The sequence below is a fragment of the Lygodium microphyllum genome, chromosome 24, assembly GCF_053477565.2.
Source record: "Lygodium microphyllum isolate KBCC chromosome 24, Lygodium_microphyllum_v1.1.10, whole genome shotgun sequence".
In the NCBI taxonomy this organism is placed as follows: domain Eukaryota; kingdom Viridiplantae; phylum Streptophyta; class Polypodiopsida; order Schizaeales; family Lygodiaceae; genus Lygodium; species Lygodium microphyllum.
Window position 1 is genome coordinate 81732086 of NC_141158.1, and position 144179 is coordinate 81876264.

At 40.4% G+C, this 144179-nt stretch overlaps 1 protein-coding gene across 2 annotated transcripts; it reads right to left on the reverse strand.

Annotated features, from left to right (window-relative positions):
* Positions 1-4833: 4833 nt before the first annotated feature.
* On the reverse strand, positions 4834-101127 carry MNS1 (alpha-mannosidase 1). 2 transcript variants are annotated; one of them, XM_087665978.1, is made up of 15 exons: positions 100741-101127; positions 100386-100666; positions 90128-90175; positions 89768-89980; positions 89558-89670; positions 89210-89275; positions 74880-75051; positions 68575-68664; positions 59693-59817; positions 59549-59614; positions 58472-58583; positions 58248-58346; positions 34029-34109; positions 31656-31826; positions 4834-5776 (listed from the first exon to the last, which is right to left on the reverse strand). In XM_087665978.1, exons 2-15 carry the CDS (start codon positions 100536-100538, stop codon positions 5468-5470), a joined length of 1818 nt encoding a protein of 605 aa, XP_087522104.1. In that variant the 5' UTR covers positions 100539-100666; positions 100741-101127; the 3' UTR covers positions 4834-5467. The 2 variants fall into 2 exon arrangements, with proteins under 2 accessions (XP_087522104.1, XP_087522103.1); XM_087665977.1 differs by having other exon boundaries at positions 100386-101127.
* Between the last annotated feature and the right edge of the window lie 43052 nt (positions 101128-144179).

Consider the following 144179-nt stretch of genomic DNA (forward strand, 5'->3'; position numbering starts at 1 on the left):
GTGATACAGGAACCAGAACTCAGTTCTTTTTTAGCAAGCCATGGGAAAAGAAAAATGGGAGAAAGCCATGGATGAAGAAATGGATGCCTTGGAAGCAAATGCTTTATGGGAATTGGTACCTTTTCCTAAAGATAAGAATGCAATTGGTTGTAAGTGAGTTTATAAGGTGAAACATAATGCAGATGGTTCTGTGAATAGATACAAGGCAAGATTAGTAGTCAAGGGGTATGCACAAACATATGGCATTGACTATGAAGAAACATTCAGTCCGGTTGCAAGGATGGCAACCGTAAGAGCAGTCATTGCTATGGCTGCATCAAAGGGATGGTCTTTACATCAGATGGATGTAAAGAATACCTTCTTGCATGGTGATTTACAAGAAGAGGTATATATGGAGCAGCCACCAGGTTATGTGCATGATGTTCATCTTGAGTTTGTTTGCAGGTTGAATAAAGCCTTGTATGGCTTGAAGCAAGCACCTAGAGCATGGTCTGACAAGATAGGACAGTATCTTGTCACTACTGGCTTTCAGATTTTCAAGGCAAAATTTTCACTTTATGTGAGAAAAACAGAGAAAGGTATTATGCTACTTGTCATTTATGTTGATGATTTGATTATCACAGGTGATAGTGATGAAGATATCCTTCATGTGAAAATGCTATTGAAGCAGAAGTTTGAGATGAAGGATTTGGGAGAGCTGCGTTATTTCTTGGGCATTGAGGTGATTAGATCACCAAGTGGGATATGGCTCTTGCAGAGGCAGTATGGATTGGACATGCTGTCCAAATATGGGATGACAGGCTGTAAGCCTATTTCAGTTCCTTTGGAGCAGAATGTGAAGCTGAGCGCAGATGCAGGTGAGCTTCTGGAAGACCCTACTATGTACAGACGCATAGTAGGAAGTTTGATTTATATGACTATTACCACGCCAGATTTGAGCTATGCTGTTGGATTAGTAAGTCAGTTTATGCAGGCTCCAAGGAAACCGCATTTGGATGCGGCTAGACGCATACTCAGGTATGTGAAGTCCACATTGCAGTATGGACTATTTTATGAGACTGGGGTTCAAATACAGTTGCATGGATACACTGATGTTGATTGGGCTGGTAGTATTTCTGATAGATGATCTACCAATGGATATGTGTTCTCTTTTGGGAGTGCTGCAGTCACTTGGAGCAGCAAGAAACAGCCTATAGTTGCGTTGTCGAGCACAGAGGCTGAGTACAGGGGTGCAACAATGGTTGCATGTGAGATAGCTTGGTTGCATAAGCTACATTATGATATGCATCAGCCTACAAATGGGCCAATTGTCATTTATTGTGACAACATGAGCAGTATACACTTGGCAAATAACCTAGTCCATCATGCTAGAACAAAGCACATTGAGGTGCATTATCACTATGTGCTGGAGAGGGTTTTACTAGGTCTTATTGATCTAGTTTATGTCAGCATAGAGGATCAGGTAGCTGACATATTTACGAAGGCATTGGGCGCAGAGAAGCTGCACAAGTTTAGAGACCTGCTTGGTGTGCAAGAATTGGGATTGAGCTCGAGGGGGAGTGTTGAGATATCGAGCTCCACTCGTGATATGCCAGGGTGACCGTTGTGCATTTATGTCACCGACTTGTCAGTTGCAGATGCGGTTGGTATACCGCCCATGAATAATAGCTAGATGACAGCTATCCTTATCTACTCTATTTCATGGCTTAGTTAGTATGCCACCTTAGTTAGTTGAGTTTGGTTTGAATCCCATATATAGGGTTCTTCTATTTCTATGTACTTGTGTTCTTTTGGCTTACACAACTAAGAAGAGGAAAACTGTTTTCAGCCTCCACCTTTGTGTGTATTCCCCCATTGTGCAAGCAAGAAAGCTACAAGTGAGACTCCTTCCTTCTCTCCCACAATCTTGACAATACCAAGTTTAATAAAAGAAAAGCATTGAGAATGAAATACTTACAATCCAATCTATGCAATGTAATACTTGAAGCTCCAGGTTTCAAATGTAACTCTCTATGCATAAATACATGTTGTACTAAAATCTCTTTTATGCTTTTCTTATTTATTTCAAGTGTGAAATATTTGATCCTACCCTTCCAACCATAGATGAAGGAGCTCTCACATCTTTTTCTTTTTATATGGTTTACTTGTTGCATGGTAATCCATTTACATTTGCCAATAATGGTAAGAATCCATCTATTCATAGATATGGATGTGATTTCAGAGCTTGGACGCCTTGTTGAAGGTTGAATTTCTGTATCCATGGAAAAGGGAGGAAAGAGAGAGAAACAAGCTACTATCAAGTAAGGAAAGAGTCACGAATATCAAAACAAGAAAGGGAAAAAAGATGAAAACCAAGCTTTGTTGTAATCTGAATTTAGTTTCAATTGACATTATTATACAATCCCAAATATATCATTAATTCAAAGTGATCAAGCCCTTATGTCATTAATGTAAAGGATACCATAATCACAATTACAAGATGATGAAAATAGATATTCATAATAAAAATCCATAGTAATATTGCATTTATATCTATTTATAGAACGATTTCTTTTTTCAAAAATAAAACTTTTGTTATGAAGGCTTTGCTCTCATTGCTCTAAAGCACTCTTTGTCTACATCCTAAAAGGCATTTTTAAGACCTCAAAACTCCCGTAGTCAGTTCCATGACTTATCGAATCAGCTTGATAGGGTGGTGTAGCCTATGCAACCCTTTCCTACATTTGTTCCTAATTATCATTGGCAAGATTGGGATCTTCCTAGCAGTCTTAAACTTTCAAAAGGCTTCAACAGCGAACTAGGTATACCATCTCATGATTAAGGATCATCATTGGTTAGTCACTAAAGCCAATGCAATTTGGGGCATGCATAACTCTAAGACCTAGTGAAAAATGATTGATGGAGAGATGGATGAATAAGACACCATTTAAATGCAAGGCCATTCTTTGGAGAGTGATTATTGGTGGATTTCCCATTGCTTTGGCTCTTTCAAAGCACCAAATATGGAATGGTAACTGCTTTTTTCACATGATTAGTGTGAAACTCTTGCATCATAAATTTATTTCCTTCCCTTTGATTAAGAAAATTTGGACTCTCTTGTCAAATATTTGTAGAGTTATGATTGATCCATCATTGTGTCCCTCTAATTGGGGTTTTTCTTGGCCAAAATATCCCACATCGACGTAGCCGCATATGAAGATTATGTTTTACCCTTTTGAATTCAATGGGGTTTGGTGTAATTGAGTCACTTGAAATACTTTCCTCATCAACTCTATATGAGTGTCTAATGGCAAATTGCCAGAATCAAGGGTCTTCTACACTGGCAATTAGATCTTATTCAACATGTTGATCTTCTTCCCAAGGAGGATTTTCTTAGCATACAACAGTCTCTTTTGCTTCTTTGCCAAGGTTTTGCCTCTCCTATGATCTAACTATTGTACTCATTCTATGACTTGATATAACCAATCATTACAAAAAAATAAAGAAGAGAAATATCAACCTAGAGGGTAATTTGAAAATAGAAATAAAACCAAATGTCCCATTGGCTTGGAGGCATTTGGTGGAAAGAAATACACGTACTTTTCACAATAACAACCTTAAATTGCATTAATGATGTCTTTACCTCTATTTAAGGACATTTTTAAAACCATTATTCAATAATTTTAATTATATAAAAAAAGCAAAATGTCTAAAGAGTATGGGTTATCTTGAAACTAGTTAGATAAAGCAATTCAACAAAGAAGAATGATACTTGGATTCTCCCCAAGTCCAATTGTACAATATTGTCACTAAATAAGGAATAATGCTAAATAGTACCTTCACATACACTACAAAGTAATGGCTCCGCACAACATACTGATGCTTCATTTTAAAAGCATAATCAAGGAGCTTACAAGGGCTCTCGATAAGTAACTCAATTTTTGTAGCTTTGGATAAGTTGTAATTTATAAATAAAATGAGCTAAGTTATTTTAATTGTTTTGATTGAAATATTTCACGATATGCAAAAAGGAGCATTCAAAGTACTGTTATAGTATAGTTATTCAGGAAGTTTTTTTGTGTGCATCAACAAAAATGGCAATTTAATGTGTTTACAATGTGATAGTAATGTTGAGGGTGCACATAAAAAGACTTTAACACAAGTGAACCCAATAAGACTTTTAACTTTATAATCTCTCACAAGATTAGTTTCCACGTTGGAAATGCCCATCAACCACAAAAGTTCCAATATTTCCTAGAGGGTAGAAAACCTTAGTCTATCAAGTTGATTTTAGGTAGAGGCTTTGATTACAGACTGTCACAGACTGTGTTACCCTATGAGGTATAACTAGAAATCACATAATTGGCTAAGTTTGTATGCTCGAGGTGAGCTTTTGGCCGCTAACAAGTCATACCACAAAACACATTTAAATTAAGAAAGAACCCTAGAGCAACTACTTGAGTTGGTTTGCTAAACTTGGATAAAAATTCTAGTATATGGGGGTTTGAGTGAAGGTTGACCTCATGTTTCTATTTGGGGTTACTTTCATCGAGCCACTGACTTGCATGAGAAGGTAGGGGACTGCCAGCTAGCTCAAGGACATGCATTTATTAGTCCCATCATGCTAAGGATAGGTTGATGATGAGGATGAAGTTGTGGACATTTGATACTTGATGTCCACCACACTTATATTTATGGTGCTCCTATTTTGGAACAAAACCTCTCTCTTCTTACTTCTAATCCACACAAGAGACACGTTTACTGATGTGTTGCAAGTATAAAACAAGGGTGACACATAGAAAGACCTGCAATAAAGCATGATGAGGGTACAGCCATGTTATCTAAAACAAACAATGAATTGAGAGGCTTGATGGGAATCTCCTGATCATCAAAATTCATGTTACATCTGCACACCTTGACTTGATTACTTTGGTCCAAGGAAAGCTTTGCTTTTGCATTATATGAGACACAAATCATCCATAGCTGGTCACCTTCCAAGAATACACCATTTTCTTTCATATTGAAAGCCAAGATCACCCTCAAGACTGCATGCAACAGCTTGAGAGCTTCTTCATTGCACAACACTTATAATCCAGAGATTAGAGAAGTTCAGGAAGCAAAAATATTGTTTTAATTATAACACTCATCTATTTTTACACCATATCTTCTACACAAGAATCAAACTGCTCTGCCCAAAAGATCTTGGCTGCCTTCCAAACAACTTTTTTGGCTTCTAATAGAATATAGATCTGAATACCGCTACACCCCTCATTTCAACTGGTGATGGCTCCATGAAGACAGAATTTCTCAGAGCTAGATTAATTACTAAGCTGTTGAGGCCTCAAGCCTCTTAACCAGCCACAAATAGTCACAATTAACCCATTTGCTTAGGCCCTTTGTAGTGTGGAACAGATCACCCTGATAAGCTCTGCCAGTGAATACTGTCCAGGCTAGAGCCTTGTTGATATGTGTGCGCATATTCCCACAATCAATGAGTTCCTTCATGCCTGCCCATTAGCCTGTGGTTGTATTTTGTCCTCTGCAAAATACTATTCTTTATACGATCCAGGTTACTGCTCACACCCATTTTCCGGTGAGTAGTTGAGATCTGAGATTCAATATGTTGGCCAGTGCTGTTCTGTCCACGTGCTATGATTCTGATTGGATGAGCTTCGGTGTTGAAAACCCATTGATCAAGAGAAATAAGATCAGAGGGAGAGAAGAGCAGGTACAAATATTTCAGTGTCTCAGCCAAAAAGAACGACTGCATTTTATCATCCTTCACTCCAGTGTTGACCTGGCATTTGAAATCTTGAATAACCAATCAACAACAATCTCTCTCTCTCTCACACACACACACACACACACACACACACACACACACAATTGGTTAAAAGCCGTATTGCCTCTTCTCAATGCTTGAGGTGTTTGAATCCAAACGAAACCAGTCATCTCCTTTGGCATTGTCTGGTTACTAGGGACTTTTTTGATAGACTTTCCAGACAATTACAAGCCAGTTTTCCTGTACAAACATTTGGCTAATTCTTCTGATTTTTTGACAAATTTGCTACTCATCTAGTAGGACATACCCAAATTTTCAATTGGATCAGGATTTGGACACTAGATTATTTGGACTCACAGGAATCATGATTTGTCTGGGATTCAGTTATTTCAGCCTTACAGCTACTCTACGTTGTCATGTCTGATGGCATCCAATACTAGTATTGTACTAATCAGACTAATAAATCTTGGACATACATCCAGTACAAAGAATTTATACATATAATTTAAAGTCTATACTCAATGTTTAGACTTAAAACACCACATTGAGGAACTAGAGAGAGGTTGAGGGAGTGGAGAGAGCTTGAGGGAGTAAAAAGGGTATAGAAGTTGAGATAGTGTCATAGGTACCTGAAATTCTAAGATGCTTTAATCTTGCTGATAACATTTGATTAAGTTATTAATCAAATGTGGAAAGTTGTTTAGCACATGTAATGCACATGGCAGTTATTTCATGGTACCAGGCCAAGGACCCCGAAGATATAGTGGGTGTCAAAGGCAAAAGTTATTTTAAGTTATGCCAGCTAGACTTTGGGGGTCAGTTGGTGTCAATTTTGACTCTATGACAATTATTTAGCCAATAAGTGTCGGTGATGACACTAGGGACTAACATTAATTAATTAATTAATGCTAGTCTAAGGCTCAACAAAGGTTGAGGACTACTCTAGGTTGGAAATGGCCTAGCCAATTTAATAATGGATGGGCACATTTAATTTTGGGTAGGGTTGGAATTAATTTGTAGGTATTTAATTTTGAAAATTAATTAAATGGCTAGATAATGCTGAAAAATGGGTTTAGAAGGTTGACACTTGGTAAAAATCCCCATGCAAATTGAGAAAACGTTTTTGGGGGTTGGGTCTCAACCATTTAGTTAGTTTACAGCTTTTTTTGGGGGAGAGAGAGAGAGAGAGAGAGAGAGAGAGAGAGAGAGAGCTGTTGGTTCATTTTCGGATCAGGGAACAACAATTTGCTTCAAAAGATAGCCATCTTGGGGCCCCAATAGGCAAGGGACAGCAGGGAGTTACCTTCCAGGGGCTAGCAATAGCATTGCTGATCAAGTGATAGCATTTTGGAGGTGCCTAGAAGTAGATGACTGCATTAAATGAGGCTGGAGTAAACAAACAGAATTTGGGGTTTTCTCGCAAAAAAAATCAGGTCTCTCTCATCTTGGCTCTCTCTCACCTTCTTGAATCCATTCACAAGGGATCTCAGCATTTCTCTGCCATTTTGAGCGGATCTCAGTCAAATTTAGTGGACAGCAGTGAGATCTCTGCTATAAACCCTAAATTTTTGCAAAAATTAGGGTTTGACAACGACCTTGAGACCTGTGACAATTGGTAAAAGCATTGTACACTCAATTCAGCAACTAAAATTTGTGTAATTATCAGGGAATTCAAATGCCAACCCATTCATTTTAGTTTGGGGCAGCATTTGGCCACTTGGTGGTTCCATTTGTGCAAACCCTGGGTGAAAAATCAAGGGGCAATTGGCCCGAATTGATTGCTAATTGTTGCTACAACAAAGGAGATTGTGAATCTCAACTTGCACTCATTCCGTTAGCAATCAAGTTAAAGAAATACTAAAAGGGATGCTAGTTTTGGGGCAAATAGGATGTCGAATGTCCAAGATTACTAAGGTAATTTGTACAATTTAAATTATGTTCATTTATTGATTGATGTAACTAAGTGCTTGATCAGGGAGTTACCGCCCTTTCCAAGAAGGAAGGTTGGTTTCATGGTTCCATTGCCGGGATACCACTCAAACCTTTGATTTGGTGGGCCTAAGGCACCTAATTGCAAGCCAAATCTTTGTGCTAGTGCTGATTTTTACTTCCAGTTGAGAAATTACAGCAATATGTCTTCATACAATGAGATGCAATCAAGTAGTGATGATGCCTCTCAAAATGAACATTCACATGGGAATGAAGAAAATGCAATGCTTGATCTTGAACAAGGCTCAAACCATGGATAGCAAGTTGAAAATATTGTAGGGCAAGATGCAGGGCCTTCAAGGCATAATGAGGCTGATAACTAGCAAAGCTAAGAGGAATTTGATGACCAGTTCAATAATTGGATAAGGATAACAACAAATCTCTTTGCTGAATTGGCACCTTCGGGATAGCACGGTGCATCAAAGGTAATGCCAAACCCTCCATTTGAAGCTCCCAAAGATGCTCATGAAACAAAACAATTAGTACCTACAGGGCAAGGAATGAAAATGCAAAACCATCACAGAAGTGCCAATTCAATGGATTTTGGACAACTGGACATGCATGCTATGATGGGGAACTAGGATATTTTGATGGAAGCACGATTTTTCATGCTATAGTTAAATAGGGACCACATACGGGAATGTATGGCACAAATCGCTATGGTATGCAGCAACCAATGCATGGTGTGCAAGGTCAATGTGTTTGGATATGGGTGGAAATATGCAAAACCCTATGCATGGCAACATTGACTTGATGCTTAGCACAAAGTAGCATGTTTGGTAGTGCATCTGTACCCTTGAATGCTTATAGGGCTCAAAGAATGAATGTTGGTCATGCAAATGCTCCATTTGGTGTTGGTTTTGATGTAAATTCAGCAATTGCATCCTTTTCGCAGTAGCTAGTGTATGACAACTTGACACCCCGAAGGGGTAGCAAAAGACAATGATGAGGGTGGAAAAGTAGTGAAGTTTGAGTCCTTTAGCGATACACAAGATAGGCTAAAAGCTTTGACTTTCATTCATCAATTTAATGCAGTCTATCTAGGGGGGAACTTCACCGAGTCCTCCAAGATTCGAAAGGTAGACACTTTCCTAAAAGGGAATGCATTATAGTGGTGGTCCACTCTTTTGATGCAAGGTAGAGCAACGTGAATGTGGGTACAATTCAAGCAAATGTTTGCATCGAATTGATTGAAAAGTACCTTTGTGGTGGACATCATGACAGCTTGGAATAAGCTGGATGCTAAGGAATGCAAGAATTTGGATTAATATAATATGAAGTTTTGGGATGCATTGTTGCCTATTACTTCTTATCGCTTAATACCCCTTTATGAGCAAGTGGAAAAATATGTTTATGGGCTGCCCAAATGAATCAGGGATTTTCGCATTAAGTCCAATGTCTAGCATGTCTTAACTCATAGAGATTGCTGCTACAACCGATGGTTTGCTGCATGGGAAGGATTCAAGTTTCCTAGAGAGTGGAGAGAAGCCAAATAAAAAGTTGTTTAAGGCTAAGAAAAGAGAGAGAAAAATCAGCCTGAAAAGAGGCCGAAACAACAAATAAAGGGCTCAAAAACATTGACACCATGTAGGGATTCGATGGTTGGAAATAAATGTTTTATTTGTGAATTGGAGGGTCATATTGCAAGGGAGTTTCCCAATAGGCAACAACCTAGAAAATCAGAAAATAAAGAAGATTCTAATGAAAAGAAGCCCAAAACATTAGTGGGATGGGTGCCCGATGTTATTAGGGATCAACCCAATGATGATGCTATTGAGTTTTTTTTTTCCATTGATTTTCTTTGAGAATGGTGCATGAGCCAACTTCATCTCTATTAATATGGCAGCTTGTTTAGGCATCGGAGAGGATGAGATGGGACCCATGGAGGAAGTTGGAATGGCATGCAAAGGCCATGCGTAACACCGCTCATTGGAAAGCTTGGGCTGCATATACAAGGATATGTGGACAGTGAAGAGTTCTTCATAGCTCCACTTCAGGGTTGTGATATATTGCTTGGTATGCCATGGTGTTATCATATATATGTAGTGATTGATTCTTGTGCAAAAAAGATTACTATTCAACACAAGGTATAGTTACCAGGAATGGGGAACGAGACCCCCTGGAACGGGGGGAATGCTTAGGATTGGGGAACGGAAACACACACACACACACACACACACACACACACACACACACACACACACACATTGGAAATGCCCCAAAATTGGGGACATTGCAGCCAATGCCATGCCCCAAATCCTTGCTGAAAAAGCCCCAAATTTAGGGCAATGCTTGATCTGAAATACCCCAAAATTGGGGACATTGCAACCAAGTCCAATAGTCCACATCTTTGCTGAAAAAGCCCCAAAATTTGGGCGATTCTTTTGGGGGCATTGCAGCCAATTCCATGCCCAAAATCCTTGCTCAAACCCCCAAATTTGGGGCAATTCTTGATATGAAATGCCCTAAAATTAGGGACATTGCAACCAAGACCAATGCCCCAAATCCTTGCTGAAAAATCCCCAAATTTGGAGATAGTGCAGTCTGATTCCAAGGAATGGACGTTCAAATAGGAAACGACTGCTGGAATGTCTCGGAACGGGGTTGGAAAAGGGCTGGGAACGGGCAGGAACGTTCCATGGGCGTTTCGCTGGTAGACACATGCCAAAACGCGTTAATCTGTTCCTAAGGCTCGGAACGGGTGTTCCCTGTTTCTATGACACAAGGAAAAGACACTCACACATGCCAAAACGCGTTAATCTGTTCCTAAGGCTCGGAACGGGCGTTCCCTGTTTTTATGACACAAGGAAAAGACACTCACACTTGATGTAAAGTTGAAAGGTGAATATGTCCCTGTTGTATCTGCAACTGCCCTTACTAAAGTAATGAAAAATCATATTTTAGGGTATTTGGTTTTTACTAAGGATAAAGATAATAGTGAGAATGTTAGGAATGTGTCTAAGTTGGAGAAGGATCGCATGTCATTTTTGAAAACGTATGTTGATTGCTTCTCTCAATCACTTCCAAGGTAGAAAAAGGGTGGATTCATTCCATCTCATCTCCTTTTTGTTCCATTAATGTAATGGGTCGATTCATTCCATCTCATCTCCTTTTTGTTCTTCAATGTTTTTGATGCATAAAAAAGATGGTTCATGGCGTATATGCATTGATTATTGTGCTCTGAACAAGATCACGATAAAGAATTGCTTTTTGATTCCTGGGATCGATGACATTATGGATAGATTGCAAGGGGCAATCATATTCAGCTGTATAGATTTGGAAAGTGGGTATCATTAGAACCGCATTAGACTAAAAGATGTCACTAAGACATCTTTCAAGACATCATTTGGATTATATGAGTTTCTTGTTTTGCCTTTTGGACTTACAAATGCTCCTGCCACTTTTAATCACATGATGAATCGCATCTTCAGGCCACATAGAGGATTTGTGGACACTTTCTTTGATAACATGATTGTCTATCCAAAGAATGAGGCAGAGCATAGAAGACACTTGGACATTTGTTCAATGAACTGTGTAAGTATAGGCTGGTTATCAATGATAAGAAAAGTGAATTCTTTTTGTACGAAAGTCACTTTTTGGGGCATTTGTATCGGCTAATGATATTTGCATGGACCTTGCAAAGATTGAGGCAATACAATCATGGCTACCTTTCAAAAATGTGCATGAGATCCGCAACTTGGGTTTATGTTCTTACTATAGGAAGTATGTACGCAGGTTTGCTAAAATTGTATCTCCATTACATGCTTTACAGAAAAAGGATGTGTCAGTTAGATGGAGAACACTAGAAATTTCAACATTTGAAAAGTTGAAGGAAGAGAGGACTTCAAATCATATGCTTGTATTGCCCGATCTAAGAAAGTCATCCGTAGTTCAATGTGATGTATGTGGTAACAACAATGGGGCAGTTCTTATGCCTTATGAGAGCTGAATTCCCCACAGTGCAAAAAGAATTTATGAGTCTATGAGAAAGAGCTCTTGGCTCTAATGCATGCACTATCTACGTGGAAACTTTATTTGTTGGGGATTGATTTTACATGCACACAAAGCATCAGACTTTGAGGCACTTTGGTTGATGCACTGTCACATGAGCCACAAATTTCAACTGTCAAGATGGTTTATCACAGTGAGTTGAATGTCATGAAAGAGCAATATGTTGTTGATACAGACTTTGCTAATGTTTATGATCAGCTTTGCAATGGCCAGAGGCATGAGCACTATGTGCTAAGAGATGGATTTCCGATGATGCATGGACGACTGTGTGTCACAAAGCAATTAAGGCCCAGAGTTATCACTGAAAGTCATGCTTCTCTCTATGCAGAACACAAAGGTATTGCTACCACGATCAAGGTAATTGAGCATTTCTTTTATTGGCCAACTTCGAGGCATAATGTAAAACAGTTTGTTAAGACATGCATCGTATGTCAAAAGGTAAAGCATGGTAGACAAAAGATTTTGAGTTTATTGTTGAAGATCCGTATTTTGAGTGGCTTCACTGGCCTCAAGCATCTCTACCATTTTCTGAGGAGGAGCTAGCTTATATAGATCATTTGGATGTCATTAAGGATGTCAAAATGCTACAGAGGGAGCTGCCCATGCTGCGGGAAGGTTGTTTGAGGATGCTAACATTGTCTACCATTTTTCTGAAACAAGCAGCCATTGCAGGTTTCTGCCCTACAGAGATAGGAGAGATGATGAGTTTAAGTATATCATGGTATACCAGAGTTGATCGTTGGTGATCAAGACCCTTGGATAACCAGCTTATTTTGGAAGGGGTTGTTTGAGAATATGGGTATCACGCTGAAAGTATCATAATCTTTCCATCCACAAATAGATGGTCAGTCTAAGGAAGCGAATTCCATAGTGTTAGACTTTTAAGATGCTATGTTTCAAACCACAAGACACAATGGGAGCAGTATTTGCTCTTGGTTCAGTTTTTTTACAACAACACAATGCATAGTTCCACGGGCAAAGCTCCATTTAAGGTGATTGAGGGTGGTAAGAAGGTACCACCTATTCTACAAACTAAGGATAAGATCTTTGCAACTGATCGTTATGTAGAAAACTTGGATACAGCCTATGTAAAGATAAAGTATGTACTTTAGAGATTGCAAGAAAAGCAAAAGAGGGTAGTTGATCACTATAGACGTGCTTTCAATTTGCAAAGAGCGATTATGTATTGCTGCGTTTTGAAAAGGCAAGGCTGAAAAAGATTAAAGGAAGAGAAAGATTGTATCCGAAGTTGAGTATGAGATACTATAAATCCTTCTAGGTGTTAGAGAAGATTGGTAATGTGGCATATCGGCTGAAATTACCTCTACATTGCTAGATACACAATGTCTTTCAAGTGAGTTTGTTAAGGCCTTTTCATGTGATGTTCTAGACGATACGTATGCTGAAATTCAGCCTGAGAGTGAGCAACTCGATGAGATTTTGGTACCCAACTAGATTTTGGCACATAAGAAAAGAAAGATCAAAGGTAAAGTTTCCAGGAGATACTTAGTGAAATTTGAGAATTATTCACCAATGGATGGAAGAGGATGACTTGACAAACCATCCTCAATTGTTGCAGCTTTACCTAGATGCCTTTCACTTAAAGCCAACTTTAGTTTATGCTTTGTTAGGTTCAGCAGAGTAGCAGTAGTGGATCTCGAATGTATTCAACATGTATCCAAGGTACTGTGCTGACAGTATGTTTGCCATGAGGTCACCATGGTTTATCACATTGAGTTGGATGCCATAAAAGAACAATATATTGCCAATTCGGACTTTGCCAATGTTTATGATTAGCTTTGCAATGGCTAGAACCATGAACACTTTGCGCTAAGAGATGGATTTCCAATGATGCATGGACAACTGTGTCACAAAGCAATTAAGGCCCAAAGTTATCACTGAAAATCATGCTCCTTCATAAGTAGGACACAGAGGTATTGCTAGTCTATGCAGTGGAGCATTTTTTTTATTGGCCAACTTTGAGGCATGATGTAGAACAGTTTATCTGTACATGCATCGTATGTCAAAAGGTAAAGCGTGATAGGCAAAAGATGCCGGGTTTGTTGAAGCCCTTGCCTATTCCAGATAGGCCTTGGCAAAGCATTGCAATAGACTTTATCTTTTGGCTTCCTAGGACACCTACAGAGAATGATGGAATATGGACTATCATTTGCTGGTTTAGTAAACAAGCCCATTTTATTCTGGTGAGGAAGAAAATAAAGGCCGATCATATGGCACAATTTTTTTGTAACACATCTTTAAGTATCATGGTATTCCAGAGTTGATCATTAGTGATCAAGATCCTCGGATAACCAGATTATTTTAAAAAGGGGTTGTTTGAGAATATGGGTACCATGCTGAAATTATCATCATCCTTCCATCCATAGACAGATGGTCAATCTAAGAAAGCAAATTCCACAGTGTTAGATCTTTTGAGATGCTATGTTTCAAACCACAAGACACAGTCGAAGTAATATTTTCCCTTGGTTGAGTTTGCTTACAACAACACAGTGGATAGTTCCAGGGGCAGAGCTTCATTTAAGGCGGTTGAGGGTGGCAAGAAGATACCACCTATTTTGCAAACTAAGCATAAGATCTTTGAGGCTCATCGTTATGTGGAAAACTTGGACACAACCTATGCAAAGATAAGGTGTGCACTTCAGAGATCGCAAGAAAAGCAAAAGAGAATAGTTGATTGTTACAGACGAGCTTTGCAATTTGTAGAGGGCGATTATGTATTGTTGTGTTTTGAAAAGGCAAGGCTGAAAAAGATGAAAGGAAGAGAAAGATTGTATTCAAAGTTGAGTATGAGATATGGGCCCTTCCAAGTGTTGGAGAAGATGAGCGATGTGGCATATCGGCTGAAATTACCTCCACATTGACGGATACACAATGCCTTTCATGTCAGCTTATTAAGGCCTTTTCATGGTGATGTACCAAAGGATATGTTTGCTGAAATTCAGCCGGAGGTTGAGAAGCTAGATGAGATTTTGGTACCCGAGCAGATTTTGGCACATAAGGAAAGAAAGGTCAAAGGTAAAGTTTCCAAGAGATACTTGGTGAAATTTCAGAATTATTCACCAATGGGTGCCAACTAGATGGAAAATGATGACTTGCTAAATCATCGTTGTTACAGCTGTACCTAGATGCCTTTCAGTTAGAGTCGAGTTTACTTCGAGCTCCATCCAAGTTCAGCAGAGTAGAACCCTAGAGTATTGCTTGATGCTCAAGGGGGAGGTAGTAGTTCTACTCCTCCAATTATGGAAGTGTACTATCATTGGGAGATGTATGCAGATTAATCTGAGTTTCACTACGGCACTAGAACTATACTTTTGCATTAGCTTATGATCACTTTGACATGAATTTATCTTAATTTTGAGATAAAAATTATGATTAGTTTCACCGAAGTTTTTGATCAGTTTAACAAACGTTTATGGTCACTTTTGGGATCAGTTTTGCTTTTACCTTAATTTTGAGACAAAATTTATAATTAGTTTCAACTAAGTTTTTGATAAGTTTAACAACCGTTTATGGTCACTTTTGAGATCAGTTTTGCATTAGTCTTGCATTGATTGCTAATCAGTTTTTGCAATGAGTTTGTGATTAATTTGGGATCACATTTGAAGCAGTTTGTGATCACTTTTAAGATCAGCAAGTGATCAATTCATGATTAGATTATGCTCAAATTTCAATGGTTTACATTTGGTTCCATGGACAATAGTATATTGGTAAATGCCATTGATAATTTTAGTCATGCTTCATGTTGAATTAATGCTTTTCTATGGTTATAAGTCAGAACCGTTGAGAAACATGAGCTATGGAGGTATCCAATAGGTTTCTAGCAATAGTTCTGGATTGTTTATGCTAGCTGGAAATTTTCAGCAAGATTTGGGACATGTGGCATGGTTGGACAACAGTGGCCAAGTTGTGACTATGATGCCTTATGGAAATTCCAGTGCAGTATGCTTTTCCTTTGGCACAATGCAATGTAATCGAGGACAATAGAGGGGATTTCAAGGATAAGGTTTGTCATGGGGACTTGAAATTTTGAGATGCTTTAATCTTGTTGATAACATTTGATTAAGTTATTAATCAAATGTGCAACATTGTTTAGCACATGTGATACACATGGCAATTATTTCATGGTAATAAGCCAAGGACCCTGAGGATACAATAGGTGTCAAGGGCAAAAGTTCTGATAAGTTATGCTAGCTGGGGCTTTTAGGGGTTAGTTGGTGTCAATTTCGACCCTAGGATAGTTATTTGGCCAATAAGTGTTGGTGATGACACTAGGGACTAGCATTAATTAATTAATACTAGTCTAAGGGTCAACAAAGGTTGAGGACCACTCCAAATTGCAAATGGCCTAGCCAATTTAATTATGGATGGACGCATTTAATTTTGGGCAGGGTCAGAAGGAATGAAATTCATTTGAAAACGTTTTTGGGGGGCTAGATCTTAGCCATCCAATTAGTTTACAACTTGGGGAAGAGTGAGAAAGAGAGAGAGAGAGTTACAGGTCCATTTTCTGATCAGAAACAACAATTTGCTACAGAAGAAGACAGCCATCTAGGGGCCTCAACAGGCAAGGAACAGCAGGGAGTCACCTTCTAGGGGTTGGCAACAACATTCCTAATCATGTGGCAGCATTTTGGAGGCGCCTAGCAATAGGTGACTGTATTAAATGCACGCTGGAGCAGGCAGCAGGCAGAATTTAGGGTTTTCTCACAAATAAAATCAGATTTCTCTCTCATCTTGGCTTTCTCTCACCTTTTCCAATCCATTCTCATGGGATCTCAGCATTTCTCAGCCATTTTGAGCAAATCTCAACCAAATTTGGTGGACAACAAAGAGATCTCTACTGTAAGCTCTAAATTTTTGTAAAAATTAGGGTTTGACAGCCACCCTGGGACCTAAACCAATTGATGAAGGCATCGTACACTGAATTCAGCACCTAAAATTTGTGTGATTGTCAAGGAATTTAGATGCCAATCCATTCATTGTAATTTGGGGCAGCATTTGGCCACTTGGTGGTTCCATTTGTGCAAGTCCTGGGCGAAAAATGAAGGGACAATTGGCCCGAATTGATTGCTGATTGTTGCTACAATAAACGGGCTTTTGGAATAGCAAAGGAGATTGTGAATCTCAGCTTGTACTCATTCCATTAGCGATCAAGTTAAGTTATGTTCATTTGCTAATTGTTGTAACTATGTGCTTGATCACAGAATTACCGCCCTTTCCAAGAAGGAAGGCTGGTTTCAGTAGAGTGAGCTTAAGGGATAAGAGAGCTTAAGATGGCAAGAGAGCTTGAGGGAGTAGAGAGAGTGGGGAAAGCTTAAGTGAGTAGAGAGGATGGATGAGAAGGGAAAGGGAGAGAGACTTTTATAGAAGAGGGACCATGTTCTTGTTTTTTTTTTCTGGGGAAGAGAGAGACAGAGAGAGAGAGAATCAATCATGCTGCTGCTCTATGTGCACTCCTGCCTGGTGCCCCCCATCCGGGAAGGGGGGGGGGGGGGGGGAGAGAGACGGACAGAGTCGTCTCTCTGCTGCAAAACCCTACCTCTGCAGCTGCACCCCATGCAGTGAATCCCTGCCAGTGCACCCCAGACTCAGAGACAGTGTGAACGCCTGCGGGTTCTGCAACCCTGCACAGGTCACCCGCCTGCAAACTGCTGTGCAGACAGGTGAGGACAGTGTGACAGAGAGAGAGAGACAGGCACTACAGTGTCCAGTGACAATTCACTAGAGCACAGGACAGAGTGCAAAGGACATAGGGTGACACAGGCAGACAAACAAAGTGAGCACAAGAGCCATATAAGGGACAACCAATTACAGAGACCTGCTGTGAACTCTCCTGTGATTCTGCAGTAAATTATAACAGCCACAACTTTGAAGTCAGGCAGGGGAGTTCAACAACGGACAGCAGCTGAATACCTAGGTTTCGCACCATGCCCAAAGCTGAATATGGCCTTCATAGACCAGGTGGTGGATGCCTTGGGGCCTGATTCGGATGATGAAGAGTGGGAAGAAATGGTTCCCTCTACGGAGATAGTTGCCCCCAGTTCCGAGGCTTAGCTTGGTTTTGATGTGCAACCCCCTATTAAACGCAGTAAACGTCTCTGACATAGTGATGGAATGCAATGAACACACCCTCGATGATGTAATGGCAGATTTTCAAAACCCTCCATAATCTGAGCATTGTGCTCACTCTTATGCATAAGTGACTTCAGCTGTTCAGGAGTCCCATGACTTGAACCAGGAACATCTCTTGGAATTTGCCAATATGCTATTGGGTGAATATGTTCAACATAACCGGGAATCCTTTCCAAACTAGGACAAAAAGGATGTTTTGGATGCTACCGTGGATATCAAGACTGTACTGCGTTCTTTTTCAGCCTTCTATCAAAGAGGAGCATCCTTTTTGTCACAGGCAAGATTTTGGTACTCTCTTGGATCCACCAATGGTTGAATTCCATTTTGTAGGGAGATTGTGGATGAAGTCTTTGTTGATCCACACGGCTTCTATGAGATAATGCTCAAATCAACAAGCGCTTTGAGTGATTTTCTGGCGAGAGTTCCATTGTTTTTTTATAAACGCCTAGCGCATGTAGTGGCCTAGAGACCATTGGTAGACTTCCAACGATTACTTCAACATGAATGCCTGGTATGGGTTGAATGCTATGGGAGTGATTGGCACTGTTTTGGTTCCCCCTAGCTTGCAGGCTGCCAACTGCAACCGCATGCGCATTTGTGGATACCTTGCACAAAAGGCCCAACTAGCTCTGCTTGAATTGTCCAAGAATGCCTTTGTTGCACTATTGTTTGAAGTGGGAAACCTTTGCAAGGCATTGTTTTTCTTGTGGGAAATTGGGGCGTTTTATGGCTGAATGTCCAAAGAAGACAGCTGCTATGGATGGGGGTTTGGCTTCATAAGTCAATGGCACTCTTATGGATGATGACTCTCAAGCAAATGAGGCCTCCGTGTGGACTATTGTGGATAAAGGGAAACAGCCTATGCAACCCTTGGATTCCTCTAACCAAGATTGGATTGATATCCATGCCAAAAGAGGTAAAAAGTCCAATGTGAGCTCAAGAGCAGCTATGTCTATCACTTCATAAGACCCATTATGCACTTATGTGTGTTGCAAAGATAAGGCATCCTCTGTATCTACTACTAATGCCACAATCTTGATGGCCCCTCCAAAATATTCTACTTCGACGGCCTATATTGATTGATTGCAAGAACCCCTTGTGCGGCTTGCTTTTGATTCCCATAGTAAAGTAATCACACCTTGGGATTGTCCATACCCAACGTATTAAATGCGGGAATCCTTTCTATCGGTGCCCCCCCACTCAGCTATATCGAGAACGAGCACAAGAGAGTTGTCTTTGATTCTCCCCCTAGCCATGTCTAGGAAGTTGCTGGCTAGAACCCCAAGTCGTGTCTCTCTCTCACCAACCGTCCCCTTCAGGTGAGTTATACTATTTTAAAACTCACTCACTTCCTAGGCTCCCCTTGACCTTGTTCGGGTGCCCAAGGCCCCCGGACGGTCATCTCTCGCACTTGTTCTCCAAGTATTACACCATAAATGTAACATTTCCTCCCCCTTAAGAATCAATTTCGCCCTCGAAAACGATATTTGGAAGGTCCAACTGTAAATTGGGAAACCTTTTCCCTAAGGTACTTACTCGCTCCCATGTTGAGCTTTCTTCTAAACAATCTTTCCATTTCACCAGATATTCTTGATAAATAGTATTCCTCATTCGTCTGTTACGAACACTTAAAATTCTTTCTCATTTATGTGGAATAGATTGATCACCTATTAGCTCCTCAATGTTATCATTTAAGATTAAATTATCCATATCACCTAGCTTCTTTCTTAACTTGCTTACATGGAAAACTGGATATGTTTTACTACCAGTAGATAGATGGAGCTTGTAAGCCTGTTTTTCCACCCTCTTTAAGTATTGTGAATGCATCACAATACCTGGGTGAAAGCTTTGGACATCGTCCCATTTTCATGGTTTTAGTTTGTTCAAGCACCTTAAGATAGACCAATTCCCCTTCTTCAAAGGAGATGTCTCTTTGGTGAGGATTTGCATAAGCTCTAGCTCGATTTTGAGCTTTCTTAATATTTTCTTGAGCAAATTTTAACATACTATTCATATCCTCCAAAAAATCCTTTGCTGCCTAAACCTTTTCCTTGTGCAATTCTGCTCCTCATAGTGTTTGGCACTATTGTATGCAAACTCTGCTATCAGTAAATACTCTTCCCAATTAGCTTGCCTTTTACTTACATATGCTCTCAACATATCTTCAAGGATTTGTTTAACCCTTTCAGTTTGCCCATCTGTTTGCGGGTGCTCCGCTGTGCTTATGCTAAGTTTAGTATCCAATTTTCTAAATACAGCACGCCAAAATTGACTATCAAATTTTCTATCCCGATTAGAAACTATATTTGCCGAAAGGCCATACAATCGGTATATGTTCTCTATGAACAATCTAGCCAATTGTGGTGTTTTAACATCAGTTGAAGTTGAAATAAACCTAGCCATTTTGGTTAACCTATCCACAATCACCCATACAGAGTCGTACCCCCTCTGTGTTCTGGATAATGCGACAATAAAGTCCATGGAGATACTCTCCCATTTTCTCCAAGGAATCTCTAATGGGTGGAGAAGTCCTCCCATTTTCAATCTTTCAGCTTTATTAACCTGGCATTTACTACATTTGACCACATAATCAAGGATGTCCTTATTCATTCCAGGCCAATAGAACTGCCTTTTAATAAGACTATAAGTCTTATTAACTCTTGGATGTCCCATACTAGGAGTATCATGACACTCAAAGAGTATCTGGCGCCTTATTTCTTCATCTTTCGGAACACATACCCTACCCTTGTAGAGTAAATAGCCATTATCAATGGTAAAATTCTTCCACTTGAATCCCATTTGAGCAACCCCTAATGCTCCATTTCCTTATTGAACATCCTCAGATGTTCCTTTCTTAGTGGAGGCCCTTCCATTTGAATCCCCATTTTCTATTGCTTCCCATATGTTGGAATATGCCGGATCAACTTGGCGTTTCCCTTTTAAGGATTCAAGCAAATCGGAAGTGAACTGAGTAAAACTCAATTCATTTATGATGGGCATTCTGCTGAGTTCATCAACCACTATATTATACTTTCCTTTTCTATACCTTATTTCATAGTCGAACTCTTGGAGGAGTTCGGCCCATCTAGCTTTACGCCCTTGTAGATCCGGTTGGTCATTAAGCCACTTAATGCTCTCATGATCCAACAAGATCAAAAGTTTGGCACCGTACAGATAGTGCCTTCATTTCTTCATTGCATGTACTATTGCATACAGCTCCCTCTCATAAACACAATAATTCCGTTTTGCACAGTCTAATTTCTTGCTTTCAAAAGCAACTGGTTGACCTTCGTGTAATAAGACCGTGCCTACTTCCCTATCACTAGCATCAGCTTCAACCACGAATGGTTTATTGGGATCCACAATTAATAGTACTGGAGCTATAGCAATAGCTACCTTAAGTGTTTGAAAACTTTCATTTTGGTCTGTTCCCCAATTAAAGCTCTTCTCTTTTCTTTAAGTTGGTCCGTCATTGGAACAGCTATCTTGGCATAATCTCGAATGAATCTACGATAAAATCCAAATAAACCTAGGAAGATCTATAGTTCTTCCACGTTCCTTGGAGATGGCCATTCATAAATTGCCCTTACTTTTTCTAGATCCATCTTGATTTCCTCTTTCGAGATAATATGCCCCAAATATTTCACCTCTTGTGCGAAGAATTCACATTTAGTTTTCTTCGCATAAAGGGAATGGGTTTTTAACAATTGGTTCAATTGATGGTGCGAATGTGGAAAGGCTCCAATCCCCTAAATTTCATCTTTGGCCTATGGCCACTCACTAAGTATAACAGCACAAGGTCACCCTAATCGAAGTGTTATTGCGCTTGACATGCTTGTCAAACCAACTCTTATGTCACGCCTTCTCACAAATTAGTGCATGGGTAGCTAGAAGTTGAGTCTCAAATAAGCATTCTAGCTCAACTAAGCATTTTGCCCATGTCTCCTTCCCATCCCATCTCTCTTGAGTGGCTACTCTCAAGGTAGGGATAAATAATTATACCACTAAAATGGCATCCGTTCTGTACGTCAACCTAAAGGGATTCTGGTCTACAGCCGTTTCATAGCCTGTTTAATAGGCCCATAAGGCTACCATTAGCTTGTTGTCCTAGTTGTTGTGCAAAGTAGAGACAATTTTCTAAAGATCAAGATATCATACAAGAAGATTACTACAAAGTGTCCTAGATAGAGCCGTAGCACACTATTCATCAGCTCCATAAAAGTAGCTGGTGCATTAGTGAGGCCACAAGGCATCACCAAAAAATCATAATGCCCATATCTAGTACGAAATGTCGTCTTAGGAACATCCTCGGCCTTAATTCTTACTTGGTGATAGCCTGATCTTAAGTCAATCTTTGCGAAGAATTTTGCCCCTTGTAATTGATCAAAAAGATATTCCATTCTAGGCATAGGAAACTTATTCTTCACCGTTATCTTATTAAGTGCTCTATAATCAACACAAAGTCGCATAGAACCATCTTTTTTCTTTACCAATAAAATTGGCGAAGCCCAAGGTGAATTGCTGGGTTGTATAAACCCTTTATCAAGGTAATCCTTAATTTGTCTTTTGACTTCTTGGTGATGTGTTTCACTTTGCTTATAAGGTGGTTTAGAAACAGGGTGTGTATCCCTATCTATGTCAATTGGGTGATTTACATCACCCCTATCTGGTGGAAGGCCACTTGGTAAATCACAAGGAAACACATCTTTAAATTCATCTAATAAACCACTTAATTCATTATTTACATTTAACTCACAAACATAAGAAAATTGTTGCTTTATATTACAAAAAGTAAAAGTGTCCTGTACAGAAAGGAACCATAACATATATACCTCACAAGCTTTCTTCTTTATCAGCTTCTGAACTTCAAGAGAACACATTAAAGGGTTATCAGATACTTCATGTTCACCTTGAATCACAAAAGTCTTACCATCCCTTTCAAATTCCAGTGTATTATGATGATAACTACGCTTTAAGGATGGTTCCAATCCCCATAGCCACTCCCTCCCTAAAGCAATATCTGCTCTTTCCATATTCATAATTTGGAAATCAAGCTTATCTTTATATCCTTGGATCTCGATTTCCAAATTGGATACCATTGTATCCCATATTTTATTATCCTGACCTTGCATCATACGAACAACATATTGATGCTCACTCTTTTGTTGGGGAAGTTTCTACTTTTTGACAAGTGCATAATTTATGAAGTTGTGGTTGGCAAAGTCATCAATCATGACTCTAACCCTCTTTCCCGCTATCAATCCATGCACTTTAACTAAATCATGTGGCCCAAAGATAGGCTGCCACATAGAAGTTGACATACAACACCTGTGTTGTACATCCTTGTGCAATACCTCTAAAGATTTATACTTTTCATGCCCCTTTAATTCCAGGGTCTGCACTACATAGATTTGTTTCTCTTTTCCCTTGCCCTTGTTCTTATCATTTCCTTTATCTTCCCCCTTTTTCTTTTGAGGGCAATTCCATGCAGCATGGTTAGGAGATAGGCAGTTGAAACACAGCCTTTTTTTTCAGCCTTATCAAAATCATATTGACTTAACTTTGGCCTTACATATTGTTTCGTTTCAAAGGGTTGTTTCTTACCCGTAAGGAATGGCATTTTCCTTTTAGATTTGCCTACAAATTTTGATGCTTCAAATTCCCTAGTCTTGGGCTCCGTATCAGTGAGACTAGTGATAGTGAGTGCACCTGGACGCGTATTATCTTCATTGATAAATGCAAATTTAATTGCCTCTTCAAGCGTATAAGGTGAACTCCTTTTCACTTCCTTTTTACAGGTCTTATCTAGTCCCCTTATAAATCCTCTTGTCATTTGAATTTATCTATTCCTTCCAATTTGAGGATTATCTCACGATACTCCTCGAGATATGTCAGCAAAGGTCTTCCCTTTTGTCTAACAAAATCCCAATCTTCTCAATTTCTTTCCATTTCATTTTTAGGAGGGAATTCTTTCAAAACGACCGATTCAAATCAAGCCCAAGCTTCAGGTATTTTATTTGCCTCCTTTAAAGTTCTCCACCATTTATATGCCTTTGGCCCCAAGGTTAAACTAGTCTCCAGCGCTTGAAGATGCCGTGGAGTATTCTTTAATTTGTGCAAATCTTCTCATTTTTGGAGGAAGTTAAAGATAGTATCTTTATTTCTATCTTTTTCCTCCCCATGAAACTGAGGGGGTTTCATATCTTTTAACACTGGTTATCCCTCGAGTTTTGGTGGGGTTCCCTAGGGTCTCGCATAGTCACATCTAGATCTTTCGATGAAGATGGAATATCTGAGGTCTCTACCTTACCTTTATCCCTTTCTAGTAATAAGGCTAATTGGGATTTTATTTCGGTGAGTGCTTGAGTTAGCAGCTCCAATTGAACCCCCTGTGCTTGCACACAAGCAGTTAAATCATCAAATTGTTCTCGTGTAGCAAAAAAATCTTCCCAATGTTCTTCTTGTATTTCCGTTTCATGGGAATCCACCATAGGTTGGTCCCCGAAGTTAGAACCTTCAGTTACCTCCTCTCTCTCTCTCCCCTCCATCTATACACTAGAATTAGAAAGCAAATATAAGAAATTTGTGTACAAAGATGAGGTACTTCCCTGATTACAAAGATAGGATAGATGTCAATGGCCTCTATAAGGTAGAGATGGCGCGAAGAACGGTGCAGTTAGGAACACAGCCTGTCGGCAAGAGCATTGGGTAAGGGTGTGGTTAAACACCCCCGCTAGGTCGCAAAGGAACAAGGCTGTAACCAGAAGTATTAAATGCGGGACTTAGCCCAACCGTGGTCGCCAACACAAACGTTGACAATTGCCGTGGCCTAACTTGAAACCATCCGTCGTGGTCGCCAACACAAAAAGTAACGATTAATGTGACCCGACTGCAGTTCTCGTCATGATCGCCATCACGGGCGTGGTCAAAGCGGCTCTGATACCAGTATTAAATGCGGGAGTCATTTCTATCAGTGCCCCCCCACTCAGCCATATCGAGAACGAGCACGAGAGAGTTGTCTTCGATTCTCCCCCCAGCCACATCTAGGAAGTTGCTGGCTAGAACCCCAAGTCATGTCTCTCTCTCCAGCCGTCCCCTTCAGATGAGTTATACTATTTGAAAACTCACTCACTTCCTAGGCTCCCCTTGACCCTGTCATAGTTGCACTCCTACGTAGTATGAACTGGTTCGTACCATACCGTACCGTACGAATTTGTACCAAAAAACAAGTTTTTTTTGTTTTTTTGTTTTTGTTTTTGTTTTGTTTTTTTGTTTGGTTTTTTTTTTTTTAAACATGGTTGTTGTTGTTGGTGGTGATTTGGGTTGTTGATTGTTGTTGTTGTGGTGGTGGTGGTGATTTTGTAGCCTTGATCAATCAACCAAGAAAGGGGATGGAAGCTTGATTAGACTCCTCATACATGTATTGTTATGATTTATCCTAGAGCCAAAGGCCATACATAAGGTATTCAAGCAGTTCCAAATGTTTCTAATTGATGTCCCATCATTTTTCACAATATGTTAGTGTCATCAACAAAAAAATTCAGCACCATTTGAGAATCATCAAGTAGCTTAATCCTATTGATTTTACCTTTGTTCACAGCTCATTTTGCACCACCCAACCAAAAGCATTAGTACACATTGCTAATAAAACTAGACCAGAGGATAGCTTGGCCTAATGTACCTTCTGAGAGTACACAAATTAGTGAATGTACCATCGGTAGCTACTTTAGCCTTCGCAATGCCAAACAAAACCATAACAAAATTCATAAATCTTTTACCAAAACCTTTGGTGGTTTGTTTGGTAACTGTTGGTCTCACTGATCATTTTGGCCTCTTATAGACGTTAATAAAGCATCTTATGTCATTTCATCTCTCTCTCTCTCTCTCTCTCTCTCTCTCTCTCTCTCTCTCGTATACATGTCTCTTATTTGTATGATCATTCATGTATAATATATCCACTCCTATGTATGTACTTGTAAGTTGTAGCGCATGTTGCGCATGTGGCATATGCCATAGAGGTTTTGGCGTGTTACCCTCAAGTATTCATCTTATATACTCCAATAGCATTGCTATTTAGACTCTTAACATCTGTTCTATCATCTATAGTTCAAAATAATAAAGTTAAAATTTTTTTTGTACTAATATCGTACCATACCTTATAAAATCTTAAGATACCATTTAGTACCGTATTTTATCGTATCGTACCGTACCGTACTTTTTAATGTATGCTTCATGTCAATCGCATAAAAATTTTCGAGGCTTGCATGCCTGTCCCACTTGAGAGAATATGGTGCATCTATAACATGCACATGGCTCCATGGTTACAAATCCACATTCCATTGTGTATACGTGTAAAGAATACCTCCTTGATCTTCTTGGTTATTTGTCTCCTTCTACTCAATAGACTATCCAAGCCCGCTCAACTTTTTATGCCTTGGTCAGGGATCAAGCGTCGCTAGATATGCATAATGATTTGCATAGAGACACATCCGAGAAAGAGGTCATTGATGTTTTGTAGTATCTACCCAAGGAAAAAAGTCCAAGTTTGGATGGCTTGACTTATGAGTTTTTTGAAGCCTATGCTGCCAATCTAGCAAAACCTTGATAACCATGTGCCAATAGGTTTGGAAGACTAGAATTATGCTTGCATCATGGAAGGTGGGAGTCATTAAGCTGATTTCGAAAGTGCCATCACCCTCGATGGTAAAACATTGGCAGCCAATTTCTTTGATTGGATCGATGCACAAAATTTTCTCTAAAGTCATGACTAACTATCTCCACAAGCACCTCTCTAGCCTTGTGCACCCTAATCAATTGGTTTATCAAGGGCTGCAATATCTTGCACAATGTACTAAATGTTCAGCTCGCCATTGACCATGCAAAGCACTCTAAGCAAGAAGTTGTGCTAGTTCAATTGGATCTCGAAAAGGATTTTGATTATTTGGATTTGTCCTTTGTGGCTGAGCTCATGCATGTTATGGGTTTTGATCTGCGTATCCTGATTGGTACACACTGTCAACTTAGATGCCTCTTCGCGGGTCATGCTGAATGGTGGGGTCACCGAGCCATTCACTCTTGCATGCTCCGTTAGACAAGGTTGCCCTTTGAGCCCCTTGTTCTTTCCCTAGTGATTTATTTGGTTCTCTCCATGCTCTCTCATTTGGTGGACAAAGGTCAACTGGCTAGTCTCTCTCTTCCCTTAAGCGCACATTTTGTGGGTCAACCGTTAGTCAATGATACGTTCATGATTCTCAAAGTAGAACAAGAGAACCTCCATACGGCATAGGATGCATGGAAGCTTTTTGGACAAGCCTTTGGTCTTCGTATCAATGCAACCAAATCCTCCCTTATTAGTTGTACTAAACTAAATTTGCAGTCTTTACAATGGCAAGGTATGGTGATCCCCCACGGAAATGTTACGCGGCATCTAGGTTACCCCCCTGGGCGTTGATGTTCAATCCAAGCGGTTGTTGCAATAGATTTCTCATAAATTGGAGGCAAAGTTTCTTTACTAGAAATCAAAGGCCTAGCGTTTCCATATTTGCCTTAAAAGTGTCACAGTCCATCATGCTCCCCACACTCACTTATTTTTTGCCACTCTTGCTTTGGAGTGCATTCACCTTGAGGGCTCTTCTCGCGAGTATCTTGTGGATTTCTTGGAGTCATGCTTGCACTCCTAAAAAGTATGGGTGGTGGGGCTATTCTAATTGTGCACACTCATATGGCTGCTCTTTGATGTGTTCATGGTAATACAACCATTCCTAGTTCTTGGTGGCAAGTTCTTAATGTTGATGCTTCCTTTTCCTTATTCTTCATTCTTGGTCGTTCAACTCATCTACTCATGGAAGGGAAGTTGGTTCTTGAAAAGGCCTAGTGGCACCCTACAAAGGATCCTATGGCCACTAACTCTTTTTAGATGGATTTGATTGTAGTGTCCAAATTGATTTTTGGGATGGAAAGCAAGAGGCATCCTGAATTTAATTGAATGGGACGATTGGGATTATCTTTAGTTTTTGATACCACTCTAGTGAGTTGCTGGAGATTGATGTCTTTCCGAACCGCCAAGAGGCTTTTTCGCATCCCTCGAGGTTATAGGGACTTGTGGGACCACCTTTTAACGACACTACAGCCTAGAGGGCCCTTCCCTGTCCTTGACTATGACCATCCTTGGCAAGATGGGGACCTTTCACATCGACACTATCTAGAAAAGGCTACAGCTAATCGAGTGTATCAACTTATGATTAAGGACCACCATGGGCTGGTTGCTAAGGCCAATATTGTATGGGGTTTGCATGAATCTCAAAATCAGTGAAAAATGATTGTCATGAAGGGTTGGTTCAACAAGACACTACACAAAAGTAAAGTCTTTCTTTGGTGGGCCATGGTCAGTGGGTTGTCTCTTGCCATGACACTTGCAAAACGCCACATTTCCAATGGCTCCTGTTTTTTCTCCCTCACTAGTGTGGAATTTTTTCGCCACCATTTTCTTTCTTGCCCTTTGGTGTGGAAAATTTGGTCCATGTTGTCTACTATTTGGAGGGTTGTGGTTGGCACATCACTATGCCCCTTTGATTGGGTCCTTGCTCATCAAGCCCAAATACCCTACTCTGACACAACCACATATGAAGATTCTATTTCCATTCCTCCGCTTTTGGGACTGTTGGTACAATTGGACAACTCAGAATGCTTTTGTTTTTGATTCCACGTGTGGGGTGCACATACACCTTGCTAAGTTGATAAGGTCTCCTACATTGGTAGGTTGACCTTACTCAGCACACTGATCTCCTTACTAAGTTGAAAGGTCTCCTACACTGGTAGGTGGACCTTACTCAGCACATTGATCTCCTTTTCAGGGAGGACTTGGTCCGTTGGCATATGGCAATCTCTGTAGCTTCTTTTCCGTAACTTTTGTACTATTTTAGTCATTTGACCTTTTGTAAAAGAGAGCTGAGTTTATGGCAACGGCCTAGAGCCATCTTACATCTTGTAATCTTATAATTCTTTCGTAATTAATGCAATTACCTATTATGGCAATGGAGAGAGAGAGAGAGAGAGAGAGAGAGAGAGAGAGAGAGAGAATGTTTGGTGTACCTACTTGCTTGGCATACTGTAGTTTCTTTTGCCCCCCTTTAGTCACTCTACTTCCTTTGAACCTTATATGAAAGAAAGAGAGAATGTGTGGTATATGAGAGATGACATGCGTATGGGATAGGGTTGTGTTGAGAGAACAAGAGCCTAGAGAGAGGTGCCACAGCTGTTTGGTTGTATGTAGGAGTACTTGGCAAAAATGGCCAAGAAAACAGTTGCTTGGACCTTGGTCAGTCAACTTTTGACCTATGGCAACATTGGACTAGGTGCAACTGGATAAGTCCGTACAAGATGGACGAGTGGTACAGGATGGGACGGATCGACCCATCCATTGGACATGGCCAACTAGGCAGCTACTTCAGATGATCATGCAGCAATCATTTGTTTGATAGGTGCCATCTTGGTGATATATTGACCACTTGGATGTGTTTTACTACTGTTGTAATTCTCTACAATAGTCTCTTTCATGAAGTCTTCCCCTTAACAATTTTGTAAAGTATTGACATAATGAACAGTGGTTTCACAAAAGTGTGTATGTGTCTGCATGCACAGGCAGGTGTGGATATCCTTCACAGACATAATGTATACAATGTTTAGGGACAATGGGTCATTTGACCTTTTGGAGACATAAATATAGCTTCTTTTCTTTAATTTCTCTTTCAGGTGACCCATAGTACAGGTTGGAAGGAATCAAGAGTACATCTTCAGATGTCCTACCTACAATGCCCCACTGCCTCTTCACAAATAAGATTGAGCCTCTTTCCACGATATTCTTGTTCTAAAAGGAGGGGACTCATGGACGCTTGTTGATGAGATGTAGTACCATAAAGAGAGTGGCCACAGAAAGAGCTGAGCATGCCTCTACCTCACAAAAAGGATGATGATAGACTACTTAGGAAAATTACATGCAGAAAGACCAAAAGGTGCAGGCAAATTCATGAGGATGAGGTTCAGCCATGGCAGCAGTAACAAGCATCATCCGAGCATTACCTCTAACCCAGCTACTACAGCAGCTGCAGGTGTCCCAACAACCTCAGTTTTCTGGTGTTGGCATACACTTGCAGATCCTAGTCTCTTAACAGAGATAGTTACAGCAGCAACCCCTTCTAAAGTCACAACAGGATTGATTAGTGCCTTTCTTCCTATGAACCACCTGTTGTGACTGATTAGAGCCTTTCTTCCCATGAACCACTTTGTATACAGTGCCATGGGGTTCCAAATAATAGGCCGCAACTTACACAATTTGTGCAGTTTTGGCAGATCCATAATGTGTTCACAAACAGTGTATGGCTGACACATAAGATTCTGGAAACTGTGAGCTTAGTTTTCAACAGTAAAAGTAGAAGAATCTGCTCCAGGAACACCTGAGTTACACTCTCCTCTATTACACTTGTGTTTATGGACACATGCACAGTGTTTTGTGGACATACACCCTTCTAAAGTTAGAACAGGACGATTAGAGCTGCCTTCCTATGAACCAACTTGTATTTAGTGCTATCGGTTCCACATGATAGGCTGAAACCCAGACAATTTTTGCAGCTCTAGATGTGTTCACAACCCGTGTATGGCTGATGCATAAAAATTTGGAATGGTGATCTAAGTTTTCAACAGTGAGAAGATCTGCTCACTATTACAAGGAAACACCATAGGCCCACACAATTTAGTTAGTGCAGCTCTAGACGTGTTCACAACACGCATATGGCTGATGCATAAAAATTTAGAATGGTGATCTAAGTTTTCAACAGCAAGAAAATCTGTTCACTGTTACCAAGAAACACGTAGGTTATCCTATCGCTATTGTGGATGTGGCACCTTGTTTATAGGCAGACGTATACTGTTTTATACAAGGCAATCTGAGTCCTTGGCTGATAAACGTACACTCTGGTTTGCATAGAATATCAGTGTAATAGTTGCTCAGCTCTCGTCTGGAAATGCTGCTGGTAGTTACTAGGGCTGGTAATTAAGTGGCAGATCGAGGTCTTTAATAGTTGTACTTTTTGTTGTAAACTTCAAATGCTAGATGTCTCTCTGCTTTCCTTTTCTAGACACCTTATTGCACACACCTAACCTCCATGGGGCCATCCAATGTCGTGTGAAAAAGCTTTTCATTCATTGCTCTCTTGGAGCTTGAACACTGACCTATTCTTAATGTTGAGGGCTAGACCTTGAGCTCTTTGCAGCATTATACACTTAAATTGACCAGTGATCAAAGTCACATAAAGTGTATTCCTAGTTGCGAAAGTGATCATTGAACATATGAAAGAAGTTCAATACGTGGGACTCGGGCATATTCTACCATCTAGAGATACATATGGTCTGAACTCCTGATTGGATTTTCACATATCCCTTAGACTTCCTCTTGTTATCTCACATGTCCTATACATAGCTTGTATACCATTAATTTTACCTTGGTTTTCAGATCAGGTGTCATTAACAGAATTTCTCCTTTTCAAGGGAAAAAATTAAAGATTAGATTAACAGTTTCAATTTCGACATAAATCACTTATATCTCTAAGTCCCACATAGCCAGAATCTATATATGATTGCCTTTTACATTGGTTCTCTGATTGAGGTGTCATTAACAGAATTTCTCATTTTGAAGGGAAAAAAGAAAATATTAGATTAACAGTTACAATCAACATAAATGACTTACATCTCTAAGCCCCACATAGCCAGAAGCTATACGTGATTGCCTTTCAAAAGCCTGAAAGATGTCCCATCCCCAATCACGATAGATTTGATCCCCAGTTCTACGCCACAAATACATCAAGGACTCCACTGTCTCTGGCCTCAAGATATTCCAAGATGTGCCAACGGACATGTCCTGCACCAATTAACGCTTGTCAGCACACTTTGAATGATCTCAGTGAAAAAATCAATTCGGCAATGCTTCAAAAGACCATATGCATGTGCTTATGTTAGTGTGAAACAATCCAAGATACAGGATTGCAAGTTTATATAGAGCTAGCAGGTGTGCTACCTCATTCCAGTGCCAAACATCAACACTACTTTTGTTCATTTACAGAGAAAACTTTCCGCAGTAGATAACTCTAATTGTGGTCCTGCTTATATGGGTACTTCCATACAGCTAAATGGATTTACAGAATGCTTCTGCATATACTCTTGGTGAAATTTTAGTGATATCTTCTTGAGATGGACACAAGCACTTATTTCCTTTTTCTTGTATGCTACATTGCATACCGTCTACCACATCAAGCATCAACCAATCCAAGATACAGGATTGCAAGTTTATATAGAGCTAGCAGGTGTGCTACCTCATTCCAGTGCCAAACATCAGCTGAACACTTTACTTTTGTTCATTTACAGAGAAAACTTTCAGCAGTAGATAACTCTAATTGTGGTCCTGCTTATATGGGTACTTCCATACAGCTAAATGGATTTACAGCATGCTTCTGCATATACTCTTGACGAAATTTTAGTGATATCTTCTTGAGATGGACACAAGCACCCATTTCCTTTTTCTTGTATGCTACATTGCATACCGTCTACCACATCAAACATCAACCAATCCAAGATACAGGATTGCAAGTTTATATAGAGCTAGCAGGTGTGCTACCTCATTCCAGTGCCAAACATCAGCTGAACACTTTACTTTTGTTCATTTACAGAGAAAACTTTCAACAGTAGATAACTCTAATTGTGGTCCTGCTTATATGGGTACTTCCATACAGCTAAATGGATTGATAGCATGCTTCTGCATATACTCTTGGTGAAATTTTAGTGATATCTTCTTGAGATGGACACAAGCACCCATTTCCTTTTTCTTGTATGCCACATTGCATACCGAATACCACATCAAATGTCAACAGGGACTTGTAGCTGACCCTTCTAAAGGGTCAATTGCTTAGGATACAAGTGAAATTTGTCAGAAAGTGCCCAGTGGTGGGCAGAAAGACTCGCTCACAATGGAAGGGCACACTTGCCTCGTGACCAGCTGATCATGCCTTTCCCTTACCAAACTGGGAGCCAGACTCCTGTTGGTAGCATGCTGTTTTGTGCAACAATATCTTGTTGGACAATTTACTCGCTACACCAGAACCTGAAACCTTTTGTTGGGCAACATCACTGATTTTTACATGGAATAAACGGCTTTCATATGTACCCACGGGTCACCATGCACCCCTCCCTATGATGGTGACCCCCTCCCTATGTTTTAGTGACTTTGCCCGCATGATGTTGGATACATACATACTCAAACTTTGTGAAACCAATGTTCTTTAGTAAAACTGAAGTTAGAGTTTGTCCTCAAGACATGAACCTATGGAAGAAAATGTCAGCAAATGATAAAACGTATCTAGTTGTGATCTACACATATTGCCACAGTGGTAGGTGCCATGAAGAAATTGTTACAGGAAGTGTCTCAAAAACATATATTATCAAATATCTATGCTCCAAGGAAGGTGTGAAAAATATCTATGATCCAAGGAAACCGTGAAATTCCCCATAGTGGTAGCCGCCACGAAGAAATTGTTACAGGGAGCATTTCTAAAACATATATTATCAAATATCTATGCTCCAAGGAAACCGTGACAAATATCTATGCTCCAAGGAAACAGTGAGTTTGCCCAATATTTAGTCTATACCACTGAAAATGCCCAACATTTAGTCAATTTAAGGATGACGCACAATCAAATAACCTAGTAGATATTACTCAGGTGTTTTAATCGAATTTACTTTTCCATTTCAAAAACAGTCCGAGAAAATTTTGCAAATAAATTCATCTCTTCACATGTGCATGATAACAAGTATCTTGTGTGTTGAGCACTTGTGCATCTTTGACAAACAAATTATTTCAGCCATGAAAAGTAAAATTGGGATTTTCCTAATACCTCATTATAGCTAGTTACATGCACACATGCACACACACATGCACATTCAACAATTGCTTTTGTACTACTTCAATACACAAGAAAATCCTCCCAATGAAACTCCTCACACAAATCAAAATCATTAATATAGACATACACACCTATATGCACTCATTAGGAGGATAGAAAGCACCAACCTGACCGTTGCTGAAGTAATAATTTTCTCCTGCAAGTTTTGTTGGAGTGCGTTGATAGAAATGATAGCATGTTTTCACAAGCTGTAACAAGTATGGTACTTATCAGCATCATGCTCAACCATTTAGCCCTAAGTTTGACTAAAGATCATGATATATTTATATAGACACAAGATAACAGATTCCCTAATGTTGAAATGCAAGATTATGCCCATTCTTTAACAATTAGCTAAACATACAAACAGATTCATGGGGGCACAAATGCATCAAACACAATCTGGGAGTTTATTCGCCAAGAACACTTTGATCTTCTGCAATTAAGAACATGAGGCATGCATCTAGTCCTAGGAGGAAAATCGGATATATCCTCTTTCAATAAAAGCATGCATACACTAAGCAACAATCATAAGTTTAAGGCATGTGGGAACTAGAGCTTTTGTTCAATTGTGCAAAACCCACATGATAAATGTCCCGGTGCTAAATGCAAACTCAGATTCATGACCACCGGTTTATGGATCCATGCAGAACGGTATCTTGTACTGCCAATGCTTGAGCTCTTTTATGCAGAAGAGACAAACGATCAGAAAATGGTTTCTCAACTACCTGAAGTGCTATATCGCCAGGGTAAAGCTTGAAACCAGGCAGTTCAAATTTTGCATGGCCACAACTTCTACCAAAGTTTGATGTTTCAATTCAAAAATTTCAAAAAGTTCCCAACCTCTCAAGTCTTGGAAATGAACATGTCTAATTCAGAGAAATGCAAATTTGCACATAAGAATCTCTCTTTGTGTGCTCATGTTTCCCTTCCATTGTACATTCTCACATGGTATCATCGCCAAACGAGAACAGAGTTTCTTGCAGCTGAGGTGACCTTTCAGGACTGTGTTTGGTGCAGCATTTTGCTGAAATCGACACTCGCTCCTGCTGGCAACAGTCTACTGGCCTGTGTTTTGCTGAAAATGCAGCATCCTTCATTAGGCCACAGTCTCTAACCATCATGCGGTATGTTTTCCTCAACATTTTGCTGAAACCACAGCAATCTATCAAGCAATAGCATATTCCTTCCAAGTGAATTATTTGCATTGATTCTTGATGATCCTGTAGCTATCTTTGATTGGCATAGGGCTGTCTACCACAAACACGAGTGCTGGAAGGTGATTTGCAGATCATAGAATATGTCTATTCACCACTTTTTCGGCTTTGATGACTCACAAGATGAGGTCTCTCATCATTCCTCTGAGAGACAACAAGATTATTGGAGATCTGAGTCCCTAATCAGGACTTCTGGCTCGGAATGACCCTCCCCTCCTTCCTCCCTTCATGTTTATCATAAGGCTCATTCTACCGGCCTGAAGATGCCTTACATGGCACATACTGTACAAATGCATGCGCCTCTTTCTTTGCCCAAAGGGGACGAATTGGATGGTTCCAACTATTCTCTATGGTCTTGTAAGGTGGAGTGCATTCTCGACGCCTTCAACCTTTTAGAGTTTCTCTCTCGCTATTTCACGGCCCATGGAAGATCCCACAAATGGGACATCGATGGATCATGCAACCCTATTGGATCGGCTCAACTCTCAAGCCCAATCCTTTCTCTTTATGAGTTTACAAGATTTTGTCTTGGTTCATGTTTGTAGATTGAAGACTATATCTTTAGAGGATATGGCCATGATTCTACTGACTTAGTTGCCATCTCCAAGGTACGACATCAAGGACCTGAGCTTCTTTGAGAGGAACTTTCAACACTTGTTCTTGAACATGATGAGTTTCTAAGAGAGGGAAAAAGAAGGAGAGGCCTAAAGCTCAAGTGCACATATTGTGGGAAGGGCACTCATCTTGAAGAGAAGTGCTAGTAGAAGCCCCCCCCATTTGAAGCCCAAGGAGGGATCCAAGAATTCGAAGGCCACACTTGCTACCATTGAGTCTATCTTCATCCATTTGTTTAAGGTGAAGGATGTGAAGAAACTATTAATGTTTGCATTGAGGAAACACAGAGAAACACACAAACACAAACAATGATGTACAAAACTCAAACCCTAAACACAAAACACAAAACACAAAACTCAAAACTCAAAAACACAAAAACACAAACACAAACAAAAAGGGAAGGAGAAAGTGAATGAATCAATGGAGTAAATGAATGTAAAAGTGTACAGAATGCTCAAGGGCAAAGCAGTCAATGTCAAAGTGTGACATCCACTGGAGAGGGATCCAGAGTGTTGTAACCACCAATCGGACTGTGTCGAAGGGTGTAGAACACCAAAATATAGATCACCAAAAGCAATAGGATGCCTAGCGACAATAGTGGAGATACACGAGAATGCCAAGATGGCTGAAACTACCAAACACAGCAAAAGAGGTGTCGACTGGGGTTGGCTATGGTTGTCTAGGTTCAAATACAACAGTGGAAGAAGCACCAAGTAGCAAGCAATAGCTAGAAGGGTAGTCACTAGGGACTAGAGCAGCAAACAGAGTGGTGGCAGTAGTCACAAAGGCCGGACAGCCATATGGAGGAAAGTCAATGGTGAAGATCTTCATGTGAACGCAAAAAACCTACATAGACGGAATGAAGACTAAATGGGGGCAGCTTGTCTATTTATAGATATGGATGGACCCTCCCAACTTAGGATTTCATAGAAACTCTCTCAAATAACACACTGATTTTGTGTTTTTCATTGATAAGCATGTTTTGGGGCTGTTTACGAGGCTAATCAGCATTGAATGCATTTCTTACCTCAACAACCCTCTCAAGCCTAACCCAAGTTTATCCGAGGCATCCCATCCCAAAGTAGCCAAGGCATGGGACAAAGGGTACACGGTGGCTGCCCAGTGGCCTACCAAGACTACAAAGGTGATGGATATCTTACCAAGGGAGTCCAAGTAGTCACCCCAGAGAGGATAGGGCATCAGGCAAAGGGTGCTCATCAGTTGCCCAATGGCCTACCAAGTCCTACAAAGGCGGATGGATCACAATGAGCTGTATTGCATTTGTTTTTTTTTTTAATCAAATAAATATAAAGGTGTTTGAAGAGATGGTTGAAAATTGATTAACTAGTTGTATGATACAGGAGAATGAGAAGGGATGGTTAGGTCCAACCCATCACAAAATAGACAAGCTATCCATCCACGTAAGGGTGTCGATAACGTGGGGAGGAGTGATGAAGGAGTGGTAGCTTGATATAAGAACCTCCGCTGGAGATAGCTCAAGATCCGTCCACCGATGCTTTGCTGAGATGCATGGTATACTTCATGTTGAGAATGCTCATGCAACACGTGCCACTTGAATAGTGTCTCTCATGGGAAAATTGTTCACTTTCCCAAGCGCCCTTTTCAAAGATGATGAAAGCATGCAATGCAAAGGAGAAGGTACAACAAGGGGGGAAAGACTGATGTTAAAGACAAATGCCAAAACCTAGAGAATACAAAGAAGGGTAGCAACCCCCTCTCAACTGTGGATGTCAATGTTGAAGAAGGAAGAAGAGCTAGATGTCAATCTTCATGTGGTGCCAAGAACCATGATGTGAGGAAACATTCCAATTGGAAACACAAGATAAAAGTCACCACCATGATAGCATCAAGAGAGATGTTGCACAATCCACCATAGGAGGGGAAGCCTCCATGTTGGTAGAAGAGTGAAACTCTTGGAATGATGAAACCATGAATGGAACAGTGTGCATCCCAAGTCTCCAGCCCATGCAAGACTGGTGTAAACCTATATATTAGCTCCATACTAAAACAAAACCTTGCAAAAGAGATGATCTACAAGTACAGAGGTCAATAGTGAGATCCTTCAAAAAACAAAACAAAATTGAAATAAAAAGTTAACTAAATGAACAATGCAATGATGCAAATGTGTATGTGTGTGTGAGTAAATGTAGTTAAGACTTAAGATTGAAACTCTAAGGACAAAATTCTATGAGTCAAACTTAATAGCCTAAAGACCTAAGAGTGCAAAAATGGAGCAAATCTAAGGATGTGGCCACCATCACGTATGCCCACTAACACGACTTTGCCAATGAAACGCAGGACGAGGTATTGAGGTAGTTCTAGATGGAGGTGAATGTGAAGTGGATGTGTAAAGTACAATGGAATCAGTACTAGCAGACCAATTAGCTAATCCTTCAAGAGTAGTGAAAGATATAGACTGTTGAGGCTATCCACGTGCCAAACGTCCAGTAGCCACAAGGGCAAATGGAGCAAATGGTGCAGCAGCAAGAGGCATAGCCCCATTGGACTAGCAGCCAGAGTGGAGGCAGTTGCAACAATCTGCTATGGTTTTCTAGGGGAAGGGTTGCCATGAGGACATGTATTTTTGAAACCTTACTTAACACGTGGATTAATTTTTAATCACATGGTTAAGTAAATGTTATACATGTGAGGTGTAACTGCTGTTAGAGTAAATTTACAAGCCTCCCTGAGGAAATCACGGGATGTCAAAGGTAAAAGTTGCTATAAGTTATGTTGCACAAGTACTTGGTGGTATCTGGTGCTAGTTGTTGGCCTACGTCATTCATTTGGCCATAAGTGTCGGTTAGTAACACTAGAGAAGTGACGTTTAATGGTACCTAACACCAATCTGATGGTCAAAGATAGTGTAGAAATACTCAAGAATGGAAGTTGCCTAGCCAATTTAATTATTGGCCAGTGAGATTATTTTTATTGGCATCAAAATAATTATTAGATTAATTTTCAATAGGGACAAATCAAATTGAAGACTTGCTGATCATTTTGGACAACAAGGGGAGTTGGAATACTGCAAGGGATTGGGAAAATCCATTGTACATCAACTTCTTTTACAACTAAGTTAAAGCACTACCAAAAGGGGTGTCGGTTTTGGGACCAACAGGGTGTCCATTGTCCAAGATTATGAGTTGATTTGCATTTTTTAGTTTTGTAATAAATGTTGCTATTATAACTAAGTTGTAATTGGGGAATTACCACACATCCATGAAAGAAATGCTAGTTACATGAAGACCCAGGGTCTTTGTACCACATAGCTCGACATCCGACAGTGTGTGGAAATTTTTTTTTTCTTAGGGTGTTGTTACCAAATGGGTTTTGTTTCTTTGGTTCTGTCTAGGAAAGAGGCGTCACCCTTTGATTGGCTTGCCTTCACATCTTGCGAGTTCTTCCCACTATTGGTTTTCCCTCTTAAAGAAGAGACAACCAACCCCTTTGCTCAAAGAGTAAGGCTGTCTACAGGCATTCTTGTGGACTTGATTGTATAGCTATACGTAATGCAAGAACTAACACTCAAACTCGTTGAAGGTTGGCAATCTAGGTAGTGAGATAATGTATAGATAAAATGGAAGTATTTGTCGAGTAACTTGTTCAAGAAGAACGTGACCTGATCATTGTCTTTCTGATCATCGTCTAGCTTTAGGAAGCTAGTAGTGGCAAACTCAGCAAGTAACCACCGATATTCAACCAGCTTGACTTTTAGATCATTCCCTTCCTTAATGGAAAACTTTTGAAGCTCAAAATTGAGATTGATACACCAAGTGCAATCTCGTACCGCATAGCGGTCAATGAGATGACTCCAATGCTCAGTAGCGAGGGAGAAGTGTTGTAGCTAAAAGTGGAATTCAAGAAGCAACCCCTGCATTAACTCAATATTGGTTGTGACATTGTAGGCTCTCCATTGACGAATGAGATTAGGGTCGGCTAATCGAGCGTCCGGCGTAGACTCTAGACCAACGACGAGGTTCCAAAGTCCCTAAGATTCAAGCACTTATTGCATGAAGTTCAACTAAGACCCATCAAAACAAGTCTTATCTATGAAGTTGTTATTGGCCAATGCCACAAGAGTAGTAGTGCTAGGAGATAGATACCGTGTGCAACAGGAGTAGAGTGGATACAAGAGATGGGAGAGGGGGTAAAATACACTTGAAAGTAAGCCCAGAGTACTCACCGTGTATATGAGATGTGTGCACAATGGATCCATAATACTGGGCCTGGCTGAAATGAAGATGGGTCGCCAATTGTCCCAAATGTCATATATGCTCCACGATGGGAGAGGTGGCTGGCCTCACTAACCGGTCTGGATGGTGTAGCAACACTAGTAGGAGGGGTGTAAGATAGACTATATGTGAAGCACCTACTCTCCAAACTCCTCTATCATGAGACCAAAATCTAGAATAGAAGAAGACAAAGAAGATGGAGGTGAAGGTGGGGTGTCATCTTCCTTGCCAAGTCCATAATGCCTCCTCACGGCCTCCAGTAATAGAGAAGCCTAATAAGACATCATAGGGTTTCGAGAAGAAAGTGATTGAGACATTGTGATTCGATTACGAGTAATTTATGTGCCTCGCACAAAACCTAGCGCTCCACAATATCCATAGGATACTCTTTACACTTGACAAGAGCATCGGCTCTGATACCACGTGAAGAAACTGCTAGGGTTTGCATTGAGGAAATACAGAGTGTATGACCACAACAAAAACACAAAGACATAGACAATGACGTGCAAAACTCAAACCCTAAACACAAAACACAAAACTCAAAACTCAAAAAGAAAAAAACACAGACACAAATAGACAGAGAAGGATAACTCTAAAGTGAAATAATCAATGCAGTAAATGAATGTACGAGAAGGTTGTCTCAGAAATAATTGCTGAAAGTGCCCTTACTTCACCACCCAGATCAGTCGACACTTGCTAGAGAACACCCTGCATGTGTTTGGTCTCGCTGACAACACCATACAGACCTTTAGCCTATTCATGTAACTCCATTGAGTACATGGCAAGCGCACTATCAACACGTGTACATAAACTCGTCTGCATTTCCATCAACTCATTCATCTTGGCCTCAAGTTTTTTAAAGTCCAAAGCACCCGAAGTAGCCCTTGTGTTTCTTCGAATCTTTGCAGCTCTTGTACATTGACTGTGACGTCCACGGAAGATGGATCTCCAGTGCTCTAATAACCACCAATTGGAGTGTGTTAGAGGGTGTAGAAGACCAAAATGCAAATCATCGCAAGTAGTAGAATGCTTAGCGACAGCAATGGGGATGCAAAAGGGTGCTAGCAATGGCTAAAACTACCGAGCGGAGTAGAAGAGATGGCAACTGGGGCTGGCGATGGCGTCTAGGTCCAAACACAGCAGTGAAAGAAGTGCCAAGCAAGCAACAGGCACAACCAGAAAGGCAATCACCACGGACTAGAGCAACAAACGGAGTGGCGGCAGCAATCACAAAGACTAGACAGTCATGTGGAGGAAGAGTGATGGCAAAAATGTTCATGTGGACGTGAAAAACCTGCATGGAAGGGATGAAGACTAAATAGGGGCAGCTTGTCTATTTATATATATGGAAGGACCCTAAATTAGGGTTTCACAAAAACTCCCTCAATCACAAACCAATTTTGTGTTTTTCATTAAATAAGCATATTTTGGGGCTGTTTTAAGAGGCTAATCAGCATGGAATGCATTTCTTAGCTCAACAATGCTAGGGTCTGCATTGAGGAAACACAGCATATACAACCGCGACTAAAACACAAAGACTCAGATAGTGGCAAGCAAAACTCAAATCCTAAAAGTAAAACACAAATACAAAACTCAAAACACAAACACAAACCCTAAAAGTAAAACACAAACACAAAAAGCAAAATTCAAACCCTAAAAGTAAAACACAAACACAAAACTCAAAACTCAAACACAAAAAGAATAAACTTTGAAGTGAATAAATGTTGTAAATGAATGTAAGAGTGTAGAGTACGCCCACAGGAAGAGCAATGGAGTGTTAGAGAGTGACAATCACCGAAGACAGATCCCAAGTGCTGTGACCACTAGTCAGAGTGCGGAGGACAAGGAAAACATCAAATGCTGATCACCAAAGGGTCAAAAGACTAAGGTGACAGTAAGGATGTGCCCAATGTAGTGGGCAATACAAGAAAGCTGCAAATGCAACAATGATGCAACCACTAGGAGGAAGGAGCTGGTTGCCAACTGCCACCTGGAGGAGAAAAGGGCCAAACGCATGCTGCACACTGTCACCTGATGCAAAGAAAGGGCTGCCACCTGTCGCCTAGCTCGAGTGTCGAATGCAAGCAAGAGGAGGCAGTCTGTGGGCTCACGACGGCAAATGGATCAAATGCAACAAAGGAGGTGAGAACCTACACAAAGGAAATGAGGCTAAATGGTTGGCAACATGTCTACTTCTAGATGTTGAAGGGTGCCCCAAATTTTAGGGTTTTAGGGGACCACTGAAACTCTCTCGAACACCACACCTATTTTCCATTTTTCATTAATTAAGCATGTTTTGGGGCTGTTTAAAGGTGTAATTAGTTGTAAAGTTTGTTTTAGCATACAACGTTTGCTTCTTCTTCTAAGGAGAAACCTTGGCTCATATAGGTAGTGGGGCCTCTTCCCACATGACTTACTGCTAGGATAGGCTTCAAGACATGAGATCCAGAGGGGGGATCCATCACCATTGGTGACAACTCTTCAGCCCCCGTGCGTGGAGTGGGGATCATTCCCTTAGTGCCCAATCAGCATTCTTCTTTGGCCAAATTTCTCTATAAACCAGATTTAGGCTTTAACCTCTTGTCTATTTATAATCTTACGCAGTGAGATACCCAAGTCATCTTTGCCTAGGATGCAGTCATAGTGGAGGATGCATCTTCAAGAGCTACTCTATGGACAAGTACACAGAAGGGTGGACTACACACACTCACAACCCTTGTTTTCGCATTTGAACCTTGATGCTATCTATTGCATAGGCTTCTCAAAAGAAGACAATGGAGAGTCTTCTAGATTTCCCTTCTATTCACACTCTTTGCCCTAGCTGCTTGAGGGACAAGTAGCACAGGCAACCAGGCAACCTCACCCATAGGTTGCTACTTAGAGGGCTTCTACACCGCTAGAGTTGGTACACATTGACCTTTGTAGACCTATGGACGTTGCCTCCCTTCGGAAGACCAAGTACCTTATGCTGATTATTGACAACTTTAGTCATTATGTGTGGTCCTATTTCTTGGAGTACAAGAGCAGGGCATACTCCCACTTCTACAAGTGGAAGGTGTTTGAGGAGAAGCAAACCTCTTTGAAAGTTCGTGCTGTCCAAGCTGATCATGGTGGCAAGTTTTGTTCTAACCTATTTTTTGAGTTTCAAAGGGATCACGGTATTCAAGTAGAGTATTCTCGTCCAAACACACCATCTAAAAATGATGTGGTAGAGCATGCCAACAAACAATTGTACCATGCTTGAAATGGGCCGATCGATGTTGGAGTGTAGGAGCCTTTCCCATTCCTTATGGGGTGAGGCAGTGGCTACTGTGCACTACATCTCCGCAACAAGTCATCTACTTCGATATTGAAGGAAATAACTCCCTACCAGGCTTTCTTTGGTTAGAAGCGTTCAATTTTCCACTTTCGTATCTTTGGGTGCGAGCCATATGTCCATGTGGACAAGAAGAAAAGAGGGAGCAAACTCAACCCCAAGTCAAAGAAGCTTATCTTTGTTGGTTAGAGTATGACTATTAAGGGCTATCGACTTTACAACTTGAAGACTCGAAAGATTGAGATGAGCAAGGATGTGATCTTTGATGAGGCTAGGGCCTCCAAAGATTCAATTGACGGTTCTTCTCTTACAAGTGGTTCTTTATCATTGACTAGCCTCCCCCCCCCCCCCCCTTGCTTCCAAGTTACCCCTTGGCACCCCTTCTTCATCTACAACTCCCCCCCCCCTTCTCCCCTTCCTTACTTATGCAACACAAGGCCAGACATACAACTTGCAGTTTTATCCCTAAGCAGATATATGCATTAGCCACGCATGTCACATTGGCAAGCTATCAAGCTTTTTTTATGTTACTTGTAGGGTACTAGGACTATTGGATTGCTTTATGCCAAGGGGGGACCACTGCACTAATATGCTTATAATGATTCTAATTGGGCTGGTGATTTTGATTCTCGTCACTCCATTGGTGGTAACTGTTTCTTTCTTGGCTCATCTTGCATCTCTTGGCTTAGCAAGAAACAATCCATAGTTGCCACATCGTCATATGAAACTTACACTACCACATTTGAATGTGTATGGCTTAGAAACTTATTGGTTGTTTTGGATGTATTTGTCATAGAGCCTACTCCACTGACAATTGGAGTGCCATTGCAGTGGTACGGAACCCAATGTTTCATGCACATATAAAACACATTGGGATCCACTATCACTTTATCAGAGAGAGGCTACAAGCAAGTAATATCAACCTTATCTACTGTCCTACCACCAATAATGTGGTAGACATCTTTACCAAAGCTCTTCCTCATAACAAATTTAAAGCATTCCGCAATGCTTTATATTTGATCTCCTTTGGTGGATGACCCTTGTATCTTAATCACTCTTCATTCCAGGGGGGTTTGTAACTTTGTTGTGTTTGACTCACGCCTACGCTCACTGAGGAGTGTTAGTGATACTCAGTAGGACACTCGGGTACTTTTTACTCTCTGTACGAGAGGTTTTTTCCCTCATATTTATTTCTTTTTTTTGTACATGCCTATGTTACACGGTTTAGGCACTTATCATGCGTTACATCCTTTGGGTGTGAACACCTCTTACAATCCTAAGGTTTAAGGGTTGTACTCTATACTTGCACCTTACACTCTTGAGACAATAGCATTGGGTGTCATGCTATCACTCTCTCTTCACTGTCAACTATTCTTGTAGCTAAGTTCGAGCTTCGATCCTTATGTATTCTCTCACCTCTCACACAATTCTTCTTGGATAGTGCCTTTCATCAATCGGATCATGACCCCAATGTTTATTATAAGGTTGAGGAGGATAGGTGCATCTTGGTTATCTTGTATGTTGATGACCTCATTATCACAAAGAGCGACACACAGGAGGTTGATCGAACTCGAGAGATATTGAGACACAAGTTTGGCATGACGGATCTTGGGATCCTATACTTCCTCCCTAGTTTGGAGATTTATCAGATGGCACAGGGCATCTTCATTTCCCGACACATGTATATTTCTAATTTACTCTCAGAGTTTGGCATGGCCGCGTATCAGCCTATTTCTTGCCCCATCGACCCAAAATCCAAGCTTGTGGCAATAAGTGATCCCCTTACCAATGCCACCCGTCACAAGTGTCTTGTTGGCTCATTGATCTGGCTTATTCACACTAGGCCGAATATTTCTTTTGTGTTGGCTTTGTTATCTTCTTTCATGAAGACTCATACTCAAGCTCACCAAAGAGCCACTTTGCGCATTCTACTGTACCTACAGAGGACTTAATCCTACAAGATCATGTATGGAGAGGAGGCCACCCTTTCTAGATGGAGTGACTCTGATTGGGCACATGATGTGGATTCATGATAGTCCACTATAGGTTATGCCTTCTCCCTTGGATTGGGAGCTATCTCTTTAAGCAATAAGAAGCAACCTACTATGGCCCTTTCTTCTATCAAGATTGAGTATCGTGCACTTTGTTCTACAGCTATGGAGGTGGTATGGCTCCGTTGAATATTGGCGGAGATAGGCTTTCCACGAACAAGACCCACAAAGTTCTGCATGGACGTCTACATGATTTTCATCCTTAAAAATAACTCTTTCCATGTGTGTGTGTGTGTGTGTGTAGAGAGAGAGAGAGAGAGAGAGAGAGAGTGTGTGTGTGTGTGTGTGAACCAAAGTGCCCTCACTCTAGCGAAGGATCTAGTGTTTCATGCTCGCACAAAGCACATCAAGGTTCAATACCACTATGTACGGGAGCGGATTAGGGATTCCAAGTTAGCAATGGCTTACTGTCCCACAGCAAACAATGTAACGGATCTGATCATGAATCCTTTGCCCAAGGCTTCCATGCTTCATCATATGTGGTTGTTGGGTCTTCAAACACTCCCAAGATTTGAAAGAAGCTAGGATAATTGTGTGTGCTTTTCTTTGTCTTTGCACTCCCTAGTGTACATTTCCTAGGGTTTTGGTGCCTATGCCGATGCTTGCCTAAGCTGTCAATGCCAATCGTCTACCCCCACATGCCACGTTAGCATTGCGACTGCATTAAATGCAGTTGGACTACATTTATTGCAGTCGGCCAATTTTTCTGGCAGTTATTGGCAGCAATCGGCCAGTTTTTGGCATTTACTGCTGTCTATAGCAGTGTCAATCAGTAGGCAGCTCATTCTATCTTGCAGATCTTCGGCAAACTCCATCTCCAGCATACTCCTCTGATGCTGCTGCTGTCATCATCATTCATAGCCTGATCTGGTGCCCTCACTGACGTTGTGGGCTGCGTGGAGGGACTGACCAGTCCTCCCTGCTGTATTCAGCATTCATTTCAGATTCAGTGCACTCTCTCTCTCTCTCTCTCTCTCTCTCTCTCTCTCTCTCTCCGTAAAAGGTAATTGTATTAATTACGAAAAAGGTACAAGTTTACATGATTACAAGATACATGATGGCTCTACCCCATCGTGTGTAAAGAACACACTGTCTCTCTACAAGAACCAAACGACCAAAGAGTTACAAAGTCATGGCAAAGACGCAAAGGAAATTGCCATATGCCAGGGACGTAAGTCCTCCTGAGAGAGCATGTCAAAGTGCCGGAGAAGATCTATCTGCCAATACAAGAGACCCTTAAGCCTAGCAATATGCTGCTGAACATTATAGGCGGAATCAAAAAGAAAAGCATTCCGAACGGTCCAGTTATGCCAACAGCCCCAAATCGAAGAAAGTGAAACACGATCTTCATATGTGGCTGTGTCGGTGTGGGGTATTTGGGCTGCACAAAAACCCAATCGAACGGGCGTAGCGAGAAACCAACCACCGCTCGCTAAATGGCTGATAAGAATGACCAGATTTTCTTAGCGATGGGGCAAGAAATAAATCAGTGACGGGCGGATTCCACACTGGTGGTGCAAAAGAAACAGTTGCCGTTGGAGATTCGACACTTGGAAAGAGTTGAAGCAAGCGGAAGACCACCAATCATCACCCTCCAAAGAAAGACCTTATATTTGAAGGGTGTCTTGTTCAACCAGCCCTCCATCACAGTTGCCCTCCACCATGACCGGGATTTACGCAATCCCCATAGAGTATTAGCTTTAGTAACCAGCTATTGATGATCTTTAATCAAAAGATGATACACCTGGTTAGCTGAAGCCTTTTCTAAATTCAACCGGCCTGCAAAGTCCAAGTCCTGCCAAGGACGATCCAAAGCAAGGGCAGGAAAGGGTTGGCTGCTCTGGAGCACCATCAAAAGCTGTTCTCATAAATGCCTATATCCACGAGGGATCCTAAAAAGCCTCATGGCTGTACGAAAGGATATCAACACATTGCGACTGGCAAGGGTGGCATCTGCGACTGAAGTTAAGCCCAAACGTTCCATGCAGTTGAATTTTGGTCGAAGCTCACGTTTACCTTCCCACGAAAGTAACTGCGAGACTACCAACAATTCCAATTGAAAAGAATTAGTAGCTAAGCAATCCTCCGCTGGATGCCACTGAGCCTACCGGAGGACCAGTCTCCATGAACATACCAAATGGGCAAGCAGAGATGAAGAAGAACTGGAGAACCGAGAATCGGCATTAAGAACATGCCACCAAGAACTCCGGATTTGGGTATTACCATGTAGAAGCCCGTGATCCTCAAGAAAATAACGGGCTATAACGACCCACGGATGATGATCCGAGCACATGGCGCGGAAAAGAGACCAACGGAATGCTAGCATATGAGTTTGGGCATCTAAAAAAGCCCCTCCACCCATTGGGGATGCACGCATGCGACTAAGAAATCCAAGAAATGCCTGCATGCAAGGAATCCTTCTTCCATAACATGAAACGAATAGAGTGAGTAAGAGCATTCAGTGTAGTAGTAGTCCAGGGCAGCAATGGCAAGAAATATGTGAGCATTGGCAACATAATTGTCTGGGCTACTTTGAGGCGAACATGGAAGGGCCAGGCCTGAGACTTCCAATACAGAAACTTAGCCGCCAGTTTATGTGAAATCCACTGTAGTAGCTGCTTTGGGGGAACATCAACACCCAAAGGGTACCCAAGGTGCCTGACAATGGAGCCACGGGGAACAACCATACCCTGCCAGTCCTATGACTGCAAATCCGACTCCGTACAGCTGAGAATGGCTGATTTCAAAGCATTGATGCGAAGACCGGAAGCCTCACCAAAGAGAGCCCAAACATCTAATGCTTTGCGAAGGTTATCCTTGTCCGCACGCAGAATCATAAAGCTATCATCAGCCAAGGATTGACTAATGAAGTGCTGTCCAGAAGGAAGCGACAATCCAGCCAACTGAGTAGAAGCTACCATATGAGATGATATCGAAAGAATTGGATGAGTCGCAAGGGCAAAGAAGAGAGGACTCAAAGGACACCCCTGTCTGATAGAGCGGGCAAGGACGAATGGCTCGGTAACGCCTCCATTCAGCATGACTCGCGAAGACGCCGCAGCACTGATGGTGTAGATCAGACGAGACATCCGAGCACCAAAGCCCATAGTAGACATAAGTTCTGCAATGAAAGACCAGTCCAGATAATCAAAAGCCTTTTCTAGGTCCAATTGAATCAGTACGACCTCCTGATTAGAATGCCTTGCATAATCAATCGCCAGTTGTGCATTTAATACATTTTGCAGAATGTTTTGGCCCTTAATGAAACCATTTTGGAGAGGATACACAATGGCAGGAAAATGCTTATGGAGCCAATTTGCCATTACTTTGGAAAAGATTTTATACATAGAACCCATCAAAGAAATTGGGCGCCAATGTTTCAACATAGACGGCAAAGGAACTTTTGGAAGCAGTTTAATAAGTCCTTCTTTCCATGAGGAAGGCATGATCCCCGTTTCCCACACCTTCTGAAACAAAGCCGTCAATGGTTTCGCCAGTTGGGTAGCAAAAACCTCAAAGAGCTCATTGGTGAGACCATCCCAGCCAGGACTTTTATCCTTGGGCAAGTGTAACAAAACATCCATAACCTCCACCTCACAAATATCTGTCTCCATAGTAGCTTGCATGTCCTGCGGAACCTGATTGCGGACTAGATCATTAAAAACTGAACGGGCATGAGTAATTTGGCCTGAAGGTGGAGAAGTGGAACCAAGAAGGTCGAGGAAATAATTCCTACACATATTCACAATAGTCTGTGGATCAAGGACCATTTGACCTTCTGCATCCTGCATTCTAGTCATATTCTCTCGAGCAGGAGAGGTATGGAGAGCTCGAAAGAACTTATGAGTCTGACAAGAACTATCTTGCAAAGTCTCCGTCAGATGTTGCAATTTGGCCTGCTGATAAGATTTCAACTGAAACTCTTTAATAAGATCAGCCACATGCATTGCCAGTGACAACAGAAATTCATCATCTGGAGTGTCCACCAGCAGAGAATGAACCAAAGCCAGTGGGTCCTCCGCTGCTTGTCGACACCGCCAACAAAGAGAGGCATGATGGATCCCATACTGCCGAGCAACCCGCTACACATTAGAGAGCAATCGTTCAAACGAAGCACTGCCTTGAGAGAAGAAGTCCAATAAGAATCTATCAATCAATTGCTGCATATAGCCTTGAAAGATTGCATGCTTTAAATAAGACGAGTTGAAACGCAAAGGGAGTCTCTCCAGAAATTGCTTAAAAGGTGCAATGGGTTGTGCAAGCAGCTCAAGCTGTAGAGGGAAATGGTCCGACAAGGCATATTGCTACAACACTTTTATTTCGAGCATCTCAGGAAGGAAATCATCATTCTGCATTATGTATATGCGGTCCAACCGCAACCATGTTGTTGCATACTAGGCAGAATGGAAAGTAAACCCTGTAGAAGAAGGGTGTAGCCAAGACCAGATATCTTGCTTAAGAACGGCAAGAGCCAACTCATGCCACATACAACTTTTCGGCGCGTCCATTACCGAATGCTCCGATGTGGATTGCGAAGAATCAACACACATATTGAAATCCCCCATCAAAAAACCCCGCCTGCCAAGTGACAAGTCTGCAAAGTATGCCAAAGCTCCTGGCGAGATAAAGGATCATTCGGAGCATAGAGGCCAAGTAACCATAAGAGCTCTCCTTCGAATAAAATTTCAATCACCACAAAGCGGCCATGTACATCATTTTTAATAAGAACAGGCTGATATTTTTCATGTACAATCATGAGCACACCAGAATAATGCATGGCATGTGTCCCTGCATAGAACAAACGAAAGCCATGGCAATCCACAACTTTTCCTGCTTCACCGTGACTCTTGTGCTCAACAGCACACAAGACATCCCACTGATTCTCATGCAATACAATCCACATGGCATGTTGCTTGTGGCGAGAACAAATTCCTCGCACATTCCACGTGGCTATTTTCATGTGTATTCAAAAGAAAATCAGGTACGAGGCACAGCTTGCCTCGATTTGACCTTTTCTTCTCTCTCTCTCTCTCTCCCCATGTTTCCCTTCTGTTGCGCACTCTCACAAAATCAACTCCAAAGCTTAAATTTAAGCCACACTACTGCAGAGTATTTATATAGATCTTCTACTTCTTGGGTAATGATTTTCTCTTTTCAACATAACTTGTAAGCATATAGAAAACCTAAGCCTTAAGGCTGAGATAGCACCCCTATTGATTAATTCTCTTATAAAATAGCATCCCTATTGTTTACCATAGTTAGGTCCCAATATCAGCTCTTTGAGATGCTACTACGGCTGAGTATTTGTGACATCTCCACTTGTCACTCTTAAAAATCTAAGAGTGTATGGAATATAGTTCTAACATGATAACAAAGCTGCCATTTTAACATGACATTGTGTCAAGTAGAAACCAGGATGCAAGCCTCGAAGTCCCAGAGTACACCTGTCATCTCCATTTTGTATTTCTATTATGGACAAAAGCAAATGTATACAAAGCTCCAATCTTGTGAGGAGTTCCCCTTGGGCAACTTAAGAGTACTGTACAGTGGCCTAGGCCCTGTACTGTTCTATGAGAGAGAACAGTGTGGTCAGTGTACAGGGTGGTCAGCAAGTTTATTGTATGATATGTGTATCCAATGGAATCGTATTTCATCAGATTCAGACATGACAGTGGATTGATCTGTGCAGTGCATCCAGTAAATTCATTGTATCATGAGTATCAGTGTGATCAATACTCATCAATAATTTCTTTTCATGTGTTCATCTTTTTCTTCAACTGTGCACTTTGGTTAAGAATTTCAGTGAATTATACACCTTATTTGCAAATATAATGCCAATGCAAAGCATATCCACAAGATGTTTTGCTCTGACAATACCTAAGGTCACATACGAAACACAAACAAGACCACATCTAAACTTAACAGAGATGTAGTTTCACAAAAAACTACTTAGAAACACAGAACAGGAAGAACAGTTCCCAAAGACTACTTGGCTATGTAGCAAGGCAAAGAGATTATCATAGATGCAGATAGGGAAGCAATGAGCAAACCAAAATTATGAAGAAGAGAAAAGCCCCTCATCTATACATAGAAGAGATAACTGACTTGGAAACCTCCATCATTTGGCCTATGTCCTGTCCAAGGTACTTTTCCAGTAAGACTGTCAGAGGGCATTCCTAGTCTTTATATCTAGACTTAGGCTATTCCAGAGAAAATTCATTTGGGAGAACCTTAGCTTTCAAGACAAAGTATTGATAGTATTGGACCAAGTGGTTGTCATACTTGACCAATCATCACTTCTTACAAGTTATAACTTCAAAAAATAAAATACTTAAGGGGTTTTTATGCTGGGAAAACACAAACAGAGCTTATTTATTTATTCAACATGTGGAATACCTTAAATTTAGGTCCTACTTTTCAGGAACAAAACATAGATTTTGTCATTAATGCTCTGCCGCTCAAAAGTTTTGCTTGGAAAATATGTTTATCCCCTTCTAGAATTTGGTGATATCGAAAGGAGCATTGAGGTTTTCAAGTTAACTAAAACAACCACATAGTGCTTCCCATAAGATTAATCAGAAGCCTTCAGAAGCCTTTTCTTTTTCCCTAAGAACAAGTAGAAAAGCTTTGTTATTCATTGCTTCCCATGGCCTTTTTATTTCCAGTACTAGAAGTTCTACGAGAATTGTTTGAATCTGCAAAAGGTACTACATGATGCATGTTACTTTTGTTGGGTATCTCACACGCCTTACTTACGCCTACGCTCATATGGGAGTGTGCGGGTGATCACTAGGACACTGGGGCACTTTTTACTCTCGGTAGGAGAGGTTTTTTCCCCCAGATTATGTGTACTATTTTGTATGTGCTTGTGGTGCACACTTACGGGCACTTACTGTGTTCGGGTGTGAACAGCCCCTTATAACCCTAAGGTATAAGGGTTATCATTTGTACTTTCATCTAACACTCTATTCAGTACTATTGCATTGGGTGTCGTGCTCAACTCTGTCTCTCACTCTCACACTGTCTATTGCACTTCAGCTGCACCTCGATCCTCTCCCATCTGACATTTGGTATCAGAGCAGTCTTCAGTCTGCAGTCTGCAGCCCACTCCAGTTCAGCCAGTCCCCGCCAGTTCTGCCCCAGCCGCCTGTACCTGTGCGTGTCCTGCACAGCGTGCTATCTGTCCTGCACAGCGCGCCCTGCCCAGCGCGCCACCTGTACCTGCGTGCTGCCACCTCTGCCCAGCGAGTCCTCTGCCCTGTGTCTGCCCAGAGTGCCCCTTTGCCTGTCAGTCTGCCTGCGCAGCCTCCCTGCGCTGAGCTAGCCTGTGCCGTCAGCTCCAGCTGCCAGCGCGCCACCTGTCTCCACCAGCCAGTCCTGGGTACCGCCTCCTCTGCCCAGCGCGCGCCCAGTCCTGCCTGCGCGTGTCACTGGACCTGCACGCCTGTACCTGTGCGTCAGTCCGACTGTACCCAGCAGTCATTACCTCGGGAATCGTGCCCGTCGTCAACACGCAGAGGTAACATTCTGCACTTTTCTTTTACACAGGAGTTCGTGCAACAGGTTCAGGTTCAGCATTGGGAAACGTGCTGAACAGCAGGTTCAGTTTTCAGCATTGGGAAACGTGCTGTGTCTGTCTGTGACACATTGAATGCACATTTTGGGGCTTTTTGTAACAGACATTTGTGACAGAAATTTTGGGCAGAAAATTTTGGGGCTTTTGTGTATTTGGAGGACAGATGCATTTAAACTGCTGATACAGTCACAGAACGACTGTTTTTGACAGAGATTTTGGCAAAATTTTGGGGCTTTTGATGTTTTAGTGCTACTGAGCACTAATTGCACCTTGGGAAGCGTGCATCAGTGACAGTTTTTTGACAGAGTACCCTTTGCACATTAATTGCAGACTTGTGTTTGCTGCAATTTCTGGAAATTTGCAGATTTCCAGCCCGTACTGCATTGACATTGCTCTATTGCCTTTTGGGAAATAATGGCAAATCAGGGAGGAGATGTATTCACCTATGTGTCCAAGGAAGACCGATTGGATGGGAACAATTATTCCCTTTGGTCTTTTATGATGAAGAATATATTAGTGGCAAAAAATTTGTGGGATTATGTCAGTGGAGAGGAAGCACGACCGGGAGTTGTGGCTCCCGCTACTCCTCCTCCAGGAGGACGTGCAAGAGGGCAACCTCAGCCCCCTCCACCTCAGCTCGCTCAGCCACTTCCCCCAAGAACTGCAGCTCAGAAAACTTGGGATACACGGGATGCACAGGCTATGTCGCTGATTGCATTGGCAGTTCAGCGTTCTATCATTCCTCATATTCGTTCAGCAGCTTCTTCACAAGAAGCTTGGTTGATATTGGAGCAGATGTTTGCAGGAAAGAATGAGACTCGCATCTCTTTCTTGAAGAAAGAGCTAGAGACTCTAAAGATGAATGAGGGTGATTCTATGCAGGATCATCTCAACAAAATTCAAGACTTGCGGGAGCAACTCATGAATGTGGATGAGTACTACTCAGATGCGCAGCTGATTTCTACGACATTGAATTCACTGCCTTCCTCTTACTTGGCTTTTCATACTGCCTTGAACCTCACTATGAGGATTTCGAAAGAGCCCATCACTTTCATTCAGCTTGTCAGTTTGCTTCTAGAGGAGGAACAAACTAGACGGAACAGTGGTGTGGATGGTATAGCCTCTGAGCAGGCTTTTATGTCAAGGCAGAAGGGTAAAAACAGCCAAGGGAAAAATGCTTCGCAGAGTTCTGGTAGTAGTAACACTTCACAGACAAGTCAGAAACAGGGGGGCACGCAAGCCAAGAAAGGAAAATGCCATTACTGCAAGAAGCCTGGCCACTACATCACTGAGTGCAGGAAGCGCATCGCCAAAGAGAAGAAGAAGGAGTCAGGGATGTCTGTTTCTGCAGCTCCTTCCACTGCCAGTGAGTCCGCGTCCTTTGTTGCAGACAGGGACTATTGTTTTTACACTTGCAGTTATGATGTCTCTTGGGCTGATAGAGCATTTAGCTCTACAGAAGATGCTGACACTTGGTTCTTTGACAGTGGTGCTTCACGGCATATCACATCTCGTAGAGATTTGTTTGCTTCTCTTGGTGCACCTCCCGTTGGGAAGTCTGTTCAGTGTGCTAATAATGCATCATACCCTGTTCGTGGTATTGGGGAGATTCAGCTTACAGCCATTGATGGCTCTATTCTCCGCCTACAGGATGCTTTGTATGTGCCTGGCATTAAGAAGAATCTGCTTTCCATTTCTTCTATGGCACGTTGTGGTTTGCAGGTCACCTTTGATGATGACCGTTGCATGGTCCGTGACAAGGAACACATGACATTGGTCTTGACAGGTTCTTTGTGTCATGGGTTATATGAGTTGGATGCTCTTTCGGTAGATCAGTCTGCATATTTGACATCCACTCTTACTCCTGCTATGTTAGAGGCAGAGTTATGGCATGCTCGTTTGGGGCATGTAAACTATGGCAGCTTGATGCTATTACAGCGTACTCAGATGTTGGATGGATTACCTCTCTTGGAGAGACCTCCTGAGCATTTATGCGAGGGTTGCATTTTGGGGAAAATGCATCGTTTCTCTTTTCCCCGTGATGTTGCTTTTAGAGCAACAGCCAGATTGCAGCTTGTGCATTCGGATGTTTGTGGGCCCATGCAGACACAGTCATTGGGTGGTTGTTACTATTTTGTAACATTTATTGATGACTTTACACGTTTGTGCTGGGTCTACTGTTTGAAAAAGAAGTCAGAAGTGTATGATGCATTTTTGGCTTTCAGTGCACTTGTGGAAACTCAGTCTGGTTGCAAGATTAAGACTCTCCGTTCGGACCGAGGGGGGGAATACATGTCCTCTATGCTGAATTCTTATTTGCAGCAGAAGGGCATTATCCATCAGTACACTACTGCATATACTCCACAGCAGAATGGGGTAGCAGAGAGGAAAAATCGGTCACTCATGGAGATGGCCAGATGTATGCTGAAGGCAAAGAGTTTGCCTCATAGTTTTTGGATGGAAGCCGTCATGTGCGCTTGCCACATTTTGAACAGATGCCCTACCAAGGCCTTGAAAACCGTCACACCTTTTGAGGCTTGGCACAGCCGCAAACCTTCTGTTGGCCACTTCCGTACTTTTGGGTGTCTTGCATATGCCCATATTCCACAGGTACTTCGAAAGAAGTTGGACAACAAGGCTGTAAAATGCATCTTTATGGGATATAGCAGCGAAAGCAAAGGCTACAGACTCTATGATCCCGTGACCAAGAAGGTTTTTGTCAGCAGGGATGTTGTATTTGATGAAAAATCAGAATTATCCTTGGCTGGTTTTGATACATATCAGGCTGCCCGTGATGTCTTTGAAGGGCTGCTGCCCATCACATTTGGTGATTCAGCTGGTACTTCAGCAAATGAACCTAATGTTCAGCCAGCTGCTCCTATGGAACATGCAGTAAATCAGCACATTGCTGAAACTGAAATTCAGCAGGAACTTGTACACAGTCAGGAAGCAAGACAGGTGCCTAGATGGTACACGCAGACTATGAGAGATAGTCATTTGGAAACACCCTTGGCTGGTCGTACTCGAAGGCAAACTCGACTGCATGATTCAGCACATTCCATGGAGTTTGTTATGGCAGCATGTACTCATGATAATGAGGAGCCTGAATGTTTTGAGGATGCACGACATAGTGTGCATTGGATGGCAGCCATGCAAGCTGAATTGGATTCTATTCATAAGAATCATACTTGGGATTTGGTGTCTTTGCCAGTTGGCAAGCGTGCCATTGGTACGAAATGGGTCTACAAATTGAAAAGGAATGCAGATGGATCCATAGATAAGTACAAGGCACGGCTGGTAGCTAAAGGCTACGCACAGAAAAAGGGCATTGACTATGAGGAGACCTTTGCTCCTACCTCCCGTATGACGACCATTCGGTCTATGATTGCCTTGGCTGCACATTTTAATTGGAAAGTGCATCAGCTAGATATAAAGACTGCATTCTTACATGGGGAACTTCAGGAAGAAGTGTATGTACAGCAGCCCATTGGTTTTGCAGTTGAAGGCTCAGAAAATTTAGTATGCAAGCTGAAAAAAGCTCTATATGGTTTGAAACAAGCTCCACGAGCTTGGTACGCAAAGATAGATGCTTTCTTGCTTAGTCAGGGGTTTGTAAACAGCCCATCTGAGTCTACCCTTTATGTACATAAAGAGGGGGGATCCATGCTGATTTTGTGTCTATATGTAGACGACCTTTTGCTCACTGGAACACGTGCTGATCAGATTTCAGCATTCAAAAATAATTTACAGCAAACTTTTGACATGTCGGACTTGGGTATTTTGCACTATTACTTGGGCATCCAGTTTGTACATGATGCTAGAGGCATTGGATTATGTCAGTCAAGGTACATTGGGCAACTTCTTGAGAAGTTTGGCTTACAGGATTGCAAGCCAGTTTGTACACCCATGGAACCTGGGCTCAAACTGTCATTACATGATGACAGTGATTTGTTTGATATCCATACTTATGCTCCAGCAGTGGGATGTCTCATCTATCTATGCCACACTCGGCCAGACATACAGTTTGCCGTTTCAGTTTTGAGCAGGTACATGCATCAGCCTCGTATGTCGCATTGGCAAGCTGTGAAGCGTGTGTTTCGTTACTTGCAGGGTACTAGAGCTCTTGGATTGCTTTATGCCAAGGGGAAACCACTGCAGTTACATGCTTACAGTGACTCTGATTGGGCTGGTGATTTTGATACTCGTCACTCCACTAGTGGCAATTGTTTCTTTCTTGGCTCGTCATGCATTTCTTGGCTTAGCAAGAAACAATCCACTGTTGCCACGTCGTCATGTGAAGCTGAGTACAAGGCAGCCTTCACTACTGCAGTTGAGTGCGTATGGCTTAGACGCTTACTTGCTGATTTGGATGTATCTGTTACAGAGCCTACTCCTTTATATACTGACAGTCAGAGTGCCATTGCAGTGGCACGGAACCCTGTGTTTCATGCTCGCACGAAACACATAGAGATTCACTACCACTTTGTCAGAGAGAGGCTACATGCAGGTGATATCAGCCTTGTCTACTGTCCTACCACCAGCAATGTGGCAGACATCTTCACCAAAGCTCTTCCACGAGACAAATTTGAAGCATTTCGCGATGCTTTGAATTTGACGCCCTTTGGTGGCGGATGATCCTTGTACACTTGATCACTCTTCACTCCAGGGGGGTTTGTTGGGTATCTCACACGCCTTACTTACGCCTACGCTCATATGGGAGTGTGCGGGTGATCACTAGGACACTGGGGCACTTTTTACTCTCGGTAGGAGAGGTTTTTTCCCCCAGATTATGTGTACTATTTTGTATGTGCTTGTGGTGCACACTTACGGGCACTTACTGTGTTCGGGTGTGAACAGCCCCTTATAACCCTAAGGTATAAGGGTTATCATTTGTACTTTCATCTAACACTCTATTCAGTACTATTGCATTGGGTGTCGTGCTCAACTCTGTCTCTCACTCTCACACTGTCTATTGCACTTCAGCTGCACCTCGATCCTCTCCCATCTGACAACTTTAAAAAATTTGCTACTAAACTGACACATTCAGTTGGAAATGTAGCCTCACTAAGACTTCTCAATCTTCTCTTAAATCAAGCACTTATCAATTAAGCGATACTTGCAGACATCCAGATGCACAGATGTACAAATACAATCTGAAAAGTTTCCTATAGCCATTGGTCAAACATATCTAACCTCCATTTCCCTCTCTGAAAACATCCCTAAATCAAAAGAAAAGGAAAGGAGAGAAAAAAGCACACTTGGAAGTGCCAATGAAAACCTTCCACTTGAAGGGGCAGAAATCTGTGATTATGGCCATACCTCTTTTGCAGCATCTAGATATCTGGTGGCCTTCTCAGCAGTAGCATCTATTGATCCAAGAGCAAGCATTCCTGGGGCAAAACAGGCGAGTTCATCCATCTGCAAAACAAGAGATTCTGGATTAGACAAGTCCTGCTTTTATGGTCTCTTACCATGACATCCTTTGCATTTGAGCTCAATGTCCTATGAACATGCTACATGAATCACTCCAGTCTGATATACACCTTGTCTATTAATGAATGAGCTCCAGAACGTTCTGCAATGTACAAAAAATTTGATGGAGTCGATCTTTTTGTTAATGACATAAGGCCCTCCATTGACTGTTCCCACATATCCCTGAAAACAATTCAAAGTCCATAACAAGGATTATTATGCTGTACTAGTGAGCCCAAAAATCTTAAAATAAACACCTGATAACAAAAATAGATGACCATGGTTTGTTCAAGATGCAGTTCGCTGAGTTCAGACATGCAAAAATGTGGCCTGAAATCCTTGTGCTTGTCTTCTCATTGGCAATCAAATATACACAGCAAGTAAATGACTACAACAAGAGATAATATGGCTTCTTAGTATCATGTTGCCTTCTACCTTCTTGTTTTGACCTTCCTCCTCATTTTTGTGACTGCCTGTTCCTCTGCCCCAAACTTGTTTCCAGCATCCTCAGCACAACCTGTGCAGTTTTGTGATGAGATTACAAGAGATCAAATTCATCCACCCTCTTCTTTTTAGTTTCACAACTGCCTGTTCCTCTGCCCCCACATTTGTTCAACCATCCTCAGAATGCCCTGTGCATTATTTTAGCCACATGATATTTGTCTGTCTAGTTCGATATGCCTCCAAAGCAATCAAATTCATCCCACCCCGTTGCACTCCGCCTACTCAAGTTCGTCTCTGGATGCAGCTTTTGTTTGACTAGCTTGCCGCTTTCTTGCTAGAGCCTGTTTTCTCACCTGGCTCTACTCTCCACAGGTGACCTGGCTAGGTTACCACAAAACCTCCTTACGGTGATCAAGATGATAAATCAATGCCTCATTGATCTTCAAAAAAAGGATGCTTCAAGCACTCTTTTTATTTCAATGATGAATGCGACAGTACTGGCACTTCCCAGTCTTTTGAAAAGGGACTAGAATGTATGCAGTCTAATTGCTATGACCCATTCAAAGTCTCCAATATTTGCACATTAAAATGAGGAGTAATCTTGGGTTGGCATGCTTTTATATAAATGATGTGATGTGAATGCTACTACCAGCAAAAGTTAGAAAGGAGGATTAATTCACAAATCACAGTGAGAATAAGCATACCTGTAATGCTTTACTGTTTCTGTCTTGTTTCCTAGTACCCACACTTTTAGAAGATATTCATAGAAACTGTACAAAAGTTCACCTATCTTTTAGGCATCATTCATAGCAATCAGATCCTTAAAGATAATGCCAATCATCATATACCTGTCACCCATTGCTCCAAAAGTAACCTTAGAAGTAGTAGGTCTCCCACTATCTGGGCTGATGAACATAGGTAATAGCCCATCAGCTGGAAAAACTTCTCTAAGCTTCTTTATCACATTCTCAGCCTGCAATTTAAGATGAAATAGAAAGAATATCTTGATAATGGATTAAGAAGTATCTAACGGCTCTTTTATAACCATGCAACCAAAGTAAATCATTAAAATGTGTAAAAGTAGCAAAAGCGTTTATTAAGGACAAAATAATTGCTTGGAGGAAGGTGGGACACAAGCACTGCATGTCTCTTAAGATTTCTGTGTGAGTTTTGGTTATTTTACTGAACATTTAATGGCATAGCTTTAATCATTACTTTAACAGTCTTACTATTTATGCTCTTATTGTAGAGCTCTTATTTTATGAGAGTGAAATTCTATAACCAGATCCCCTTGGGACAAAGTAACCCAAGGCATGTACTAAAATAACCTGCAAGGGACTTTCAACTGAAAAAGACAACGACAAAGTGAAAGACAATTGCAAGGCCTGGGTAAACAACTGATCAAGAGCTCTATATAGTGCCAAAGCATGTACAGTGGATAGTGAAAGAAAGTGCCAAAATCCCAAATCCTAAGAAAAGCATCTCTCCTCATCAACAAGTCTCCAAACCACCTTGTATCCTCTCCCATTTTCCTTGGATAGTATTCAGAATCTCTGTCCAAACATTTGGAGAGAGTCCTCACAATGGATATGCCCAATACATCTATGGAATAATTACATCCAGTGGTCAAAATGTACCTAGCAATCATGCTAGGTATGAGCTCCCCACAATGGCAGTGGCCTTAGTCCACACTAACTTCGACAAAAGAAACATAGCGATCCTGCTCAAGAGCTGACCTAAATGAGATAGGCATGACTTCTTGTGTATCCTCATATCCACATGTTGGGCTTGTGTCCACGAACCTGTTAGCAATCTAGTCAAATCATGTGTGAGTCTAGGCTATATGCTTGATATTACTGGGTAATTTAGGCATATTCTAGTGGTCATTTTAGTGATTATTTAAGCATTTATTGCTGGCTAACCAGCTGCCATATTTGGAATATTTTGGGTCTATTTATCATAGTTACCTGAAATGGGGAACGGGAACGAGAACGGGACCCCCTGGAACGGGGGGAACATCCAAGGTCGGGGAACGGGAACAGGGTGAACAGCACATGTCTTAAGTGCCCCAAATATGCCTTGCATGACCCAAATTGCCCCAAAGAATGTCCCTCTAATTGCTTCATCTTTGCATGAAAGACAGGATTCCATGCACATGATAGCACTCTAACTATCACAATGGAGGACAAGGGTCTCAATAATGCCAAGCTCTCCCACTAGATATGAAAGCCATAAAGCCTCCTTGGATGCCTCAGTAGTAGCAGCCACATGCTCTACCTATATAGTAGACAATGCAGCACACTTCTATAGCCTGGAAATCCAGAAAACTGCTCCCCTTGTGAAGATGAATACATACCCTAGAGTAGACTTCCTATAGTTAGCATGACCAACATAGTTTGCATTCGTAAAGCCAACAACAGAAGCCTTTTGTTTTCCAAAGCAAATGCAAAAATCATGTGTGTTCTTAAGATATCTCATAATATCTTTCATTGCTTCCCAATGCTTTCTAATGGGATGTACCATGTACCTGCTAACCACTCCCACCGCAAATGCTATGTTAGGACGTGTAGCAACCATAGCATACATCAAGCTACCCAGCTGAAGCATATGGAATCTTGGCCATTTCATCCTTTTCATCATCAAATGTAGGGCTGTCCTTGCACTAAGTTTCACACATGGAGGCAATGATACGCCAATTGCTTTCCCTCCTCCCATATTGAAATGCTACAAAATCTTGGATACATACTCCTGCTGTGATAGATAAAGACAACCTTTCGATATGTCCATGAGTACACACATGCCAAGAGTGTGATTTGCCTCACCCCAAGATCCTTCATGTGAAAACTACTATGTACGTTTTGCTTCAATGTATCCAAAGAATGAACATCCCTACCACCAATCAGCATGTCACCCACATACAAAACCAACATAATAAGGCTGTCATTTGCTGTCTTTTTGGAATACAAGCAGTGATCCATTTAACTCCTTTTGAATCCTTGAGAATGCATGATCGTATCAAACTTCTAATACCATTCATCCAGTGTTTGTTTCAGCCATACAAGCTTTTGTTGAGTTTACATACCATCATTTCTTGCCCTTTGGCCATAAAGCCTTCTAGTTGTTGCATACATATGCCCTCATGCAAATCACCATGTAAGAAACCAATCTTTACATCCATCTATATGAGTTCCATATCCTCACATGCAACCAAGCCCAATATGGTTCACAAAGTAGTCATCTTGACTGTAGGAGAAAAGATCTCGTCAAAATCAATCCCACGTTCCTGCTTCCACCCCTTTGCAACAAGTCGTGCTTTGTACTTTGACGAGGAACCAAAAGTGACCTTCATCTTATAAACCCATTTGCATGGTGGGATTTTCTGTCCCTTGGGCAAATACACCAAATCCCAAGTACCATTCTTCTTTAGAGATGCAATCTCTAACAACATAAATTTATGCTATTTCTTACTGTCCTCTTTGCCCATTGCTTCCTTGAAGCATAACAATTCACCACAATCTATCAACATGACATAATCAGCAACATAATTTACACCAAGAACAAACCTATCTAGCAGTTTGGTATTTCTAGTCAACCTACGGACCCAATGATCAGTGTTTGCTGGCTCTTCAACCTACAAATCTGCATTAACAGCTTGCTATTCAAATGGTTCAGCATACTATCCTACCTGTTTCACTTGTTCTAATGGCACATTTTCTTGCCGAACTGTGGTACATCATGGGCAACTTCTTGCTAATCAATTTCAGCACCATTCCCCACATTTATACGGTCATTTATAACAGGTATTTACTGTTGTACAATGAGCACTCTTTGCAATCCTACAAGTATCTCTTCTCAAAACACAACCCTTCTGACTTCCTCAAACTTTTCGGGTTGTTTATGCATGCGATCTTCCTAGAAGATGACATCATTGCTGCGTACAAATTTCCTTTTCTCAAGGTCCCATAATCTATATCCCATTTTACCCTCATCACCATATCCTAGAAAAATGCATTTATCTGTTGTTGTATAGCAAGCACTCTTTGCAATCCTACAAGTATCTCTTCTCGGAACACAACCCTTCTAACATCCTCAAACTTTTTCGGATTGTTTATGCATGCAATCTTCCTGGAAGATGACATCATTGCTGCATACAATTTTCCTTTTCTCAGGATCCCATAATCTATATCCCATTTCACCCTCATCACCATATCCTAGAAAAATGCATTTGCACAACTTTAGCTCCAATTTGCTGCATTTTTCTTTGTATATATGCACAAATGCCTCGCAGCCAAACGCTCTTAAGTGTGCATACGAAGGCGGCTTGCCCAACCACACTTCTTGAGGGACTCTCTCTCCCAAATACCTATTTAAAGACCAATTTATCAAGGGTACAACTGCCATAGTATCTTTTGTCCAAAATCCATAAGGTAATGCAACATAAGACAACATAGTACTGACCTTCTCTTAAATAGTCCTATTCATACGCTCTGCAACACCGTTTGGGATGGATTATAAGGGGCAATGAGCTCCCTCTTTAACCCTTCACTATCACAAAATACCTAAAAAACTTTGACAATTCCCCACCATTGATAGAGCAAAGATACTTTGATGTCTTGCTAGTCATATTTTTAGCAAGTGCTAGGAATTTTTTTAACTTATCTAATGCCTCGTCTTTACAATGGATTGAATAAGCCCATACTTTGTGTATTGTATCATCAACAAATGTGATAAAATATTTATTTCTCCCCTAGAGACAACCCTAGCATCTCACATACATCTAGCTATGCCAACTCTAAGAGTGAAGACTGTAATGTAATGAAAGAGACTTTTTATGTGGTATATAAGCATGTATATCAAATATGCAATGATCACAATGATCAAAATCAACATACCTCAAACTTGGCAAATAACCTAAATGAGAAAGCACTTTTATTTCAATTTAACTCATGTGCCCCAACTGGCTATACCGCAAAGACACACTTGGCTGCTAGTTATGGCGACAGCATGATCACGCACACTAGATACATGTAATGGATACAGAGTGCCATTCTTAGAGCCTTTAGCATTAATCCTAGATCTCTTACATAACTTCCCATTGCTATTCCCAAAAGTGGTGTAATAGCCTTCATCATCTAGTTGCCCTATGCTTATCAAGCTCTTCTTGAGCTGGGATACATGCCTCACATTATGCAAGGTAAACATTGAATCATGTTGAAATGCCAACTACACACTGCCCATCCCTGCAATGTCCCATGCAGGGTTGTCCCCCAAGTAGACAACACCATGTCTACCACCACTATAGTCAGAAAACCACTCACGATGCAGTGTTACATGAAATGAAGTACCTAAATCAAGATTCCAAGTGTGCATGTCATTATCAAAATTTGCAATCAATGACTGTGCACTAAAAGAATAAGCAAAGAGTATGTCACTACCATTGCCACTCTCGTGACTAACTACATTGACTTCCTCTATCATCACATTGCTCTTCTTTGCATATTGGTTGTCCTTAATCTCATGTTTGCTATTACCAATGCTTTTACCCTTGCCTTTCTCTTTCTTCCACTTAAAGTGATCCTGCTTGAAATATCATTTCTTACCACAATGATGGTACTCTACATTTTTTCCACGAGACTTGCTACGTGCTTTGTTTTCAGAATTACCCTTCTAGGGAGTGCTACTCTAGTATTCAATGCATTGAAAGACTTGTTTGCTGAATTATTTTGCCTATTTAGCTCTTCCATGAGTAAAGAGCTCTCCACATCTGAATATAACAACATAGCATTGGAGTTACATAACAACATAGCATTGGAGTTACTCAGTGCCGTCCTCAAAGTGTCCCAACTTTCAGGCAAAAAGCTTAGCAAAAATGTTACCTTGAACTCCTCATCAATGTGGAACTCCGAAGCAATCAGCTGGCTGAATATAGAGTTAAACTCATTTAAATATACAGACATGGTTGTATCTTCCTTCATAAGAAGGTCCATTGTTTTTTTCAACCAATAAACCTTGCTTGCAACACTCTTCTGAGCATACAACTCCTGCAATCTTTGCAAGATATCATAAGCAGATTTCAATTTCTCTATGTTAAATAGCAAAGTGTTTGACACTGGAAGCTCTATGGTAGAGCGTGCAAGCTCATCTAAATCATCACACTCATCTTGATCCATGGTTGTTGGTTTTATCCCTTTTGTCTTTATGGGCTTCACCCCTTTCTTCTAGACCAAGACGTTATAGCACTCCTTCTCCCATATAGCAAAGTTTTGTGCATCCTCAAGCTTCTTAATGTTAAAAAGATTGTTGCTATCATTGCTGCCAACCATGATTTATAGCCCAAAAGTGACTCGAAAGTCAACAAATGTAAGCCCAACTATCACACAAATGACCAAGGTACAAAGCAAGTACTAACCAGCAATTAAAAAACAAGTAATTGCAGAAATTTAAGATCTGCAAATCAATTTTCAGAGTCACATAATGTGTGTTACAGCACACCACAAGTAATTGCAGTTGTGCCACAAGCTAATACATTGATTGCATGAGAAAGCCCCAAATTTTAGCTGCAATTTCTGCTCTGAATGCATCCACGATCAAATTTTTGACTCACACGGTTAAAAACCCCAAAATTTATTTGCTCAAATTGCATCAAACATAACTCCCAAGTAGATTCCACAATCCAATTTTGCCACAATTTCACAAATTTTGCAAAAGCCCCAAATTTGTCTGGAGTCCAATGTGCTCAATTTGCATAGAAATTGAAATTGCACTACAAGTACATACCAAGACCAAATTTGACACAAATTGTGCAAATTTTGCAAAAGCCCCAAATTGGATAAGGTCCAAAGTGTCAAAATTTTAGTAAATTGCACCTATCACATTGCAATTTCCATGAAAACATGAAAAGCCCCAGTTTTGTAGACCCAAATGTATGCAAATTTCACAAATTTTACACAGCCAAGTAAAGTTTTCAAACATATGCCAGAAGCCCCGATTTTCGGGAGTAGATACATGCACAATCTTTAAAATTTGTCAAATTGTGCTTGCACTCGCCTGACAACCTGCCAAATTTTACCAAGGGGCAACTTTTTTAAAAATATGATTTTTGTCTTTTTTTTAAAAACGTGGTTTGTTGATGGCTACTACACGTGACCAATGCCTCTACCTAGAACCGACGCGGGGGGTGTCGCCTAATTGGTGCCGTGACTACCGGGGCACCTACGTTGACCTATAAACCTGCATTGACCAGAAAAGGACTATCGCCTAAACTGACACTGACCTACGACCGCATCCCACGATTGACTGCAGTCTGCGACCTATGACCTGCGCGTTGCCCTAGTGACTTGCGAGTAATCAGAACTAAGCACAACTTGATGTCGGCGTAGCTTGAACTCGCTCTAAAAAGAGCGCTCGCAATAACCATCACTTTGATACCAGTTTGAAGTGACGGATGTGCACCGGAGAAGCAATGGTTAGCAATGGTAATGGCTGAGAGAGAGAGAAAACACAAGTAGTAGTAGAGAGTAGAAAGTGAGTGATGCACGATATGTGGATACAATGAGTTATACCTCTCTCAAGTTTTTTAGATAGATATATGTAAAGTACAAGTGCTAAGGGTACGTTCACACTCGAGCACGTATAAAAGGCATGGTGACCTTTTATTCCCAACAAGCTCAACATATGAATAAATACAAATCATGTTACATGGAAAGGCATATGCAAGGTAGGGCTATGCCCCAAGCGGCAAACATGGGCACATTTTCAATCCATTTTCCAAAAACATTTCTTAGCTGATGATCAAATTAAAATTTCTATAAACTATTTGAGCTTGATATGGGAGAGAAGACATTGGACACATTGATTGCCCAATACCCATTCTCTCTTGGTAACCTTCTATGGTTAGTCCTAAAGAGAAAAACAAGATAGTTAGGCAACTTCACGATTACTTAGCTAAGGGTTTTACTGAACCTAGTAAGGGATGCACCTATCCTTCTCGCTAAAAAGCAGGGTGGCAAGATGCACTTCTATGTTGATTACAAAGATCTCAATAAAGTGCCGCCAAGAATAACATTTGTTACCTCAAATGAATGACCTTATAGATTAACTTTGTGGTGCACGATATTTCGCCAAGATTAATCTTAGGTCTAGTTACCATTAGATATAGATACCTTTAGAGAATGTCCCCAAAACTATGTTTCGAACAGAATATATGCACTATTAATATTGAGCCTAGCCTTTTGGATTAACTAATGTTCCCGCAACGTTATGGCAGACGATGAATAATTTGTTTTATTTGTATTTTGAAATAGTGGATAGTCGTTTTCCTCAATGATCTACTTATTTATAGTAAGTCATTGGAGGGGCATACGAATCATTTGTGTATCATCCTAAATATCTTAAGATGAGAGCAATTGTTTGCAAAACTATCCAAATGTAATTTTTTTCACAAGGAGTTATTACATCTTGGACATGTCATCTCAATTGATGGCATTTGGATTGATCCCAAAAAGATTTAGTGCTTCATTGGTCTATTTCGAGGACCATACGATAAGAAAAATCTTATTTGGGTTTTATTGGATTTTTTCAGAGATTCATTGAGGACTATGCTTATATTGTTGAACCCTTAACATGTATGTTTCTTGTGCCATTGCAAATCAGTGCCACTGCCTCCAATGCCCACTTCAAAGGAGCCTAGCCATCCTCTTCCTACTAGTCTAGTGCTCAATTACAATGTGAACTTCAATTTTTTCTTTGCTTTCATGGCTCACCATCTATGTTAGAGGTAGGCACTTCCGAATATCTCCACTTGTAAGCACCCAAAGTTGGGGTTTACATGTAATGCCCCAGCCTCTCTTGGGCTTTGGGACATTCTAGTGTCCAGATACTTCTAGAGTCAGTCCAGAGCTTTGGTCCATGTGCCTATATATTAAGACACTTTATATTTCACTGCTAACATTCATGCCACTTCTACATCTTGGACCAGCATAAAACGCTCTGGACATGTTCAGACACCCAAGACCTCGCTAGAACTGATGAAAACAGAGCTTGCACCCAAACAGCAAAATATAGCAATCAGAAGCCAGGCCACCAATATATCCATGCAGCTGACTTCTTCCACTGCCTCAGTGGCCATGGTATCTGGTCATTGACTGACTGACACAACACATTACATGCAAAAGATTGACAAACCATAAAACAAGGAGGCCTTATTAGTCCCCCTGCCAACAACAGAGTTGCCATATTCTGACCAGATTCTGCACTACCTTATCATGAATAGAAATGATTCAGTTGTCACACTTGCTTGTCTTCTTTCCTTCAAGGTTTTATGATCAAGCACAAGATATATGTCCAATTTTATCTTCAAAAGAGGCTAACACAAAGTTCTTCTGTTGTTACTTTTAACTACCAGACTATACACCATAGCACAGGCTAGATAATCAAAAATAAAAATAATTCCTGTATCCTACACTGCAGGGAAGTTTCCATGGTACATGAAACATTACATATCACATGTTGTGTGTTCAAGCAACAAAGCAAATAATGCCAGTGTCAGTTGTACTTCCTGTCCTACACTGCGGGCAAGTTTACATGGCAATGAAACATTGCATATCACATGTTGACTTGTTCAAGGAACAGAGTAAATAATGCCACTGTCATAGTTTGTACAACCTATTTACAAACAGCAAACACATGCAACACAAACATCTGGTCAGACATTCTATCTGTACACTGATACCTTTTCCATATACGCTGGATCCCCTGTCCGCTGTGAAAGCCCAATAAGTTCCACTTGCTCTGTTCCCAAGTCTGCTAGTACACTTGATCCCTGAATTTTTTTAAAAAATCAGTATATTAAGTTCACTGACTTCAATTGCAAAAAAGCACACATAATGTAAGACACATCAAATAGCATGTCCATACCTAGGCCTATGCCAAGAAGTAGAAAAATCAAGAAATTACTGAGCTTTTTGCACCTCAAGTTTAAGTCTGCATTTTTAAGAATGACCAAACAAACCACAAGAAATACAGCAGCCATGATTTGAAGACAACTTTCAGAATTTAACATTCCTGAACACTTACAATCATTCATTAAGGTACTGACTCACAAAACTCTTTCAATTAAAACCCCCATTACCTTGGCTATGCATACAATTGAGCCAGGAGGAAAAGGTATTAATGACAGCATATCTGGGAGGCCACATGTTCACAGGCGATTAAGCAACAGCAACCTCCAGTAGTTAGCAGCTAATACACTTGGCTTGACATCACATTCCTTAAGAAGTGATTAAGAGAGACCTGAGAAAGGTCAGATAGCAGGAGGAGGCCATGAAACCTTTCTACAAGTTTGGAAGAGAAGTCCTTTCTTCTAAGATATAAGAAGAGAGAGTTAGCAGCATAGTTGCCTTCGTACAATGTACGGTACAGTTCTTACCGTACGATCGGTACCATGCCTTATGGTACATATTCGTATGGATCCATACGAAAAAACAGGTCACTTTTTGCCATTGCATCTGGCATGTTCTTGCATGGCAAAAAGGTGCTCTAGAAGATTGCAAGCGATGAATGATCATGGAGGAGAGAGCATGGTAACTGCAAAACGTGTTTCCCTAGCACTGACACTTGGAACGGCTAAAATGTCTCACGTGAAACCCAAAGTGAAACGACTGACTGAAAACAAGATTTTTAAATAAAAATAATCATTTTTTTGTGCTTTTTGAGAGTTTTTAAACACTTTGCTTATATGATAGACGTCATTTATTGACATGAAAGGGTTTGCATGGTATAAATGTGTAAGTTACAACTCATTATTTATAAAGAAAACTATATGACATATATTGTTCAACCGTTTCACTTGGTGTTTTGCTTGGGACTTGTCCAAAGGTGAAATGTTTCACAGCGAAACGCAATGTTTCAAGGGTGAAACGTTTGAGGGGTGAAACATTTCATACTTACTTTGGGAGGGGGAGAGGCAATAAATAGACCAAAACCAGCAAAAAGTCAGCCAGCATAAATAGTAATAGAATATGCATGCCAGCCAGCTAAAATGCCCAATCGGCCATAAATAAGGCCCCAACTTGTTAGGCACCTAGACAATAATGTGCCCAACCCATAATGATTACTCATGGTGAATCACAACCTAGTAATCTTTACATTCACTTCTTTTGGCATGGCTCCTATTTCTTGGTCAAGCCACAAACATGAGATGGTGACGACTTTCATAGCCAAAGCAAAGTATCAAGCTCTCTTTAACGCTACCACAAAGGTTGTCTATCTAAGAAGCTTGTTATGGCAATGCTTCATTTTCTATGGGACTCTCCAACTATCCTCTACTATGACAACCAGAGTGCCATATCACTTGATAGTAATCCGATCATCACTCCACAAATGCAACATGTTGGAGTCCATTTTCACTTCATCAAAGAGCAAGTTAAGCTAGGCACCATACGCTTGGAGTTTATGCCTTCATCAGATAATTTTTCAAACATTTTGACCAAGACGATCAACCAACCGATTCTTCACTACTTCTGCTCAGGATCAATGTGGATGCACCCTCCCCTACTACTTCAAGCTGACGAGGAGAGGGTGATTCTGCCTAGCTTTGGCTTTCACATTGAGAAAGAACGGCCTTCTTCTTTTGATCATGATAGTAATTTAATTCATTCTTTACTTTAGAGACATTTATTATTTGTACGTTGTATCATTATTCGCATTCTCTAGATGACTGTTATTGCAAAAGGACACTTGGGCAAGTGAACAATTTTCCTACGAGGGCACTATGTAAGCGGCACCATTGCATAACATTGTTGCATGAGCATGATGACTTGCATTGCCTCTTGCATAACTCCATACATTGGCATCTTGTTCTTGTAAATATGCATCTACTCGCATTTATTTCTTTTTCGATCTTTTGGAGTGGTAGACTCTAAATACGCCATATTTGCAACAGCTCACATAGTAATCTTGGATTCACTTCTCTGCATACTCCCTGTGGCATTGCCCCACTCCTCTGCATACTCCCTGTAGCATTGCCCCACACATTTTCTTTGTCACCAACACCCAATGGCAGTTGGAATAGCTTGTTTATTTTATGAAGATCTTGGATCTAACCACCCCTTCATTCTCCCCAAAGGGACACAAATTACTCAATAGGGTGAACCCTCACTTAAAGCTAAATTAATTCAACAATCAATAGTCCTTTTTTAATAGCAAAGTCCACTGTGGTTGCATCCGCCTATACAGGTCCTAGTAGGCTATTGGGCAGTCAACGAGCACACTTTGTCCAATGCCTTGGCTTCCCTAGGGCAATCACTTGGACTTCCTTTGTAAGATTAGCATCGCCTTTATACTCTTGGTAGGTCACTGAGCAACCAATGTCAACCCTTTGCCCAATGCCCTAGCTGCTTTGGGTTCCGATACCTTGGGATAAAAGAAAAGAAAACACAAAGCTTTGGCTAGTACAATCACTTTTTGGTTCTAGTTTTGGGCATGAGAGGGGATGTTAAGCTAAAAATACATTAGCTTCTTTAGAACAGTCCCAAAACATGCTCAATTAATAAGTTAAATGTTTTCATTAAAAAGGAATGCATTCCTAGAGAGTGTATGTGTCCCATAAGTACAAACCTTTTTTGGAAGAACCCAAACTCTCTATAAATAGACATGTTGCCCTCTATCCAACCTCAATCTTGTTTTCGCAATTTGCAAGTGCCATATCTCTACTATCCACAGGCTATTTGCAAAGGATATCTCAATCAAAGCTGCCCATCATTGTTGTCTAACACCTGGCACCTGCTGTCCAGCCTTCCACTGCTGTCTACAGAGGTTTTGCAGCCTGCTCTTCACCCTTTTCAGCTGGCAACTGCAAGCAAAGGCTGGAACAGCATGTGTTTGCTGCATACACATCTTCTACAGCTGCCATACAGCCTGCCCTGTCATCGCCCAACTGCCACGTGGCAATCTATTGCTATGTTTTTGCCAGATTGCCGCCACCCAGCTTGTTTCAAGTGCTACAGGTCTTGCTGCTAGACCAATCCATACATCTACCACACCATCACTACTGCCTGGATTTGCTGATTTTCTGCATCCAATCGTCCGTCTATCACACTGATGCAGCATCCTATTACTGTGTTTGATGCTACCAAACACCTCCACAGATTGCCTACTACATTTCGGGATTAACTAGTATTTAAGTTCATTGTTATTTTGTTTGCAAGCGGTTTAAGATTGTGAGTTGTTGTCTGAAGTATATTGATATGGTTTAAGATTGCAAGTTGTTGTTTTAAGTACATGGATATGGAAGTAGTGGATCTGGGGAAAAAACTTTACCAGAGGTATAATGGAGTGTGTTTAAGGGTCAATGAGTCTAGGAATTTACGTAACTGAATGAGATGTTCTCAACAATGATGTCCAAGTTGGTCTTAGTGAGTCATTTGAATAAAATATCATTATGACATTCACGCATGCACATTAATAATTTAGAAAAAAAGTCGGGATGTTAGCAATTTTGCATGAAGCATGAGTCTGGTAGAAAAACTAATGCCTAGGTAATTAGTTAAAATTTTTAACTCATATTTTGAATTATTATCATTCCTTAAAATCTTGTGGAGCACCTAATTTGACTAACATAAAATTATATTAAAAATTTATAGATTATTTCTCTCATAGTCAAGGAATTAATCTCAAAAGACAATAGGATATACTAAGTTAATGCTTAGAAATTATTCCAAAAAATAAAATAAAATTGTTGCACCTAGCTACATGTTGATAAAAGCATGTACTTCTAGCCTTCACTGCATAGTGTGTTTGTTGCATTGAGCATTGTATTATACTCAGTATTCATTCATTATCATTCACTACGTTCATCCTCTCTGAGTTACCCTAACCCTAATTGTGTTTCTTTATCAATTTGTGCGATTCACGTACGATGTGCTGTGTTTTTTGTTGTTAGAGCATTTCTTTACACCCCTGACCGTGAGAGATGGAAGTTCAAGACCTCTTCATTGTATCATTCATATTCTCATTCAGCACTCTATTGTCTTCTTTGTGTTGTTGTACATTTTGTATTTCTTTAAATTTGCCATAGCATTCCTTCACAACTTCCACTCATATAACTTCTATTAGTGAATATGACAAAGCGAAGATGAACAAATGCACCAATTACAATAGCTCTAAAATGAAGGGGAACATTTGCATCAATATCAACCTATGGCTTTCACTTGCCATGCCTACAATTTTACTCTCATGAGTTAAGGCATTGACTCTTCAAATATGTCTACTTGCCTTCTATTATGTACAAAACACTATAGGCTCTCCGCTTGAACCTTCCAAATATAGTATTTCCTCACTGCTAGGAACTCCATCTCCCAATAGGGTAGGTTTGCACAGTTTCATTTCACCCTCTACATTTTTGTCAGAACCAATCAAAAGCTGGTATGTGACACCATGTTTGAAAACCGCAATCTGCCTGCATATTACAATGAGCTACAATGCACAGAAGCGAGATAAACTACTATCTATGCAAAGCAAAAAATAAAACCCAAAAAGCGAGATGAAATTTGCAAAATTCAAGATGGATTGGACCAATAGAAGGAAAAGAGGGAACACATTTTAACATTTCAGACCAAGCAGTACAAGAATCCCAGCCGTAGAAGCATAGAATAAGAGATAGGGACACAAATGGGAAGGTGAAAAGGACACACAATGGTCACATGGGGGAACCAGCAGACAGAGGTGGGACTGCATAAACACATTGAGTATTATACACCTTATAACAAAATCTCCTATAGAAAATACACACAGAATGTGAGATAGAAGAATGGCAACAGGTTGAGAATCAAAATGGCCAACAGAATGGGCTGAAATGGATAGAGGCTTGCACTTGGCAGCTTGTGGCTCACACCACTCAAGAAGACTGCATCGTCGTCAGGTGTCAAAAGAGAGGACATTTTGTTTAATGGGTAGCTAAAAAGGAACAGCTTAACATGTCTCCTTACTGGTACCATACCAGACATCCCATTCCAAAGACCGTGGGACATAAATTCAGTTTGAGACTTGCACATCACATATGTCTCAGCATGGCATCCAAGGGCCCAGGATACCCGAACCCCCATCTCATATCTCAAGGGACCACCTTCAGTCTGGGGCCAATGTGAGTGATAAAGATGACATCAACAGCCTCAGCTATTAAACCAGGCATTTTTCCAACCTTCCTGGGCCAGCCACTGAATCACTTGGAATACGTAAAAAGGCTGTGCACTCTTTTTTATGTGCATTATTGTCTTCCTTCCCTTAACAGTAGCATTTCTAAGATTGACATGATCTCCTTACATTTTTCTTGAGATTATCCAAACCTCTTTGTTTCTGTGCACCCTCTCTTTAAGAATGTTGTGCAAACCTCAATTTCTGTCAAATGCTTCAGTTCATTATTGACTCTAGAAATGACAAGATGTGCACCACGCATACCAATGGATTATGTACAGACCTATTTGTGCTCTACAGACATTGACCCCATTTTTACCCCTCCTTTAAAGCATCAAAAATTCTCCATGTCTACATCAAGAACACCATGTCTCTTGGTTCCATACAACTGAAGAACTCCAAACACTTTCAAGCTGATAACCCGGCTAATCCTCTATCCAAATAATTAGCCTAACGAAAACAATTCAAGATGATAACCATACAAATCCTCTAACCAAATAACTAGCCTAAAGAAAGAAATTCAAGATGCTGCAGAATTGAAAAACATTGTGAACTGAAGAACTCCAAACACTTTCAAGCTGATAACCCGGCTAATCCTCCATCCAAATAATTAGCCTAACGAAAACAATTCAAGATGATAACCAGACAAATCCTCTAACCAAATAACTAGCCTAAAGAAAGAAATTCAAGATGCTGCAGAATTGAAAAACATTGTGAAAAATGTTGAAAAACCAAAAACAGAAAAAAACAAAAAACAAAAAATGTGATTGCATCATTGATAATGAATAATGCTTCAGGACTATCAGAGATTTATTGAAGGAAAGCAGTAGTATGTAAAATGCATACCCCAGTCCACCCTGGATTGTGTGCACGCCCAGTCGCAAGGTTGATGGTAGTGTATGGTATTCCTGTTGCTGTGTTCCACGCTGGTAATAATCTATTAGCAAGATCCTTTGCTTTCTCAAGAAACATGTTTTCTTCAGAGAGATCATATGCACTAAGAAGGCCTCCAAGTACTCTACCAAAGTCGTATGTACACAGACAGAGACATTAAAGAGAGTCAGGAAAGGAGGTCCATCATTTCATGTCCTTAATGAACTCTTTAAGGAAAAACTATATCTACACAGGCTTAAGTCTGTACTCAGTGTGTAGCAGAAAAAGACCAATGAGTATGCAACAGCTGCACTTGATACTAACTCCCCTATACAAACCCCCAATAGCCACATTGAGTCTCTGTTGACAAGTACTCTTTTCATTGCTACCTAATGCACAAGTCTTTCTCATTCAGCTGCCTGAGCAGAATAACATCAAAAACTAAGCACTTAAAATGAGAAAACATGCACCATAGCAGAAAAGCTCTTCAACAGAACAAAGCAGCCTGTGTGAAAACCCCACAAACCCCCCCCCCCCCCCCCCCCCCAAAAAGAAAGAAAAAAAGATACACAATTTGCAATAATATTGACATGCCAATGTATTATGAGAAAGACAATCTTTGAGATTATGAAAATAGCTCCAAAATATTTACTGCCCCCATCTTCAAAGGCTTAAACTAACTCTCAACTTTTATGCCTAAAGCATTGATCTACATCATTGCAAACAACCTGCATTGTACACTGTTCTTTTGATAATTATAGAAAGCAAATGCCACATCGATATTAGATCTAGCTTGGCCCTTGGGACAATTATACAGTATTGTCTCAACGAAACTTTACATAGTGATGCATGAGTGACAGTGCCAAGAGCAACATGAGATTCGCCCCTCACACTGTTTCCTTGCATTTAAAGCCACTCTACTCCTCTTAAGCATATAGGGAGCAATCTTCAATGTGAAGTCTTAAATGCAAAGTCTAAAACACATTGTTATCAATCGATATATTCTAGCTATTTATTCCTTTCACTTTTTTCTTTTGCTGTGATGGGAAAATAGGTGGTGGTGGTGGTGGTGGTGGTGTGTGGGGTGGCATGACTAGGGGGGTGTGTGAACATATGCTAGCGTTTGCACTGAGAAAGCACAAAATGTATGAACACAACTAAAACACAATAATGTGGATGAAAATGCAAAACACAAAAAGCAAAAGACACAAACACAAACAAGGAAGAAAGAGAACTTTGAAGTGAATGAATCAACGCTGTAAATGAAGGAAAGAATGTACAAGATGCTCAAGGGCAAAGCCATCCAATAGTCGGTGGCTCTATTTGGGGCGGGCTAAGGGAGTAATCAATGTGTGATGTCCACTGGGGATAAGATGATTTGGTGCTATTTAAAAGAGCTGATCAGTTTGTAATGCATTATTAGCTCAACACCCCCTCTCCAGCCCAAAACTAGAAATAGAAAGTGATGAGAGGAAAACCTCAAGTCCATTTTCACCCCAAGGCATCCCACCCCAAAATAGCCAAGGCATTAGACAAAGGGTGCATATCAACTACCAAGTGGCCCTACCAAGACTTTAGACACAATGGTCATCTTATGAAGGGAGCCCAAATAATCAACCCCGAGAGGGCAAGGCATCGGACAAAGGGTATGCATTGGCTACCTAGTAACCTACCAAGTCCTACAAAGGTAGATGGAACCGCATTGAACTTTTTTGCCTTTTGTTGTTTGTTTATTTAAATGGTCTAAAATAAGGTTTTCATCCTATCCGGTAACTATGCCTCAAAGGAGACAATGAAAAGGGATGGTTAGATTCACACATCACAAAACAGACAAGCTAGTTGCTATCCTAACCACTCATGGACATCAATGATGAAGTACAAGGGCAAAGAAGAATAAAGGTGTGGCAGTAATGGGGGAAACAACCTCCGATTGAAACAACTCAAGATTTGCTCAGCAGTGCTCTACACAATGAGATACATAGAGTAATGCTACATGATGAGCGTATAGCAAGGTGGCACTTGGATAGAGTCCCTCATGGGGAAATTGTTCACCTGCCCCAAGTACACTTTTGCGAAGATGATAAGGATCATGCAATGCAAAGGGGAGGGTACAACACGAAAGGCAAGGTGATGTCAAAGGCAAGTATCATAAGCTATAGAATGCCAATGAAGGGTAGGAACCCGTCTCAACCATGGATGTCGATACCGAAGAAAAAATAGTAACCTCATTCACAAGGACGTGAATTTTTTATGCTTTGCTTAGCATTTGATTAAGTGTTAATCAAATGTGCATATGTGAGCTACACATGTGAGATGAAAGTTAGTTATTTGCATATGTAAGCTACACATGTGAGATGCAAGTTAGTTATTTCACAATGACGAGCCAAGGACCCTAAGAAATCTGTGGGTATCACAAGGACGTGAATTTTTTATGCTTTGCTTAGCATTTGATTAAGTATTAATCAAATGTACATATGTAAGCTACACATGTGAGATGCAAGTTAGTTATTTCACAATGACGAGCCAAGGACCCTAAGAAATCTGTGGGTATCAAAGACAAAAGTTGTAATAATTTATCCTTGACAAGCACTACATCATACCTGGTTCCAAATTTTGGCCAAGATCAATTTATTAGCCATTAATATCAATGCTAACATCAGGAACTAGGAATTAGTCAACAAATAAACGTCCGTTCAAGAACTAATAAATGCTCAATAATACTTGTATGATAAATTGGCCTAGCCAATTGAGTTGTTGATTGGCACAGATATTTTTTGAGCAAGAATTAATTATTAAATTGATTTTTGAAATTAATATTTTAAAAGTTAATTTAATTAGACAAAAATTGCTGAAATTTGCAATTAAAAGGCTACAACTTGGCAAAACTTTTCCATGCAAGTGAGAGAAAGACTATATGAGGCTAGTAAAGTCTCTTTCTAGCATGGTGGAGGTTTGCAATTAAAAGGCTACAACTTGGCAAAACCTTTCTATACAAGTGAGAGAAAGACTATATGAGGCTAGTAAGGGTCTCTTTCTAGCATGGTGGAGGTTGGGAGAGAAAAAGAGAGAGCTATTGCTACAATTTTCCAGCCATTGATGATCAGCCTACTAGCCATTGGAGGTTGTCAAAGAGCTGTCCCGACTCATCAGTGTGAAAACCAGCTATCAGCTCTATGAAAAAGAGAGAAACAAGAGAGTAGACACTAACAATGTGTGAGCTAAACGAGAGTATACTTACTTGTTGAACTAAAAAGATAGATGAAGTACAACTAAGGTTTAGGTCTAAGGTTGACCTAACCACACTTCCACCAACCAACTAGACTTAGGTTTATTTACTCTAGAGCCTAGTGCCACTACTTCAATATCCTAAGACACTAGATGTACTCACACTACATTGACACTTAAATAAGTGTCCACACCACACAAATTACATTGGGTGCTGCCTAGAATTGGTGAGTTCTAGTTCCCCCCTTGCAATACCAATGAGACGAAGTACAAGGAAGATCAATCACCAAAGGATAGTAAGTTCAAGAACTTTGGAAAAGTCTCAAACTTCTCACGTGGTAACACTTTGGTAAAAATATTTAAAACATTTTCCTATATAGGAACATACGTCAAGCTAATCTCTCATGCATAACATCTTTCTCTGATATAATGATAGTGAATCTCAATGTGTTTCCTGCGAACATGAAACACACGATTTTGTGCGACTACAATAGCCCTCTGACTATCAAAAAGAATGGGTGTATGACCCTCCAATAAGATCAGTAGATCAGCCAACAATATGTGCAACCATACACATTCAACTGTTGCTATGAAAGTTGCCCTGTATTTAGCCTTATAAGACAAGCTAGCCACTATAAGTTGTTTCTTACCAAGCCATGAAATGCATGAGCCACCTAGAAAGAAACAGTGTCCACTAGTAGATTATCAAGTGTCTAAGTCACCAGCCCAATCTGAATCGTAAGCTAATAGTTGCAAGTCTCCCCTACTAGAAATAGTAATGCAGACATCCGAGTACCCTGCCAAAAGTGAAAGATCCGCTTAACAGCTTACCAATGTACTATCCGTGGGCTGTGCATAAACATGCTCACCTAAGTACTACAACGTGTATGTCAGGGCATGTGTTACAAATATAAATAAGACAACCAATAGCCTAGCTATAGATTGCCACATCAAACATCTCACTACCATCATGCATCAATATCTTCAACCCTATCTCCATCAGAGTGCCCATAGGTTTACAATTTTGCATGTTGAATCTATGCAAAAGCTTATCCACATATTGTGACCCTGACCTGATGATACCATGCTAATTTTGGGTAAATTCAATCCCCAAATAACAGTCTAAGCAGTCCATATCTGAGATAGCAAAAGCATGTTTCAAATCAGAGAATAGAATCCATACACACATGTTATGATGCATTGGGTGCTTTTTTGAACAAAAATACAAGGGTTTTGCTTATGGGACACAAGAATTCTCTAGCAATGCATTTCTTTTTAATGAAACTTTCAGTAATAACATGTTCGAGGGCAATTTTAAAAAGTTAATCAGCTTGTAATGCATTTTAGCTCAACAAGGGGGATATAAAACCCATGTCTTTGAGTCAAAGAACTCAATATCAATGCCAAAAGGTTTGGATTTCAATGGTGCCAAGCAAGAGGATGATCATAGGGGGGCAATAAGCACAGAAATGTGGTGTAAATCCACAATAATTTGGTGAAGTCCCCTTTTCAGGGGACTGCTTCGGTTCCACTCATTCAAGGATGTTCCCTTTTGAGAATGCGCAATGCAAGTACATCGTGATCATGGAGGAAGAAGGGAAGAGAGAGACAAAGAATGCAAAGAAGTAATAAATTTGCATGATTCAGAAAGTGAATGCTGAATACAAGGCTGCTACAAATAGCCCTTGGACACTGCTTGTGTATATCAGTGAGGAGATTGGAATGTGGATGGTGACTGAAATAGCACGTTGAGATGAGAAGAATGGAGGCATCGATATTTGGATGTGTTGGCAGCCTAAAATATATATAGAGGAAGAGTGTTGAACTGTCTAACCTGCTAAAATGGGGGCCTAAAATCCACAAATCAGTCCGACCAATAAAATAATGAAAAATATGCTGTCTAACCAATGTGGAATGCTGCCACCTTACCAAAATCTGCTGTGCAAGGCTCCAAAATGGCACTGCAATAAACTTCACTTGAATCTGGGGCTAAAACTGACAACGAACAGTTGAGAAATCACCTCCGAATCTAGCTGGGACGGAACCAGTGTAGACAGACTGTAGTATACTGGTGCAAATGCATACTAACCTCCATGCTATCTGCCTATAATGAACAGGACTGACACACAAGAAAGAATGACAGATAACTATAGTGACAACGCTTCCTCATTTGACTTAGATTGAGGCTCACAAGAAGGAGATGTAAATAGAAGAAGAAAGACATTGTGAATATGTATGCTAACAGATTCATGGCAACTATGGACGAGGGTGTTGTATTTGGGAGCTAAGTTACTAGGCAACTGGGCTGGTGGGGACGTTTAATTCATTCATAAGTATGTGGAAGGTATTACCTCAAAATTTCTAGGCTGGTTGCTGATCGGTGTGCATATGTACGAGGGGAGGAAACTTTGACAGTTGCAGATTAGCAGTTGGTTTATTGTTTGAAGCAGCTGGATTGATTTCTTGTGCGTTAAACCTGGTCTTTTGCTTATGCCAAAAATAGTGCCATCAATTATTAGATCTTCCTGGTAGATGTGAGTCAATCTTCAAAAACATTGATGCAAAGTGACCATGTGGAGGGTGTTTTCTGCACAATGAGAGGATTTATGAGGTGCTTTATAAGAAAGCATCTATTGAAAACCTGTATTGGAATAATTACCATTGTTGTATTGAAATAAAGTGGTTCATATGGTGCCTCAGTTATGTACCAAAGATTAGTATAGGCTTAGAAAGTGTAATCGCTTAGGGTTCGTTGAGTTTGTTGATATTCCAAGAGTATGGTGACAATAGTGGAGAATGAATTGTGGCAACCTAGGATGGAAGGTGTATGCTTGTCTAGATTGATGGGCAAGTTAAGTTTGTTTTGCATTCTTAGGAATCTAGGTATTCTGAATTTGCCATTAAAATAAACAACGAGATGCTTAGATCGTGAACTTCAAATTGAAACATGGCAAAGTTTGTAAGTGCACACTTTTATTATCGGGTAGCATTGTATCTCATTGTCCTCTCTCAACATTGGGGGCTTCGCAACAAGGGAAAAAGTAAAATGATTGGGTCACTTAGAGGTTTAGAGTGAAATTGGGGGGTTGAAAGCTATTAATATGTGGCCACTGCATGTGCAGCTGAAAATTGGGCCAACCATTTCGATGGCATACATACGAGTCCCTTTAGAGGTTTAGACTGAAATTGGGGAGTTGAAAGCTATCAATATGTGGCCACTGCATGTGCAGCTGAAAATTGGACCAACCATTTCAATGGCATACATACGGATCCCTTTAGCTCTTTTGATGTGCAGTGATTCCAAAATAGACACGTTTATTTGTTGATGTGGAGTTAGTTTTTTCCAACACAACTTTGGCATTGACCAATAATGGCTCAATCTTGGACAATGGACATGTGGTTGGTCCCAAAAGTTGGCATCCCTTGCAGTATTTCTTTAACTTATATTGTAGTTGAATGAAGTACATTGAGATTGATCCAATCTCCTTTAATTTCCAATGCCTTTTGCTGTCATAAATGACTAGCAAGCCTTCTCATCAATTTGCCCCTTGATTCACTTAGATTGGCCTTCAATTGACCCTTGGCTAGTCAAATCTAACCCCAATTAAATTGGGATGGCTTGCTTTTGGAAATCTATGGGAATTCCTTGAATTCCAACTGTTGATTTCAAGTACCGAGCCTTCAATTTCTTGGCACAAGACATGAGGTGGCTGCCCATTCACAATAGGCTGTCCCAAACAACGTAGTATGCTCAACAATTATAATATTTGTTTATTTTCAAGATTTCATATTTCAAGAAATGGAGAAAACAAATACTTAAATCTGAATACGACAATTTACAACCATGAAAATAAAAAGGTAATGGAGATAAGATTAAGGGTTGAAGATGGGCAATCTCCCCTTTTCCCCCTTCCCCCCCCCCCCCCTTTTTTCCCCAAGGAATTTATTTTTGCTCAATCCAAGTCTTTTAGAAAATAGTTCAATTACAATCAACCAAAGAGTAAGAAGAAGTAGTTCTCACTCTCACAAGATAACATAAAGATGTACATACACACACCCATCACTAACTATGCAATAAAAACGACCGATTTATTTACTAATAAGAATGAAAGAGGGAAAACCAACCTTTCTCCATTGATGAACAACAATACATTGATATGGCTTACTTCTTGCTCTTGGAATGGAAGAATAGATCAAGAAACAAGGGCTGTAACAAATTTACAAATTTGTTGTGTTGTAAAATAGTAGCAAAAGAAGAGGGAATATGGAGATATTTGATAGTGTTAGGAGTGGAGGATGATGATATAGATAAATGGGGCCAACTTTGGGCTATATTCAACTACTATACAAGAGTTTACAGCCAAAAAAAATGATGTAGACTGAGAAAAACAAGCTCTCTTTGTAGGGGAAAGGGGAAAACTAGTGCATAGAGGAAAAGTGGAGTAGCATAACACAAGTGTCCAACCATGTATCATGAGGTATGACAAGTGGTAGGACACTTGAAACCTTGTGTGACAAGTGTCCTAGCACTTGTCTCTTCTATATGGCCTTCCTTTTTGGGCTAAGTACTATAAAGAATAGAAACAATCAAGCACTACCAATATACAAAACTTATTATTTTTAGGATGTCATCCCTATTTTTTAGGACTAGCATTTTTAGGTCAATGCGAGGCTCCTAAAATTTAGGTATTCCCTAAAAATTTTTAGATCAATCCAAGGCACAAAGTGCAAATGTATCATAATCATGCCATCTGGCTGATTGCAACTATTTACTCTAGTGTATCTAGCCCACACTTCAAGGCACTAATCCTTTTTATGTGCGAACTTGACCCTAATATGCTTGAGTGCCATTCACAACTGCCAGATAGGATCATATAGGTGGAAATGTGTACTATTTTTTCTATAGCCCACTACATGGGTCCACCATGACCTATGACCACTCATTAATGACCAGCTCTAATGTGTTTTTCTTTATATCTAATAAGTGCAAAGGAAACAATTTTACTAAACAATTAAATAAGCAAAATAATAGAAAATGTATAAATTCCTTTTTTGTTGTGTTATAACTGATCTGGAGGTGCTTTCTCAGTTGTTTGTTAGTTTTAGCCCCAGAATTAGGTGCAATTACTGCAGTGCCATGTGGAACACTAGGCAGCAAATTTTGCCCTGCTCTGCACTGTGCACCTAGCCTGCACACCTCCAGGAGCACCAGCAACTACTGTGGCACCTTAGTGGACAGGTCTGACTGCTGCAGCAGGCCGCCTGTGATTGACAAGGCTGCAGTTGGACAGATACATCTCATGCAGACAGCCAGGTTGCCAGGATAACTGTATCCAGCCAGGTGCAACCACTGCTCCAGCTCTTGTGCAGACAGGCACAGGTATCAGCACAGCCAGCCTGGGGAACAAACACTCCTTCCAAGGTACATGGCTGTGCAGTGACTGAGCAGGTTGCTGTGAATGGTCACTCAGACGTGCAGACCATAGAGAGAGATGTTCTGCCCAGCCTGTGGGAATTACAGATCTGTAGACCTGCGCCTTTAGACACACACGCGCACACACACACACAGGAGAGAGAGAGAGAGAGAGAGAGAATGGCTGGCCTTGATACTGCATTCATCAATCAAAAGATGGCAGCCTTTGGTCCAGCAAGCGTCCCAAGCATGCTTTGGAAGAAGATATGGTTGCTCCTGACCACTCTTATGCGCAAGCAGCCACTATTTCTGATGAATCCCAAGAGTTGGATTGGGATCACCTTCTTGAATTTGCCAGTACACTATTGGGTGATTATGTTCACCAAAAACTTTCACATCCTTCTAACAAGGTTGAGGAGGATCTCATGGATACTGATGTGGATACCAAGGCAACGTTGCATTCATTTTCTGGGTTGTATGAGAAAAGTGACATTGTTTTTATGGGCAGAATTCTGATGTTCGCTAGAATCCATCAATGGTGGTCTTCCTTGATGCAAGCAAACTGTGACGTGTTAATGAAACCTTTGTAGGCCCTAGGTGCTTATATGAAGTGTTATTGCAATCTCCTCAGATGAGGAATTCTCTATTGGCAAAGTTGCCTTCATTCTTTGACCATCACTCAGTTCATGTTGTGCCTTGGAGGCCTCTAGCAGATTTCCAATGTCTACTTTAGCGTGAATGTCCCATTTGGGTGGAAGTTGAAGGCTACCAAGCGGGATATTAGCCTTCGTTGAAGAATGCCATGGCTACTATCCGCACTGTTTTGGTGCCAACTACATTGCATACTGCCTATGGGACACTGTAACTAGCCTTCCTTCCATGGATAGGTGGTAAATCCCTGATTACAACTTAATTACAGCAGCAAACAATAAATGCAAATCTGAGAATACAAATTTACCTACTGATCTTGGACAACGCATACTCGATTGGCCCCAAAATTGGCGCCCCTTTCGGTATTTCTTTAGCTTTATTGAAAAAGAAGTTGATTTACAATGGGATTCTCCCAATCCCCTTCGCAATCCAAACTCCCCTTCCTGTCCAAAGGGACCAACAAGTCGTCAATTTGTTTTGCCCCTTGATTCAGGCACTTAATTGGCCTTCACCCACTTCATAGACGATGGAAATGCTTCAAATTCAATGGCTGGCTAGTCCTCCACCTAAATTTGGCTGAAATTCACCTTCAGCCTTGAAAAATCCAAGTCTTGGAGCTTCCAATTTTCTGGCACACTTCCCAAGGCTGCTGCTAAACTCTAATTTTTGCAGTAAATTAGAGTTTACAACAAAGAAATTTGCAATTTCTCAGCCTCTAAGGGTGCAAATGCTAAGATCTTCGAAGCAAGGCTGAGAAATGGCTGGGAGATGAGAGAGAAAGCTGTAGAGAGAGAAAATTCAAAGTTTTGTCGCGAAGAATGACTGAAAATCAGTCAAATGCAGCTGCTGCCCTGGCACAACAGCATTAAATGCTGTCGCCTACAGCTCAGACATCCAAATCAGCTGTCACCTTGTACTTGAATGCAATTGCCCACCTGTGGAATGTCCGAATCTACAATTGCCTCCTCAAAACTCACTCGTGGCTGGCTGCAATGGCTGAAAATAGGCTGGCCATGGCTGGTCATGGCTCTCCCACATTTGCTACAGCAAGAATGATCTCATTTTTCCTCTTCTTCAACCTTTTACCAACCTGTATGGGCAAGTTTGCCAAGTGGCAACCTTCCCAAATGGTTTTTCCAGCATTATCCATCATTAAATATTAATTTTCAATGTTTAATCACTGAAAATTAATCTAATAATTATTTTGGTGCCCAAAAAAATAATCTAACTGGCCAATAATTAAATTGGCTGGGCATCTTCCACTGCCGAGTCTCTCTGTGCCATCTTTGACCATTAGATCGATGTTAGGTACCATTAAACGCCACATCTCTGTTGAGAAACCCTTCACCCGTAGTTTGCGTTTTTTGCGTTTAGGTTTTGCAGGCCCAAAAAGAGGCGCCATCCTAAATTGACTATACCTATTTATAGGCCACTCTCTCATTCATTCCTCACGGCTACTTCATTCAGTCCGTCACCTCCTCTCCAACCTCTCCCCTACCCTCACACCCCTTCAGGAGGACATTGCAATTCATGGTTCGTTGTTGTCTTCATCATCTTCCTTGTGCTACGACACCCTTGTTCGCTTGTATCACATTCACTCCATGATTCAAAACTTCATCATTCCATCCATCAGAGTTTCTTCTCTCTTCTCTTCTGTTCTCCATGTTTGTGGAGTTCACTCCGTATTCCTCCCTGCAAACCCTACTGTCTCGTTGGTCTGTCATCTTTTGACATGGTATCAGAGCTAGATCTGCTCAAACAGCAGCAAAGATCCTCCACTCCAGTAACAACAAAGACTAGTGACGGGTTTGGCATCCACTTCTCTTCTTCTTCCACTGCATCAAAATCTTGTTTTTGCAAGTTTCACGTGTTTTTAGCTTGCTGCCTACACCCCTTTCGCGGAGGACATCGCAGTCTCAACTGTCCCTTGCTGTCATCTACAATTTGGCGCATGTTTCCAACCTTCCACCTACAGTTTGCAATTGTTTACAGTAGAGCAATTGTTACTGATCACTCTCCACTCAAAAAACAATCCCATTTTTGCAGTTTTCAAGTATTTCAGCTTGCTACCCACACCTCGGATACAAAGGACATCGTGGTCCAAGCTGGCCATGACTGTCTATAATAGTCTGGCACCTATTTTCAGCCTATCAATCACTGTTCGGAGCTGATTTTAGCATATTGACTGCTACTGCTGATATTTCTTGTGTTTTTAGTCTCTCTCTCCTGCAGCCTGCGTTTTTAGTCTCTCTCTCTCCTCACCTGCGTTTTTCTACTAGTTGTAACCTCTTCCTACTCGTAGCATCCTCCTCCCACTGGCAGCTCACTTCCAGCCCTTCCACTGCCCTCCCACCCCTTGCGGTGGACATTGCGGTTCGTGCTTCACACTGTCCTCACACCCCTTGAGGCGGACCTTACAGTTCGTGATTCGTGGCTGACCTCTTCCACCTCTTCCTTCTTCAACAAGGCACACTAGTACCCATGGCTTCTTTACCAACAGATGACCTAACTATTGGGTGCTTCTATTGTGGCATCACCAAACACACCACTGATACTCGCCGACTTCAACCTTTGCTCCCCACCCACCCCCCCCCCCCGGGAATATATGCGTCTTCCACCATGCACTCCTTGTACCATCTCTCCTTTCCGGGCCACTGAGATTATTCTGCATCAGCTATCAGAGTACTATGCTCAAGCCTCAAGGCAATAAGACACATCTGATACACACTAAGTAAAGAAAACCATTTGTGGGAAGCACATGGGTGAGATCCCTAACAAATCCGTCCTACGAATAGGTGGTCCTGGTAAGCTGGAAGCTTCTCTCATTTCACTCAATCCAATACTTGGCACCATGGTCTAGATTGGACCGTATTTATGCTATGCATGAGGATTCCTTTTTACCAGAAATTTTGGAAATGCAAGTGTCGCAACAATATGCCTTATCAAATCATTTTCCTTTATAGCTTGATATGATTAGGCAGCCTATGGATGCTTGCATGAGTCTCTTGGTAGGTTGCCCTTGCAATTTAACTCTTCTTTTTAAAGTCATATTATCTTTAAGGGATACATGAGCCAATTGCTGGAAATGTTCCTATGCGATTTTTCATTGCAAGGCTTGGCCTCATTTGATAGAATGCTTCTTAATGTGCAAACAGTGTCAAGGCAATATGGGATTTACCATGCTTCACTTACTAGGCAATGTTTGCATACTGCAAAGGACATACTACTAGCCTTGCTTTGTCTAGTGTTGCTTGATTATCCACAGGATGCTTTTCTAGTCTCATTATTAACAAAGCTCGTTGAACTTATTCCATGCTTTTAGCTGCAGTCTTATCAATAAGCTAAGCTTCAAGATCTAACTGAGGGTCTTCGGAATAGTTCTTGTCAGACTCATAAATCTATTAAGCTTTGCATGCATCCCCAACACGGGAGAATATGGTGAGATTGCAAAATGCAGATGGTATCATGGCCATAGACCCCCAATCTATTGTATGTACATGTCTGGAGTACTGGGCGAATCTCTTGCGTTCACGACAACCATACTCTCCTCAAGTTGCTCATGCCTGTGCAATCTTTTGTACCTTGGTTAGAGATCAAGTTCCAGAGGACATGCAAGATACTCCGAAGGCTAATATCCATGAGGGTGAAGTTATGGAAGTTTTGTTGCATTTGCCTCATGGTAAAAGTCCTAGTTGGGATGGTATTACTAATGAATTCTTTGAAACCTATGCATCTCTTTTGGCAAAACCACTAGCAGCCATGTGTCAATAGGAGCACTTACACAAAACACACACTTGCAAGAGTATGTAGCACAAAAAAACTTAATTTAATTGGATAAAGAAGATCTTATGGGACACTTTACAATAACTTCCACTAGTTCTCTTCATAACGCTCATCAATGGTTTATACACTATAATTTCTCCTCCTTTGATTCTTCACATAGATCATGATGGACTGCTTCATCAATCTGTATTTCGTTTATCCCATGCTTTGTTGACTGAAACATTGAATTATCTATGATCTGTCCAGGTGATACTGTCAGAGATCCTCTCAGCATTAGAGCCATTTGTCTTTGCTGATGAAGATCCCATCTAAATCTATGTAGAAGAATCACCTTGTCACACATCTTCACCTCCAAGGGATCCATCAAGGACTATGACACCTTCCTATCAAATGAAGGTACTCCACATCAACAACAATATCATTCATGATGCCCACAACCTTCAACCCCGAGGAACCTATATTGTGACTTGAACCTCTAATGTTTGACACAAAGAAGTATCATAGGTCTAGAAAATCCATAGTATTGCATTTCAATCATGCGAACATCTTCAAATGGGAAAGGATCTCTAAAGTGTACCACATACAGAGACAATTTCATATCCAAAACACAAACACTATGGATCAAAAACATCAGTCCTGCAAGTACAAATGGAGTTTCATGCCAGAGGTGGCCATTCTACCATTACGAGACTCAACGACTTGACTTAGCATGCCAGTCCCTCTCAATTCACCTTTCTGTCACAATCACCAGTCTGATAGACTCGAGTTTTCCAGAATCTGAGGTATAAAGGAATCGAGCTTGCACAAAAGTCATATGTATGCCACGAATGTACTGTTCTCAGCTGGCAGTATTTTGGGAACATTTGAGCCTGAACATATATGCCCAATTATCTGGCAACATTAGTTGGTGAACATAGAGTCCAAGCCAAATCAGGCAATGCCAACTCACCTTTCTTAAGTTCCAATACCATCCTGTGTTAGAATTTGAATTTGGACCGTTTTTAAGTCCCAATACCACACTACAAGAAAAGAACCGTGGTAACTCCAAATGAGACTGAAGAATATAGGAGATAATTATGAGAAAAGAAAAGCAAGAGAAAACAAGTTTGAATTGTACAAAGCTGAAAATACAAACTCTTTTAAAAAAATTGCTTGAAACATTGACCAAATGAATAACAAAACGAAACATTTGACGACTAGAGATATCCAACAATCAGCAAATATTATGTACCTGATTGTTGTTTCAAATACACTTGCATCATACTGTTTATCAAATGTCATCTTTGTTGCAACCCACCTGCATCCAAAGGGAAAAACACGACAAGTATCAAAATAGACACATGATGCACTGTCTAAAGTTTCACATTGTTGATTAGCCCTAAACAATAAAAGAATATTCCCTATCTTCTATGAGATCAATGGACACTGAGAATGTCAGCAGGATTATGGCTTCATTTACTCTCACTCAATTAAACAAAACTTAATGATAAAATTGAACTCTTAATGATAAAATTAAGAACTTAATGATAAAAGTAAAAACTCCAACAAAAAACTGCATGAAACATTAATATAAACATACTCTTTAGCCTTCTCAAACTCATCATGCAGACCCATGATATAAAGCGTATCCAAAGAGTCCACAATAGTCGCCCCAAGGCCTCCAAAATCATTTGATCCTCTTTGTGATTGAGGCTAAAGGCACAATAAAAATAAAAAATCACTCTTCATATGGAATTCTAATCAGTAAGTTTAGATTAACTTTTGACTGCAAAAGGTTCTGGATCCATACCAATAGTTCATCCATACCCCAAGCATACTTTTCATAGGAACTCCATGCATGGATCATAGCACCCCTAACTTTGTCCCTTCTCTCACGTGCCACAGGATCCATGTCTTCATAATTCTCCTCTCCATAATTCAAACCTTTCAGAACCGATTTCTCACTTTTACTTTCACTAAGATCTTGTACTTTGTCACCCAAAAGCCTTTTATATTCTTCCAACTGCAAAAAACCTAATACCACATAAGTCAATGTCATTACCTACACTAACAGCGCATGTTTCATAAGTGGATGGGATCGTAGTTTTAAAAACAGAGACTTAGTTGTGGTGATAAAACACAATAAATGGTTCTAAAAACTTTCACTTGCCTTTTGAGATAGTTCTTCATTCAATTCAGTAAGCCTTGATACCTCCTCCTGTAAAACATCACAGACGTTTAATTGCAATTAGACAAGACTATCGTAATTAGTTCTCCTCAAAAAAAGGGGGGGCTGGCATCCACCATTTTTCCAAGTTTAAAGGATAGAAAGAGTCTAAAAATACCTCAAAGGCAGCAGTTATTTCAATAATGTTGTATTTAAAGTTCTAATAAGGATTTTCGTGACAAAACACCACAATCATAGAACGATGGACACAGGGAAAACTACCATTAACCATTTGAAATTTTATAAAAGTTTCAAGCACATATTGGAATCTCGGATCTGCTGGTCAACCCACTTCATAGAGTTAGTAAGCTAGACAAAAAGGCCAACCTACTTTCTGGTTTCCAACTTAATTATTCAACCTTCTATCCTCCAAACTCTGGATATGGAAGCAAAAGGACCAAGGGTTATTGCAACCAACCTTCGTTATGGGCAAGGGTGGTAAATTACCTAAATAAGCACTAATTACTGCAAGCATAGAATTCATATAAACTGAAAATACAAATGTTACCATTAATCATCAACAATGGACACCATGTTGGCCTACAACTCGCGCCCCTTGTGGTATTTCTATAACTTGTATTGCTAAGGTTGAAATACATTGAGATCCACTCTGATCTCCTTCAATCTTCAATACATCTTTCTATCCATAGCAACCAACAAGTCTTCAAACCGATGTGCCCCTTGGTTTGCTTGGGGATTGGCCTTGAATTTGCTCCTTGGATAACAAATTCTGCCTCAAACTTAATGTTGACTGGCTGGCCTCTTGACACTTTCTAGAATCCCCATGTTTCAGCTGCCAACTTTCAAGTACTAGGCCCTAAATTCTGAGAACTCTTCCTAAGGTGGCTGGTAAACCCTAATTTCTGCTGAAAATCAAGGTTTACCAACTTCAATTCCACCCTCCTGCACTTGAATTTGGCTAGGATTGTCACAACTCTATAGAAACAAAATTTGTATCCTTTTTCATAAATTTGTCTATATAATAATTTATTAAATTTGTTTCCTTTGCACTAATTAGATATAAAGAAAAGTGCATTGGAGCTGGCGACTGATGAGTGGTCACAGATTATGGTGGACCCACGCGGTGGGTTAGAGAAAAGATAATTCACACTTCCACCTATATGGCCCGATTGGGTGCCTGTGACCAAAACTCATGCATATCAGGGTTAGACTCGCACACAGAAAGGATTGATGCCTTGAAGTGTGGGCTAGATCCAGCCAGAATAGACAGTTACAATCAACAAGATGGCATGATCATGAAATGCTTGTAGAATGTGCATGTGTGGGCTGCAAGCTTGAAATGCACATTTCTTTGCATAGGAAAGTCACATGAAGATTCTGATACCGTTTTTGCGATGTACACATAAAAAGCTTTTATATGACACCCATATTGGGGGGTCCCTAAATTTTAGGAGTCTCGAATTAGCCTAAAAATGCTAGTCCTAAAAAATAGGGATGTCATTCTAAAAATAGTAAATTCTATACTCTGACTGTGCTTACTAAATTTGATTGTTTCTATTCTTAACAGTATTCAGCCCAAAAAGGAAGGCCATAGAGAAGAGACAAGTGTCAAGATACTTGTCACACAAGTTTCCAAGTGTCCCACCACTTGTCACATCTCATGACATGTGGCTGGACACTTGTCTTGTGCTACTCCACTTTCCCCTTTTGTACTAGCTCTTCCCTCTCCTATAAATAAGAGCTCGTTTTTCTTCATTCAACATCATTTTTCTTTGTTGTAAACTCATGTACAGCACCCACAGATAGCCAGAAACTGGCCCCATCCATCCCCATCATCATCCCCCACTTCTCCTTTATCAAATTCCTCCATATTCCCTCTTCTATCACTTCTATTTTACAAGACAGCAAGCCTGCAAATTCATTACAACACCTCCTTCTCAAACTCTTTCTTCCATTTTAGCAACAAGAAGCAAGCCCTATCCATGTACTGCTGATCAACGATGGAGAAAGGCTGATTTCCCCTCTTTCTTCTCTCATACTGTAAAGAAATCAGTTCTTATCATTGCATAATAGATAATGCACGTGTGTTTGTACATCTTTGCATGATCTTGTGAGAGTGAGAATTACTTCTCCTCACTCTCAGGTTGATTGTAACTGAGCTCTTCCCTAAGGAACTTGGGTTGAGCAGAAATACATTCCTTCGGGGGGAGGGGGTTGCCCATCTTCCACCCTCAATCTTGTCTCCATTACTTTTACATTTTCATGGCTGTAATTTTGTGAGTAATTTTCATTTTCAGCTTTAAGTATTCATTCTCCTTTATATTAAATCTCGAAAACAAGCGAATATCATAATTGTTAAGCATACTACGTTGTTCGGGGCGTTTACAGTGGTATCAGAGCTTTGGCTCGGTCCTCACCCCAACACTGGTAGTGCTTACAATTATAAGTTTGTTTGTTTTCAGCCCTTGCATTGAGTGCTTGAGCATATTTTTCTTAGAGTCTCAATGGATTAGTCGAGGTGCTATCCTTCAAGCCATTCAAAGTCTTAGAGAGGAGAATCAACAAATTCGTGAGCAACTTCTCAAACTAAAAAAAGTTGAGAATCCCAAAGAATTCAAGGAAAGAAGCCCATCTGCTTCAAGGAGACAAAGCCATACCAATGAAAGGAGCCGATCAAGAAGTCCAACTACTTCGTAGAGGCAGTTCCATTCTACTTCAAGACAAAGAAAGAGATCGCGTTGAAGCTCATCCTCTTCTTCAAAGTCATCTGGCGCCTACTCTGATGGACCCTCTTTTAGTGACGAAGAGTCACACCCTTCTCGTGGAATACCTCATCATCGTCAAAGGCGTCAACATTCTTCACGCTCGTCTCCATCTTCATCCCTATCAAGCACTTCATCATCTTCAACCTCAAGATCCGGGCATGGACGAAGGCATAAGAAGAAGAAGAAGACTAAGTCACTATCTCAACTTAAAAAGAAGATCAAGTTCAGTATGTATGATGGTTCCTAAAATCCTGATCTTCTTCTGAAGTTTATTCGTCAATTTCAAATTTATATGGTCGTGACAAGTATAAAGAAAAAGAAAAGATTAAGTTTGCAGCTTTACATTTGACCGACTTAGCCTATACTTGGTGGACGAGGTTGGAATATGATCATGCTGTCCCAAAATCATAGCGGTCATTTGTTCGCATGATACAAAGTCAATTTCTTCCTGTTCATTTCAAAAGAGATATAAAGATGGAATGGGATCGGCTTTGGCAAAGGAAAAATGAGTCACTTGGTGACTATACCAAGAGATTTTGGGAGCTACTTTTGAAGGTCCAACATTTCAAGAAGATCAGCAGTTCAGAAAAGCTTAGGAAGTTTCAAGGAGGTTTGCTTTTAAACTTCGTACTGCTCTTAATCATTATCATTATTCTAGTCTCAGGGAACTCATTGACCATGTTGAGACATGGGAAATGGAGCACAATGGCAACAAATCATTCCAAAAGAATAATAAGAAGAAAGTAGCTGATGATGAGGAGTATTCAGCCCCAAATGAATGACAAAAACAGCGGCAAAAGCAGCCATCAAATCAAAAGAAGATGAAGCCCTATGCACCTCCTAATGCTTCTCAATTTCACTTCAATCTATACCCACAAGCAAAGCAACTTTCCGAAGAAGAAAAGTAGCGCTTCATGAAAGAAGGGAAGTGCTTTAAATGTGGACAAACACGCCACATAGCGAAGCAATGTCCAAACAAAGAACAAAGCAAGGTTTCTCACAACAAGCCTAAGTTGCCAGTGAAAATCAATGCTATCAGTGATGTAGTTACAAACACAACTCACACTCCAGAGATGCGCAAATTATTAAAAGCTTGGGAACAGTTGCAAGGTAAGCAAGCACTATTCTTGATAGATCTTGGGGCGAATGAAAATGTCATTTCCTTGCAATTAGCTAAAGAGCTTGGATTAAAGAATAAAGAGATGGACACTCTAGCAGAAATTCACCAAGCTTTAAATACTGATAAAGGTGACACAGTGAAGACTGTGACACCCTACATTGGCAAGCTCAAGTTTCAAATTCAAGGCTACAGTGACGAAGATACCTTCTGTATTGGAGACCTTGATGGTTGCGATGTGATTCTTGGCATGCCCTAGAATCATAGAGTAGATTCAACCATCTTCTCTCAGAAAAAGAAGGTAGAACTCACCAACAAAGGCAAAAAGTACGAGATCCAAGCTGGAGTTTCTAGAGACACCATACCTATGGCAAGCCATATGCAAGTCTCTAGAGCAATTAAAGATTGTGTTCAATGTTGTTTGCTTTATGTCACTGATGTAAAAGATAATATGAATACTGAAAACCAAGAGTGACTTCAGCTCTTGGAAAAATATAAAGATTGTTTTTCGGAAGATCTTCCTTATCAGCTTTCCCCAGAAAGAAGAAGAAATCAGAAAGCAAGTCGAAGACCTACTCAACTGTGGGCTAATTAGGCCAAGTAGCTCACCATTTTGTTCACCGATTCTTCTTGTTTAAAAGAAAGATGGCACATTCAAAATGTACATTGATTATTGAGCCCTCAACAAAATCACTGTGAAGAATCGGTTTCCTATTCCCAGAATTGACAACATTTTGGATCGTCTAGGAGGCTCAAAGGTTTTCAGCCGCATTGATCTAAAGAGTGGTTATCATCAAATTAGGGTAATACCACAAGATGTACACAAAACTACTTTACTTTCCACACTTCATACGGTCTTTATGAATTCTTGGTGGTTCCTTTCGGATTAACCAATGCACCAGCCACCTTTAATCGAATGATGGAGCGCATCTTTAGAGAGAATCGACAATATGTCGGTACTTTCTTTGATGATATTCTTGTCTTTAGCAAGAATGAAAAGGAGCATCATCAGCACTTGGAGATTGTTCTACAATTACTTCAACAAAATCAACTCTTGGTAAATGGTAAAAAGAGTGATTTTTTCATGCATAAAATAAATTACCTTGGGCATGTCATCTCTTTTGAAGGGATTCAGATGGATCCTGAAAAGATCAAGATAATCCAAGAATGGTCTCATCTTCATGATGTACATGAGATGTGATCATTTCTCGGCTTATGATCTTATTACCACCGCTTCATCAAGCATTTTGCACATATGGCTTCTCCACTTCATGACCTTACAAAGAAGAAGACCTCTTTCCAATGGAAGGAAAAAGAGAAGACAGCCTTCACAAGGCTGAAAACAGCTCTTACTTCTGGACCTGTTCTTATCATTCCAGATTTGGTAAAACCATTTGTGGTGGAAGCAGATGCTTGCGGTGATTGTATTGGTGCAGTGCTAAATCAAGAAGGCCATACTGTAGCCTTTGAAAGCCGCCATCTAAATGATGTGGAGAAAAGGTATGACATTTATGAAAAGGACCTCTTAGCAGTGGTTCATGCTTTGAAGATATGAAAACATTATCTTTTAGGCAATGAATTCCTTATCAAAACTAATCATCAGAGCTTGAAGTATTTCAAGACTCGAAAGCATTTGCAGGAGAAACATGCAAGATGGGAAAATTTCTTGTCTATGTTTCATTTTCAAATTATGTACACTCCAGGGAAACAAAATGTAGTTGCTGATGCACTTTCTAGAGTGCCTCACATTGCAACTATTACAGTGGCTCATCATGAAGATTTTCAAACGATCAAGAATACTTATGATGAAGATGCTGATTTTGCAGCAATTTGGTCAAATTTACAGCAAGGAGGTTCTCATCCAGATTATTCCATCAAAGACGATTACCTTCTCACGAACAATCGCCTTTGTGTCACTCTTCCTATTCGACAAAAGGTGCTTAAAGAAAGTCATGAACCCCCTTATGCAGGGCATAGAGGGAGGGCAGCCACTCTAAGTGCAATTGAGAGCTACTTTTATTGGCCAACATTACGAAGAGATACACATAACTTCATTGAGGCTTGTCTAGTATGCCAAAAATCCAAGTATGATAGGCAGAAGACTCCAGGATTGTTGCAACCTCTTCCAGTGCCCAAAGATCCATGGGAATCTATCACAATGGATTTCATCTCAGGTATTCCAAGAACACCTCAAGGTTATGATATGATTTGGGTCATAATTGACCGATTCAGCAAGCTATCATATTTTATTCCATGTCATAAAACATTGAAATCCGCACAAGCTGCAAGACTTTTCATTCAACATATCTTCAGATTACAAGGTATGCCTTTTGAGATCATTTCAGATAGAGACTCCAAATTCACAAGTAACTTTTGGCGTGCTTTATTTGAGAATTTGGGAACCACTTTAAAGTTCTCCTCAGCTTTTCATCCTCAAACTGACGGCCAAACAGAGGTGATGAATCTCACTCTTTTGAATATGTTAAAAGCTTATGTTAGTGAACATAAGTCACAATGGGAGAAATATCTTCCATTATTGAAGTTTGCTTACAACAATACAGTGCACTCATCCACAGGGAAAGCTCCAAATGAAATAGTACAAGGTAAAGTGATTCCTCCTCCAATTATTCGCACTAAAGATAAGATTTTTGCTGCTGATGAGTTTGCTTCAGATTTAAAAACAACAATGGATCAAGTTCGAGCCACTATCAAAGTTGCCCAAGAGCGACAAAAGAAGCAAGCAGATAAACGAAAAAGACCTTTGGCTTTTGAAAAAGGTCAATATGTCTTGCTAAAGTTTGATAAAAGCAAGCTCAAACAAGGTTCCGGTCAAAATTCATCTTTTCCAAAGCTCTCCAGTAGATACTTTGGACCCTTCAAAGTGATTGAGAAAATAAATGAAGTTTCTTATCGACTTGAGCTTCCTGCTCATTGGAAAATACACAATGCTTTTCATGTAAGTTTGCTAAAACCTTACATAGGACCAGAACCAAAGGAACCCATTACTGAAGATCCCCCAGAAGTTGAAGAAACAGAGCAACTCTTGGAACCTGAACAGATTTTGTTTCACAAGGATCGAATCACGAGAAGTGGCCTTGTGACACGAAAATTCTTACTAAAATTCAAGAATCTATCCACAACAGATGCACAGTGGGTAGATGAAAAATTCATGAAGGATTACCCAAACATTCTTCAGCCATATCAACAAGCTTTTCAGCTGAGGACAGTTGAATAAAAGCCAGAGGGCTGTCACAACTCTATAGAAACAAAATTTGTATCATTTTTCATTAATTTGTCTATATAATGATTTATTAAATTTGTTTCCTTTGCACTAATTAGATATAAAGAAAAGTGCATGTGCATTGGAGCTAGCCACTCATGAGTGGTCACAGGTTATAGTGGACCCACGTGGTGGGTTAGAGAAAAGATAGTTCACACTACCACCTATATGGCCCGATTGGGCGCCTGTGACCAGAACTCACGCATATCAAGGTTAGACTCACACACAGAAAGAATTGATGCCTTGAAGTGTAGACTAGATCTGGCCAGAACAGACAGTTACAATCAACAAGATGGCATGATCATGAAATGCTTGTACAATGTGCATGTGTGGGCAGAAAGCTTGAAATGCACATTTCTTTGCATAGGAAAGTCACATGAAAATTCTGATACCATTTTTGCGATGTACACAGAAAAAGCTTTTATATGACACCCATATTGGGGGGTCTCTAAATTTTAGAAGGTCCCTAAATTTTAGAAGCCTCGAATTAGCCTAAAAATGCTAGTCCTAAAAAATAGGGATGTCATTCTAAAAATAGTAAATTCTATACTCTGACTGTGCTTACTAAATTTGGTTGTCTCTATTCTTGATAGTATTCAGCCCAAAAAGGAAGGCCATAGAGAAGAGACAAGTGTCAAGATACTTGTCACACAAGTTTCCAAGTGTCCCACCACTTGTCACATCTCATGACATGTGGCTGGACACTTGTCTTGTGCTACCTCAATTTTCCCTTTTGTACTAGCTCTTCCCTCTCCTATAAATAAGAGCTCGTTTTTCTTCATTCAGCATCATTTTTCTTTGCTGTAAACTCATGTACAGCACCCACAGATAGCCAGAAACTGGCCCCATCCATCCCCATCATCATCCCCCACTTCTCCTTTATCAAATTCCTCCATATTCCCTCTTCTATCACTTCTATTTTACAAGACAGCAAGCCTGCAAATTCATTACAACACCTCCTTCTCAAACTCTTTCTTCCATTTTAGCAACAAGAAGCAAGCCCTATCCATGTATTGCTGATCAACGATGGAGAAAGGCTGATTTCCCCTCTTTCTTCTCTCATACTGTAAAGAAATCAGTTATTATCATTGCATAATAGATAATGCATGTGTGTTTGTACATCTTTGCATGATCTTGTGAGAGTGAGAATTACTTCTCCTCACTCTCAAGTTGATTGTAACTAAGCTCTTCCCTAAGGGACTTGGGTTGAGCAGAAATACATTCCGTCGGGGGGGTTGCCCATCTTCCACCCTCAATCTTGTCTCCATTACTTTTACATTTTCATGGCTGTAATTTTGTGAGTAATTTTCATTTTCAGCTTTAAGTGTTCATTCTCTTTTATATTAAATCTCGAAAACAAGTGAGTATCATAATTGTTAAGCATACTACGTTGTTCGGGGCGTTTACAAGGATCTCTTGAGGAAAGCTTTGAATTGGCTAAGGGAATAATGAGAAAGAGAGAGAGATTTCAAAGTTTCATCCCCAAAATTGGCTAAAATCTTGATGTTTCCTTGCTATGAATGGCTGATTGACTGCAGCTCAACACCAACAGGAGCCCCATATGCAATCACCTACCCTTGTGGATCCCAAAATTGTTGTCGCCCACCTATAGACAACCTACAAGGACTGTGATCTACCTCCAATGACCTCTTGATCAGCTTGGGATAGCTCGTTAACAACCTCCAATGGCTGGACTAATCACCAATGGTTTAAAAATCCCAGCAGCAGCTCTCTCTCTCTCTTTCTCTCCCAACCTCCATGCTAGAATGAGGCTCCAACGACCTCTAATAGCCTTTGGCTCACTTGCATGGGCAAATTTTGCGAAGTGGAAACCTTCTGATTGCATTTTTCAGCAATTTTTGACCCAATTAAATTAATTTTCAAAATATTAATTCTAAAAATTAATGTAAGTATTAATTCTTGCTCAAAAACTTAACTATATCAACCAACAATTCAATTGGCTGGGCTAATTTGTCATCCAAACAATCCAAAGCATTTATACAATCACACCTCAGACCATATTGCCTAATACTTTGATTGCCCCTTGCCGTAACAAGAAATAGTTGTTGGTAGACCTAGCCCTTATGCCGTCATGTCTTATTGCCCACCTAGTGCTTTGTTGTTGCTGGTCTAGCAAAGCTTGCAACCTTGAGGCTTGGATGAAAGCTTCCAAATCCTAATATGCACATTTGTATATTCCTCAATATATCCTCTGGCCACTAGCATTGGAAGATTAATCCAACAAAAATGCAATGCTTAAAGTTACATTCTAATCTAGCTTATATGGACCCCCCGAACTCTCTTCTAATGGAGCAATGGTGCACAAAAAGTATGAGAGCATTGCTTGAAATAGATTTATTTAATTGGCTGTTTTGCAAGTGAACAACAAAAACAGGCATGATGCATCCATTCAGGTCAGCTGCTTTCAACTGCACAAAAGAGAGTATAAGAGTGTGTTTTTTAAGGTTTTTGTTTTTTTAGGGATGGGATGAGGAAAAGAGGGAGAACTTGTGTGATAAGGGGGGCCGGTGGGCAGGAGGGGTGGGGGGGTGGGGGGGCAGGGGGTGTGCACCCGTGGGGGTGGTTTTTGGACATGTGCTGGTGGTAAGATCTACCACGTGTAATACTGGACATTGGGTTACTGAATACAATTCAACCACCTACCAAACAGTGGATGTTAGATCACTTGATACAATTATATCACCTACCAAGAGTGCATCAACCATTACAATACCATGGCCTTGTGGCCAATGCTAACAAACTCCACATGAGGAGTGTTTATGCCGTGCTCGCATTTTTGCATTGAATGAGGTATTGACATACCTCTGAAAAATAGACATACAGACATCCTCCTACATAACAATTCTTGCAGAAGATACAACTCATCCAAAAGGCAATTCATATTAGTTTCTGTATCTACAGAAACTACTAAAACACTCAGTGCCATCTTCAACCATACCATGAGTGGAGTCATATTTCATATACACAACAATAAGACAGTAAAATTTTCACCTTCTGGAAGACTGGCTACATGTAGCAAACAGTGGTGCAAGACTTTGCCATTGAAAAAATGCATACCTGGTGTTCACGAATCACGGTCTGCTGATCCCAAACTGCAAAAGAGACGCAGACAAAGATGGCAAACATAAGGAGAAGCCGACGTGGGCGCTTGAGGTAGTACGATGGCTGCAGATAGCGAAGGGCGCCATTGGAGGATCTCTGCCGTACCATTGCAGAGATGGATGGGACCAAGGAAACTCCCCACACTTACTGCTTTGGGTAAAGAACTGGTATGCACAGCGGCCCCTAACACCGACGGCCTTGGGTATGGCACAGAAGCCCCAGTACAGAAGAAAATCCTGTATGCGAAATCTGTAAGGGCTTTAAGCTGTGCACCCCAACAACCCAAATCGGACAAGAAAAACCCACGTACAAAATCCGAAGGGTTTCAAGCTCCTGCCTCCTGGATGTGGGTGTAGGACCCACACGGGCGATGACAGGAATCCGGCTTCAATGCTGGAGAATTCACTGGAAAATTGGCACGCCCAAAAGTGAGATTCCTTGTTACGAGCGAGATCCCCTGTTTCTCAGAGGAATTCGATCCAAAGGAAAATAGAAACGGAGCTTTGCTGGGTTGAGGGTCTTCTGCTGGAATGTGCGTTTGCGTAGTGAAAACTCATATGTGCGTCTCTCTCTCTCTCTCTCTCTCTCTCAGAGGGAAAGGAGAAGCTCGAGCCTTATGCTTGAATCGGCCCTGCTTCCGACTTCCGTGTCCTGTCCTATAGCTTCCCTTGCTTCCGACCCACCTCCTTGCTTTTGCTTGACTGCTGATATCATCAGTGCTTTTGATCTTTTCTGCGTTGCTATCTAATCAATGTGGGCCCCGTTTAGGGAGGTCTACCGTCTTAGCAACCAAGTCGTATTTTTTACTCCGTTTTTCTGTGATCTGCCTTCTTTGAGTTGTATCCCGCTAGCAGCAGTTCACACGGTCAGTGTCATTATGAAGCTTGCGAGGTTACACTTCACCCATTTTGCATTGTAAAGTAACCGTACGAATGCTTTACTTTGCTCACAATAAAAAAAATAACAAACAAAGCATTTCATGTGCAACAGATGATGTGCTCTACGTATAATGATATACCAGTGTTCCTTGTATCCTTTGCACACGGAACGCTATCTCGCTTGCTATGAATCGCATTTCAACTTCACTTTCCTATTGTAGAGCATTGTCTCCCCTCACTTTTTCCACCATATTTTGTATTTCACTCTCCTCAACTTCACACAACAACTTCAGTTTTCTTTTTCCTTCCTTTTTCCTTCTCTCTCCCTCTCTTTTTTCCTTCTCTCCCTCTCCTCTTTTTCTTTTTTCATGTTCTCTCTTTCCTGTCTTTTCCTTCTCTCTCTCTCTCTTTTTACTTATATCTATCTCTCTTTCTTTTCTTTTCTCTTTCTTTGTTTCTTATTTTTCTCTCTCCTCTTTTTTATTCTCTCTCTCTCTCTCTCTCTCTCTCTCTCTCTCTCTCTCTCTCTCTCTCTCTCTCTCTCTCTCTCTCTTCATCGAGGGACGATAGCTACTACTAATGGACAATGAAGAGAGGGAGAAGAGGAAGTCTGTGATGATGGAGTACTAGGTAGGTGTGAAGGGCACAATATTGCATGTAATGTGATCTAATGGTTTGGCCAACTCATCTTGTGCTCAAGTCAAAGATGTTCTTACAAGAACATGTGGACATCCAGGGTTGCAAACACAATAAAATTTTTGAAAATAAAAGTTTGTCCATGTGTACATACATGTAGCACTATGATTAGAAAGAGGAGACATCATTCATAGAATATCTATCCATGCTTTGATGCATTGCCATTAGAAAGAGGACACGATATGGATGCAAGCACCAATGGTATTGATGGACAACAAAGTGGGGAAGGAGAAGAACTCAATGATGACGATAGAGGATTGGACAAGCGTGAAGGGCACAATATATGCATATAATGCAATTTGATGGTCTAGCTAACTCATCTAGTGTTCAGGTCTTAGATGTTTATGTAGGAAGATGTGGGTATCAAGGTTTGCAGTCACTAAATAAAATTGAAAATAAAAGTTTGTCCATGCATAGATGCACATAAAACTATGATTAGAAAGAGGAGACATCATTCACAGTATATCTATCCATGCTTTGGTGCACTTTGATTAGAGAGATGGTATGGATGCAAGCATTGACAATATCTATCATGGCTACCATCTCATCATGCATAAATGATGTCATTTGGGGATTTGCAGAGGAGCAAGGGCTATGCTTGCCATTGCCATGTAATATCATATTTTAGGTAGCCAAAGATGACAAGGGATGAGAGCAATATCCAAACCAACAAACATGCCATCATTCTTGCTAATTTATACAAGCAAGGTAGCATGGAAGCACCAAAATCCAACACCTCAAAATAAAGATACTTAGACCCTAACACCTATTAATTTATATACCCCTTTCGTAAGCTATCTTGAAGTTAACAACATGGCAAAACTCATAGTCATCCCATGTGTAAAGTCTTTCGGTAACCACCTCAATATGTGCCTTTCACTAAGTGACAAACTTAGAAGCTTGAGATTTATCCTCGGTCGATCATGAAAGCCACACGAGTTCATGCAAAACCACTCCACCACAATGTCCATGGCTATCAAAACCAAGTACACCACCATTGGTTTCCTCTTCACTACCAAGGCACCAATGCCTCAATGTCTGAGCGCTACAAAGCCTTCCCCCTTCAAATATGGCCCATTTGTGATCTTGTCATCAAGTGTGACGGGAGGCTGGGATGGAGACATCAAGCTTATCATGATAGGTGGAGAGGGGTTTCCACCCAGAGCTGGCGGTTGAGGATATATCTCAAGCTCCTTGTTTTGTTGTATAATAGCGTAAGTTGAATGGTTCATCGAGGTCTCCCATAACTTTACACGTGGCACTTTTTTTTTCCTATTGAGTCCATCAATTTCAGTGGTTAGTATTTCAAGCTGGGTTTATCAGGTTTATATGTTTTAAATTGGAGATATTTCTCACATGTTAGTATTTCGTGTTTTGGTTATTTACGTAATAGTTTTTTGAGAGATCGGAAGTTCAATGCCTATTTAGCCTCCCTTTTTGTTTCTCATGCACTTAGTTTTAATGTTTTGTGATGAAATATTAACGATTGATGTTCTAATTGCCCTTTTTTTTTCATGGCATCCCATTTTACTTTTTGTAAAAGTCGTATATGTATTAAAACTTTGTTTTTCATATAGATCATTTAACATGAATTATTTTATTTTTCATAAATTTATTATAGCTTTTATAAAGATAATACATGCACTAGGTTTCATTTCACGTATTTATCATTCAATATTTCATAAGTGATACTTTTACTAAAATGTGTATCTCACATAACCATACTCTAAGTAATACATCTATTAGAATTCATTTCTCATATAGATCATTTAACAACATTGTAGGCAATACATATATTAAATTCATTTGCCATACAATTAAATGACTTTGTAAGAAATACATGTAAACTATCAATTTCATTTCATTTCTCATATTTAAGAAAAGGTTATAGTCTTCCACATTGATATTAGCAAAAAGGAACACGACTTGTACAAGCAATTACATATGCCAAACCACTATAACAAGCACCACGTTGATGATATGATTCGCATTATAATTTATTTATCCCTTTGTAAGCTATCTTGAAGTTAATGACGTGGCAAAACTTGTGAATGTGCCACATGCAAAGTCTTTTGGGACCCACATTGGTATGAACCTTTCACTAAGCAACAAACTTGAGAGCTTGAGATTCATCCTCAACCTCCATGACCACAAGTTAACGAGTGGGGCCTCCCACAAGCAAGCAATGGTTTATGGCTAGGTGGGCAATGTAGCTATGGAGTGCTTGGGCCAATGTGTGCGGCCTTATATGTAGTCTTGCTCAATGAACATGCAAGGTGTGCACTATAAGATGCATATGCACGTAAACATGTATGCATATAGCCACAATTACACCTTTAGTGTGCTAAGCACAACACATGCTGTTGTTGCTACAACATCTTGCATCCCAGGGTAAGCAAGTTCGCCATATTGTAGACCCCAATCTCTCTCTCTCTCTCTCTCTCTCTCTCTCTCTCTCTCTCTCTCTCTCTCTCTCTCTCTCTCTCTCTCTCTCTCTCTCTCTCTCTCTCTCTCTCTCTCTCTCTCTCTCTCTCTCTCTCTCTCTCTCTCTCTATGTGTGTGTGTGTGTGTGTGCGTGCGCACGTGCGCACATGCGTGTGTGCATTATTGCACTATTTGTGTACCTCTATCTATAGATGTTATATATCTCTTTCTCTATCTTGCATAAGCACAATTAGTGCTTACTAAATAATCAGTATGAATCAACCACATGAAAACTCAATGAAAATCAACATTTATAAATGCACTTGATGTGTGTGTGTATGTGTGTGTGTGCGCGCGTGCGCACGCATTATTGCACTATTTGTGTACCTCTATCTATAGATGTTATATATCTCTTTCTATATCTTGCATAAGCACGATTAGTGCTTACTAAATAATCAGTATGAATCAACCACATGAAAACTCAATGCAAATCAACATTTATAAATGCACTTGATGTCTTCAACCACACGAAAAATCAATGTGAATGAATAGTTTCTTGATAAAAAATGCAATGGTTGATGTTTTGAAATAGAAGAGGATTTTAAAGAAGAATAAGGTTGACAATGTTGATGGAAAATGCAATGGTTGATGTTTAGAAACAGAATATGAATTTAAGAAAGAATAAGGTCAGTATGTAGGCATTTATTCAAACGATCTTACATCATTTAACATGTTGGATTACCATCTTACAATATTTGAAGTGTTGGATTAAATATGTGTATTCTACAGTATATAGATAGTACATACTTGTAATCTATGGAAACACCCATTGGGAGTGAGTAGATTGTCACTTCTTGATTAATCCTTTACTCCCAAGTGGCATGGGCAAGTAGCATCTAAGGTGTCTTATCTTATATGCACTCGCATTCATGTCAATGAACAATATATTATCATGCACAACAATGCAAAATAATTGACTTTAATTCACCTTCAATCTCATTGTGGACAACATCATATTTAATTGCATGTAATGCCATGGCAAGCATAAATAAAAAGCTCCATGTAATGACTACTTTTGGGCTTCTCACCGAAAGGAAAAGAGGTTTGTGGAGCTGCATGTGCAAAGAGGTGCTACGACACGAGCTTCAATCAAAGGCTTTCCACCCTTGAGGTCACTCTCATTGCCATTGGTGGTCATGTTGGCTAGACAGGAAATCGAGAGAGGGTGGCACATTCTCAACAAATAAGCTTTTAGAACATTCAAATCCTTTGTTCTCATTGGCTCTATCAAAGCTTCCCATCACTTCCATCTATGACAATTGGAGAGAGAGAGAGAGAGAGAGAGAGAGAGAGAGAGAGAGAGAGAGAGAGAGAGAGAGAGAGAGATTGGGGGCTTATGATTTTGTGAAGGCCTTAGATTTTTGTTTCATGGAGGGAGGTAAGTAGTGCAATGCATGCATGTATGGGTGTATGTGTGCACACCTTGCATGGGTGTGCATGCATGTGGTTTTGTGTGTGTGTGCACACGCACATGCAAGTGCGCATGGTAATAAAATTATTGCCTAATACCATCAAATGTGCTAAATAGTAAAGATAAGATTTGAACATAGCATGCAAGGTCCAACTCCAACCATTGTAGTAAGAATTATTTTTGTGCTTTCATGGTTGCACTTTGAACGTAAGGTGTAAAGGCAAAACTTAGTTTTTAAAAAAACATTGCCTTACAATTTTATTTGGGGTTGAACTTGGAAGCATTGGCTTATAATTAAGAAAGATACTTATACATTTATTTACTTGCAATCCATCAAATATTTCTATTTAAAATAATGTTGAAATTCACCACAAAAATAGAATGCCCATAATATAAACTCAAGGGGGGAGGGGTGTGTGTGTGTGTGTGTGTGTGTGTGTGTGTGACACTTGCCAAGTTGTGTATATTTCTATGTGTAAACATGATGTATCTTTCTATGCCTCATTCACAAGCACACATGAGCTAAAGAGAACAAAGACCATGAAAGTATACATTTCAATGCAATCAAGATTGAGCTTGAGCTACAGTCTAAAAGATATGATATCTCCATCCTTGGAAGAAACATGTCTAAAGACCTATATTGTTTTGAGAAAGGATAATATACGCCATTTAACTCACCTTCTTTCACTACATGGCTATGTTCATTGCCTTGTATTGTACATCTATGTATCTTGAATGTAAGAGGATATTTTCATGCACCCTAGGGGCCATGGCACTGAATGCATGTGCATTTGGTTTTGTTTGAATCAAGGCAACCATTTTATGGAAGTAGAGTTTCTAAAAAGGCAAGTGCAAGTAAAGTCTCTCTGCTAGTCCCCTTGATCTACTTTAGTTGAGCTACCAAAATGGTTGTGCTTACATGATGCTTATCACGATGTGATTGCAGTTCTCTAAGAACCTAGAAGGACTTCTGAACCCACACTTGCTTAAAGGATGATCGAGAAAATGAGGTGGCAAAAGAGAGAGAGTGCATGTATGTATTGTAATGGTATCTGAGATTCAACAAAGAAAACACAAAGAATGAGAGAGAATACATACCTATCTCCCAATGGCAACATGGCTTGTGTAGAGAGTTCCCTTACGAGATGGCACATGCATATTGATGTTGAAGTACACAAACCCCACAACTCAATTCTTATATTTCAAATTAGTTTGGGAATATTTAGACACAACCATATTTGACATTGAGACATGTGCACATTGGAGACAAAAAACCAATGTCCTATAGCCACAACACATGTAACTATGTAAAAATGGACTTTCAAGTGCAACTTGTGCACACATTTAGAATTATCAAATCATGACTTATTCTAGCTATTGAAAGGTTCTAAGATGATAAGTACATGACTTGTTCTAGGTGCTAAAAGATTCTAAGACGACAAGCTAGTGTATGTCGGGAGAGTAGAACTTATGCAATTGGAATGCTAGCCCAAGTACTAGGTGATTGATCATGTATCTAACTAGTTATCTATCCCTTAAATGTCAAGATTGTGGGAGAGAAGGAAGGAGTCTCACTTGTAGCTTTTTTGCTTGCACAATGGGGGAATACACACAGAGGTGGAGGTTGAAAACAGTTTTCCTCTTCTTAGTTGTGTAAGCCAAAAGAACTCAAGTACAAAGAAATAGAAGAACCCTATATATGGGTCTCAAACCAAACTCAACTAACTAAGGTGGCATACTAACTAAGCCACGAACTAGAGTAGATAAGGATAGCTATCATGTAGCTATTATTCATGGGCGGTGTACCAACCGCGTCTACAACTGACAAGTTGGTGACATAAATACACAACAGTCACCCTAGCGTATCACGAGTGGAGCTCGATATCTCAACACTCCCCCTCGAGCTCAATCCCAATTCCTGCACACCAAGCAGGTCTCTGAACTTGCACAGCTTCTCTGCGCCCAATGCCTTCGTGAATATGTCAGCTACCTGATCCTCTGTGCTGACATAAACTAGATCAATAAGACCTAGTAAAACCCTCTCTCGCACATAGTGATAATGCACCTCAATGTGCTTTGTTCTAGCATGATAGACTGGGTTATTTGCCAAGTGTATACTACTCATGTTGTCACAATAAATGACAACTGGCCCATCTATAGACTGATGCATATCATAAAGTAGCTTATGCAACCAAGCTACCTCACATGCAGCCATTGCTGCACCCCTGTACTCAGCCTCTGTGCTCGACAAGGCAACTGTAGGCTGTTTCTTGCTGCTCCAAGTGACTGCAGCACTCCCAAAAGAGAACACATATCCACTGGTAGATCGTTTATCGGAAATACTACCAGCCCAATCAGCACAAGTGTATCCATGCAACTGTATCTGAACCCCAGTCTCATAAAATAGTCCATACTGTAATGTGGACTTCACATACCTGAGTATGCGTCTAGCCGCATCCAAATGTGGTTTCCTTGGAGCCTGCATAAACTGACTTATCAATCCGACACCATAGCTCAAATCTGGCCTGGTAATAGTCATATAAATCAAACTTTCTACTATGCGTCTGTACATAGTAGGGTCTTCTAGAAGCTCACCTGCATCTGTGCTCAGCTTCACATTCTGCTCCAAAGGAACTGAAATAGACTTATAGCCTGTCATTCCATATTTGAACAGCATGTCCAATCCATATTGCCTCTGCAAGAGCTGTATCCCACTTGGTGATCTAATCACCTCAATGCCCAAGAAATAACGCAGCTCTCCCAAATCCTTCATCTCAAACTTCTGCTTCAATAGCATTTTCACATGAAGGATATCTTCATCACTGTCACCTGTCATAATCAAATCATCAACATAAATGACAAGTAGCATAATATATTTCTCTGTTTTTCTCACATAAAGTGAGAAATCTGCCTTGGAAATTTGAAAGCCAATAGTGACAAGATACTGTCCTATCTTGTCAGACCATGCTCTAGGTGCTTGCTTCAAGCCATACAAGGCTTTCTTCAACCTGCAAATAAACTCAGGATGAACATCATGCACATAACCTGGTGGCTGCTCCATATAGACCTCTTCTTGCAAATCACCATGCAAGAAGGCATTCTTTACGTCCATCTGATGTAAAGACCATTCCTTTGATGCAGCCATAGCAATGACTGCTCTTATGGTTGCCATCCTTGCAACCGGACTGAATGTTTCTTCATAGTCAATGCCATATGTTTGTGCATACCCCTTGACTACTAATCTTGCCTTGTATCTGTTCACAGAACCATCTGCATTGTGCTTCACCTTATAAACCCACTTACAGCCAATTGCATTTTTACCTTTAGACAAAGGTACCAATTCCCATGTAGCATTTGCTTCCAAGGCATCCATTTCTTCATCCATGGCTTTCTCCCATTTTTCTTTTCCCATGGCTTGCTCAGAAGAAGTGGGTTCTGGTTTCTATATCACTTTGACCATATATGCATAGTGAATGGCTGTAAATCCATCATATTTCAGCCTATCCACAGGATACCTAGCTCTCGTAGACCTACGCAAAGTAGGTTCACTCCCAGGTGCTCTCAAAACATCCCTGGTCTTCCTTACTCCAGGTGTAACAATAGAAGGAATACCCAACTCATCATCAATGCTCTGTTCTGAGCCACTGGATTCACCATCCATATAAGAGTGACTTGCATTCACATCAAACATGGGCTGATCAACCTTCTCTTTTCCTTTTCATGATACCTGCATACCACTATCTGCATTACTTTGAGAAGATTCTCCTGATCTCAATCTGCTTGTCCATGGCGAAGAATGTGAATCACTGCTAGAGGACGCTCCAGGTCCACTAATATTTTGTGACTGCTGCTGTGAATTCTGTGCAGCATTACCATTTTGTGCATCTACATCATCAATCACATTTACTGGTTTATACTAGCTACTCATCTCATCAAAAACAACATCTCTGCTCACTGTAAACTTACGAGTAGAAGGGTTATAACATCTATACCCTTTTTGCTGCAAAGAGTAACCGATAAAGATACACTTCTCAGCTTTTGGATCCAACTTGGATCTCAACTCATCTGGCACATGTACATAGGCAATGCAACCAAAAATTTTCAAATGAGAAATATCTGGTTTCCTACCAGTATACCTCTCCTCTGGAGTCATTCCATGTATTGCTGCAGTGGGAGTCCTGTTCATTATATAGACTGCTGTAGCAACTGCTTCAGCCTAATAAAAATCTGGCAAGTCTTTTTCATTGAGCATGGCACGAGATACCTCTCCAATATGCCTGTTTTTCCTTTCTGCAATTCCATTTTGTTGTGGGGTATGACTGCATGAATATTGCTGCTTTATGCCATGCTCCTGCAAGAACTTTGCAAACTCATTTGAGAGGTACTCTCCCCCTCCATCTGACCTTAGGCATTTTATCTGCAGGCCTGTTTCTTTTTCAACCATAGCTTTAAGAGTTTTGAAATGCCCAAGAACTTCACGTTTCTTTTTCATAAAATACACCCAAACTTTTCTGCTATAGTCATCAATAAAAGTGACAAAATAATGACAGCCTCCAAGAGATGCAGCTTTAGTAGTCCACACATCAGAGTGGATTAATTCCAATGGCTTCTCACTCTCTTGAACATGTCTAGGAAATGGTTTCCTTGCCTGTTTTCCAAACAGACAGGCTTCACATACCTTATGCATTTCTGCAACCTTGAATTTGGGCAATCGTGCAACAATATTTTGGGCCTGCATTGATTTAAGTCACTGTACATTAACATGACCAATGCGTTTATGCCAGATATCAATATCTGCAACTACACCGGTCCCATGTGCAAACATTGCTGCACTCAATTCAGACATGTTTGCATCCAATGTAAACATTCTGTCGTCCTTCTTTCCTTTTGCTATCAAGCGACCTTTATTTTTCATATCCTCAACAAAGCATCCATGAGGATTAAATCTGACTTGCAAGCCCTGCTCAACCATTTGACCAACAGAAACCAGATTCTTGGTGATATTTGGGACATGAAATACATCGGACATGTATTTCTTTTTCCCATCCTGCATAGACAAAGAAATTTTTCCAATCTGCACAATAGGATGTGCAGTATCATCACCAGTTTCCACAAATCCTGGTTTTTCCATTTTCCTTGCATCCTCCATCCATTCTGCATGACCTGTCATGTGGTTTGATGCACCTAAGTCAACATACCATACATCATTGCTTTCTTCTGCACTTGTCACAGGATTGTTCATGTGCTGCACCATAAACAAATGCTCATTTCTGTCATCACCCTGTCTACTAGAATATGCATAATTCCCTTGTTGCAGTTTTCCATTCATGATGTCATTCTACTTTTTATAGCAGTCTTTAGCCATATGACCCATTTTACCACAGTAGTAGCATTCAACATTACTGTTTGCATTTTGGCCTCTTTGCCATCCACCACGACCTCTTTGGCTCCCCCTGCCTCTAGAGTTACCACGTCCTCCTCCATAGGACTGGTTTTCTTGAGTTTGCTGCATATTCTGATTTCTGCCACGGCCTCCAAATCGGCCTCCTCTACCTCTACCTCTACCTCTTCCAGCATTTGAGTAGAAGACAGCTTCTTTTGAAGTTCCTCCTAAAGAAGATGCACCACCATTTCTCTGCTCCTCAGAAATTAGAAGAGCAATCAACTCTTCAAAATCAGGAAATCTTTCACGGACGGAAATGGACGTTCGGAACTGTGCATAATCCTTTCCTAGACCATTCAAGGTCACTGAGACTAAATCATCATCTTCCACTGGCGACCCAATGGAAGCAAGTGCATCTGCAATCTTCTTCACCTTCATGTGGTAGTCATTGATGCTCATACTTTCTCTTTGCACATTGTGCAACTCTTGCTTGAGCTGCATTTTCCTGGCTTGCGTATTTGTGCTATACATTTTTGACAAAGTATCCCATGCCTCCTTTGGTGTACTTGCATCTTGAATATGCACAATCATAGAGTCTGAAATGCTGATAGACAGCTAGTACATAACTTTCCTGGCTCTCTCATGCCATGCTTTAAATGCTTGCATTTGCTGTTGATTGGGAACATCAGGAAGAACTGGTTCTTCTTCATTTCCTGCAACAAATTCCCAATATCCTTTTCCCATAAGAAAATTTGTCATTCTAAACTTCCATGCTTGGAAGTTGTTCTTGTCAAGCTTTTCAGTGACAATCTGTGAAAGAGAATCAGACGCCATTACAGAACACTGCAAAAAATTCTGTCACTGCAAAAAACACAGCTTCACCCTTCCTCACAAGGGAAAATCTGCAAGACTGGCGAAAGTGGTATTTGACCACACAGTCACTTCCTAGTGACGATTTTGCATCAAAAGGCAATAGGGATGATTCTGTAACTCCCAATGTCTCTGCGCACAAGCATACGATGCAATTTCTACAGAAACTTTTCACCGACCTATAGAACAGTGGCTGCACAGCATAAAACTGGGCCTTTTCCTGAGTGCGCGCAGAAAACTTCCGCCTCCAAAACAGGCCCCGAAATGGCCTCAAATTAAAAAAAACAAGGTCACCATGGGCTAAAGGCCTGTCCCGCAGCATATACTGCCCTCTTGCTTCACCGCGAAGGGCGTCTCAACCTGAGACAATGCACTCCTGCACTTTCCGACTATGCTACCTACAGAGATCTGCTCCCAAAACAGAAAATGAAAGCAACACTGCTCCTCTTACCAGAACACCGCGATCTTGGCTTGCTTTCTTGAGCTCCTTACCACGAACAAGGCTCTGATACCATGTCAAGATTGTGGGAGAGAAGGAAGGAGTCTCACTTGTAGCTTTCTTGCTTGCACAATGGGGGAATACACACAGAGGTGGAGGCTGAAAACAATTTTCCTCTTCTTAGTTGTGTAAGCCAAAAGAACTCAAGTACAAAGAAATAGAAGAACCCTATATATGGGTCTCAAACCAAACTCAACTAACTAAGGTGGCATACTAACTGAGACATGAACTAGAGTAGATAAGGATAGCTATCATGTAGCTATTATTCATGGGCAATGTACCAACCGCGTCTGCAACTGACAAGTCGGTGACATAAAAACACAACGGTCACCTTGGCGTATCACGAGTGGAGCTCGATATCTCAACATTAAAGCCCTTCAAAGCCAATCTTCATGGCCTTATTTTGTGAATTCTACAACATTATTGGTGACTATATACTCATAGAAAGATAACAACCATTTAGATCTTGCCAAGGCCTCTCAACCTTATATACATCATGAAACATATATTTGATTTTAATATATCAATATTTCTTTCCTTCCATAAAAAGCCTATATGTTTCATCATTGAGTTTAATAGTGCCAAGACTGAAAACTTGGAAAGGTTTGCATTACAATATAAACTAACTTCTAGATAGAATACTTGGAATGCTTTGCTTAGATGTCATAGAGGATGCCACTTTTCCATTGCTTACACCATTAGTGTTGTTTCAGGTTGCTAGTAACATCAGCACATACATCTTCAGTACATTGCTTTGCGGTGTGGTACAATTGACATGCCATCATGAAGTTTTACATTACCATTACATTTCAAATTTGACAATGCTTGCCATACAATCCCTCATTATTATTGCAAATTGCTGACATCCTCAATGTATATCTCGACCAAGGTTGTAAATGGTGAAGAATGAATTAAAGGATGGTTTCAGAAGCATGCTATTGAGAGGATACCGCATGCATTACTTTCCTATGTAAGATAGGCTATTAGAGTTTGATGACTTGCCTCCACACACACATGCACATAAATGGGATTATAGCACCCTTATCTTTAATCTAACACTCTCTTCACACTAGCTAAGAGATGAGCTATACACAAGCATAGAATATTGAATCACATCTTTACTATAGTTGCTAAGCAATATCCTTACTATACACATGCATAGAATAATGTATCACATGTTTACTATAGTTGCTAAGCAAATGCTTTCTTGGTATTCCTGCATGTAAAAAACCCCCCTAACAAGCCCACTTGTACCATAACTAGTCACACAGAGCACAGTAGCTACTAGTACTAGGCTCCCTCTATTACTCGCCACCTACAATAAAATATCTTGTATTCTTTCCCAAGGTCTCCAAATAGACATGGAAATATATGTACCAGGTGGCATTGTATGGTATTAGCCTTTCATTACTATACTGACAACTATAGTTGGCCTAGGCGTGTTATAGAGGGATGTCTTGCATAACCATGTTAAATGCTACCATTATGCCTTCCTGCATGAGATATTGCACCATAATTTCCCCTTGTGAAGCATTCAAATGGTTGTCCACAAGCACCTTGTGTTCCCCCTCTATTGGTTACTTTTGCTTCCCTTATGCTCCCCCCCATGGATCATATGTCTCATTACAGGTCTTGCCTTTGGTTGTAATTGCTGCTCTCTTCTTTCCACCCCCTCTCTCTTACTATGGCTAGCACTTGTCATCCACTTTTTGCATAATGAATTCTTTAGCCATTTATTTCAAGGATCTCCCAACACAATTAGGTTTTAAAGTAGCTAAAGGGTTAGATTTGACTATGCTTACATATGGATGGATTCTTCTTAACTTTCATCTTTGCTGCTTTTATTTTTTAGATTTTTGTATTACGAGATGGCGTTGTCTTTACCTTTTCAGGTATTGTTAGCTTTATGATTTTTTTCAATGTACTTATAGATGGTGTGGCTGTTGGTTCTTGGGCATTGTCAGTTGTGTTAAACATTAGGATATTGGTGCTTGGCTCTTTGACTATGTTACCAATCTTGGTATTTTTAGATGTTTCTTTAATTCTTATTTTTCCTAGATGTCATTGGCTTTCGAGAATTCATTTGTAGGCACATATATTCCTTGATTTGTTACTTTTATAGGTCAAACTAGAGTGAGGATAGAACGAATTCATATGTATTACACTTGTTACAATGTGAATGGATAGATTAGAAGGCCAGATCCCTCCAAACATGATGGGCTCCTACCACAAAATAAAGGCCTCTCATGCCTATTCCTCCTCATTTGCTATGCCCTAGAAGTCCATGCCTCTGTCTTGGTGACCTCGAAGGTCTTGAGGTTATTGAAGTCCTAGAAGTCCATGCCTCTGCCTTGGTGACCTCGAAGGTCTCTAGGTTGTGGAAGTCTCGTCCAACAATCCAAGAGCCTGCCTCTCCTCAGGAAGTCCAAGCACAATCTCAATCTAGAAGCCAACACATGCTCTAACCTACACGGGTGAAGTTGACAACAACAACCTGGAAAAATGCCTTGTACGAGCGGCTCTCGCCCTTGCGCTCATGCTACTTCGAAAGTACCAGCACACCATGATGGTATGCGCTGAATATTGTGGCTCTCCATGGGGCTCCCTAACCTCTCCTACCAAGGTGACAATATGAACCTCGGTCTGCTCAGAACCATAGCAGCCGTCACCACCGCCATGGGGGGTCCCGGCCTGATTGCAGTGGTATACAAATCACGACAGACGAGTCTCTAGCGGCCTCCCTGTGCTCTCATTCTACCGGTGACAATGAGGCTCAGTTTGCTCATAGCTGTTTGTAGCTATCTTGTCACCGCCATGGGGGTCCCGGCCTGCTCGTAGTGGGGTCAGTTATCGCCATCACCAGTAAGGCGCTGGCTGTTATACACCCCCTCGTTGTTCCCTGCTCGGACTGCGCCTCCAGCGTTATGCAATGGCGAGAGAGAGAGAGAGAGAGAGGGGGGGGGGGGGGGGGGGTTGGGGGTGGTGGGTGGGTGGGTGGCGATAAATCATCGTAAACCAACCGATCTGCTGGCATGACTAGTTAGTTGGTGCCTGCTTACGGCTCACGATACATTCCAAGTCTTACATCCCAAGTCTGGTCATTTCATGAATAGGACCCTTTTCTTGTGGGTCGGAATGCACATAATTTTATACAAATTAAAATGTTTTTATACAATGTATTCCAAATGTCATTGTCTTGATGGTCACCTAATTGAATTGCTCTTTGTGAGGTATGGAGTTCAATTCTTCGTGGACTATATAAACCTTTATCTTCCCAAGTCAGTCTTTTACTTGGAGTCTATCTTTAAAAAAGAATCAAGCAACTTTTTCTCGCCTTTTGTTAATTTAAAGGTAAAGAAGAGCAGATCATATTTTGCATTGGATTACAAGTGTTTTGTACTTTATAGTAAAAAGAATAAAAAGCAATACATGGGATTAAGATTTGTTTTGATACAGTTTTCCATGCTTATTAGAAGACAAATGAGATGAGGTGTATTCCGACGGACCTTCTCTCTAAGAAAACCTCATGCAATGATGTTTAGACATGAAGTCATGCAATGATGTTTGATGGGTTTTGACCCATTTGCCTTCTACCAAATCCACTACATACCTAGCCATTAGGACAAGGTAATCATGTGATAAATTTCGATGGATTATCAATATAGAAAAATCATTATAGATTCCAATTTAAAAAGAAGCTTATGTTCGTCAAATGACTTAAGGGCCAATGGACGACATTCGAGCCATGCCTAAAGGGCAACAAACCCACTCAAACGTGCTCCCTACACTAGTCGATGAATTTACCCACTTGAAATCTATTGTAACTCCTACTTACAGTTGCAACTAGCTGACTTGTTGTACCATGCATAGTTCATACCCTGAGCTTACCTATGACACTATCAAATGGAACATTAGGTAGCCATGCACTCGTCATCCTATATCAATAATAAGCTTACTATATTTGCAATATATGCAAGGCATTACCCCTTCATGTGAGAATTGGATATATGGTGTATTTTGGTGGCAGTCATCTATCTGATACACACAATTTTGTTGGGTACCAAACTTCCACCCCCATAGCATGGGGAATTCACGTTGGTGGTACAAAGGTATCATACCACTTAAACTAATCCTAAGTAAAAGTGCACAAAATTAATACATAGAAACGTATGTTCATAGATATAATTATGATCCTTAGACATGTGCAAAACATATATAAATTAAGGGCAGGCTTATCTATTGATTGTTATCGATGCAACCATCACTCCTTAGCTAATGACTAGGCTAGAAGTAATTTTGTTGTCGCTAGGAGCTCTATACTCAACTTTTACATCGTGCTTGGAAGTAACCCTCCCTAGTTCTAGAATTTCACTTGCAAGGCAACCAAAGATGACATAGGGAATTCATTGGTCCTATAATTCCCCTACTTGGCAAGCTTGGAGTATCCTTCTCGAGGCCACTTATGCTGCAGACAAGGTCCAAAGACTAAGTTGGCTAAATATATCACTTAAGCAACTAGAACAAGGTATTTGATTGCATATGGTGATAAGGATGACAATCAGGTTGTGCCCTCAACACACTTGCAATATTCATTGGCCTACAAGGTTCCAACCTTCTTCTTTTGTATGGATGCAGGTGCAATCTCTCCATTTTTCAAATATACTATGTTTCATCAAAAGCTCTTGTTAGTTGTTCATAGTTTTCATGGCTCTTAACTCTTGGTCTTAGTGTATACTTTATGTAATTTTCGGAAATTACATATTGAAATAGTCAAATGAATTAACCTCTTGTACATTCATATGGTTGTGTGTCCTTCAAATCGATTAGGACTATATAGTAGTTAGTGTGGCTCAAAGGTAGGTAGGAGGAATAACATGTCATATGAGTCTAGAAAGGTGATTGAAATGTGCCATACTTTAAAATAAGAGGAAGTTTGAGATGCACTAGGTTTGAACAACTGATTAGACTTAGCATTCTACTCGAGTTGCTCATTTTGTATTTTCTCTATAACCATGATTGCACTGATAGGAATATCAAATTGGTGCATTGGATGCTCATGTAGGGATAATGGGCTAGGGGATAGTACTTCTTAATTAAACTGTCATTAAAATGTCCAATGCTTGGTCCCTCTTGGGTTTCCAATTCTACACTACCTATTCAACCAATCATGCAAACTCAATATCATCCTACACCTTCAAGTTTCAGTTTTTACTTGTAGTCTTTTATAAAGTATAAGAGTACCAAATTGCCTTTATCAAATGATTGTTCTTGTACATGCTTGTCAAACCAAGCCTTGCATTAGGCCAATTTTAGCAAGGGGGCATGTGTTGCTAATAGGCAAGTCTTGGTGAGATGTTCTAATTCCATAAGGCAATTGGCCCAAAGTTTGGTGCCTTTCTACCATTCTTCCATTGCAATGTATAGATTGGAAATTAGGAATTCTATTGTAATGCATAGTTAGGTACCTTTTTATCATTTTACTTTGCAATGCGTAGATTGGGAATCCAAAATTCTATTGGCATGACACCATTTGTTTCATAAATGAACAAAAATAAAGTCTAGCCCATAGCCATTTTATAGGTTATTTTGTAATCCCACAAGGCTACCATCAACTTATTGTCCTAGTTTGAGTGTGAAGTGGATTGATTTTTGGTCAAGCCATTTATCAAAATCTTATTGATAGATTTCCTTTGGCCACTTGATTGAGAATAGTAGAGAGATGACTTGTGATGGATGATCACCAACATGGACAATAGATGTTCAATCAACATATTAAGGAAATTGATCCACTAAACCAATTCTATAGGCCAACCAAATTAAGAGATCACTTATCTCCACATGTATTTAACTATGGTGGGATACCATTCTTGCATGTGGCTCTAGCTTTTGTCCATTTAATTGTTGAGATATCGAGCTCTACATGAGTTGGCATCTACTATGTGCCTTGGTAACATGGTATGATATTATTCATTAGCATGTTAGTTGACTAATATGAGGATATGTAAGTGATTCTACAGCTGGACTACACCCATGTAATCTATCCTAGGTTATGGCATATTCATTGTGCCACCTCTTCTTTCCTTAGTAGATACACACTTAGTGACCACATGTATTGTAAGAAGCTGGGAAGAATAAGGATTTAGCGTGTGAATAATATTGACGATATGCCATGTCACACTAACCTTGGTATAAAAGGAGAGGACATGTAAATTTTCCTATCTTTTGACACATTAATACATTATTGTCCTTCTTCTCTCACCTTGCTCACAGCTTCAATGGCTTCTTTCTCTTTCATGTCTTTCTCTCTCCTATTCTAGTATTTCTCTCTCCTCATCACTCTATTTCTCTCTTCTGCATTCTTTCTTCTCTCTTCTATAGTCTTCTCTCTCCTCCTTCTCTCTCTCCAGTCCACTTCTTGACATGTACATCGTTGTGATACCTTCATATTAGTCGTTTATGATGTTATAGACTTAGTTCTTTTGTGTAGCAGAAGAAGAAGAAGAAGAAGAAGAAGAAGATTTCAACCCTATCTCTTTGTATTCTCACATCTCCATTGCTTTTGTGTGTGTGCTCCTAGGTTCTTTACCTCTCTTGTCTTTTGTCTATTTTCTGAAGGGGATGCAATGGCAGTGGAGAAGGAGAAGAGGACGATGCGGGAGAGAAGAGCACACACAACGTAGGTGCTGTCCAACTAAACTGACAGCCTTATTGCACTATCGTATTATATATGAATAAAGAATGGGCAGTCATAGTATACACGGGTAGGCCCAGAGGCCTTTTATCCCAACAACCTCCCACTAAAAGGCAAATGTGGCTAGAGAGTGAAAACAAAGAAAAGAAAAAGAAAAAGAAAAAAAAAAGACAAGGTGAGGAATCATAACATCTCACCCAATGCCCAATCGGAAAGCAAACTGTGCAAGAAGTGTCGGAAACCTCTGCAGATTAAGAGTCAAGCATCCCCGAGTCCATGACATCCAGGAGATAAGTGATCCCGCAGCTCCATACAACGGAGCAATCCAAGAATGCTTATCATGAAGCAAGCACAACTCATTAGTGCACGGCTGTAAAGCATTAGAGTCACGCATAGCATCAGTGTGGCCCATATAAGACAGTGGAGAGTAGTCAAACTCTCCAGAGTCAATCACTGAAAGAGGGCCAACGTCCTGGACACTCGTCCAACTGGGTCTCAAGACTACATATGGCCTCAGCGAAGTGGAAGATTGGCATATGGCCGGCTGTCTAGCCTGCAAAACTACAAGAAAACGGCTCTCATGAGCGTGCAAGGGGTCTAGCAACTGACCACCAACATCCTAACCTTGACTGCTATGCATAGCTACATTATCTGGGCCAATAAGTGCCTCATTTTCAGCATAAACAGCTTGCTGTAATGGCACTATAGTTGTTGTAAAATCAGCCGGGTACCGAACGCTCATCAAGAGGGCTAAGAGGTGTCTGCGTCTCATAGAAGACACCACGACGGCTGCGTATGACCTGTTGGGCATCCAAATCCCATAATCTGTAGGCCTTAAAGTCACCGTCTCCATAACCAAGGAGGATACATCTACGTGACATAGGCTCATGTGGCATACGTAGAGATGCTTGGCAGTCAAACATCCTCAAGTAATCATAGGAGGGTTGCATGTCACTCCATGCCTCATGGGGTGTAATACCATCCAAGGTCAAGCACGGCATCCTATTAACCAAATAGATTGTTGTCATAAGGGCCTCAGCCCAAAAGCCATAAGACAACCCAGCTGTGGTAAGCATAGAAACAACCTTTGCCTGTAAGGTCAGACACATGCCATGAGTAATCCTATAATACCATGGGCACAAGAAATCAATGCCATACTACTGACAAGAGGTCCAAAAGTTGGGAGAGAGAGCATGACTCTCATAATCCATCTACAAGCACCTAGGCCTGCTACCAGCAAAATCCATAAACTTGTCAAGCATAATTGCAGCATCCTCAATCTGCACCAAGGGAAAATCCCAAACACAATGGGTAGCATGATCAACAAAGGTCACAAAGTACGACACTCCACCAAGTGACTGGGAAGGCATAGGTCCATATACTGCACAATCGACAAGATCTAGAGGAGCATGTCTTATACGATCGCCATAAGCCAAGGGGGCTCTGCAAGGACCAAGAGTACAATCAGGGCAAGCATCAAGATTTGTAAGTGACATAGGAGGCATCAATGATTTTGAACAAGACAAGATCTCTATCTCTCTGTGGTGCATATGGCCTAGGCAATAATGCCATAACAATGCATGTGGTACTCGGATAACTGCAACCATAGAATCTCCCACATGAGAGACATGCAATGGGTAATGAGAACCAACTTGAGAACCTCTGGCCAAAACCAAGCAACCATGACAGATCTTCCATGACCTTTCCTGAAGAGAAATAGAGTAACCTGCATCATGCAAGTGACTGTTAGAAATCAGGCTCTTACTGATGAGCATGGGAACATGTAGAACATCCTTGAGCATAAGAGAAGTCCCATTAGGCCAAGCTGGGTGTATGTTCCTTGTACCAACAATAGCATAAGTCTGCTTAAGGCCCAGATCAATACATCCATCAACCTCCCTATAAGAAGAGAACCAAGCTTTATGAGGGGTAACATGACAAGATGCCATAGAGTCAAAAAGCCAATCAAAGGCATGGGCTTGATCATTGAGCAAGTAAGATGTAGGGAAACTAGATGGCAGGAGGACATGCTCAATTGCATCATCATGGGTAACTACATGTACCTCACCACTAGAAAGAGTAGTAATACCTGATGCATCGCGCTGACTCTCTATTCATGTCGAGTCTGTCTTTGTCTTTGCTACTCTATAATCTATCTAAAGCATTTTCTTTGAACATGCCCAAGCTTCCCACAATGGAAGCAAACAACATCTGAAGTAGAAGAACCTGTAGAAGATGACAAGGAATCCAAGTCATCATGAATAGGGCTATCCATAGCATCCACGGAGCTCAAGCAGTCGAGGGTTGTCCCAACATAGGGAACCTGCTCATAAAGACAATCATCTGCTAGTACATTAGTGGTAGAAGCATGCTGCAAATGCTCATGAAACCTCAATGGATGGGAGGACATAAAGGCATCAATCAAGGATGCAAAAGCTCCCACATGAAGAAGAGTTGTAGCCAACTGCATGACATAACCAACCATAGTACAGTAAAGCATAAGACATCTATCATAAGAGCATATGATATTCAGTCATGAAATCAGCCCATAACCATATGCATATGCATAGCTCTGCAGTACATCATGCCACCAAGGAACATCCAAGTCAAGTAAAGACCGACAAGTGGCAAAGCATCCTGCAAGAGTCAAGCTCCAGTGAAGCCCAAACATCTATACAGCAACATTCAAATAAGTGGCTCTGTAAGGTATACAACAATAGACCATGTGCATAGACGGGTAAGCATACATAGCATCTGCTCTCTAACATGGACGAGCAACAGGAGCCCAGCTAGCATAGAAGCTAGACAACAGAGGAGCAAGAAAGCCATAACTGCAAATACCAAGCACATCCAAGTCCACTGATTAGTAAGTATCCTGCATATCAAATGCAAACGAGCAATCACAGCTCAATAGGCAACTGCCAAAACAAGGGAGCAGTTCACTGCTCAATAACTGTAAATGTATCCAAGTAATAGCCAAGATCCATAATCGGAGTATCAAATCCCATATAGCATCCAAGGTTGTAACGAAAAAAGCCAAGTCGTAACGAAAAAAGCCAAGTCAATGTCCAATTTCTCAAGGGAATACTCAAATGAATGTCGAGACGAGCTCAAACAACTGCCATCCATAGCCAAAGCATAAAGCATTCACCAAGACATCATAACCCATATTGGGTAGCTTAGGCATAAACCATGTCATAGATGAAATGCCGGCTACAAAGAAGTGACAGTCAAACCCAAATTGAGCTCTAATCTCAGCCCAAAAGCATTTCGGAGCATAAAAAAGACATGTGGCATAGTCCAAATACATCATGACATCATACCGAGTAGCCGGGAGCACCCCGTAACCAATAGGCATAAGCCAACTGTAGCATAAATAGCTTCAGCCCTGAAGTTTCCAGCAGCATATAAGCTTCGTAAACTGAGAAAATTAGTGCTTAATCCAAGCTTAAATCCATAGGCAAACCATAGGCATACATTCCCGTATGTATAGGCACCAACAACGCATAATCGGGCATCAAATGCCAAGACCTGTAAGCATAAAATTGAAGTAACAGGTGGCTGCCTTGTTTTGGATAGATCTGGGATTGTTCAAAACAGTCAATGGCTGAGCTAAGTCAGCTCCAAATGTGTCTCACATAAGAGGCATAACATCCACAAGTGATCCGGTATCAATAGACATCAGTAGAAGCATCACATACGCCATAGGCATACAAATACATATTATCTCAGACCTAAAATCTGTTGCAGAATATTCTCTCATTAGAATTTGGAAAAATCGACACCACCATCATGTTCGAAGCGTGCCAAAACCCCAACTTAGACTCTTACCTTGCCTGAATTGGGTTCCGAATGCCTGAGATATGACAAAAAGAGTGATTTTTGGGCCAAACTTTAAAACATGCGCAAAAAAAACGTGAGCTGGCTGGGGGGTCTGCTGTCCCACGTGTCAACAATGGGCCCCAAAGGGGGCACAAATGGGGGCCAAAGAAGGCCTACACTAAGCCTTAGCAAGCCTTGATAGGATGGAAGTAAGATCCAAGTGAAGGCAGCTCCAAGAGGTGTGAGCTATGGCTGCCTACAACCTGTGAAAATCCCGTTGAGCTGAAAACTAAGTGAGAATGAAGATCTCATACCTTGTGTGGAAGGCCGGGATGAGCTTTTGAAGACCCGCTCTGATACTAGTTGAAGGGGATGCAATGGCAGTGGAGAAGGAGAAGAGGAAGATGCGGGAGAGAAGAGCACACACAATGTAGGTGTTGTCCAATTGAACTGACAGCCTTATTGCACTATCATATTATATATTAATAAAGAATGGGCAGTCACAGTATACACGGGTAGGCCTAGAGGCCTTTTACCCCAACATTTTCATGGTATCAAAGTCATCCCATAGCTACATGGAGCTTGATTGAAGGCTAAGATGAAGGCGTAAGAGCATGAAAGTAAACAAGCAAGTAACAGGTAAGAAGCTTTTCCACCTTGCTTGATTTTCCTTGGGCTATAGCTACATGAGGCTCTTAAGGTTATCAAGGTTACAGTCTTTGATTTTAGTGAAACTTGGTGACCAGGAAGAACAATGTATATACTATATTAAAGGGCTTATCTATTGTGATTTTTAGCATTTGAGGTAATTTTGGCCTTTGTTATCTGAACATATATTATAGCTTTGGCTATGTCGACTGTTTATAAATGAACAGGTTATAGATTTTGAATCTGTAATGTTTTAGGTGTTTGGTGAGTTGCAGACACAAAAGGGATCTGTATACAAATTGCAAATTGCTATCATTGTTATAGAATTAGAGAAAAAGATTGTGTTTAGCTGTGGTGCACCTAGTGTCAACTTACTTGTGGATTGTAGTTTTTTGCAAGTTGTTGTTTTATCAAAATATTTGACAACTTCAACTAGATTGTTAGGTTCAAATCCTAATAAACCCAATGCCAGGGTGAGAAGCTTGATAAGAACAATTATCTTGCATGGAAGTTCAGGATGATAAATTTCTCAAAGGGCAAATATTTTTTGAGTTACATTAAAGGAGACATGGCATAGCACCTGAAGTTCTTGTGCGAAATTTTAGTGCAAAATAGATAAATGCTAAGAAAGATTGGGAGCACACACAAAGCAAAGTCATGTATTGGCTGTTTGTCAGTATCAGAGATAGCATGATAGGCTATTTGTAGGAATCTGATATCCATGCTATTACATAGAAGAATGTGGCAAGGATATTCAAAGTAAACACAAAGGCCAAAAAGCTATAGCTTGAACCAAGTGAAAAATGGAAACCTATCCATTAATGATTATGCCTTCGAGATCAAGGGTATTGTGGAGGCTCTTGGATCTATCAATATGGTAGTTGATGATGTGCATGCATGCTTAGATGGACTTGAAGATGAATAGAAGAGCTTCAAGTCATCTATGAGTATGAGGGATGATATCCCTAATTTTGCAAACTTGATTTCTATGCTAATACTTGAGGAGAAGAACCTTGGCTTGGATTCCTCTTCTTCTCAAAGCAAAGCCAAGTCTAAACATGTGTTTTACTCTATTAGCGGAGGTAAAGGTCATGATAGAGGCCAATGTGGTGGCCGTGATCAAAGTTATGATGCATGGCAAAATAGAAGAGGATAGTCCCAAGGAAGGAGGGTCAATGAGGCCAAGTTTCGGATTCTAATAGGCAACATAATTCTATGATAGCAGAGAGTGTTGGCATTGTGATAAGAAAGGCCACATTTGTAAGAATTGCTTCAAAAGGAAGATTAAAATTAGAAATGGAAGAAAACAACAAGATAATTATGCATCTAGCAACAGAAACAATGATGATAGAAGTGAACAATTGTTTGTTATACAACCCTTCATGAATACTATGACTACTAATGGTTCATTAAAGAATGATATTTAGTATGTAGACTTAGGCGTCTCTAACCATATGACTTCTCATGGAAAGTGGTTTAGAGAGTTGCGTAGTCTAGAGTCACTAGGCTATGTGGAGATAGAGAATAATACAACTCACCCTATTACTCATGTTGGAAATGTTCATTTGTGTATGCAGAATGATAAAACTAAGTACTTGGCTAAGGTGCTACATGTACCAAACATTACAAAAAACTTGGTTTATGCTGGTGGTCAGATAGTAGAACAAGGATTGCAAGTTCAATTCACATAAGCCTACATGAAATGGATATTACCATGGTTTGCACAAGATTCAGATATTGTGGTTGTTATTGAAATTTGGTAAAAGAGAATCCGTCATGTGAATGTGCAATCGTTGAAAGACATGCAGTGAAAATAGATGTGGATGTCTTGCCCAAGTATAGGATTGATGGGATGTATAAAGTGTGTGAAGCATATTAATTTGGAAAGCAAGCAAGGCATGCATTTCCACATGAAAAGCATGTTTGCAAAAAGCTACTTAAATTGATACATTTTGATGTGCGGGGTCCTACAAAGATTGCTAATTTGAGTGGTTTCAGGTATTATGTTTCCTTCATTGATGATCATACTCGTAAAGTATGGGTTTACTTTATGAGTGAGAAAAGTGAGGTGTTCTCTCACTTTAAAATCTTTATGGTTTCAATTAAGAAGAAGATAGGGTTGTATATTAAATACCTAAGGTTGGCTAGAGGGGGAGAATATCTTCCAATGAGTTTTTTGATTTTTTGTGGAAAAATGGTATACAGAGGCAATATACATGTAGATATACTCCGCAACAAAATGGAGTTGCTAAGTTAAAAAATAGGCATATAGCAAAGATGGCTCATGCATTGATGGTAGAAAGAAACTTGCATCGTTACTATTGGGTTGAAGCCATTGCTACTACTATATACATTATGAACATGACACCCACTATTGCTATACATGGTATGATACCTAAATAGAAGTTTACGGATAGAAAGCCAATGTTGTTCCATTTGAAAGTATTTGAATGTATTTCTTATGTGCATATTCTTGATGAGTTGTGCAATAAATTAGATCCCAAAGTAGAAAAATGTGTATTTGTTGGATATTCCCTTGAGAAAAAGGGATATAGATGTTATAACCATGTTACATGTGAGCTAAGAGTTAGCAAGGATGTTGTTTTTAATGAAATGAGTAGCTGATATAGTAATGTGCAGAATGCAGTTAAGGTTAATGAGCATCAGAGTATGGCTATGTAGAAAAGAGGGCAGTCACAAACATTGAGTGGACCACAAGAGTTTCCTAGTCATGGTTTAGTTGATAGACCTTGGAGTAGCAGATTGAGGTCATAAGTTACTCCATCAAGTGCATCAGAGATGCCAAGAAAATGTAAAGAAAAAGTTGGGGACTCACCTATTATGACATGTGTTAACCCTCAGAATGACATGAGGCACAAAGAAGGCTTAAGAAGATAGCCTAATGGAAAAAGAAAACCAAGAAGCATGAGAAAAATTTTAAAATCAAGAACAAGGTGCGCAAGAGATAAAGCACATTTTAGTCCTTGTAAAAGAGTGCCAGGCTCCCTCTTGTGCAAGTTGTAATGAAAAGGTGCATGTAAAGGAGCCATGAGAATAGGAAAGAATAGGAACAGAGTGAAAAAGAGAACCAAGGCTAGACGATTGGTCATGGAAATGGGTTGGGTGCGCAAGGGGAGAAGGGCATGTATAAAAGCCAAAAAGTGAACGGATAAGCTCATTCTTGGTGTGTATGTAAACAAGCTCTCTTCTTATTCTTGTTCTTACTTCTTGCTTGTGCATGAGAGAGAGAGAGAGAGAGAGAGAGAGAGAGAGAGAGAGAGAGAGAGAGAGAGAGAGAGAGAGAGAGAGAGAGAGAGAGAGAGAGAGAGAGAGAGAGAGAGAGAGAGAGAGAGAGAGAGAGAGAGAGAGAGTGTGTGTGTGTGTGTGCGTGCGTGCGTGCGTGCGTGTGTGTGTATGAGAGTGAGGGACCGTGGAGAAGCTCTTCTTCTCATCTTCTCCTCTTCTCCTTCTTCTTTTCTTTCTTCTCACATGCACAGCTATGGATGTTGGAGCTTGGGCCATGGAGATGGAGCTTGCTTGAGTTAGTGCTTTGAATCGTGGTGCCATCAAAGGATTTGAGGAAGAGAACTACAACCATCAGATTCAACATTAAGCTCATTACATCCTTGTGTGAGAGTACACATGGCTATGTGAGAGGTAGCCATTGCCACTTGCTGAAATGCTTGACTTGATAAGTAGTCCATAGGGTCTCAATAGTTGTTCACGATAGTGGCAACATTTTGGTTCAGTTGTTGTTGGGACAAATGGATTCAAGCTTGAGTGCTTGCGTGCTCCAAATCGAGCAACGGAGTAGGAGTTCATCTTCGAAATAATGCTTGGTTTAGGTAGGAAGAGAGCAAGTTGGAAGGTGTTCAATCTCCTTTTTTGGACAGTTTAGGAAAATTTAGAAATGTTAGTTAGATTAATGGTAGAATGCTTTTCATTATAGGATGCATTAAGGTTGGAAAAATAAGGAAAAAGAAAAAAAAGAAAGATTTCTATAACAACCAGGAAGTAGGAAACATGGAAAGAAAAGAAAAGAGATTCTGAATAACTTAAAAGGAAAACAAAGAGTAAGGAAAGAAAGAGCGAGCATTAAAAGAAGAGAAAAGGGGGAGAATAGCTCATATGAGAGAGAGAGAGAGAGAGAGAGAGAGAGAGAGAGAGAGAGAGAGAGAGAGAGAGAGAGAGAGAGAGAGAGAGAGAGAGAGAGAGAGAGAGAGAGAGAGAGAGAGAGAGAGAGAGAGAGAGAGAGAGAGAGAGAGCAATAGAGTAAAAAATTTGTCGTATCATCACTCCTGGTGATTCTAGGTGCTCTAAACCTTCATTGCTAATTGAGGAATAAGGACAATATCATAACTAGGCGTATATGTGACTTATTGCATTATTGATCATCGATTTGTGTCATTTGGTGTGTTTTTTTCACTGCACAAATGGCACCCCATGCCTCGAATGGCCAAGATCCCTTGGACAGCTGAGTCACTTTTGTTTACTTGAACACACCTTCTCGAACTCAAACGATCCCCACTTAGATGGTCAAGTCTATCCACTCAAACACATAAAAGTCCACTTGGAAAGCCCTGAGCCTTTGATGGCCGAATTGTCCACTTGGACACACCTTCTCGAACTTGGACATGCACCCTTGTCTGATTCAGACCTACTTGGATCCCAGACCTTCAAGTGTGACCTTAGAGATGACCAACACCAGAATTTACCATGATAAGCCCAAGAATTGACCAAATCAGTCGGTCACTTGTAGTTTACTTTCCAATAGAGACATTATTTGATTGCCTAGGTGAACCATTCATTAGAATCCCATAGAGAATCAAAATTGACTGCCAAGTGTGATCGCAACTTGCGTAAAAGAGTTGAAACCATACGAAATTGGCAAGGTGTGTGTGTGTGTGTGTGTGTGTGAATGATTCCATTGAAGGTTGCACATTGTATTAAAGGCGCTTCATTGAAGGCTGCACATTGTATTATAGGTGCTTAGGTGGATGAGAAAAGTTGAAAGCCTGATTGCTCACAACTCACCTTGAATTATACTATCTAAGTGTGTGAGTGAGCATAAACTTATGAAGTGATTTAATCAATAAGGAACACACTGAAGGGGAATTTAGCTAAGAAACCAACCCAATAGCAGGACTTGCTAAAACCTTGGGACCACGAAAACAAACCAAGAAACCCAACATTGAGAAGCAAACAACCTTAAATCACCTAATAACTAAGTGAAGAAAGGAACAAACCACCATTAGAGACTTGTCCTTAGCCGACCTAATCACTCTCATTGACACCTTAGTGGTTTAGGAAACTATCAATATGGTAGGTGCTAGCACGAACGTGGACAACTAAGACCTTGACCTAGGAGATTTTCTAGTCGACATACAACAAATCATATCATGATATGACCATCAAATGAAAATAGCATACTACGAGAGATCTGTAGATGAAATCACAGCTAATCTCGAGGAGGAGAGTAGATTAGGACAAGTTGCCCTACAACGTATAGCTAGTTACAACCAAGAGCAACGTGCTCAAAGGGGCTGTGCTAGAAGATAGAGCTCCAACGAGTCCTAGCCATCATAGGAGGCAAAATTAGACCAGGAGGAAATGCTAATAGGGAGAGAGCATTAGAAGTCGATCTTACATTGAGCGAGCTTCTCATGAAGTGACAGTTAAATCACATTGTCGCAAAGCAAAACGGAGTAGCCCTAGCAGCTTCATTGCTAGCTGGAGTGGGAATCACCACAAACACTAGAAGCTAGGCCAAGATACCTATAGATGCAAAGCAACTTGAGAAGTATCAGGTAGGTAGCAATTCTTACAGCTTCATTAAGTAGTTTGAGTAGGTATGTGAGGCAAATAGCCTCATGGACCCTGCTTAGTGTGCACAAGCTTTTGGACTCTGCCTAGGGGACAAAGGACGGACTTAGTTTATTAGCCTCCACAACACTAAGAGCGCAACAAATTCAATAGCCTAAAGGATCTTTTCATTAAGAGATTTTCCAAAGTTGGATACTCAAGCAACCTCATTGTCAAGTTGATGAATGTCAATCGAAAAGATAAGGAGGAAATTCAAGAATCTGTTACTCATATAAGAAGTCTCTACAAGAGGATTCCACCAACGGAGTGACCCAATGAGAGAGTGGTCTCCACCATGTTTATCGATAGAATTTGAAATGAAGAACTCTATAAGGTCTTAGCTAGTAACTCCAACATGCAAAGGGACGTATTAGCCAAGGTCTTTGAAGAGGAAATACATGTGGAGGACTTGCTGAGAGAGAGAAGCTCAAGAGACACACCGTAAGAGAATATTATCTATAGGAACACCGAGAGAACCACAACCCTTAGTGAAAGCAATCAAGTCATAGCATGCAAGATAAAGGAAAAAACATCGACCAAAACCAAGAGATAACTGGCTTGAAGTTAGAGTTGGCCAAGCTACAAGAGATGTTGAGAAGGCTAGTGTGACCCCATGTGTAGTGTGTGCATTATAGTGGGAACCATCTCCTAGTTGAATGTCCCAACCCTAGATCATGGCCTTGTGCTAACTACGATAGATTTGGACATGACATGTTGCACTACCAATTGCCAAGAAGATTTCCATACGCACAACCCTATATATAGCCCTACTATCCAGGAAATAGGCAGCCCAACTTTGTAAGGGAGGCTCCATTAGCTCTACCAGTGCCTAATGACTTGAAGCTACCTGCCCTTAGGATTGACATCAACACCACGGGAATCCCTAAGCCACATGGACCCATAGTGACCCATCCATTGAGCGATGCTACGATTCACTTTGTAGAGGAACACCTAGAGGATGAAATGTATGTGAACCCCTATGTCTCCTATGACGAGGAGGGTAATCCTGCATTGATGGACTTTAGACCAATGCTGGTTAAGGATTTAGGAAAGGGAAGAGGTAGAGGTCTAGGAGGGGGCTTGAACTAAGAGCCACTAGCATGTTGGACTTGTGGACATCTAGGGCATATTTCATCTTGTTGCCTTGAAAGGGAGTAAGCAAACAAGGACAAGGAAGACTTGAGATGTTTAGAGTGTGGAGTTACACATTTGTTGGAATTAAAAAAAAAGATCTAAAAGATCTTCAAAATCCCTTTAGATCAAATTCTTAAGAGAACTTTGATTTACTCGCTTTGTTTAATGTGTTCAACTTACTTTTCCTAGCAAAATGTTAATGAGCTCATTGATAAAACTTTACCAAAAGTTTGACTCTTTGAGATGGTAGACATATCACATCAAGTGATCATATATATTTTTATAAAAATTATTCACAAATAAGAAATCTAAAACTTGTTGTGTGATGCATAGTTTTTCCATACACCAATCATACAACAAACACCTTATCAGCATTAACTCAAGCAACAGGGTTACACATCATTGTTGTCGCTCAATAGACAAATGTAGGTTTGTTAAATAGTGAACTAAAACAAAATTATTGACTCCATTTAACAACAGCTAGAAATCTAAATGCTTCCAATACTTATTTTCATTCCTTCCAACAATAAAGTGAGTGCTCAAAAAATGAGTAGAAGAGATGAGCTGCAATATATCATTATGCAAAGACAATATTCTAAAGGCTACATAACTCCATCTTGGAATTTAATCTTGATTTTAACTAGCACGATTGACTAATTATAACATATATACTCACATTCTTGGATCACAATAAACCAAAATGATCAAAATTAAAAGTACATAAAAGTTTGAAAAAAGTTTGTACTCGCTCTTTATAAGAATTTTTACAAGGATTCCACTATCTCAAGGATATGCAAATCACATTGCTTTCATGTCAAGGATTATTCACTATGAGTCTTGACTTTTATATTATTAAACTTGAAATAGAAGTTGCAAAAGGGCTTATTGGACATTAATTGGATTTCTTGTCTCAAAAAAGAAATGGGCCAATGACTATCTACATTGACTACAAAACGACTATGACTATTCCACAAGATAACCACATCTATGAGAGCTGTATGTATCTCATCTTGGGTATCTTGATCCAAGTTGATCCGCTCCCCTTACAAAAGTCACTATCTTCTAGTATATCAAAAGAAAATTCACAAAGCTTGTCTAGCGATGAAATACCTATAATTAAAACAAAAAATATGGTAAGTAAAAGTGATTAGCATAACAATTCATCTAAGCAACATCTATATCAATTAAATCAAGGCATACAAATTGGTAAAAAAGGTTTACTTGAATGTAGGATTTGATTGGTTGACCCTATACTCGATTTTCTTATTAAAATGTGTTCGTGTAACCTACCATGACTCACCCAATAGCTAACTTATCTATTCCTTGGATGGACACTTGCATTGATAAGTAATCTTCGTTTTCTTCAAAACCTGACAAGAACCAAACAAATGTGCAAACAATGAAAATGGAATAAACTAACTAAGATGCACATCTTTGTAGCCTATGGTAGGATTCATAGCACTATTGATGTTAGATTTTATCTTGGACTTACATGCTCTTGACAACTCCAAGCTACCAATCAACCATTCACACAACTAGATAATGGTGGAAATGGGATATGTTGCAATCTCTAACTTTCTACTATATATAATGAATTATGAAAAATATATTTTGAGTTGCAACTTGACTTGTAGAGTTATTATGATAGATCAAATAACCTATATCTTCATGCCAAACATGTATCTTGCTGTTGAAACATTCCACATTCTGCCATGCAAACTCGATGGATATAGAGTTGTCAATAAAACAAACTTGAATTAGAATACTACAAAGATGATAAAAAACAACTCAGATGCAAAAGAATAAACAAGTATAAAATTCAAAAACTTACTATTTTGTTTATATTTTGCAATGTAGTTCTTGTTATGCACACATATTTATTTATGGGTATAAATATGTTGAATCAACGCTTTTGTTATTGTACTTATTCCATTAAACACTTTTTAGAACTCTAAAATTTTGCCTTTCCAATGTTTGATGAGGTCTACAACATCCTTACACTTGACCTCGAAACTCCCTCAAGTACCAAGGCCATCTGACTTATAGTATTTATCATAAATCCAATTATCGCTATTATCTTTCTTGTTGAAGACCTCCATTGCAAGTATGCTACTAATGTTTTTTTCTCCATGAAGACATCTATATTAACCAAATACAAAAGTTACTTATCAACAAGTTTTATGTTCTTTTATTATTATATGTAAGTGACTTTTTCCATATATAGTGTTAGATATGATCAATGCCCCACCCTCATTAGGTGCTACCAATGATCCATGGTGCTCAAAGTTGTATGGCCCCCATTATGAGGAGAAGCCAAATGTGAGCCCGGACATTGGTTGAGTCCTGACTTGTATATCAGATGAGGTCTATGTGACCGGATGGCAAAAAGGTGACTGTTGTTTGTCTAATCTTTGGGTTAGACGGAGTGGTTAAGCTAGTAGGGCCCGATGGTAAAGGGAATATTCCCTGGCCGACTAGTGGAGGCTCATATGATAGGTCGGGACCTAACGACCTTCGCGGGCTATAAAAGCTAAACCCCTTCGCAACCATCTATCACTCATCTTTCACCCAGTCAGAGTTGTTGTTCCAGCTAGCCTTAAGCTCTTCACCTATCTTCTGTCTAGATCACCATCTAAGCTTCACACAGTGGAAGTGCACGGGTGGACAGAGCCATCTTTGTATTAGTTGTTTGGAATTAAAGAATTTACTGATTCTCCTCTTATCTGTTGTGTACTCTCTATCTCTTTCTCAGATTCTGTTCACTACGCCATGTAATATTTTACATGGTATCAGAGCCCAGGGGGCTCTAGAGATCGAAGAGTGTGCAAGAGGCAAAGGCTTCAATAGCAAGGATAAACTATGTCGACTTCCGGAAGCAGTTTTGGCGCATTAGGAAGCGGTGCAGGAGGTGGTGCTGCTGTACCGGCTATTCAAACACTGAGGATTCGTCCACCAACCTTCAGCGAAGGCAAGTTAGATGGTACAAACTACACCTTGTGGAAGTTCAAAATTACAACTATCCTTGATTCTTATGAGCTTCTGGAGACTGTGTTGGGGACTGACGTAGAACCATAGCCTACCCCCGACCCATCAAATCCTAGTGTGATGATTTCTCCGAATGCAGATCTTTTATGAGCTTGGAAACGAAGGAATGCAAATGCATTGTGTGCCTTAGTTACAAGCTATTCTAACAGTGTTCTGAATTTGATTCAGCATACAACCAAAGTGTCACAGGCTTGGAATGTACTAAGGAGTCAGTATGAAACACAAAACCAAACAAGGATTCAAAACTTGGAGAATCAACTAGCAGCGGAGAAGTTTGCTGAACGAGAGACAGTTGAAGCATTCATCACTCGGATTAAGAATCTGCACGACCAGATGGTTGGCGCTGGGATACAAAAGACTAGCGAAGAGCTAGCTCGGAGGTGTCTTCGGATTTGTCCACAAAAGTTTGATGGACTAGTAACTGCCCTTAATACTCAGGTGAGACCTCAAGCTTTGAATTTTGAGGAGTTTTGTGCATTATTAATGGAGGAGGAGTTGAGGCTGAAAGCCCGAGAAGGAAGCAACAATGGAGATACTGCATTCTCTGCCAATGCAAAAGGCAAAGGTGGTTCCTTCACCAAAAATGATGGTGACAAAAAGAAGAAAGGCGGAAAGAAGAAGTTTCAAGGAGAGTGCTTCTACTGCAAGAAGAAAGGACATGCAATTGCAGATTGTCGTGTCAAGAAGGCAGATGAAAAGAATGGTACCCTTAAAAGTAAAGGGAAAGAGACAGCCAATACGGCTGAAGCAGAGCTGGAATTATTCATGGCGACCATTGAGGAAGTGTGCTCCTCGGCGCAAGAAGAATCTACCACTGACTCATGGGTGTTGGATAGTGGGGCCTCCCGTCACATGACCAACAAGAAAGGTCTATACAATTCTATGCAGCCTCTACAAGAATCCATCACTGTGATGGTTGGAAATGATACTAAATGCCCTGCTGCGGACATAGGTACTATTTCTTTTGTTGCTGCAAATGGTGAAGTCAAAAAGCTTTCAAATGTGTTGTATGTTCCCGAAATCAGGAGAAATCTCTTATCAGTTGTTGCTGCCATAACTAATCTTGGTCATGAAGTGAGGTTCAAGAAGACAGGTGCAGAAATTCTTGATAGTGCTGGCACAATTGTTGGCAAAGGAGAAAGAAGGAACAACCTGTATGAGCTAAGTGCTCTTACAGCCACCGCTGGAGTGGGCACAAGTAAGCTTTGGCATGAAAGGTTTGGACACATCGGATTTGCAGTGTTGAAGGAGATGCAAAGCAAGGTATGGTTGCTCACCTACCTACAATAACTGAATTGAAGGAACCATGTGAAGCTTGTATGATGGGCAAGCAACAGAGAAAGGTATTTCCACAAGAAAGCAAGAATAGAGCACAGGCTCCTCTAGAGTTGGTGCATGCTGACTTGTGTGGTAAGATGCATACATAAGCCTTGGGGGGATCTTCTTATTTTATGTTGATTGTCACCGACTATAGTAGGAAGATGTGGGTGTACTTCCTTCGTGATAAGGCTCAAGCTTTTGGTAAGTTTAAAGAATGGCTAAAACTTGTTGAGAATGAAACATGGAAAAGTGTGAAGAAATTTAGAACAGATGGTGGTGGTGAGTTCAACTCAAAGGATTTTGAAGGCTTTTGCAAGAGCAAAGGGATCAAGCGTCAATTGACGACGCCTCACACACCTCAGCAGAACGGTGTTGTGGAACGCAGGAATCGCACCATTGTGGAGATGGCAAGATGCATGCTAAAGGGCAAGGGATTGCCTAACCATTTTTGGGCTGAAGTTGTTAATACTGCAGTCTACATTCTAAATTGGAGCTACACAAAGGCTCTCAAGGGGAAAACACCTCATGAGGCTTACACTGGTAAGAAACCATTTGTCTCACATTTCAGAATTTCTGGATGTGAATGTTATGCATATGTTCTAGATGAGAAGAGAAACAAGTTAAAACCAAAAAGCAGAAAATGTATCTTCTTGGGTTATAGTGATGAGTAGAAGGCTTACAAATTATATGACCAAGAGGCAAAGAAGATCATCGCGAGCCGTGATGTGATGTTCAAGGAGGAACCACATATAGTGGAGGAGGAGAAGGCAAGTTCTTCCACTTTATCATCAAGCGAAGAAGTAGTCCACTATGAACCTGTCCCGAGAGCTGTCCCTATCCTTAAGAAGGAGGAAGCATCATCTTCAGATGATGAGGAAAAAGTTCACCAACCTGACATCACCCCACCGGAAAAGCCATTGCCGTGCTGGGTGAAGCAGCTCTATGACCACAATAATCCTATGCTTTCATCTGTTGAGGAGAAGCCAGACAGACCAAGGAGGTCTCAGATAATAGAGGAGCAAAGGAGGGCTTCTGCTCACATAGTCAATATGGCCTTGATGGTTGAGATTATGAGAGAAGTAAAGGAGCCAACTGACTTAGAAGAAGCACTTGCAGATCCATCATGGAAGGCTGCTATGCAAGCGGAGTATGACAGTATAGTGAAGAATGACACTTGGGAGCTAGTGGATCAACCAGCAAAGTGGAAGGTTATTGGCACCAAGTGGATCTGGAAGGTAAAGTACAAGGCTGATGGTACCTTAGAAAAGTACAAAGCTAGACTGGTTGCCCAAGGATTTTCACAAGTTGAAGGGTTTGATTTTCAAGAGTCATTTGCCCCAACTGCCAGAATGACCACTATTCGCACGGTACTTGCAATGGCTGCCCACAAGAAGTGGCCAGTGTACCAAATGGATGTTAAGTTAGCGTTCTTAAATGGTGACCTCAAGGAGGAGGTGTATATGGCTTAGCCACCAGGGTTTGAGGCCCCCCATTTTGAGAACAAAGTGTGTAAGCTGAAGAAGGCATTGTATGGGCTGAAACAAGCCCCCAGAGCATGGTACCAGTGGATAGATAGGTTTTTTTTAAACCTAAACTTCAAAAGATGTGCCTCAGATGCTAACTTGTATGTTTACAGGGATGGTAAAAAGTTTGTAGTGATTGTCCTATATGTGGACGACCTTCTTATTACAGGTGACTATGAAGATATGGTCAACCAAACTCAAAAGGCTTTGAGTTCCGAGTTTGAAATGACAGACTTAGGCTTGCTGCACTATTGTTTGGGGATTGAAGTCTGGCAAGAGCTAGGAAAGATCTTCATCTCTCAGAAGAAGTATGCATGGGAGATCTTGAAGGCATTTGGCATGACCGAGTGCAAGGAGATAGCTATACCTATGGAGGTGAATGCAAAGTTATCCGTCGAGGATACATCAGTACTAGCAGACATTGGGAGGTATAGGAGGTTGGTCGGCAATCTGATCTACTTGTGTAACACCAGACCAGATATCAGTTTTGCTGTTGGTGTTTTGAGCAGGTTCTCAAACAAACCTCATGAGAGTCATTGGAAGGCTGGGATGCGGGTGCTGAGATACTTGAAGGAAACTCTTGACTATGGTATCACATACAGTTTCGGAACTTCTCTTGTGGGGAACTGTGACTCAGATTGGGCAGGAGACATTGATTCCAGGAAGTCAGTTTCTTGTTATTGTTTCTCTTTGGGTTCATGAATTTTCTCTTGGATTAGTAAGAAGCAACCAACCGTGGCATTGTCTTCTACCGAAGTAGAGTACAAGGTAGCTTGTTTTGCTGCATGTGAAGCCATATGGTTGAGAAGGGTTCTATGGTATATGGGAGTGCAGGATGAAGAATCAACTGTGCTGAGATGTGACAATCAGAGTTACATTGCCATTGCCAAAAATCCAGTGTTTCATGCACGCACCAAACATATAGAGATCCAGTATCACTATGTGCGTGATTTGATGGAGGATGGGATAGTGAAACTGGTCTACTGTCCAACATAGGAGAATGGAGCAGATATCTTCACCAAAGCACTTACGAAGGATCTGCTTCAAGTTCATCTTCAGAGACTCGGCATTGGGCCGAGGAGATAGTTCACCTATGGGTGGACATTGAGGGGGGGTGTTAGATATGATCAATGCCCCACCCTCATTAGTGCTAGCAATGATCCATGGTGCTCAAAGTTGTAAGGCCCCCATTATGAGGAGAAGCCAAATGTGAGCCCGGACATTGGTTGAGTCCTGACTTGTATATCAGATGAGGTCTATGTGAGCAGATGGCAAAAAGGTGACTATTGTGGGTCTAATCTTTGGGTTAGACGAAGTGGTTAAGCTAGTAGCAACTCGAGGCACATTGCATCGAGTTGTGTTGTAAGAGAGTTAAAAGGGCCCCCTATTGTGGGGTCCAGAGGCCGTGGAAGTGGCCCCTGGTTGGGGGGTCCCAGGGGGGCCAGCGGCCCCCTTGGCGGGGGTCCGAGGGCAGCGCCCCCGGCCTGATGGTAAAGGGAATATTCCCTGGCTGACTAGTGGAGGCTCATATGGTAGGTCGGGTCAGTAGGCCGACCTAATGAGCTTCGCGGGCTATAAAAGCTAAACCCCTTCGCAGCCATCTATCACTCATCTTTCACCCAGTCAGAGTTGTTGTTCCAGCTAGCCTTAAGCTCTTCACCTATCTTTTGTCTAGATCGCCATCTAAGCTTCACACAGTGGAAGCACATGGGTGGACAGAGCCATCTTTGTATCAGTTGTTTGGAGTTAAAGAATTTATTGATTCTCCTCTTATCTGTGGTGTACTCTCTATCTCTTTCTCAGATTCTGTTCACTACGCCATGTAATATTTTACATATAGAATCATTAGTATAACAATATTTTCATGCACAAGCATCCCTTTGTCATTTTACATATACAATTTTAATATTATGCAATGCTATGAGATTGCATCATTGATGTTTTCTCGTGATATTTCATGGTTTTAGAATCTAAACAAAATTATCCTAACGAGATAAAAAACTAACAAAATCTTTTCTTACTCATACCATTTTAGTTTTGGATTTCTAAATACAAGAATGCATTAACATTGCAAACTTAATGTTTCAATCTATACTAGATATTTCCTTCCATCGAAACTAACTAGATGTCAACAACAATAATTCATAAAAAATACTTACAATTGAAACAAAATTTTACATTTAATCAATGTAAAGAGCAACGCACTCGAGAAACTTTGTAGCCCCTCTTAATCTAAGCTCAACCATAAGGCTATTAGAAAAGAAGTCGATTTTTGGACAATATGTGTATCTTGTTGAGATGGAGGCCTAGATGATACAATTGCGGAAGGTAGTTTAACTTAGAATATGCATAGTTTGCAAATGTTTTCTCCAAATGAAAGGAAATTTAACCATGGAGTAGTTTTAAAAAAAGACAATTGTACTTGTAATTCTTTTCACAAAGAAGCCCATAGAGGTTGAACAAGAAGTTGAGTTATTACAAGATCATTGTTCCTTCACTGTGAGATTCCTAGAGTACAAAAATAAAAGAAATTTTAAGCCAAAGTATGCATATAACTTACAAAAGCTTTGTCCAAATGAGTTAAAATTTAACCATGGAGCAACATAAAAAATGACAATATAGAGTGGCCCTCTTTGTAGAAAAGCACAAAGATATTGAAGAAGTTGAGTTTTTAGAAAATAATTGTTATTCACTATGGGAGATTCTTGGAGTATAAAAACAAAGGAAAGCTTAGTATATATATAACTTGCATAGTTTTATCCAAACGAGACAAAATTTAACTATAAAGCAATAAAAATACAAGACAATATACCTGTAACTTTGTTTATAGAGAAAGCCAAAGATGTTGAAGAAGAATTTGAGTGTTTAAAACATCATTGTTCTTGACTGTGAGAGACTCCTAGAGTACCAAAACAAAAAAAAGTTCATGTGAGAGCGTGCACATAACTTACACAGGTTTTTTCCAAACGAGATAAAACTTTACCATAGAATATCCATGGAAGAGAATAATATATCTATACATTTTTATTGAGAAAATCTCAATGCTTTTGTAGAATAAGCTCCGCTCTCATAAAACATGTGAAACTCACTCTATGTTTGTATAGAGGCAATGAAATTTCATAGGGTTACAAATACAACAAGCAACAATGAGGCTATAAAATTCATCAAAAAAGAAGAAGTGAGAAAAAGAAATGATAAATTTGAGTTATGCCTAAGAAAGAGAGGGAAACTGAAAAGGAGAGGTATGAAAAGTCAAACATTAAAAAAATGAGGAAAGAAAAATTCGAGTCACAAACTTTCAAGAAATCACAGCCTTGTATTTCCCACATTTTCCTTATTTTATTGTTGAGGGAAGATTTGGACCAAGATACAGTTAAACGATTCATGTTACGTGAATGTAGAATCCTAGTCTCTCATTTGCTAGGCCTATTTTTGTTTCTTCACTCCTTAAGGGAAAAAAAAGAGAGTCCATATTTCTCCTAATGCACTCACTCTATGTATATGAGAGTGATGTGAGTATTGTGGTAATTACTATATATGTGGATGATTTGATCATTGTGGGTGATAGTGAGACAGAGATTGACAATGTGAAGGGTCTCCTCAATACTAAATCTAAGGTGAAGGATGTAGGAGAGTTGTGTTATTTTCTTGGCATAGAGATAATTGTGGGGGGTAAAGACACCTCCGCGTAATCGCCCGTGTATTACTACACTGATAGTACCCGACATGCTTGCACACTACATGCGACGGTTGCCCATCATCGTCACTTTATTCTTTATTCTTTTAGTGACAGATGAATAAAGGGAAGACCGGTCACACATTGTGACTGTTGGAGTTCCCACATTGTGAGACTCTCTCTCTCTTGCTCTTGCTCTCCCGCCATAGCTCTCCCATGCAAGCTTCAATCCTTCTCACCTTTCAACTGGTATCATAGCATGGTTGCTTGAGCATTCGACCTTGGTCCATGACTCCTTTAGCATTCATTTGAATCCCTACACCATTGGTTCTCACTCTTGGTAGCTATATCCGACTCCTTCGAGCTCCAAGCTTCTTGAGCACCTACCCGGCCCATTTGGGCACCCTCCTCAAGGCATTTCTTTAGAGGTATTGAAGCATTATTTTGAGTATTTATTTCAATTTGTAGGGTACATCATGAAGAGGAAACCATAGCTCCAACCATTGAAGCTCCCCCATTTCATATCTTGGCTCTTGCCCGATTAGGCATGACAAGACTTTGTGTATGCATTCTTTAGGCCCTACTTGAGCCCCCCTTCCACCCCATTAATGCCACATGGACCGGCAGCATACGCAACAACATTAGCCCTATTTGGGCCAGCTTGAAGACATGCAAAATTTGTTTTTTACTTCAGCCCTCCCTTGGCACTCATTGGCAGCATGAAAACACTTCATTTGGCACTTGGGAACACCCCCTTAATGCTCGGCATGGGTGGCTATCATTAGCATTGATTTGTGGACTAATTTACCTTAGGTCAAGACCATTTTCCATAGTCCATAGGTAGCCACAAACAATGTTATATCATCATTTTATGTTTATGCTTGGTTGGCATTGATATTTGATGCCCGGTTGGTCCTGAATGGTCCCTAAATGTTTTGAGAATGTATGCTTATTGATTGGCCATCATTTGGAGCAGATTTAGTGGACTTAAATTTTCAATTTTACATAGTAAATCACTACTGTATACTCCAGGGCTGAAGCTTATTTAATCACTTTATGCTTTGTCTATTGGTCAACCGGGTGCTTCTCATGTGTTTCATATGACTATTGGGATGCAAATGAAGGTTGGCAAATGCTTTGGATGGTTCTGGAATGTATTTTGAGCCTTGTTTGAGATTTTTATTGGTTGGCATTTACTTGACATTGGTCTACATTGGCATGCTTTGTGACAGAGGTCATACCTATGGTCTATGTATGACCCGTTGATACATGGTTGATGCTTATGTTACCTACACATGCTAGTTTTATTGTTTTGACTTGAATGCTACTGGAGCTTTGTTTGGGCTTGCCTTTGGATATTTTGGAGTTTATTTTGGTCTTGCTTTGGCTCGTCAAAGATTGATTGGGATTGTCTTCATGACATTGGATGCTATCATTGGATACTTGATTGCTTATATGCTCTCGATGTCTTACTGATGTATGATCTTGGATACTCCGTCATTGGTGCTCTTACATGCTTTGTTTGAGCTTATTTGCTTGACACTTACGGCTTTTGTGCCAGTGGGAGTGTCTTTGTACGCTTATCAGACATTGAGTAGTACGGGTTATGCATATTAAGCTTTTGGATCTTTGAGACCAGGATCTCCTCATGGATGATGTATGGTTGATATACCTTGGTCTGTGTAGATGTACTTAGGCTGATTCGGCTTTGTATTCACTGAGCAGACATCGACTTGTGTCAGGTCTTGGCAGTGGTATGTACATTTTTGCCCTATTAATTGAGGGGGGGGTACCAACTTTACTGACAGACTTTGTCTGACATGCTTGGGTGTTGGCTCATGTGAGTTTGACTGTTACATGCTTGTTTATGCTCGCTTGATATTGGTTTTGAATTGAAAATCAGTGATTGACTTTGAATATTGAGTTTTACCTACTATCAGCTCTCATTGTACATTGCTGTCATAAATTATAGCAAGCATATATCTCTGGACTATCATATATTTTTCATGCCGAATCATCCTAGTTTGATGTACTTTTGATGGTACTTGGTGGGCAGCATCATTAAATACTCGTTTCTTGCCATTTTGCCTTGGTTTTGGTGGTTTTTTTTGTTATTTTCTACAGTTTATAGCAAGCAGTTTTGAACTGTTTGTATTGTTTTAGCTTGCAGTATGACATCTTTTTCCACTGATAGTGCTATCTTCAACATCACTAAGCTTAATGGTACGAATTATGCCTATTGGAAGAGCCAAGTTTGGTAGGTATTGGTGTAGAAATTGCAGATAAAGCCACTAAGGTTATGTGGTTGAGGAAGGATAGAGTGCTTGGCAGCTTTGGGACAAGATCAAGAACCTCTATGATAAGCAAAGTCTTGCAAGTCAAATGCATTGGATGAAACAACTTATGGATCTTTGCATGAAAGAGAATGTGACCATGTCAGCTCATCTAAGCCAATTTCATGCTATTCTTAAGAAGTTGGTTTTACAGGGCGTTGATTTCAAAGAGGATGTCACTCCGTTCCTCCCAAGGTTAGCAAGAGCATATTTTGTTTCCCAACTTAATGCCTTAGGTATTGATACATTAAGGTTACATCATTATGGACATTCATTACATTGGTTTCATCAATTTTTACTTTTTCTTTATGTTCTTTCATGTTAGCTTTTTAATGTTTTACCATCTTTTTTACTAGCTTTTCTATCCTTCTCCTTTTTATCCTTTTGCTCTCATTTCCATTTATAAATGTCCTTCTTAATATGACCTATTTTACTAGAATGGAAGCATTCAATGCCTTGCTTGGACATGGATTTGATGTGTGACCATCCACGGTCTTAGTTCTTGCTTTTATATAATTTTCTAACTCTTGCATTCTAAGTTGCTAATGCTTGACCATTTCTCCCTTAGTTCATGGATTTCTTATGTATCTCTTCAAGCAACAAAGCATCCACAATATCATTAAACTTCAACTTACCATCTAGAGTTGAATTATTGCTGGCTATTCTAAAGGCCTCCCACGAGGCATGCAATGAGCATATAAGAAAAGTTGCCTTAGCCTCATCTTTGAACTTCAACTTTTGAGCCTATATTTGACTGAATATGATGCTGAATTCACTAAGGTGGGAGGTGATCATAGATCCCTCATTCATTTACAACTCAAATAACTTTTTTATGAGATGCACCTTCTTAGATGCAATTTCTTTCTTATAAGTGTCACATAGCTTCTTCCATAAGTCATGTGTAGTAGTCTCATTCACAATTATGAAATACATAGATTCTACGAAGTGTAGCCTAATAGTGGATTTAACCAATGCATTGAGATTTGATCAATCACCTTTGGACATTAGAAGGAAGCAATAGTGGAATGTGAGGTAAGAATGGAATTGACTTTGATGAGATATTTTCACTTGTAGTCAAGGTGACCACCCTTCATACAATTCTTACTTTGGTGGCTAGAGAGGATATATAATTGGTTCATATGGATATAAAGACTACTCTCTTACATGGAGGCTTGTATGAGAATATTTACATATGGTAGCTCGAGGGTCTTGTTGTGAAAGTTAGCCAAGAATCATTTGTCTACCAATCTTGCCTTTGTACCTAGGCAATGCTTTAGATGGCAATACCTTTAACTTATAGACCTACTTGCATGGTAGTGCATGTTTGCCCTTAGGCAAAGAGTTTAACTCCCATATGTAGCATTTTTTTCCAAAGAATCCATCTTTGAATGTATAGCCCTCTTCCACTTATGATTGTCACCCCTAATCAAAATATCTACATAACAAAAAGACTCACCACAATCTGTGACCATCA

Coding starts and splice junctions, on each gene's coding strand:
- MNS1 (XM_087665978.1), bottom strand. CDS start 100,538: ATGGTACGGCAGAGATCCTCCAATGGCGCCCTTCGCTATCTGCAGCCA. Junction 58,584..59,548: donor GAAACAGTAAAGCATTACAG/GTATGCTTATTC, acceptor AATTGTTTTCAG/GGATATGTGGGAACAGTCAA. Junction 58,347..58,471: donor CTCATTCATTAATAGACAAG/GTGTATATCAGA, acceptor CTTGTTTTGCAG/ATGGATGAACTCGCCTGTTT.